General features: G+C 37.6%; 3 protein-coding genes across 4 annotated transcripts; 1 reads left to right on the top strand and 2 right to left on the bottom strand.

Annotated features, from left to right (window-relative positions):
• Positions 1-31,228: 31,228 nt before the first annotated feature.
• Pgk2 (phosphoglycerate kinase 2) lies at positions 31,229-32,827 on the bottom strand. Its single transcript, XM_048445787.3, has one exon. It carries the CDS (start codon positions 32,748-32,750, stop codon positions 31,497-31,499), a length of 1,254 nt encoding a protein of 417 aa, XP_048301744.2. The 5' UTR covers positions 32,751-32,827; the 3' UTR covers positions 31,229-31,496.
• Positions 32,828-42,621: 9,794 nt separating this feature from the next.
• LOC148119083 (cysteine-rich secretory protein 1-like) lies at positions 42,622-103,218 on the bottom strand. 2 transcript variants are annotated; one of them, XM_087897830.1, is made up of 8 exons: positions 103,021-103,218; positions 57,599-57,678; positions 54,484-54,600; positions 53,273-53,363; positions 51,525-51,670; positions 49,907-50,001; positions 46,847-46,935; positions 42,622-43,330 (listed from the first exon to the last, which is right to left on the bottom strand). In XM_087897830.1, exons 2-8 carry the CDS (start codon positions 57,674-57,676, stop codon positions 43,203-43,205), a joined length of 744 nt encoding a protein of 247 aa, XP_087753956.1. In that variant the 5' UTR covers positions 57,677-57,678; positions 103,021-103,218; the 3' UTR covers positions 42,622-43,202. The 2 variants fall into 2 exon arrangements, with proteins under 2 accessions (XP_087753956.1, XP_087753957.1); XM_087897831.1 differs by having other exon boundaries at positions 57,605-57,678; positions 103,021-103,217.
• Positions 103,219-125,285: 22,067 nt separating this feature from the next.
• LOC146890728 (cysteine-rich secretory protein 1-like) lies at positions 125,286-140,315 on the top strand. The gene is made up of 7 exons (XM_087897881.1): positions 125,286-125,336; positions 128,301-128,417; positions 129,539-129,629; positions 131,228-131,373; positions 132,900-132,994; positions 135,999-136,087; positions 139,609-140,315. The coding sequence occupies exons 1-7, from the start codon at positions 125,286-125,288 to the stop codon at positions 139,734-139,736; spliced, it is 717 nt and encodes a 238-aa protein (XP_087754007.1). The 3' UTR covers positions 139,737-140,315.
• The last annotated feature ends 3,864 nt before the right edge of the window (positions 140,316-144,179 follow it).

The following is a 144,179-nucleotide window of genomic DNA, read 5'->3' as shown; positions in this document are numbered from 1 at the left end:
ACCAGTACCAAGGTAGAAAACTATAGTAACCCAGAAACTAAAGCAGCCCAGGACCATTCTTGTTGCCACTGGTTTCATTGCTTCTAGTTGCAACTCTGCAACCACGACATCCACTGAACAATAAAGATTGCAGTTTACGGATCACATAACAGGTAATTAATAAATCAATATTGCAGATTACATTAATATTACAACTTTTAGTAACTTTTTGCTAATACTATGGATTGTATTATGCCAGGCTTATATGGTTATGCTGATACTTGAATTTATTAGTACTGGGATTCAGTTTTCTTCTCCATATTCTATCATTAAGAAAAAATATGGCACTTTTAGGATGATACAGTCTTTACAGACTAATAATGAACAGCTAGTTGACAGGATTAATACCATCAAAAATCAAAAGTTGCCTGAAAAAAATTAATACCATTAAAAAAGATAACATTAATTTGATAAACAATATTAAATCCATCTCTAAGGGTACTAAGAAGTTATCTGAAAGAATTCATACTGTTGAATTTGACAATCAAAAAATTATGATAAGTTAGCTGATTGACTATTTCTCCAAAATGGCAATCTGCACATTATTCAAGTAATGTCCAAGGATGAGATGTTATCTGTAACTGAGAAATATCAGACCTTGGAATCACATGTGCAGAATGAGGACCAAAGTTTAGATACCTCAATGAAATCACTAGAAATATATACAGGCCTGGAGATTCAGGCTTTACAAAAGGCAATAATAAAAAGATTTAAAATAATTGGGGAAATTATTGGAGCTGATGAACAGGGAAAAAAGGCACAAGGACAGTATTCAAAAATGCCAGTAGCTGTCAGAGATGACTTACTCAGGGTTTTAGTTTCCTACCCTGTAATCTAATCTGACAAAGCATCAACTTCTAAAGTCTCAAAAGGATTCCAAAAAGTAGACGGATACCAATATGAATGAATAATCTAAAAGAAATTAAACAAGCTGTTGTAACTTATGGCTTGCGTTTCACATTTGTTAAGGAGATGATAAAGACATGGACTACTAGCATTAAAGCCACCTCACATGACTGGATTCAGTTAGTTTCGGGAGTTCTAGATGATGGACCTCAGTTAATGTTTAAAATTTATTTCAGAGAAGAGGCCAAAATTTTGGAACAACAGGATCGCTTAGAAAGAACATCACCCCCATGACAACTGGAAATAACTTTAGAAGATGACATCCCCTCTCCCAACTAAGTTTGTCTTCAGGGTTAGGAACATCATTTAGGGGTTGATTATAATTGGTATAGGGTTGGGGGGTGGGGGAAATTTTACTAGCTCAGGAATCTCTTTGGAAAAAAGGAGGAAAATAATAGATTAGTATGAACTTACTCACAGTAATAATAATAGTGAGTAATAGAGTGAATACTTGTGAATTATTATTTGTAGGCAATTACATTGGTATAGATTCTTATATATTGACACAAAGTCAATATTATATTGAATATTATATTCATACATGCTTCTACCTCTGCTTAAAACATTTTTATATATTAATATATATTTATCATATTGTAGTGTACATTTCTAGCTCTGACCAAGATACTTATACATTGTTTACATTTTGAAGTCATTGTCCTCATTTGTTTCAGAGTTGTTTATTGTCTTAGTCTTTAAGTAAAATAGGTATTAAGAATTACAGATCAATAGTCATCTATGTCATACTTATAGTTAGACTAATCAGGTTCTTTAGATACACAGAGACGATATTCTGCATAGATAGGTAATATTCAAGCACTTCAAAGAGCTGTAGAACATGACATTTAAATTACATAGGGTTCTGTTGAAGTGAGACAGGATTGCTCCTGGCAGCACCAATCTAGTCCCAAGAGAATGTTGAGCACCAAAGACATTCCACTTGGAGCTTGTTTTCGGCTGGCAAAACTGGCCTTTGGCCAAAGAAATGCCCATGACTCAACCACTGACAAGATACATGATATCCGGAAATGGATAAGCAGGACTGTCAAATTTTGCCAAGACAGGGTAAGACGGTTTTGAAAAATTTTCTGCCTCTGAAAATGACCTGTCATTTATTCAAGGCCTTAGCCAAAGTTGGTTGCTTCGATGTTGCAAATGAGACTTTGGGTGATTGCCCAGGTAACCAGTTGTCTCTGTCATTTGTTGCACATTTTAGAAGTTGCTTTATTGCACTTCCTGCTTACTCAAGTGATATTATTTCCCTTCTCATATCTTCGATGGGGTTAAAGACTAGATAGTTGTAGTTACTTTTCTCTCATGACTTGGCTAAGTTATTTATATAAGACTTAAACTAGTTAGGATAGGAAAATTATTGAATATATTTGTTCTTATTGTATATAATTTTGTAGTACGCTTAGAACTCTCTTATTTAAACAAAAGGGGGAGGTGCTATAGGAAGTCTTACAGCCAGTGGTTACTCACCCACTAGGGTGTGGCCTCTTATACTATATAAGCTGATGTAGAGTATGTATCCTCTTTCTTTCCAGTTCCTGAATTTAGTTTCTTTATTCTGTTCAAGCAGAAGATTCTGATTTGTGAGTTTACCCCTAAATAAATAACCATCTATTTCTTAATTCTGAGCAAGTTTGGGATTTCTTTTAAGCGTCCTTCTTCAGAAAGACCCTTTGGAGGCTTTTTCTCAGTTGATGTTCCCTCTTTTCCGATAATTCTAGTTTGTGCATCAAGTTGATATAAGACTAGACAGCATAGGAGGCTACTGACAAATACTAGTTTGTCTGTTTGTCTCTCTTTCTCCACCTCTCTTCTTGACTTTGTTGACTGGGATTAGACTGAGGAAATCTGATACCGGTGGTTCATTGTCAACATATTTAAAACACAGTACAATTTGAAAAAAGTTCCAGGTAATAATAAGTCCCATCTCATATTTTCCAGAAACAATTATTACAATTCTATGTTCACAATAAAGATAAGGTGTGACTATTTAGAAACTTGTTTTAAAAGTATATGTGACTGTGAGGGTAGGTTTTATAGCTAACAATCCTAAAATCTAGTACTGTCTCTAACCAATAGCATGGAGGTAGGCAGGCTATAAAATACAGATAATACCTCCCATATAGATGGGGTCTATTAACTTGGGGCTAAAAATAAAGACTTAGGGAGGGATAGTTTGTTATAAATGTTTGGGAGAATTTGGATGAGGTCTGCCTCTATAGCAAAGGGGGATAAAGTCTGTTTCTACAGATAGCAAAGAAGTTACCAGGTCTTACTATTATTCATTCCTGCTCTCATGGGTGAGAAAAAGGTAATTCCTCCCTTAAAAAAGAGACCAAAATGTTTAGCATTCTTGTTCTCTAATGCTCTGTGGGCACAAGGACTTGTGTGTCTAACAAAAACTGATATACAAAATGTGGTCTCTTTTCTGGCCCTGTTTGAGTTCCAGCCTTGGCTGAGTTCAAGTCTTGGTTTCCCTCAATAAAGGACTATAGCTTACAACTATAATAATTACATCTACCCCAAAGTTGGAGTTTGTCAGTATGTTTTTTTAAACTCTAAAAAAACAAAATAAGACAGAAATTCATACCTAAAATGTGGGGTGTTGCTGTGATGTACATGAATATGTTGGTTTCGGGGAGGACTGTGGAAGAACTTAAAGAATTTGAGCTGGCAAAGCCATTGAGTCCTTAAAATTTAATGGGGCTATCCTTTAGGATTTTGGAATATAAGAATGCTGAAAAACTGTTATTAGGGATCCCTGACTTGTGAGGTTTCAGAAAGAATTTTCTAAAAGATGCTATGGCAGATGTTTGTTGAAATTTTATATTGAAAACTTGTAGTTTCTGGTCTCCTGGAACTGAAGATTTAGCTATGATTAAGAAGATGCCAGCACTACTTAAGTGAAACTGCCCTGAGACAACTGATATAATTATCAGGGGCTGAATAATGAATGTGATTAATAAAAGATCAGTATCAACAAGGGGAAATCTCCTAAATATTACTTCTGGAGCATCACATAGAAGGTATGCTGTGGCAGCAGAACTTGACAAATAATTTGTAAGGGTCTGCTTGTAGTGCTGGTTTTGAAAGCATGCAGGAGGTCATGAAAAGCAGTTAAGCCTTGAAGCTATGTGCCAGGGTTGGAGTTTCCCTAACAGAATGACAGAAGAGCCCATTGGCTGTCAATGTTGCCTCAGTTTTGTGGTGTTGGTCCCATAGTACCGGAGTGCAAGCAACTTTGAAACTCCTGGAATTTAACTCAGTGGTCAGCATAAACACACTGAGTGAGCCTTGTGCCAGTAGGGCAACTGTAGTTCTTCTGAGCGAGGGACGTCAGGATTAACACACAACACAACTTCGGGTTCTGCAGACAAGCCTTTATTTCACTTTCTCACACAGTATATATAGCCCTCAGCAGGGGAAGCCAAGCCAGCAATAACAATAAACTCATCACTGTAGGGGTAAACATTTTTAGAAACTTTGCTGAAAACAACAGATTGCTCTGTGCTTGTTTTTGCTCTTGTTTTTGGAACAACCAACCACAAGAGTGCAAAACAGATCAAGTAGGGGTGCAGAGGCCTGTCCTCTAGAGACCCAAAAATTCCCCCCTTTTTATTTTAAAGGCATGAGAGCCCCTGTCTTAGGCCTCTCCAGACAGAAACTCTTACCCGTCTACAGGAGGCCTTAATCCCTTTCTTAGGCAAACTCTCTATACCAGGACAGTTGCCCATCGTAGGAATTCTTCATGACTTCTGCAGCATCTGCAGTCAGACGTGGGGCACTTCCTGATTACCAAGAGACAGGCGAGCAACACTTGTCTAGTGACAATGTGCTGTACGTGAGATTGCTGCATAAAGCAGCAGAGAATCCAAAAACAGATAATCCCAATAGCAATATCAGTGCAAGTGAGAGAATTCCAGGTAATTGCTGGACCCAGCTCCAAAGCTGGGCCATGGCATTCCACTGACTGGATGCAGATATAGCAGGGACCCGTGTGCTATTAACACCAACAATATGATGAGCTGTTTGCACAGTAAAATTCAAAAAGGAAGAATTCCAAGGGCCATCAAAACATACATTCAACTGTTCAGCCACATCAGAAGAATCCACACCATCAGCAGGTGCAACGCAAGCTGCACCACAAAAGTAAGAACCAGACACCCACCATAGGAGCCAAAGGGGAATCCACCTGCTCCTGCTAAAGTACAGTCTGTCAATCCAAATTCAAAAGTCCAAGTCCAATATGAGAGTCCAGAACATTCTGTGTCTGCAGAGCCCCGCCAACCTTCCCAGACAGCACACTCTCTGCAGTCACAGCCTCCTGTGAAATGGCAACACCAGCAACTGTAGCCACAGTGGCAGCAACAGCAATAGCAGCAACAATTGCAGCTGTTATCCCAAGGTCCTGCCGCTGTCAATAAAGGATGACCTCCTGATGTTCTGGAGACATCAGCACAGGCAGAAGAATCACAGCAGGCACTCAAACAATCAAAGCTCCATCAGAACCGTCCCAGCAATTACTCAGCTTGCAGATCCTGAAGCAGAAGGAGTGTCACGATCTTCATCCTGCATAACCGGCTGTACGCACCGCTCTAGGACCCAAATTGGTTTATCAACTCCTGGAGGAAAAACACATACAGCCCCCTTCACCTTTGCCAACAAGGGGGTTGGTTTCATCCATCTTCCTGTTTGCAGATCTTTCCAACAAACCTATCCTAGGCTCTGAGCCCTAACTTGTGTGTGGCTCTCCATAAACGAGCAGCCTTCAGCATCCACAGTCAAAATATTTAAAATAAAGAGAATGGTGGATAATTGAGTTGCTGGGGAAAATATGAACCCCCCCTTTTATTTTTTGAAAATATTGTTTGAGGATCTGATTGACTCTTTCCACAACTGCTTGACCCGTTGGGTTATATGGGATGCTTGTTTTATGGAAAATTTCACAGAATGAACAAAAGGATGAAAAATTTTTGCTGATATATGCTGGGCCATTATCAGCCTTAATAACCTCAGGTTTGCTCATATAGGCAAAAGCAGATAGGCAGTGTGCAATGGCATCTTTTGCTCGTTCTCCCGAATGTAAGGATGTGAAAATTACTCCTGATAAGATGTCTACTGATACATGGACAAACTTATGTTTCCCTGCAGCAGGCAGGTGTGTAACATCCATCTGCCCAATGGGTCCCCCTTTTACATTGTGGGAACTTTCTTGGTCTGGCAGTAGCTCCCTGAGGGTGTAGTAAAAGGAACATCAGTGGACCGCTTCCCGCCACCCAGCTCCTGGCAAGCTTTACCAGAAATAATTACAAGGAAACTGTATTCATTTAAACACTGCCTGGCCCATTAGTTCTAGCCTCTTATTGGCTAACTCTCACATCTTGATTAACCTATTTTTAATAATCTGTGTAGCACCATGAGACTGTGGCTTACCGGCAAGATTCTAACCTACATCCATCTCGGGTCTGAGAATCATGGTGCCTACCTGACTCTGCTTTTTTTCCCCCAGCATTCTTTTCAGTCTACTCTGCCTATCTAAGCTGCTGTCCTATTCTAAAGGCCAAGGCAGTTTCTTTATTTGACCAATGAAAGCAACACATAGAAAGAAGATCCTCCTACTCCATGAGGGAGCTGTGGGGTTTTTTCTCTCTTTTTTTCCCTTTCATTTTTCTTTCTTTTTTTTCCTCTTTTTTCTCTCTCTCTCTGTTTTTTTTAAATGTCCAGGGACACCACAGTTAATGCAGGTTGTATCTGTGGTTGTTCGGGATCCTCCCCCAGGCCTGATGGCAGCGGCAATCACCTGACCCTGAATGAATTGCCCATCAATATTCCGGTAGATCCAGATGTATTCATTTAAACTTTTTGCTTTATGTGGCCACAAGGCTTCCTTACAGTATTTATTTGAATTCTCAAATGCCAGCTGCTAAACTATGGGCATAGCTGTGGTCACATCACCAAACAATCTCCCTGCCAACTGCAATAGCCTACCCACATAGTCCTGAAATGGTTCTGAAGGCCCTTGTAAAACTTTTGACAGTTGATCCCCTGTGGCCTTGTTTGGCAGGGCTTTCCAAGCTTTGGTAGCTGTAGCCGCCATTTGGAGATATACGGCAGGATCGAGCACAATTTGATTGGCCGAGTCAGCATAAGCTCCTGCTCCAGTTAGCATGTCTTGATTGTGCTGTGCCTGTCCTGCTCAAGCATTTAACCTAGCCGTTTGTAAATAATTTTCTTGATATTCTCCCCTCCACAATAAGTAATCACCTTCCAATTGTACCACACAGCATAGCTACAGCCAATCACTAGGTATAAGATTCAATGCCTCAAAAGACTCTACCATGGCAAGAGTAAAGGGGGCCTGAGTGCTATATGCCACTACAGCCTCTTTCAATTGTTTCATCTCCTTAAAGTTCAAGGCCACATGTTGTCTCAGCATCTGTCCTGGATTGTTAGGATCAAGTACTTCTATGTCCGGAGCAACTGTGTGCTGGGGCTGAAAACAGACACCTCCTCTTTTTTTCTGATCCCTCCTTGATCTCCCGGTCATCTGTCAGTCCCCAACGGGACTCCCTCCTTCCCCAATCCTCATTTTAAGCAGATGGGACGATGGCACACATAAAGAATCCTTCCTTTGCCCTACAGCGCTTCAACCTTTTCTGAAGTACCTTAATTTCCTGCGTTAGCTGTTCTTCCTCAGCAGATAAACTATCTTCTGCACTAGAACTGAGGCTGTCTTCCCCATTTTCTGACTCAGAGGTTATTGCTATCTGGTTTTGTGCCCAAAAGCAGGCAGACATTGGCGCTAGCATTAGTCCTGTGCCAGATTCCAAAGTTCCCCCTGGTACCTCTGGCATTTCCTTTCAGTCCTTATGTGACTCCTCTGCCAATCCTATGAACCTCCTCCTATATTTCTTCAAGTATTTCTTTAGCCACGATGACCTCTGGTCTCATTTTCACTTTATCAGTAAGTAGGGCATCACGAACCAGGTGCCATGGTGAAAAGATAGATATAGAAATGCTATCGGCACCCTCCTTTTGTAATCATTTCTGCAAATCTTTTTTTTTTTTTTTTTTTACCTGTTTCCAATCAGAGATGTTCAAACCTTAACCTGTCAAAAACCATGGACTTGCTGCGGCTATATTCTTTAAAAACAATTCTCTATAGTTCTCTGTTTGACTATGGTTCCTTGTTGCTCTAACAATTTAGATATCTCTCTTACTGTTTGTGGATCCCGTTTTTACCCCAATCCATCCTAACTGGTCTAGGGTGAACCTCGTCCGCTTACCCTTCTTTCTCAGATCTTGGTGGAACCTCCACTTTGCCACACCAGCATGGCAACTGTAGTTCTTCTGAGCAAGGAACGTCAGGATTAACACACAACACAACTTCAGGTTCTGCAGACAGGCCTTTATTCCACTTTCTCACACAGTATATATAGCCCTCAGCAGGGCAGGCCAAACCAGCAAAAACAAGAAGCTCATCATTGTAAGGGTAAACATCTCTAGAAACTTTGCTGAAAGCAATGGATTGTTTTGTTTTTGTTTTGCTCTTGTTTTCAGAACAATCAACCACAAGAGTGCAAAACAGATCAAGTTGGGGTATGAAGGCCTGTCCTCTAGGGACCCAACAACTTGGAGAGACAGAGCCCTGAAAACTATGTGTCCTGAGTACCTCATGCTATTATTAAGCATAGTTCTTGAGGTCTTTACCTGCCTCATAATCTATGAGTTGCATGAATACACTAAGGGGGTTTCAAGACTCTCTCTGAGCAATGCCACTGGTACTTTCAATAATAGCGATCGCTTTTCTCCATGCATTGTTGCTGGAGCTGATTCATGATTCAATCATCTCTCTTAGAAAAAGTTTGGTTATGCAAATAAAGTTATGTCAAGTTGTTTTTGTTAATGGCTTTGATATAGAAATTTTGGGGAAACAATTTAAATTATAGAAAGGCACACTTTTGATAGTTGAGAAAGGGACTCATTGAGATCAGTGAACAAAAACAATGGCAGCCTGGCTATTCCTGACTGATGTGCCTTTCTTCAAAGGTGATGATTAATTCTTTGTATACATTTTTAACCTCAGCTTTTTTATATGACTTAATAAAAAGTTGTTCATGAGTGGATTTGCATCCTGAAAATGTAAATAGAAATGACTTTGTTTGTATAAAATGTATAGACTTGTGAGTTTTTAAGATTTCTTGGGATGAATAATAAAATGATATATATTTTCATTGTAAACACAAAGTGCAGCCTGCTAGTAAAAGAACTAACTGAGAAAAATACCTTGCTTGCTTACACTTTGTTTATCCATAACAAGTTTCTTAGACATAAATATATGTGTGTCTTAGGGTATAATTTGTATTTCACCTGCAATTTGTAAAATATAAAATCATATAAAAGTATTGGGTATCATGCTGTTTATTACTTGTATTCATCGTAATTATTTACTTGAAAAATACAGTGTAAACACACTGTAATTTCTATACTGCTTGAAAGATTCTGCTACTTTATATAAGCTTTAAGGGAAATCTTAAGAGATAGATCCTGAGAGACACAGTCATGTTAAAAATGTGTGTGTGTGTGTGTGTGTTTTCCCCTTTTGATGGCTCCAGAGAATTAAATTTTGTTCCCTCTGAGAAAAATATCTATGATGTGTTCAGTTGCCAACTTGTCGCCTACTCTTCAGTCTGTGTCCTGATGAAGGATGGCCTTCCAGGAGCAGGACAGGACCCAAGATTAAAGGTGACATTCAGAAAAGCTGAATGTTTAGTATCTTTGTGTATGTTGTATGTTTTTTCTATTTTTTTTTGTTGTTGTTTAAAACATAATTTTTTAATTCTTCTTTGGGAATTTTATATCATGCTCTCCAGTCCCATTCATTTCCCAGTTCATCCACATCTATCCATTACCTTTTCTGAACCTACCCTAAAAGAAAATAAATAATAAAAATTTAAAATGCTTCACTCCTCTGTCTTTCCCAACTCTGCATCACTTCTTCATTCATCTTACTGGTATTGGGACCTCCTGTGTGAAACTCAATGTACTCTTTTGTGATAACAAATGTATTTTGAGTTATTCATTGTAATGAGTTGTTGGTGTAGTTCAAGATATTTAGCTTTTGATATATATATATATATATATACATATATATATATATATATATGCTTTTGTTAGGGTTTGCCTTGTTACTTAACTTGTCTAAGATCAATATCCTTTTATAAAAAATTTTATTTATTTATTTATTTATTTAAAATTTCCACCTCCTCCCCACCTCCCTTTTTCCTGCCCCTGCCCACCTCCCCCTCCCTCTCTAATCCTAAGCAGCCTTATCTTAAAATTGGTTATATATATGTAGTTCCTCTGATACACTCCCTATGGATATTAATGATAATGTGTCAAGCAATGTCTCTTACCTGATTTATAAATTAGTGCACTATTTAATAATAAAGTTTAAATAATTTATATATAAAAAAAAAGTATTTGGCTTTTTAGGACCATCGGTACTGGAGCCTCCCCGAAACTCCTCTTTAGTATCCTGTTGTTGCTCTAAGTCATGGGCATCTTGTACCTCTGATTCCACAAAATCAGCTCTTTTGCATGCTCCAATAGGTCGTAGACAAAATAGATGTTGTAGTGGGTCATCTTAAAGCACTGGATCTATAACTGAGTATTATCTGAGTTGGTATATTAGGGTCTTTCCTCTGACTGACCCCATTTGAGTGAGAGGCAGAGCCAGTTCTTCCAATGAAGCAGCAAGTAAGAGGTAATATCAGATATTTTTAGAGCCAGGACAAAAGCAGGGTTAGCTCATCAAGGTGGCCACTGGCAAACAGAATACGTTTATCCAAAGCTTAATTACTAACCTAGCTTCCACAGAAGACTTTCTGAATCACACAGTAATTCTTTCTCTCTTTCTCTTTTATATTTATTCATACCATATGTGTATTTTACACATAGACTGCAAAAGGGTTAAAGAGGTCAAGAAGTTGAAAGAAACTGATTCCCTTGAATCTGATATTTGATACAAAGTTCAAAAACATACCACTGTGATATTTTGATTAGGAATTATGTGGTCCAACTGCTGCACTGAAGAGCCAAGTCGTGAGGACTAAGTCTGAATCTGGCCTCAGGATTGCATCAGCCTCAGGAGCAAGGCACAGGATCTTACAGTCATAGGAAGAAGGTATAGGATTTGTATATGGTCAACAGTTTTAAAAAATTGTTAGCAAAACTATTAGGCATTAAAACCAGTTGGTGTTAGGAAACTGAGTGAAAGCCTTGGGATAGCTAAAAGATTTTGCCTCTTGAAATGCTAAAGAATATACTAGGTATTTAGATAACAGATTGTGGGACCAAGGCCTTTGCAGTATAACATTGCAATGTTACTTTGCAAGGTAATTAAACATTATATATATATATATATATATATATGTATATATGTATGTATATATATATTCTTTTCTAAATATATATATATTATTTTCTAAAATAGCATTTTATTGAAAATGGATTTCTTCAAGCAAGGTACTTTTACTAGATTTTCATGTCTCCAAATTCTTCCCATATCCTCCCCATATACCTACTGCCCAAATCCTCAGCCTTAGTGCTCTCTCTCATTAGGAAAGAAGCAGGCACCTAAAAGGAAAATATATAATAATAAAATAAAATGTAACAAAAATAAATGTCCAAGAATAGGAAAAAATAAGCAAACAAACAGAAAAAAGGAGTCAAAGCTCATGAAGCTCCTACAGACATAGATCCACACATTGATAAATTAGGGAATTCCATAAATACACAAATGAAAACCCATAATATGTTAGAAAAGACAAATAAGGTGCTAAAAATGCCCAGCAAATGTTAAGTTGTATGAGATAAAACAATCCTCCAACAATATCACTGATTTCGCTTGTATTAGCCTCTATCATTGTCTCACCAGGAACTCGACCTGAAGTGCAGTTTGTAATTTCTATGAAAACCGTGGGAAAAACTGATGCCTCATTGGGGAAAGGTTCTCAGCTGGAGATGGCTTCTAGGTTAGGCATTGCTGGTTGTGTCGCTCGCTTCCCCTCTCAGCACTGAGACCCCATCTGGCTTGCACCTGTGCAGGTCGTGTGCATGCTGCGACAGTCACCATGAGTTCATACGTGTGTCAGTCCTGTGATATCTAGAAGGCCTTGCTGCTTTGTTTTGTTCTATCCCCATTGGCTCTTACAGTCTCCCGGCCTCTCCTTCCATAAAGTTCCCTGAGCATGGAGGGGAGTGATTTGGTGGAGACTTCCCATGTATGACTGAGTGTTCCCAGGTCTTTCATTCTCTGCCCTTGGTCCAGTTGTGGGTCTCCCTATTTGTTCCCATCTATGTAGGAGGAAGCTTGAATGGTGACAGAGCAAGACACTCATCTTTGATTAAAATAGAACATCATAGGAGTTATTTTGTTTCCATTCACTTATAGCAGAACAGTAATATTTTCTATTCCCCAAGGCCCAGGGCATATCTAGTTTCTTTAGTCTCACAGTGTGAATTTTAAATGCAGTCAGACAGCTGTTGTTACTCTTACATTGCTTGCTCCACTCTTTTATCATAGAATCTTGCAGTGAAGACAGCACTGAAAATCAAAGGGTTTGTAACTGTTTTGGCATTTACCTTTCTGATCCAGAAGTATGCATAGTATCTTCCAGTACTGTGAACATTATTCAGAGTGGTGAAGTCTTTAGGTAGGTACTAGTTCAAATTCTCCATGCTCAGAGACAATGTAGGTGTTGATTTCAGCAATAGGGACTTACCATTAGTTTGCGGAGGAAAAGCAATAATTTTAGCAATAATCTGGATGCTTTGGCTGTTTCTCTGATATCTCTTTGACCAATAACTCAATTATATGCAACCAGTTCCTGGCACTAGAGGTTCCATTTAATGGTGAGGTATCATTCATAGCTGCTCTGTCTCCCCAAATGTACTGTGATTCCAATTAGATCCTTTTATATGTGTAAACATTTTAGGTAGCTTCTTCTGTAGTGCATCTCCATACGACTGTTCAAATGAGTTTTAGATTTAGTAGTGTCCCCATATCCTATCTTTAACCTACTCTTCTCTCCCTATACCAAATGATCCCTGATCCAGTCTCCTCCACCCACAACACACCCTTGTCCATCCATAACTATCTATTCTATTTCCCCTTCCTACGAAGATCCTTCCCTCCATGCTAGTTCCTTACTCTGTTCCTAACCTATGTGCTTACACAGATTGCATACTATTGAAGATTCAGCCACTGCAATATAAATATAAACAAATACCTACCATATTTTTGTTTGGGGTGTCTAGGTTACTTCATCCAGAATGAAAATTTTTCTTGTAGTTCTATCAGTTTACTAGTGAACTTCCTGATTTATATTATTTTAACAGCTGAGTAATATTCTGTTGTGTAAATGACTCACATTTTCTCCACTCTTTTTTCCATTGTTGGCATTTAGAGTGTTACAAATTTCTGACTGTTGTAAATAGGATAGTCATGAAATTGGAGGAGCAAGTGTCTCTGCGGTAGCATTTAATGTAAGCTAGGTAAATGACTAAGCATCAAATTGCTGAATCTTCAGATAGCTCTATTCCCAGCTTACTGAGAAATTGCCACACTGATTTCCTAGAGTCTGGGCAAGCTTGAAATCTCACCAGTGTAGGTCCATATTTCTATATGGTGTGACAGCCAGGCTCTGAAGCCATAGGCCCTACCTGAGGTGGTGACATAGCCCTGCAGACAGGCTGTCACCGCCCTAACAAAAGCCAGGATCTACTGCTCCTTTCTCTTTTGTTAAAAATGTAGATCGCCTAGGGAGTGGTGTTTGCTGAAGCTGATGACGAAGTTTCAGGTGTTTCCCTAACCCCCGCATTCCCTGGAAGGAGAATATTAATAAGGTATCCACCTTGGGCTACCTGGGGGATAAAGCATGTTTTGTATAATAAACGCGGGTAGACCTTCAGGATGGGGAGAAGCCTGAGATGCCCTTCCATGATGATGGTGTAAACTGTGTCTGGTTATTTCTCACGCCTCTGTACTGGTCCAGAGAGGAAAAGATAGCTTCTATGTTGGGGCCCACGGTCTCTGACAACCAGCAATGAGAGAAAGCGCCCCTTCCTTTATATCGTAGCCACCATGAACTTGTATTATTGTTCTTAGCTATTCTTAGAGGTATAAAATGGAATCTCAAGCTAGATTTGATCTGCATTTCCATGATGTCTAAGGATTTTGAACATTTCTTTAGGTGTTGGTGAAATATTTTGTTTTTCTCTATCCCAGTCAAAAATCTGTGCTTTTTTCTTGACATTCGGTTTTTGAGATGTTTATATATATATTGAACACTTGTTTTGTATCAGATGTCGAGTTGCTAATATTTTTTTCCTGTTCTGTGGACTGATGCTTCCTCTGAATCATGGTGTCTTTTGCTGTAGTGATGCTTTTCTATTTAGGACATTCCATTTATGAATATTTGATATTAGTGCTTATAACATTTTTCTGTTCAAAAAGAGTACCTTTTAAAGTCTCCACCCAAGAAATCAGGCATTACATCTGTGGTCAGAAAAATAGTAGGCATTGCCAGGGAACCCACAAGTGCTTCTGACCAGGGAGAGGACAAGCTAACTGCAGACATGTACCTTTCCTTCTGCTTCTCCAAATCCAATCTCTCTGTCTCTTCCCCACTTCTCTAACTAAACTCTTGTAGCTATCTCCCTTCCCCTATACCCATCTCCTATGGACATCACAGATCTGCTAACCTCCCTCCTTCATTTCTTATACTCTCCCATCCCCCAACAACAGCAGACATCACCTGGCAACCCACAGGCTACTCTGACCAGGGGAAAACAAATAGGCTGACTGCAGACTTTATTTTCTCCTTCCATTCCTCCTAGTCAAATCCCCAAGTCTCCTTCCTAGCACCACAGAAGTCTATCCATTGTGTGTTCCCCTCTCTCTCTGTTCCCATTCCATGTGGATTAACTGAGAATACCCTGGTGGAGCACCCTCATTTCCTCCCTCCTATGAACCAACTTCCCAAAACAACCAGCTCATTTCCACTCATTCTGAGTATTAGCACCCTATACCCAGAAACACATTTTAAAACAAAATGCAGTGGTCACACCTATCAGGAACCCAGAAGAACTTCCTGCCAGAAAACACACAGTCACCACACTTTGCCAAGAATCAGAGAGGAAACTGACACTAAGGAACTTAGCCTTCACCCAAGAAAGACACTACCTAGAACTTCAAGAACTGCAACCTTCCCACTTCCAGTTGTGAAAACGCAGCCAACAGCAGTCGGGATAGTATGACTCCATTACATCCCTATGTCCCTTCACAGGAGCAGAACACTGTCTCAGATGGAAGTAGGATACACCAGGGAATAGTGCACTGCTGAGGCAGGCCTGACCATGTTGCTTGTTGGCAGGATATGGACCTTAGGACTTTGAGTTAGGAAAACTGAGCTTAAAAGGCCATACTTAGCACCACAGGAAGTAGTGATTCTGACTGCAATGTAGGCTCCAGAGATTAGAGATAGAAAAGTATTAATAAGTGGCCTAAGGATTTTTCTTGCGTTATTTTGGTAAAAATGTGACTGCTTTTTGCCTTTGCCCCCAAAAATGTGCCTGAGGCAAAATAGCAGAATGTTGGATTACTGACATGCGCACAGAGTTGAAGGCAGCCAAGTATTGACAGTGTCATGTGCCTACTAATGGTTTCTCTTATGCTTGTCTATAATGAAGATGTGTAAACTGAACAAGAAAAAGTACGAAATGTACAGATTGAGGAGAAAGGGAGCACCAGAATGTATAATGGAGATATGTCCAGTTCTCAGAGAGGTAAGAAGTTTAAAGAAAATCCTGATGCAATATGAAAAAAAGGAAGTGCTGATCTCACCCAGCTAAACTTTGAACTTCTGAAAGGAATTTAAGAATAGCTTGAACAGTAAAAGAACTCTCCACAATAGAAAGCTGATGCAGATGTAATTGAGCAATGTTGTCATGTTCCAGTCCTAGAGAACTTTGGCCGCATAGCTCTGACTTTTGAGTCAAGGACAGTAGAAAGCGGTTTATGGAATTTCCCTCATTAGCCAAGAAAATCATCTGAGGTCAGGTGTGTGTCAGTGAAATACCTGCATGCAGGTCAATGCAGAACAACTTTTGTGTGAAGCCTGGGTTGTGAGGCCAGAACCCTGGAACACCTGCAATTCAAGGCTGTAGTCACGGTGAGGAAAGAGACGAAGAGGGTGAAGTACGTTTTAGTCAACCAAACTCAAAGGAGTTGGAGAGCTGAAGGAGCTTTGACATGGAGATGCAAAGTTCCTAAGCAAGTTCCAATTAAATGCTTTTCTATATAAGACTCGTCATGTTGTCTCTTCACAGAAATAAAACACCAAGAAAGAAGTGAATAAAACCTGAAAGTGGAAACACAATTTTTTTAATGAGAAAATTCAAACCAAAGTAAATCTGGAAATAAAAAATTTATAACTGGAACAGGAACCATAGAGGCAAATATCACCAACGCAATACATGGATGGAGTTGGATGACAGAATGTCGCACATTGAAGATACAATAGAAGAAATGGCGTATCAGTCAAGGAAAATATAAATGGAAAGAATCCCTGACACAAAACCTTCAGGAAATCTGGAACACCGTGAAAAGACTAAATATAAGAATACTAGGATTAGAGAGAGAAGAAACAACCCATGTCAAAGGCACAGAAAATATTTTCAACATAATCGTAGTAGAAAGTTTCTCTCTCTGAAAGAATGGGAGGCCTATAAATTTATTACATGTGTAAAGAACACTAACTTGATTTGGTTAGAAGAGAAAGCCAAATAATAATCAAAAGACTAGTCATTCAGAAAAAAAGAAAGATTTTTAGAAGCTGACAGACAAAAAAAAACTAGTAACAAATAAAAGCATATCTATATATCTATTAGACTCACACCAAGATTCACCAAGTTAAACTTGGATAGAATTTGTTCGTTGGCCTGTTGTTGGTTTGTTATCCAAAACAAATTCTGTATCTGTTCATATTATTCCGGCAAAAGTCATGCCACAAGCCTTCACTGTGCAATGTTTCCATAAACAAATAGGGAAAATTGACCAGATTAAAATTAGGACATAGAACTGGGCGGTGGTGGCACACACATTTAATCTCAGCACTTGGGAAGCAGAGGCAGGTGGATCTCTGTGAGTTCTAGGCCAGCTTGGTCTACAAGAGCTAGTTCCAGGGCAGGCTCCAAAGCCACAGGGAAACCCTGTCTTGAAAAAAAAATTAGGACATAGATATCTTCCATTTGAATGTTTTGTAATATACATTTTATTATTTTTATTAAATAATAGATAACCCTAAGAGTGTTTAAAAATATACTGTTCAATGGTTACTCCATGTTGTATAGCCACGTTTGAGGCTTGGCTGCTGCACAAAGAAACCCTGTTTCAGAAACACAAAGAATTTTTATCACACAAAATCACTTTGCATGAGATTACACAATGTACATGATGACAAAGTGAAACATGTGGACTTTTGACTGTAGTCTCCATGGCATAGCATGTCATAGATTCATAATTCCTAAGTATTGGCCATAATCATGTAGCTTTATACTCTGAAAGATATGTTGTAAAGTGTGGACTGTGTGTGGGTACAAATACAGAAAAATATCCATGTTGCCCAATAAGAGAGACCTAAGTTTCACTATCAGTTTCCCCATATCAAGACATTTGCAGACTGCAGCTAACAGAGTAGGCAAATAATGATGAAGTCAGAGCTTATTTTTGAGAAAAGAGCTCATGCAGCATCCTCTCCTATAATGCCACTGTGGAAATTGCTTCCCTGAGCTTTCTTTCTTTCTTTTTTTTTTTTTTTCTGCAGGCACTGGCACCTACATCCTCCACAGTCATAATGAAGAGAACTAATCATCTTACTGTTCTTATGACACAGTAAGCCTTGCACCCATTCTCAGGTTCTGGGTTTGCAGGTATGCAGATATATGGATTATCAGATCTTCAAGGATTAGAAGTATACAAATTTAAAGAGAAAGTAAAACAAGTCAGACAGTGTGCAGCAATGTTCACTCAAAATAATCACCAACAAGAAAAATACATGTACAGGCATTCAATAGGTCTGCATAACCTATATTGTCTGTAAGAATAAGGATCCAACATCAGAACTTAAGGGATTTTACATTTCATTCATATGTCATCAACATGTCCACATATCAACTTTATATCTTCCAGAATCCCATCTTACATCCTTGTTGCCTGCAAATGTTTCTCAGATGTCTGTATTTCTCTGGAGTTTCAGGGTTTAGGTATTTATACACCTTTGTACTTTGAGAATATCTCACAATTTGAGGATGACTGATGTTTTTAACTTATAATTAGACCCACAGTATCTCAGTTTCCAAGTATCTGGAATTAAATGGGACAGGACAATGCCAGGGGATTGAGAATGGAACAGCAGGATACAGGAGACAAAACGTGGGAAACAAAAACAGAAAGATGGACTCTAACTAGTGCTGAAGGCAGATTAATAAAAAAGTCGACAAAATGACAAGGGACAAATGACACAAAGATTTCCGGACACAGCATCAAGGCAGCATATATTTAACTAGAATAGAGCAGGCTATTCTTATACTCACAGAGATCTGCTTCCCTTTGCCTCTTGAGTGTTAGGATGAAAGGTATGCAGCCCCACTGCCCGGTTGTATGTGTGTCTTAAATGAAGTTATGTTTCTTGGTCTAGTTACACTTCCCCAAATGAGCATAGACTAGGAAAGACCCACTGCCAGGACTGAAAAAACCTTTTCAATGATTCATTCATCAGGTTAGTCCAGATAACTCAGAAAAAAATAGACCTTAGAAGAGTCCTTTGGTTGTCTCTCAGAGGGTGAATGTGAGACAATATCATTGAAGATACTTAGGATACATAGGATTCAGACAACTTGAGTTTGATCAAACCTGAGAACCTCCTTCCTGCATTATAACTTGCAGGTAACCAGGCAATACAGTCAAAATTTTAAGGGAAGTTCAACGTCAATAGTCCTAACCAGTTAAAGACCACCTAGGAAGCACAAATCATTATTAACAGGGAAAAGTGCTCATAAAGGTACAATAAGTGGCTCTCACATGTTGGTGATGGCCAAAAAAAATGTTTAATTGAACTTAATTATGTTTAATTGAGCATAATTTCCCTCCTGTTGGGAAATTATGCCTGGTGCTGGACACTTAGACAACATTATACACATAGAATGGCTTTGGAACTTAGAAAAGAATTTACTACCTCTCTTTTATTAGAGTAGCAAAGTTCCATTCCTGAACTGGTGGTCTTGGGATCTATTTAAGATTGGGCTTAAAAGGCCAGGGGAAGCAAGACAGTCAGCAGCACTCTCCATGGCCTCTGCACCAGCTCCTGACTTTCTTTGATGATGAACAGAGATGTGGGAATGTGTGACGAATAAATCATTTCCTCCACAACGTTTTTCTTTTCTCATGGTGTTTCCTCCAAGCATTAGAAATCCTAAGTAAGACACCAGCTCTGATAAAAATGAAGACTGCTTGGCTTTGTGGTCAATGAAATCAATTTGACTTGGAAATTTGTTGCTATATAACAAACTCTGATATTGTAAAAAGACAAAGGTGGGTACAACTATTTTTCTGGAACACTGCACACATAAAATACATGTTTCTTTCAAAGTTATAGTACAGAAGCAAATCAGTTTAAAATAATGAGAACTATGACTCTCAGCAGATTCTTCTTTGTTTCCTTTGAAAGCAAAATAACATGTGGAAATGCAAATTGAGAAACAGTACAGTTGATTCATTTTCTACAAGTTAAACTTCAATCCAAATACATTCTTTTATGTAAAAACTTTAACTGCCTTTAGGATTCATAATTGAGAATATATTGTAGATCACTATATAGATATATTTTATATATTCCTTTCTTTTAAACTTTCTGGCTTTAAAAATTTGCATTTCAGGGGCACTGTTGTGTGTCCAGTTGTTCAATAGAACATCATGTCCAGAAATAACAAACTGAGTGTGATGAGCAGTCATCATGTTCTTCTTTGTTTATAGAGGTGTCCTGTTTATTGTAACAAACCAAATGAACCTAAAAAAAATCTATAAGGTAGAGTGAACTCTCAATAAAATGTTAATTAATCACAGAATGGCAGAAAAATTTTATAGCTATTTATCTGACAAGAGATTACAAAGAACTCAAGAAACTAAATATTAAGAACAACAAACCAATCGAAAAGAACTAAGGATGCGTCAATCAGTCTAACATTGTTGCAAGATAATTAAATATATATGCATATATATAATTTTTCTAAAATAACATCTTATTGAAAAGGTTTTTTTTTCTAACAGTGTACTTTGATTACAGATTCATGTCTCAAAACTCTTCCCACATCTTCCCCATATACCCACTCCCAAAATCCACATCCTTTAGAGCTCTCTCTCATTAGGAAAAAAAGCAGGCATCTAAGGGAAAAATAAGAAGAAGAATAAAATAAAATGAAATTTAAAAAAACATACTAGAATAAGACAAAACAAGCAAACAGTGAAAAGGAGTCAAAACTCAAAAATTTCGTACAGACCTAGATCTACACATTCACATAGAAGGAAATTCCGTAAGTGCATAAATGGGAAAACATAATATGTAAGAAAAGACAAATAAGGTGCTAAAAGTGCCCAGAGAAAGTTATGTTGTATGAGATAAAAAAATAAATCCTCCAACACTATCACTGATTCCGTTTGTGGTAGCCTCTATCAATATCTCACCGATGTCACACTGACCTTAAGTGTAGTTGTAATTTCTATGAAAACCATAGGAAAAACTAATGCCTCATTTGCAAATGGCTATCAGCTGTAGATGGCTTCTAGGTTAGGCATTGCTGGTTGTGTCGTTCGCTTCCCCTCTCAGCACTGAGACCCCATCTGGCTTGCACCTGTGCAGGTCGTGTGCATGCTGCGACAGTCACCGTGAGTCACATGTGTCAGTCCTGTGATGTCTAGAAGGCCTTGTTGCTTTGTTTTGTTCTATCCCCATTGGCTCTTACAGTCTCTCGGCCTCTCCTTCCATAAAGTTCCCTGAGCATGGAGGGGAGTGATTTGGTGGAGACTTCCCATTTATGACTGAGTGTTCCCAGGTCTTTCATTCTCTGCCCTTGGTCCAGTTGTGGGTCTCCCTGTTTGTTCCCATCTATGTAGGAGGAAGCTTGAATGGTGGCTGAACAAGATACTCGTTTTAGATTATAGTAGAGTGTCATAGAAGTTATTTTGTTTCTATTCACTTCTAGCAAAATGATGTGGGACCATGGTCTATATTCTGTCAATTATATTTTAAATAAATGCTGATTGGTCAGTAGCAGGAAGCAGAGGCAAGTCATGAAAACAGGATAATTCTGGGAAGAGGAAAGCTTTGTCTGGAAGAAGCAAGATGTGACTACCTCGCTGAAGAAGGTTCTGAACCATGTGGCTAACACAGCTAAGAATAATGGGCTGATATGAGTTGTAAGAGTTAATAAGAAGCCTAAGATACTAGGCCAATCAGTTTATAACTGACACCACGGAACTAAACATCCACCCAAGAAGGACACTACCTAGAACTCCTATCAGCACCTAGAATTGCTCTCTTCCCATTACCAGTTGTCTAGATTCCAGCATGAAAACACAATCAACAGCAGCCAAGACACTATGGCTCCACTATATCCCTGCCACCCTACATTATCAACCCTTGTGTGTTCCAACATAGCTGAAGCACAAGAAAAAGTATTTAAAATAACCTTTATCAATGTTAAAGGTTCTTAAAGAGGAAATGAATGAATCCCTTTTAAAAAAATCCATCATAACCCCAACAGTGGAAGGATTTTGGGGTGACTTAATAGGAATATTCCCCATAGGCTCAGATATTTGAATGCTTGGTCATTAGGGAGTGGTGCTACTGGTCAGAGATTAGGAGATGTGGCTTTGTTGGAAGATAAGTGTCACTGGGTGTGGACTTTGGGGTTTCAAATGCACAAGCCAGACTCAGTATCTCCCTTTTTTCCTGCTGTCTTCAGATGCAGAAGTAGAACTCTTAGCAACCATGTTGGTCTGCACGCTGCCATGCTACCCCTATGTGGATAATGGACTAAACCTCTGAAGCTGTAATCAAGCCCTAGTTACATGTTTTCCTTTATAAGAGCTACTTTGGTCATGGTGCCCCTTCACAGGAGTAGAACAGTGTCTCAGACTGAAGTAGGATATACCAGGGAATGAGATAATGCGGAGGCAGGCCTGACCTTGTTCCTTGTTAGCCAAACGTGGACTTTGGTTTTGTGGGTTAGAAAAGCTGTGCTTAAAAGACCATACTTAGGATCATGGAAAGCAGTGTTTCTGAGTGCAGTGTAGGCTCAAGAGATTATAGATAGAAAAGTATTAATAAGTGGCCTAGAAAACTTTCATGTGGCAGTTTGGTGAAAAATGTCACCGTTTTTGCCTTTGTCCAAAGACTGTACTTGAGGTAAAGTAGAAGAGTATTGGGTTAATGGCATGGTAGAGAAGATTTCAAGGCATCCAAGTATTGGCTGTGTCTTATGCCTATTAATGGTTTCTATTATGCTTATCTATAATGAAAAGAAGTAAGCTGAACAAGAAAAATAAATACAAAATGTGCAGATTGAGGTCAAAAAGGAGCACAAGGGAGTGTAATGGAGTTATGTCCAAGTCTCAAAGAGATAGAAAGTTTAAAGAAAATACTGATACACTATGAAAAAAGGAAGTGCTGATCTCACCCAGCCTAACTTTGAGCTTCTAAAAGGAATTAAAGAAAATCATAAATAGTAGAGGAAATTTTCCTCAATAGAGAGATGATGCAGATGTAATTAAACAATGCTGCCAAGTTCTAGCCCCAGCAAACAGAACTTGATCCTTTCAGCCATATAGTTCTGTGCTTTGTGTCAAAAATAGTAGAAAGGGTTTTATGGAATCTCCCTCCATATCTAAAAAAATCATCTGAGGTCAGGTGTGTGTCATTGGAAATCCATGCAGAGCGACTTTTGTGTGAAGCCTGGATTGTAAGGCCTGGATTACCTTAGAGATCACAAGATGTTGACAATGCCAGAATCATAGAATACCTGCAATGAAAAGCTGCAGTCACAGTGAGGAAAAAAGCCAAGAGGAAGAAGTAGGTATTCGTCAACTAACCAGAAAGGAGTTTGAAATCTGAAGTTACTTCGATATCAGAGATGGAAATACAAAGTACGTATGTAAACCCCAGCTAAATGTGTTCCTTTATAAGAGTTGTCATGTTGTCTCTTCACAGAAATGAAACACCAAAAGAGAAGTGAATAAAACAGTACAAGACCTGAAAGTGGAAATAGAACAAAAAAGTAAAAAATCCAAACCAAGGAAATTCTGGAAATAAAAGTTCAGGAACTTGAACAGGAACCACAGAGGTATCTCACCAATGCAATACAAGAGATGGAAGACAGAATCTCAGACATTGAAAATATGATAGAAGAAATGGACACATCAGACAAAGAAAGTGTAAATATAAAGAACTGCTAGCACAAACCCTTCAGGAAATCTGGGACATTATAAAGAAACTAATGTAAGAATAGTAGGAAAAGAGAGAGGAGTAACAACTCAGATCAAAGGCACAGAAAATATTTTCAACAAAATCATAGAAGAAAATTTCTCTCTCTGAAAGAATAAGAGGCCTATCGAATTATTCAAGACATACCTAACACTAAGTATTCTTGGCCAGAAAAGGAACCCCTGTGGTAAATAATAATTAAAACACCAGTCATACAGAACCAAGAAAGACTTTCAAAACCTGCCAGACCCAAAACAAACAAAACAAAAACAAAAACAAACAAAAAAACAGCAACAACAACAACAACAACAAAAAAGCAACCTATAAAGGCATGTCTATTAGAATCACACCAAGATTCACGAAGTTAGACTTGGATAAAATGTGTTCATTGGTTTGTTACCTAGAGCAAAGTCTGTCTCTATCCATTTTACTCCAGCAGGTCATTCCACATCACTTCACAGTGTGTGTTGTTAGTTCCTTAAATAGGAAAGCTTTTCTGGATTGAATTTGGGACATATAAGGAAACTATTTCTCAATATTTACTTAAATGTCATTACTCCTTCCACTTTACCACAGTGTGCTTGAAATTCTTGCTTGGTTTTTAAACTGAATTGGAAGAGCATTGCTATATTTGAATATTTGTTTTCCAAATACTCCATTGTTGGTAAAGATATGCCAGAATAAACCCTGTGGTTCCACGTGGAGAATGATATCAACTGTACAACAAATAACCTGATACATTGTTTTCCGTAAAACATGCCGGTAAAACACATGAAGAGATACAAATGAAGTAAATTAAATTTTTCTGTGAAGTTAAACACGTATAGATTAAGTGTTTAAGTGTATAAAATTTTATATACTTCTTATAAGGGTCACACCCATTTGTGTGATTAAGTCACATAAAAACATTATTACAGAAGTGGTGAGTATGTGTCTCTGCCAGCAACTTATTCACTTACATTTGGCTTCATTTTGGTTAGTCTTCTGCTGCCACTTTAAGAACTAACCACGCCCACCCCAGCCACTTTAGGACCTCCCCCGCAGCCATCTTCTCTTCCTCTCTCTGGTGTGTGTGTGTGTGTGTGTGGGTGTGTGTATGTATGTATGTCTTTGTTTTTTCTATGTTTGTCTATGTTTTTTCTTTCTTTAAGTAATAAATGTCTAGCTTTATGTATAGCCTTATGTCCATTTACTTTGCCGTTCACTGTATCCAGCCGCCTGACTCTGCCGCTTGCCCGGGGACCCTGTACTGCTCTGGCGGGAGCTTCTGCCTGACTTGCAGGCCGCCTGGGCCATCATATCATCATATTTTTAAAAAGAACAATAATTTTACTCTCACCAAAACCTAGCTGGAGTTGTAGACCATTAGTGATTTCCTCTGGTCACTTTATTTCACACCATCACTTAACTAATACAGAAGAGCCATGTCCATAGGCAAAAACTATTTCTCCTGCTCTCAGCATTCCTTCAGGGCCTGCAGTTTGTTATGTAGGGCTGAGGTTATGTGGGCCTCATCCTTTCCCACCCACATTTCCTTGCCTGTTGGTGTTATTCAATGTTCAGGCCATCATAGTGAGACTTTGAAGACACAATTTCACAGTAAACTTCCTTATCCACTGTTTCTTCAAATCTTTCTTCCCTGTCTACCACAATGTTCTCTTAGCTTTAGGTGTTGGAGTGCTTTGTAGATGTGATCATGGGGACTGAGCTCCACAACGGCAATTTGATGTTAAGTAACAGGGAAGTCAAATTCAGATGCCTCTGGCAATCTTTCAGTTCTGCCAGAGCTTTCTCATTGGCACTTGATTATAGGATGGAAACTATCAAAATTTTCTGGAAGTTAAATCTTCCCTCCAATGGTCGAGAACTCTTATTGACATTGGGTAGTTCTGTGGTTTCCTGATACTCTTCAGAATAATTTTCACCTACAGATTATAAAATATCCAAATAAATTTTCTGACTATATAAAACTTACAGAATAAGTTAAATTCAATCTTCATTAGAATGAAAATGCTGTTAAGATAATATAGTTGTTTAGCTATCACCTTCTTAGGTTTAAAAATATTTTAAAGTTACTACTTACTTTCACTGGATATTGGTATGTCCTCAATTGATTTTTCAAGAGTGTGTTACCTAATAGACTATAAATGTAGTGAAATACTAAGATGTTTACCTTACTGAGCACCTTCTCTTGGTTCTAAGAACTGGATTTTATTTTCTGTTAGATGAAGACAATAAAGGACAAAGGTCAGAATGCTATATAAACATTCTGTCTGTTTTCTGATTTATTAAAATCTAGTGTGAATCAATCTCATTCAAGAAAGACTGAAAATATTAGTTACACAAATAATCTCAAATTTTATTCTTGGTTTTGTTGCTAAGATGTTTTACTTTATTTGTGATTTTCCATATAAATGACATCAAATTTTTGTTCAGTTTCCTTTTGTATTTAGATTTATTAATATATAAAGGTAAAATGTAATGGACCATTGCCAGTCAGCATATACTTTATAGTTAACTGTAAACAAACTTTTGTATTCTACGCCAGAGGTTCTTTGCATAAAGAAATAGATATTGTAGGGGATTATGCATAAAAACAAACACTATGTTGTTCCCCTACACTATTCCAAGTATTGGAGAAATAGAGGCTCTCAACAAGCAGAACAAAATCACACAGACTATATAGTGCTGTGTAGTATAACGTTTTAGAATCTAGAGACTGATTTCTGTCCCAACATGTATAAGATGGCTATTTGGCATTGACTGAAGGAAAACAGAACCAGAAGAGAAAACAAATTATATGCTTATTAAAGAGTGAAGATGTCCATAATAAGAATGAAGTGGACTGTCTTAGTGCCTTCCATTTCCACTCATCTCTCCCAGTACTCTCTCCTTCTCTTCCCCAACCTGTTCCCTCTTGTTCCTATCCCCACCTACCCCACGTTCACCTTTGAAGCCTACTCTATTTTCTCTTCCCAGGAAGATCCATATATTCTGCCTTGAACCTCCTTGTTACTAAGGCTTTCTGGGTCTGTTGATTGTAGCATAATTATCCATTACTTTACTGATTATATCCACTTATAAGTAAGTGTATACCTTGTTTGTCTTTCTGGGTCTGTGTTACCTCACTCAGACATCTGGTAAATTTAAATATAGAATCGGTTAGTTGTGATGGGGGAAGAACTTCCTTAGCAAGGCAGACCCCATTGTCTTATTGGTTAATGATAATGTTATCGGAGAGCAAGCGTGGGCACTGAGAATTCGCATCCACAGTACCCAATGATCAGATTCCCTGATCTCAGAATGTACTCTTTCTGTAGTAAGTACCTAACTTCTGATTTACTAAGCTCATTTGCCTAAGAAAATATTTCATGTGTATGGGTGTTTTGCCTGCATTTATGTCTATGTAGTGTGCACATAGTTGTTGTCCATGGAGGCTAGATAGAGTGTCAGATCTCCTGGGAGTGGAGTACAGGTGATTGTGAGCTGCCACGTGGGTGTTGAGAAATGAACCTTGAAGTCTACAATAGCAGTCAGTGCTCTTAACTCCTGAGCTAGCTTTCCATCTCCAAGCACATACATTTTATGCTACTGGGATCAGGAGACTGATGTTTAGAGATGCTAAAGAATACACAACCCGTTTCTTCTCTCCTGTGAAGTGTGAGTGTCAATGTTGCATTTATTGCCTAAATAACTTACTTTTGCTAGTCTGAGTTTTCATGCAATTTCAATTTCAAATAGGGATAAGTGGAATATTTAATATAGGAAAGATCAAATAAGTATAATGTGTGATTTAGTAGTAAATTTCTCTATGGCAAGTAACAAATACTGACTGTAACAAATATGTGCAAGCTGGTAATTTAGATGATGAACAGATATTTATTTTAAATATATTTAATATATATTTATGAAAAACAGTTGACTAAAAAGAGTACATGTAGTTTCTTAGTGAGAAAATATTTTCAGGTGCATTTTTATGAAATGATAAATAGCTTAAATTATAGAAGGTAATTTTTTTTACATTCCAGATGAGAACAGCAATAAAAACAGATATAGCTGGAGAATGACTATATATCTTCAATTACTGGCAAGGACAAATAGGAAAATTTTGTTCTTCTGTTTTATAATTTGATGGGAGCTTGGTGCAGCCAGCAAATCACAGGCTTTGTTGACATAAAAATTTGATTTAGCAACAATGGTTACTCTGTTCTATTTTGAGTAACAGTCATTTCAGTGGAAGAAGGATAAGTTCAGTGGAGGAAGCCATGAGCCTGAAGTTGTTTGTTGGCTCAATTTGATTGTGATTGTCAAAGAGTTTTATTTGGGCACTGAAGGCAATAAAGTCACCATTTAAATAGGTATCAGTTTCATTCATCAATTCCAACAGATTCTTATTTTGGGAGAGGTCACTGAATATCTTCTCCAGGGCTTATAGTCTCATTAGATACTTGGGTGATGAACCTTGTCTCACATTTATCTAAGAGGACCAAGGCTGGTCTAGGCTATTAAAAAAACTCCAGTGGACAGAATCCTTTTATTTTGTCACCATGTATACATGTTCTCTAGGTATCTTGATAAGTCATGTTCTTTTGTGTAAGCAAATTCCTTCCACACCTCTTGAATTGCTTAGAAAAGCAGACCAAAGTCTTGTTTTATATCTGTGCTTTAAGAAAAAAAAATGCTGAAATGCTGGCAAAATCCTCTCTTTGGGTGATTTGCTACAACATAGTCATTTTAATATACTAGATGTGTAGATTGTGTTACTATGAAGGATATGCAATGGGATGTGTTCTGAAAATCCTAATGTAGAAGTGGAAAATGTAAAATCTTTGAATATGAATTCAATACATTAGTAAGGCATCTTAACTGTGTTTCTTTTTTTTTTCAGTTGCAGTTTTAAGGTTACACGGCACTTGCATTTTAAACATATTTTCTGCTCTATAATAATAGATCTATTAATTTTAATTAAGTGCTGATAACATAGCAAAGACAGCAACGTTGTGAACATTAAGTTCGTACTTATCTGATTGATTCACATTACATTAGTGGAAAACATGAGACTGAAAATTTATAAAACAGTAGTAGCTCATCAAACAAGGTGCTTTGGCTCCCTCTTGTGAGCCCAACTACCTATCATTCTGCTGTGGGACTACAAAGTAAATGGAATGAATATTTGTATATCCAAGTCATAACATACACCACATAATATAGTGAGTGACATTGTCGTTTTCTGTTATCCTAGGCTGTCTTCCACAGCATGGGATGCCTTGGTTGTAATATTTCTCTTGGACTTGTGGCTATTAGAGTTAACCCTAGTCCTGAATACTCTCCCACCATTATCACTGCATACTTCCATGAGTATTTGTACTGTAAAGCTGCAGGGCCATGGGTTAAAACTGGCTTCATCCTTGAGTTGTAGTGTGGAGTCTAGCTATAAAATTGTGTCCGTAGGGACAGACATGTGAACAATCCAAGGAGGTCATGTCACCTCCACTCCAGTGGGGATGGCACTTACCCTATATGTGCAAAGAACTCAGAGGCAGACAATTCCTGACTCTGATAAGTTCTTGAACTTTGTTCTTCTGATATGGTATAAAAACCCATGTATTTTGACAACCTCATAAGATGATAATTTTTTTTTACTTTAGGAAAAAGCTACTAAAGTCTGCATTCCATGGGTAGTGATAGACAGGAATGCTTGTGAATTGATTGTCACCAAGGACAAGGTACAAACTGAAAGGCAATTTTACAAAATATGTAATAGCTTAGTGAAGAGTCTGACTTCAGCATCAGCCTTGGCTGTGGGCAACACAGACATCAAGCTGAAGGAAAGTAGGAGAAGACAGCCAAAACAGGCCTTTTGTTTTCCTTTTTCTTTCCATATAGATATTCATTTTTTATTGATTGTATTTAATTTTTTCTTTTAAAGTTTTCTTTCTACCTTTGGTTGAAAACAAATTTTCTTCCCTCACATATATACCCTCGTTAAGGTTTTCCTTCCCTCTACTTCTGCCTGTTCCCCAATACCTCCCCTCCCATCTGAATTCACTCCCGTTTTGTTCCTCCCAAGGAAAGAAACAGGGTTCTAAAAGATAATAAAGCAAAACAGAAGCTAACACAGCAAAAGTGAACAACAACAACAACAACAACAACAAAGCATGGAAGAAAAAGAGCCCACACCATCAACAAGGTGAACCACTTTCTCTCAGCCATGACAAGCGAACTAGACTGAATCTTCCAAAACCCTGTGCTTGCATAAACTGCTCCTCTTTTTGGGGTTGTTTCTGATCTGTGTCATTTGTAAAGGGAAGTCCGACTAGTATAATTTGCCTATCAAATTAAACCAACTTAAAGGGGTGAAAATAAAAACAACAGAAAAAAAGACCCAATGATAATAACAAAGCCATATGGTTTAGATTACTACTGAAAAAAAAAGTGGGTAGGGGGGAGTTCAGAGATGTTAAACAAGAAAAAAAGGATGTAGACATCTGACTGTACCATGATATGCTCCCAAATGGAAAAACTGATGTAGCTCTTGCCTTAAGAACCATAATAGGAAACATGGTTTAACAGAGAATGTGGAAATACAGTGTTCTAACAATGAGGCTACATTTTGGACTAATATGATGCTTACCCCTTTTGTGAAATAATCCCACTCATGAAAATATTGTGAGCAACATTTAAAGGAGAAATTCTGATTATATTCTGTAAGTATCCCACCCCCCATAATATAGTATGTGGCTGCCCAGCTTAGGAAATTAAAAACTTGTTAAGAATATAACATTTAAAATAGAAAATAAGCAAAACACGACTTTGATATTTCCTAGAGGATGTAAGAACGTGAAAGTTGAGACCTGCTTTACAAAGAGGTGATGGCAAACACACTGAGGACCAACTCATCTGCTTAAATCTGAAAGACAGTTGAGATAGCAGGGAAACCATGGCCTCGGAATTGAAGACAGCAAAAAGACAGTATCGCATTCTAAGAGTGGGAGTCCACCACCAGAACCACCTTGGGAAGCAGTGCCAGCGCAGGGGGTCTGCAGCCTAGACAGAATGAATTCCTGTGCTAAACTCTGAGAAACATGGAAGCAGTATGAGGCCTTGACATTTCTCAATTCTTCCTCCGAGAGCTTTACCAGATGTGCAGCTAAAATCGGGGAAGTCCTCGTATTCTTTGCACCCAGATTTAGAAGGAGAAAAGAACCTAACCAGAAAGTATTTCGGTTTTTACATGTTCTGTTCCTTTTAAAATGAGTTTTTATAGATTTGTTTTCTTAATACTGAAATGCATTTTTATTTATTTCATAAACCAAATTTAAGAATTCAAGTGCTGTATCTTACTAAATATTGTCTGCTTTCCCAAATAATGTTCTATTCATGTCCTGAATTGGACGTTTAGCTTTCTCATTAGTGGAGATACCAGTGGATTTTACTTTTTTCCTTTTTTAAAAGAAAGTTATTGGGCTTACTAAGTACTTCTTTTTCTAATTTAGAGAAAAAAAATGTTAGTAGAGATATAAATGAGCTACATTTGCATAATGATATTAACTTGTGTCATTTAACACTTAGACAACCTTCAGCCCATCCTTCTCCTATGACAGACTGTGTGTTATTTCCCACAATCAAAGAGAAACAATCAAGTTGAACTAAAGTAAAGACAACATATCCAACTTATTCACCTCACTTTTTTAATAGGTGACATGAGACTGTTTCCTCCCTTTTAAGTACAGTGGAAGTCCTGATGAGATCTTGAAGAGAGTAGCAAATGCATGACAGAGTTACCAAGATGTGTTCCGGTTGTCCTGATGGCTCACTGCTTGCTCACTACTTGGGGCTTGATACCGAGTAGACACATAAAGTTAAGTTCAGATGTGAAGGCACTAAGTTGAATTCAGCGCTCCATACTGGAAACAGGAAGCAAGACCATTTTGGCCATTACATGTTGCTGAGGGCCTCTACCCCAGGAAGGGTTTTACCTTCCAGAAGTTCAAGACTTGCCCCACCGCCGGTGCTCACATGGCTGACCTTGTTTTCAGTGTCCCACTTGGCACAGCACGTAGCTGTATCTCCACCCCCTATAATGGTGACACAGCCCTTGGAGGTGGCCTGTACAACTTCATCCATGAGGGCTTTGGTTCCCTTAGCAAAGGCATCCCACTCAAACACCCCCATGGGTCCATTCCAAACGATAAGCTTTGCCTGGGCCACAATTTGAGCGTTGTTTTTGATGCTCTCGGGACCACAGTCCAAACCCATCCAGCCAGATGGTATGCCGGATTCTAGAGTGGCTTGTCCAACTTTTGCATGCTCATCAAACTTGTCCGCAGTTACAAAGTCAACAGGAAAGGTTATCTTTACACCCTTCTTTTCTGCTTTGTCCATGATCTCTTTGACGATCTTGGCTCCCTCTTCGTCAAACAAAGAAGCACCAATCTGCATGTTCTTGAGTTCCTTCAGGAAGGTGTAAGCCATCCCCCCTCCAATAATCATGAAATTGACTTTGTCTAACATGTTTTTGATGAGTTGGATCTTGTCTGTCACTTTGGCTCCACCAAGGATAGCCAGAAAGGGTCTCTCTGGGTGTTCTAATACCTTGGCAAAGTAATCTAGTTCCTTCTTCATGAGGAACCCAGATGCCTTCTGGGGCAAATTTACACCCACCATGGAACTGTGAGCCCGGTGTGCGGTGCCGAAAGCGTCATTGACATAGACATCGCCGAGTTTGGACAGTGATGTTCGGAAGGCTTCTACTTTTGCTGGGTCAGCGGTAATCTTTTTTCCAGAAGAATCCAGACCCTTGCCTTCTTCCTCCACGTGGAAGCGCAGGTTCTCCAGTAGGATGACAGATCCATTATCTGGGTTGTCACAGGCTTTCTCTACTTCAGAGCCCACACAGTCCTTCAGGAACAAAACATCCTTGCCCAGCATGGATTTGAGCTCAGCCGCAACAGGCTCTAAGGAATATTTATCTGGCATTGGGACACCGTCAGGTCGGCCAAGGTGGCTCATGAGAACCACAGACTTGGCTCCTTTTTCCAGACAATGCTTGATGCTTGGGATGGCAGCCTTGATTCTCTGATTGTTGGTGATTTGGTTGTTCTTCATGGGAACGTTGAAGTCTACTCTCATGATGACTCGTTTCCCCTTAACATCCAGTTTGTCCAGAGTCAACTTACTAGAAAGAGCCATCTTAATGGTCTTTTGAACAACCTCTTTACTGCTACTAGGAGGCTGGCTTGGTGGTGAGGAGTTATAACGCTCGAGGCTTGGCCCCGCCCCTTCTCTTTGAGTTCTAAGTCTCCTGCACAACAACCAGTGATAGTTTCTGAAAGGAAATTCAGCTTTGTGATTGGTTCACAATCCTGTCTATCTTGATTTGGAAAATTTTGCCGGGTACAGACTCAAACTGCCATCCTAGATTACTAAACAGTGAAACAGAGCGCTGGGTGCTAGAGATGGGAAATTTAAAAGCTTTCAGAGTAAGAAGTCCCAGAAGGCCAGATTTTTTTTTCCCTACTGGTTCTTGTTTCCACACTCTTTTATTCTTAAGAAAATTAAAAAAAAAAAAAAAAAAAAAAACATGTAAGCCTTCCACACATCTAATCTCCAATTATATTACTAAATAAAATCCTCAGTAATGCAAATGATGAAGATTTGAAAGCAAGGTACTTTTTTCTTTTAATCCAAGGTAGCATAAGATAGGTCTTTTGTTCTTGGTAAATATTTCTGCTGCAGTCATAGCTTGGTGTTAGGCATGGTGAAATATTCTTGTTTAATGTGGGAATCATACATTTTTCTTACCATAGACTTTTAAAATTATTTATTTTTAGACTCCTGTAAAGAATGTTTGCTGCCTTCTGCAGAAAGCATAGGGATCCTAGCAAAGAAAACATTGCATTTCTTGAAGAATTCAGATTTTGTCCCTTTTCTTCTCTCTCTCTCTCCTCGTATCTTCTTTCTTTCGCTTACTCCTTTTATGATTTAGAAATCAAGCAAAAATATGAGTTTCTTGAGTTGAAATTTTCTCCCGAAAATAAAAATGAATAAAAAAATTTCAAAAGCATATTTTTAAGACTGATTGAGTAGAAAAATTAGTATGCGGTCTCTCTAGGTTGCTCTTTTTGTTCAGGACTGTTTAAGTTGTCTGTGGTCTTTGGAATTTCCATATGAATCTTTGGAAGCTCATTTTTCTGTTTCTATGATGGCTGTTATGTAGATTTTGACTGGGATTCCTTTGAATCTGTAAATCGCCTTAAGTAGAATGATCACTTTCATGATATTAATTCTAAATGTCCATGAATGTGTGTGTGGGAGGTTATTTACATATTCTAGTGTCTTCCCCCATCTCTTTTAGAGATTTAAATTTTTCGTTGTCAAGGTCTTTCACTTTCCTAGTTTTCTTGTAGAATTTTCTGCTTGTCTTTGAGGTTATTGTGAATGAGGGTTTTCCCATATCTCTTCCTCTCTATGTTTGTTATGGCTATATGGAAAGTCTACTAATATTTCTGAGGTAACTTTGTATCCCGTTTTTCTAGAATGTTGATAATTTCTAAACTTTTTCTGCTGGAATTTACAGCATCTCGTGTGTAATATAATATTATCAGAATTAGTAATAACTTGAGCTCTCTTCCTACCTTTCCATTTCTTCCTTTTCTCTTATTGTCTTAGCGACGACTTCAATCACTGTGTTGCAAAAGTATGAGGATAGTGAGCAACCCTGTCTTATTCCTGATGTAACAGAACTGAGATTTTCCTCCATCTAGGATAACGTTGGTTGCTGGTGTGTCATGTATAGACTATTATGTTGAGATAGATTCCCTCCTCACCTGTCTAGGCCTTTGATCATGAAGGAATATTGTGTAGATGGACTTTTCTGTCATACCAGCCAGTTCCCAAATAAACACACAGAGGCATATTGTTCACTATAAATGCTTGGCCAGTAGCTTAGGCTCATTTTTGGCTAGCTCTTATAACTTATATTAACCCATTTCTATTTATCTATGTGCTGCCCTGAGCCTTATTTACCACATGTATGTACTTCCTGTCCCGCTCACTCTATGTCTCATGTGTCTCCTCACAACCCCTCACACTAGGTTTTCTTCTCCCAGCATTCTCTCTGTCTCAAAAATCCTGCTTAACCATAGGTCAATCAGCTTTTTATTAACAAAAAGAACAATTACAGTGTACAGAATTCCACAACATTTTCTTTTTCTTGTCTAATTAAAAAGGAAGGCTTTAAATTTAAATTAAATTTAAATAATTTAAACAGTTATCAAGTAAGAATTCTAGTTGTAATATCCAGTCCATTTGTACTTGACAAAATAGAGAAAATACTCCATCAGTAGTCCTCTCCTGAAGAGTCCAGAGTTTAATACCTTATTCAATTTTTATCATGTTTAAGGAGAGCTGTAATTGGAACTATATAGTTTTCTACCCCATCAAAGACCTAAGAAAGATATAATATAACATTAGTAAATAGGAAGTACAGAACAAGTGACTTCCAAAATTGAGAGATGACAGTAAAACAGCTGACTTCCTGGACAGTCACCCTGGGTTCTTCTGTAACATTGAGGCATCCAACTTTGGCCTATAGACCAGTATATTTGACAAATATTTTTGAGAAGCAGGGAATTTTCAAGGATTGTTCTGCCTTGTCTTAGCAAAACTTGACAGTTACCCATTTTTGCATTCTGCTTGTCCAGTTTAGACAGTATATTGTCAGCAACTGAGGCAAGGGCAATTTCTTTGCCCAAATGGCTAGGTTTTGCCACGAAGAAAGTAAATTCCATATGGTGGTACTTTGATACCCATCATCCTCTTTTGAAATAAATTGGTACTGTCAAGAACAGATGCGACTTATCGTCATGGAAAGACTTAGGTTATTAAATACCTTAAATGCCATATTTTATAGATCTTTTAAATGTTAGAAGACCATCTATCTAAATATAAATGTTTAACTTTAAAATCATATCTAATATGACTACATAGTCATGTTATAATTTATTTATTATGACTACTAAACTGTACTTTTAATTATAAATTACATTTTAAAATGAGCTTCATATGCACAGTACCCCAAACAAGAGTAGCCACATACATATACTATAGCAAAAAATAACTTGACATTTATATTAATAAACCAAAATCCATACCAATGTAAAATGTTTTGAGGTTAATAGTTGGGCTTTTTTGGATTGAGGTAGATTCAATAATCTACCATTTCACTATCATTTCTCTATTATACCAGCCTTTTTTTTCTTTAGAAAGAGATCTTTAAATTTAATATTTTTTGTGTAGCCATTTCTCTGACTATGATCAATAAAAATTTGTAACCTACCTCCCTAAACAATGACAAACATCCATAATCCATTGACTAACTAAAACACACTTCTTCCACATCTCTTTGGAATTGTGACATCAGTTGTCAGATTACTTTCTGTTGTTGTTTGGTGCTGGTATCTTTGAGGGAAATTTAAGAAAATCAGGATAATTGTTGAGTCTTGACTAGACTAGTTTGTGAGATTGGACCATCTCAGTCAACAGTCTTGAAGCTATTTTGGATGCAACATTCTGAGGACACCATATTAGAGGCATTCTATAATGCTGGATCAATAGGACCATCAATTTTTGTTGGTGTCTGGCCCCCATATTGTGAAAATACATGAACTTTTAAAGGTGGCATGCATGCCTGCATTGATGCAAATACAGACTCTGTGTTGTACACAAGTTAGTCAAAGATGACTTGCCATTTTATGTTTGAGCAAGTGAAATATATGTTATGAGTTTTATGAGTTCTGTAGTTTTTCAAAATTAATTTCTTTAAGTCTGTAACCAGAATTTTCAGGGGGTCTTCCCCAATCACACCTGGTCCATATCAACCTGGAATATAGCCACAGTCTCTCATTTGCTATGAAAGTAAAAGCCTAACTTCTCCCCCCACCAATAATACATTTTTGACTTCTATTTTGAAGTCAAGATATTTTAAAAATACATAGGTGGGTTTAATCTAGCAGCTTTTATCATCAAATGTCTCTTTTTTCAAATATTTTATTTTATTTTGCTTTATAAATAATACCATTCAAAATTTCCTTTTCCTCTCCTTCTCCCATTTTCTTCTGACTCCCCCATTCACACTCCCCCTCCCCCTCCAGTCCTAAGAGAGGGCAGGGTACCCAGCCCTGTGGGAAGCCCAAAGCCCTCCCCACTCCATCCAGGCCTATGAAGGTGTGCATCCAAACAGACTAGGATCCCAAGAAGCCAGGACATGCAGTAGAATCAAATCCCAGTGCCATTATCATTGGTTTCTCAGTCATCCCCCATTGTCAGACACATTCTGAGAATCCTGTTTGATCACGTGCTCGTTCAGTCTCATCAAATGTCTCTTAGCAACTATCACATTTTTATTAGTAGTCAAAACTTTTAAAGACAACACAATTACATATAGAATCCAGACTCTCTGTGTGTTTTCTATTTTTGTGTGATTTTTTCCTTTATGTCACCTTATTCCTTCTTTAAAGACTTTATTACTTTTAAATAGTTTTATGACTGTCTATGCCATTTCTCTTTTCTCTCCCAAGCCTGTATACATTTTTAAACACACTGTAACCTGTTCAGAATATTTTTTGTCTTGACCTATTTTTACCAGGTATCTGTAAACTTTTCTGTTTACATGACCAAAACTAAAATGTGTCATGCACCTTAGTTCATGGTGTGTTGTTGGGGCTCTCTCTGGAGGCATTCACCCTGGCTGCTCAAACCCACAAGTACCAGCTGAGAGACACATCCAGATGAGAGACATGAGGCTAGAAAGTTGCATTTGACCCAATTTTTGTGTGGTTAGAATCTTTGAGAATGCTTTTTTAGATCTTATATGGATGTAGGTGTCTCATATTCGGTGTTATATGTAGGCAGACTTTTCTGTCATACCAGCAAGTTCCCAAATAACAACACAGAAAATTATTATTAATTATAATTTCACAGCTGATAGATTAGGATCATTTTTAGCTAGCTCTTATAACTTAAATTAAGCCATTTTATTAATCTATGTGTTGCCCCAAACTCATTTGGTTTACCTCTTGTCTGTACTTTTTATCCTGCTTTCTTTAAGTCTCATAGAATCTGCTATGACTCCTCAGACTCCTCCTTTCTTCTCCCCAACATTCTCTTTGCCCCCAAAATCTTGCCTAGCTATCAGTCAGTTTTTTATTAGCAATGAGAACAACACTTCTTCACAGTGTACAAAAGGATTATTCTACAGCAATGTTGGATTTTTGTCATAGGAGTTTTCCACATCTCTTGAGAAGATCATATAATTTTTCTGTCTTTAAGTCATTTATATGATTTATTACATTTTTTGGTGTATGTTTGTTGAACCATCCCTGAATCTCCTAAATAGAGAAAACTTGATATAGGTAGATGACTTTTTTAAAAAATATATGCCCATATTCAGTTTACAAGTATTTTATTAAGGCAATTTCCCTCCATCATTAGGGATGTTAGTCAGAATTATCATAATCATCAATATACTTTTCATTATTCTCCTTTTCTTTCACCTCCTTTCTCCCCCTCTCTCCTCCTACTTCTCTTCCTCCTTTTCTTTCTCCTACTCCCCCTTCTCACCCTTCTTCATCTTGCTATGTTTCTTCGCCTGGTTTCTGTTTTAGGTAATACCAGTTTTGTAGATGAAGTTTTGTAGTGATTCTTCTTTTTCTAATTTTTTATTATTATTTTTTACATCCAATCACAGTTTCCACTTCCTCCTTTCTTCCCAGTTCTTCCCCTCCACCTCCCTTCTGAGCTCACATCCATACGTCCTCTATTTCTCTCTGAAAAGGGGCAGGCATCTCATGGATTTCAACCAAACATGGCACATCAAGTTGCAGTAATACTAGATACCACCCTTTGTATTAAGAATGGATGACATGATCCAATAGGAGTGAAAGACCTGGATAAATCCAGATCTCCCTAGCAGGAAAACAGAGCCAAAAATCTAGCAGGAAGAGAAGAATCAGAAATCTAGGATTAACCAATTTCAGGGTTTCAGAAACTAACTGAAGATAAAGGTAGATTGTAATCTTGAGAGTAATCTTGAGAAACAGAGAGATTCCCCCTAGTAATTATCACCCCCTAGTAATTATCATTGGTATAGGAACTAGCTGATTACGACCTTGAGAATTTTCTTGAGAGGCAAGGGGTTGCCCCCCTTGTAATCATCACTGGAATTTTCAGAGTTTTCTGTGACATCCTCCCTGCCCCCCTTTCGGATTACTGGGCTGTGTGGTTTCTTCCTATAGAAACTACTTCTCCCGGTCACTCGAGGTCGAACTCTTCCCCTGCGTGGGTTATGAGTCTCGGCCCCAGTGCACTGGTCCCCGTCTTGTCGTCTTGTCATTAAACCTGGTGTGATTGCAGCAAGGACGTTCTCTTGTGAGTTACTGGGGGGTTGCATCATCCCGAGGCTCGAGTGAGAGTCTCCCCTAATTGGGGGTCTTTCAGGACCAAATCAAATTTTTATTTGAAGAACTAGCTCTTGGATGTATTGATTTTTTTTATATTGTTTTGTTTTTGTTTAAATCATTTATGCTCTGATTTTTAATATTTCTTCCTGTCTTTTGGACTGGGATTTGGCTGGTTCTTTCTTTTCCACAATTTTTTTTTAATTTACTTATTTATTTATTTATAAGAATTTCCACTTCCTCCCCTCCTCCCAATACCCTCCCGCTCCCCCCCCCCAACTCCCTCTCCTCCTCCCTCTCCAGTCTGTAGGGCCCTGTCTTCCCTGTTCCTTGAGGCCTAAGCACAGGATGCAAGAATTGTTTACATTAACCAGCTTAGCTTCCCCTGCTCATTCTGGCAACCAGAGGGAATTAGTTCAAAGCCTTGTTTCTATCATTGCTGTGATAATTTCACCTGCTAAGAAGGTCCTCACAGGCGCCCTAAATCTCCTTCTGTCTGTCAGGGTTCCCAGTTCGATACCCCCTGCATGGAGGCTCAGGTCAACACTATGATCTCACTCCCCCAGGTGGGAGGGGGGCTCTCATCCTCTGATCTCACTCCCCCAGGTGGGAGGGGGGCTCTCATCCTCTTGCCTCCAAGTATATAAGCCTACGTGTGCTGAATAAAGATTGACATTTACCCTTTGGGTGAATGATCCAATCTGTGTGTGTGTGTGTGTGTGTGTCTGTTCAACTCCTAGGATAATGATCCAGAGTCGTGGCCAGTACAGGAGGCACGCCCTGTATTGGAGAGTGAGGTTTCACAGAAAAGTGCAAGCAGCACCAGTCCCAAGAGCAGTCAGGGTTTCCCGCCCTGTGGGAAGTCCAAGTTCCTCCACCCTCCCTCCAGGTCCAGGAAGGTGAGCATCCAAACAGACCAGGATCCCAAAAAGCCAGTACATGCAGACGAAACAAGACCCTGTGCCATTGTCAATGGCTTCTCAGTCAGCCCCCATGTCAGTCACATTCAGAGAATCCGGTTTGATCACATGCTCGTTCAGTGCCAGTCCAGCTGGCCTTGGTGAGCTCTCATTAGATCAGTCCCCTTGTATCAGTGGTTGAATGTACCCTTCGTGGTCCTAACTTTCTTTTTCATGTTCTCCCTCCTTCTGCTCTTCATTTGGACCTTGGGGGCTCAGTTCAGTGCTCCAATGTGGGTCTTCGTCTCTATCTCCATCCATCGTCGGATGAAAGTTCCCTCTGGTTCTGCCTTCATTGCTCACATTCTCCCTTCCTCTGCTTCTTACTTGGACCTAGGGAGTTAAGTCCAGTGTTCCAATATGCCTTTTCCACATTTTTTAAATTTGTATTATGAATTCATATATTTGTGCTCTATCCATTTTTAAAGGTATTTCAAGCTGTCAATTTCCCCCTTACAATTGCTTTTCAGGTGTCTAAGAAGTTTTTCTGTGTTGTACTTTCATTTGCATTTGTACTAGGATTTTTAAAATCTGTTTCTTACTTCTTTTTAAAAAATATATTCAGCATTTAATATTGTTATTTAATATCCATGAGCTTATGCAATTATTAGAATTTTGTTGTTGAATTTAGGCTTCTAGTGTATATGTTATATAAAATTAAGTTTTACATGAAACTGAAATACATGAAGTTATTTCAGTTTGTCTGAATCTGTTAAGATTCATTTTGTTTTTCAAGGTGTTGTCCATTATAGAGAAGCTCAGCAAAATATGCATATTTTGTGTTTGGTGAAATATTCTATGGAAATCTGCTAGGTCTACTTGATATTTGATGCCATTTAATTCTGTCTACTTTTTTTTGTTATGACTTTTCTATTGGAGAAAGTGGGGGATTGAAATCACCTCCTGCTACTGGACTAGTGTTAACCTGTGTCTTTATTTCCAGTAGTACATTTTAAAAAGACAATAGATAGGTAGATAGATAGATAGATAGATAGATAGATAGATAGATTACTGTTATTATTAACCAATTGTTATTGTTTATGCTTTCATAAAAGACTTATTTAAAATATAGACACAATGGGGGCTTTGATCGTTTGAAAATTGAAAGCATATTCAAAACACTGACTCAAATTACAAAAGAAAATGAGGGATTTAAGCATTCTTCAGAGTGACTCAAACATACATTGAGTGTGAAGTTTTCTAGATCTTAAGTACAGTGCAATCTATTCTAAAAAAATTTGAGGGGATTTATTTCATTTATTTTATTTTTTGAGAGAAAGCAAGTGGACAGCATGTGGAATGGACTTGGTAAGGGGTTGTGTGAGGAAAAAAAGAATAATTCCACTTCAGTGGTGTAGATCATAGTTCCAACAAGATCATGGAAAAATTTTTCCCAAGTTGAGAACAGACACATTCAAATAGACAGAAGAAGCACACAAAGTGAGAAGTCTGATAACTGCAAAATAAAAAACAAAGGTCAAATTCAAAAGAAAGCCTGTAACATTAATAGGTAATTTCTCAATGAAAACTATAAAAGTCAGAAGAGCCTGCCACAATATATTTCACATTCTAAAAGACAATGAATGCCAACCTAGACTATTGTTTCCAGAAAAACTATCTGAATAACTGACAATGAAAAGAACTATTCTCCTTCTTCTGTGTCTATAAGTCCAAGATTTGGTGTTTCCATGGTACACCACAGTTTTGCATGTTCCTTTCCTGTATGTGCCTGTTTAATTTTTTATATTATTTGCTTGAATAGCCCAATTTGTCTGTCTTTTCTTTAAGTACTGATATTCTATCATCTTCTCCATACATTCTGCTTATTCTTCCTCTGAGTTTTGGCTAGTTTTTCAATTCTATCTCTTTTTTCAGCTGGAATTCCCTTTAATGTTTCTTTCTTTTCCTGAACATAGTTTTCAAATTCTGAATTGTCTTCATAATTTTATTTTCAATAAATGTGGATATATGTATAAATATAGATAGATAGATATTAGACATAACTCCGGCACTATTTTCCTCATGCTATTTGAGATATTTGTTAATATTTTCTTTAAGCTCCTCAAATTCCTTGATAAAATTTTATATTTTAAAAGATTTTTTGGTATCTGAAGTTTATTCTCATTGTAAAACATTTCTGCAAAACTAGTGGATTTGGCGGGACAGCACGATACTGTTGGAACTGTATATATTATTATTTTGCAATGAGACCAGAGAATGTGGATTTCTTTCATTGAATTTATGTCTAATGTTAGGTTCTAGGGTATCTCAGAGTTGTCCCAGTGCACAGGATGTCTTAAGGTTGAGATTATGCAGGTCATCTAGGGTCCATGGGACTCATCAGTCTATGTGGGCATTGAGTATGTATGATCTGAGCTAAGTCTGAAGGTTGGACATGGTATGCTAGGGTAGGGTCAGAAGTATTTGTCAAGTGGGCTCCATTATTGATTATCGACTGAGGTGTGTACTTATTAGTCAACTCTTGGGAAGGCTAAGAACCTTCATGTAAATAAAAATTAAGTAAGCGGTATCATGAATATTGTAGTATTGTACTGAAATAAGTAAACCCCAAATCACCAATTCAAACAACTGAGAGGGATTAATATGCAAATATTAAGATTTATTTAATTTTTAAAAAGAAACCAGCATCAATGGAGTCATTTGAAAAAGAAAATTCATTAAGTTACATTTTAAAAGAGTACTTGAAATATCCAACAATTAAAATGCAAATTAAAGTTTAGAATTTGAAACACTAGTTCTCAGGAATGTGAAGAGGAGTAAATACTGAGAAGAAATCAAAGAGAGCTAATGCGCATTTGTTTTTGGAGACAGCTAGGTAGCTAGGAAAGGTGGCTGAAAGCTATAGTGGAAGTATATGCTGTTTCTTTACTTCATTGTGCTCTGGGAACCTGATTATTGTTCTCAAGACAGAGTTTTAGTGACCTTAGTCATACAGACAAACTACATATAATCTTGGGTTTGAGTCAACTCCTTATATTCGTCACAGAATTCAGAGGTCAATTCCCAAAGGTATTACTGACTTTGTTATTTTGAAATATTTGGTTATAAATTATTTCTGCTAACTGAGACGATATAGAAAAAATGAATCTTTACTGTTTGGAATCATTTAAGTGTACTTATACCTAGAATTTCCTGGTGGACTGTGGCAAAGCTAAGCTGAGGAAGTGGTCTTCCTGCACATGGCCCTGGTCTTGCGCACTAGAAAGTTAATGAATTTTGTCTTCACAGTTGCATGAAGCTTTGCAGAAGTTTTTAGGCAGTTCATGAGCACAGGTTAGCGATTGTTTCAAAGATGGACAGTTAGAATACGTATCTTCGTATCCACATCTGTTTGCTGAAATAAAGAATAGAGATATTCATTACTTTGTCTTTATTTTCTTCTACCAACAGTGACAAAGTAAAACAAGAGTGTGGAGAAAGGAATTGAGTAAATGGATGAATTTCCATTAAACTGGAGCTTTGTGAGATGTCTTTTAGTAGAGTTGATATATTTCTTCACTCAAAAAAAGGCTTAAGAAAACTAACTTGAGTGATTCTTCAAGGAGCTGAGTTATTGAGAGTTGAGAAAGATGGCTCAGCAATTAGGAATCTGTTCTTTTTGCAGAGAAACTGATTTTGATTTTTAGCATCTACATGGTGACTTATGGCCACCTGTAATTTCAGTTCCATGGATCCAAGTGTCCTCTTCTGTCCTTCATAGTTTGGGGCCCGAATGTAGTATACATAAATATATACACATATATACACACAAATATTTATAAACATGCAATAAAGAGAAATATTTTAAAAAGATACTCATTATTTAAAATGTCAGTAATTATGCAAGTACTTTTTAAACTTAAATACAGCTAATATTTAAACTCAGTATTCTCAGCAAAGCAAGTTTCATTAATATGTTCTAAAGCCACTGTGTCTAGTAACCTCTCTATGTGAAAATACTGAAACACTGAGCATTAAATCATTTCATAATGTTCTGCTGTCCATGATTACTCTAGGCATAGATTCTATCTTTCATACTAGAGAAGGCTATCTTATGAAGACAGAGACTCGAAAAAGCAGATGGTGGAGAATTTTGTTCTGAGTATTAGACGTTTGTATTTAAATGTCCACTAACGACGACAAATTGAAGAAAACTCGTTCTAAATTCACTGACATACAATCTTTGTCAAGCCTTTGATGTATATCTGTAGCTCATGAGCCTACATTTAGGTCACCCAGTCTCAGAAAAATGGGAAATTCATGACAACTAAATCATTCAAAATAAGAACGTGTTTATCTTCTGTACTTTTGGTATTGTTTGTTAAGACAGAGTCTAGAGTGTAGCCCAGGCTAAAATCAAGCCCATACTATTTGTACCTCTGCTAATTCGACCTCCAGAAAAACACCACTACAGACACATGGCTTGAACTCTTTCCCTCAGTGTGGTGGTTCTCTGCAGGTCCTACAGCCAGCAGGAAAACCAAACCAAACCAAATTAAAAAAAATGATGAATGGAAAAAATTAGAATGAAAGGCAGCCCAATTTTATTGTAACAGGTGTTAGGCTAGGTCTCCTAGAGTCTTGCCCAGATCATTTTACTTTAACCATATTTAAGCACAGCAAAATTTGGGGGGAAAATGTTTTCTGGTAACAATTAACTCACTGCACTCCCAAGTGCACAACAACTTAAGACATGTTTACACTGAGATTCTTTACAAAGTACATCTAGCTTCTTTCATAAGAATGGGTACTGTTGACTCAGAGATAGTGCCCAAGATTTAGGGTCTAGGGATGACTGAAGTAAACTTAATGCCTTGTGGGTGTCAGGATTGGCCTGGCCCTAGATAACATAGAAGTCAATTAGGGTGTTTTAAAATATAGGGGACATCACTTGAAAGGATGTGTTTTATGGTCTAAGATCAATGCTCAAGATTTACAGATCAGGGGTCTAGGGTAAAGAGAACGTAAATTCTGGATGATACAGCAGAGCCTCTCTCATCCAGGAGCAAAGAATCACCAGGATGTGAAATGGCATCATTCTTGACATTACAGAAAGAACAGTTATGCACCTCATCCCATTGAAGAGATGAGTATATCTCTACCTTTCCTGTCTTCTCCAGTGCTTATCTGTGTGAACAGGATTTTTGCCCTCTACACCTATCTATCTATCTATCTATCTATCTATCTATCTATCTATCTATCTATCTATCTATCTACAATCATGTATGTATGTATGTATGTATGTATTCATCAGTACTGAACAAACATTTAACAAAAATGTATTATTATTATACCTACTTCCTCTCTCTGTAACCTATTTTCTTAACGTTTGCACTGATAACACAAAAATGATTAGTTCTGAACCTATGCTTCCTTGTTGGATCTTTCATCATGCTTTTCCTAGAGGCTCTTTGGAGGATACACTTGGGAGATGGCTACAGAAAGATCAGGAGATTGAAGTCAAACCGGATTACACGGTAATTTCTAGCTTAAATTTGGTTGTGTAGTGAGACCCTGTTTCAAAACTAATAGCAGCTTAAACCACAAATACGTAAATTTTAAAAACCACTAAAGGGAAAATATGAATCTTTTCCTTTCTATTTCTGTTTAAAGTCTTTCGATCGGTTGTTTGGTACCTATAGGATAGACCCCATTAAAAGCACAGTCCACAGAGCTGTAAATATTTGACTCTTTCTTTTTTAATTTATAATCTTAATATCATTAGTACTTTGAACTTTATCCATACAAATACAAAATAAAGAATTCTGAAATTCTTTGGAGAATGCAGAAAAATCCCAGTGAATTGCCACTGGCATCTACCATAAGAATTTTGACATTATATTCCATTTTCATAAACACCTTATGTAGTCCAGGTTAACCAGGAATTTGATCTATATTCAAACCTGGGTTTGAACTCCTGATTTTTTTCTCCTTTCCCCTCCAGAATATTGGGATTACATTTATTCCTTGAATTTATATCCTTAATACTAAAACTGAGATACCGTGATATTCATTTTGCCCCCTTCCTGTGACAAAATGCTAAAGTTTTAATGAACTAATAATATGTATAGATATTATTTAGAATCTAAAAGTGCACAGAAAATTGCAAATATAAATCTAACTGGTGAGTAAGTAGAAGGACTCACAGGGCGACTTAGAGTCAGTGAGATAGGTCAAAATAAAGGTACTTGCCACTAAACTATTTGAGGTCAGTCTCTTACACCCATATCATTGAAGGAGAGAAGCAATTTACATAAGCTGTCCTTTGACTCAACACACAATCACACACACACATGCCATGGCATACATGCATGTTCCTATACATATACAAAGAGACATAAGTATATATTCACAAATAAATAAAAATGTAACCCAAAATTCAAATGATGCTCTGGAGAATCTTAGGAATTTTTTGTGTTAATTTTTCTTGGTGGGCAAAGAATTGTTGTATCTGTCATTTTTCTCTGGTCTGACCTGTATTCTATTACCTCAACTACTTTGATTTGTATTGCTTTGTCTTCTTAAAATGCTAAATTTAAGATCTTATTAACCTAGAGGATTAGAAAATTCACTTTATATTTTATTGAATTAATAAATATTTCTGTATATCACAGAGATATTTCTCTAGACTCCAATAGCAATAATACCAATACTGATACAAGTACACACTGGTTTTGGATGTTTCTTTAGACTACATGAAGTATCACGTTTTTCAATGGCAAAAGTACACACACCATAAACAAAGGAAAATTTGTCATTCAAATAAATGATGTTAAGTACATTTTTGCCTCTTGAACATAAAGCCATGCTATGAAATCTGAAAACAGATTGTCATTTTATGTTGTTATGTTTGTATATTAATAACACTTACTGCACAGTCCATTGTTACAGTGATTAGGACAACTGGCACATGGTTCTCCCAGTTTGTAAGGGACGTCTCGCCGGTTCGCAAAATTACCACTGAAATTGAAAAGCAAAATATAAAATATTTTTAATTTTTTTCTGTATACTCTAATGCTTGCATATATCACACACATACACACACACACATAAACATATATATATGGGTTGCTATTAAAAGCTTTAGCTACGCCATATAAAAATCTAACATTTTCTAAGAGTATTCAGACAGAGATGTGAAATAAGAGGATAATTAATGACTTCACTCTTCAACCAGGTTCTATTAACCTGAGCAATTGAAATACAGTAAATAAGAATCTAAAGGTTTAGAAACATTTTAATGTAGAACCATTCTCTTCATTTCCTCATGAACCTGGAAAATTCCTAAGGCAGTGGAGCACAGGGTGCTGCTTAGGTATAAAAGATGCTTTCTATAGAGACAGTTAGAAAAATGCTATGATTCCCTATTCCTACAGTATGGGAGAGGTCCCCATGGTGATGTGGTGAGGTTCAAGAATTGAAGCATAGAAAAGTTTGGGGTTTTCTGAAGGTAGCATGTAGGTGTGAGACTTTTGTGTTTGTAAAAACTGAGAATGTTAATTAGAAAAACACTTTATAAAAACCATCTTTAAAATGCAGTACTCTGATAGTGACCAGGCTGTGCCTCGTGAGGATCATCACTTCACTGATTGGCATATGAAAATAGAGAAGTCAGATTCTCCATTGTGTTAAGGCTGGCAGGGGTGTGCATGCGTTCTCCAAGGACTTGAAGCAGAACCTCTCTTCTATATATTGCTCTATGTGTTTGAACAATCTTAAAAATGAAAAGTCATAAAGTGTTGTACAAGTTCTGTCACGTGCTTCTCTTCATTATTCATCTGATACTTCTAGGTGCCAGACACCAGGTGCCTCTCATTTGACCAGGTAGCTGGGTAGAGTGCAATGGCTTCTTTCTTTGTATTTTCCATAATGCCAAAAGAAACATTCTTGAAAATTCTTTAATGACTTTCCTTTTCAACTGTCTGTCACCCACAGACAGAATAGAAATGAATTGCTTAAAAGGCTTGATTTGAAAACACCCTCAGATACATGTTAGATAAGTTTTTTTGTTTCGAGAAGATACAAATAGACGCAGAGAGATGTCTCGGCAGTTAAGAAAGCACATTCCTCTTTTAGAAGACTTTGGTTTGGTTCCCAACACCTACTTCAGGTGGCATACAACTGTCCTGGGGGAAGTGATGCCTCTGGTCTCCACAGGCATCTGCACCTATGGGCATATACCACACAAGGACATACAGATGTAATTTAAAAAAAAAATTTGGTTTCTCGAGACAGGGTTTCTCTGTAGCTTTGGAGCCTGTCCAAACTAGCTCTTGTAGACCAGGCTGGCCTCGAACTCACAGAGATCTGCCTGCTTCTGCTTCCCGAGTGCTGGGATTAAAAGCATGAGCCAACACCACCCAGCTAATTAAGAAAAAATAGGTTAACATACAGATTATGAACATATATTTGTTTTTTCATGGGAATTTTTTAAAGAGCTCAAACATTCATCACAGAAGAGAAGTGAATTTCTGTCTTTAAAATTAAGTTCTACTGAACATGATTTTCAGAATTTTGAGGAGAAAAAAAAATAAGATTTTAGCTTTCTTAACTGGTGGAAATATATTAAAGACTTCTGAAAGAGCCTTTGAAGTCTAAGATTTAATAAATTCTTACAGGTATAAGGTAGCAACACGGGGCTGGAAAGTAGGTTCAGTGATTAAGAAATTTTGCTGTTCCTTTGGAGGATCCAAGTTTGATCCCCAACAACCATATCAAGTACGTCATAATCACCTTTAACTTCAGGTCTATGGTATTCAATGCACTTTTCTGGTTTTTGTGGGGTACTGTGCATATGCATAAACAAAGAAACAAAAATTAAGATTGGAAAAATAACAACTAGGCTAGCCATTATTACGATTTTGCAAAAAGATAACACTCGCGGTAATTTTTTCCCTTGGCAGCTTACATAGCACATCTCATACTATGAGAGCTAGTCTGCAGGTAGAAAACTTCCAGGTGAATTCCAAGCTGAATGCTTCTAACTCCTGTGTCTGAAATTGATGATGTTTTTAGCAATAGACTCTTATTTTCAAATTCAGGGATGCAACCAAGGGTGACAGCTAAAGGCTATATAGAAAGATCCAGTTTTCTTCAGGGAGGAGACTCTTGATAGGGTATCCAGTTCCAGGATGTCTACCCTAAACACTTGCACATAAGAGGAACTGTAAATGGACTTGGTGATATTACGTGTGCGTGCATGTTTTGGTGTGTATGTGTGTGTGTGTGTGTGTGTGTGTGTGTGTGTGTACAAATGAAATCATGACTTTTAGAGGAGGTGTGGAGGAGAGGAGAGGAAGATTTGAAGAAGGATAGGGAAGTGTGGAAATGACCGAAATATAGTACTCCTATGTGAAATTCTCAAAAAAAAAAACAATAAATTATTTTTTTTTTTTTGGATTTTTCAGAAAAGGGTTCTCCGTGTTGCCCTGACTGGTCTTGGATTCACAGGGATCGGACTGCCTCTGGCCCCCAAGTGCTGAGACTAAAGGCGTGAAACATTACTGCTGCCCAGCAAATAAATTTTAAAAATTATGACAACTTATATAATCAGGGGTAGGATCAGCTTAATTAGAAGGCTCACATCACTAATCTGCATCATTCACCCATGCTCACCCCTAGTCTAATATTAAAAGTTTGCTTTGTAGCCTCCAAACACAGCACAAACGGAAAATATGAGCTTCATAATCCCTATATTATGTGTTTAGGAAGCAACAGTCTAGGAGGGAAGAGAAATCATTTTTAAAGGAATGGAAAAGCTCCTGAATGTGATTCATGAAGCTGATGAGTTGTACATTTCAAACATTCAGCTAAATAAGTTTCAACTCTAAAGAATATTTAAGTTTTATCTCCCTCTCATGTGTAAAATATATTTTTAATTTGTTTTGAAACTATGATCATTAAAAAATGTCAAATTGAAGTGGATACTTACGGAGGACAATACTGACAAATGTAGTAGTATCTCAATGAGTTGTTAGGGCACTCAGTAACTCCACATCCAAGTTGGTGAGAGGTATTCCAAACTAGCTATACATCCAGAGATGAAGACAAGGCACATGTCATAGAGGGAAATAACGTATAAAAACAAATAGAAAATATAAAATTTAAAGCACTGATGCTCTACTTTGTTTCTAGAATCCTAATGGGCATATTTAAATTATTGAATCAATCTACAGATGTTAAAACAGCCTTAAAGGGCTTATGTTGGTCAGCTAGTCTGGCAAAATTATAAGGAAGCACCCAGTGGAGTTTATGGAGGCTGACATTAGCTTCAGTTCCTTCTCAGAGAAGCTGTTCTTTAACATCTTTGACAGTTTGCAGATGATAAAGATACAGATGGCTGAGTTGAGGCCAGGAAGCTTCACGGCACAATGAAAGGAATCAAAGAATCTACAGATACCAGGAGGACCTTGGTAGGATGTGGAATTCCTCTGACACTGCTTCCAACCATTCAGATTTATGACCATAGATAGCAAGAGGTCAATTCCCGGTCAGACATCACATTGACCATGATGCCGTTGCTGACTCTTGAAGGTACGTGCACTGAAGTGTTTTCCAAAAACAAGGGTCCTGTGCCCATAGAATGTTGACCTTGAGAGATGAACCAGAACTTCCTCCCAGCTTCACAGGAGAGGTTTTCTAGTTTGGTGCTAAGCTGTGGCCATGAGTATCTTCCTTGTGGGTGGCTTGCAAGCCTTGCTAGTCCAAGCCTGATGGAAGCCTGCTATGCAGTAACAATAAATATTTCCTAGATGCGTATGGTGGGTGCTCTTATGTGAAGTTGCATTCTTGAATTTCCTGGCTCCCTTTTGAAACTGTATTTCAGCTCAAGTCTCTCAGCTGCAGGATCTGATTAGGCCACTAATTTAGAGTTACCCCTGCCTGTACTACATCTGGATATTTTCTCCATCCAGCCCAGCAGGATCACCATATCACCTTCTCTCCTAGGTTTGACAGACCTTTTTTGAGAGTGGACAGGATAGAGGCACAATCTCGTAATTCTTGCTTAAAGAGCTACTTTATGTGATAGGAAAGGGCCCAGGGCCTGAGCCTGTAGGTCCAGCAGGAAGACACCTGGCAGGGTTTCTGGTAACAAAACTCCAGGATATACATTTCCCCTTTTCCCTCGGGAGCCATACAGAGCTGATGTACATCCTTGCCAAAGTCTGTATAAGCGCCTTAAAATACGCCTTAAAACCTTTGCTTGGGGGCTGGAGTCAAGAAATGGGGTTAAAAAAATCAAGTATGTTCCCTTACAAAGGTTAGATAAGCCATTGAAAGATGGCAGCTCCAATAGCCAATGACTGTCAAGACCAGTGTATAAGGAACCACACAAGATCTTTCCCAAGGGTATGTGGCACTCTCCCTATACCCCCTGAAATTGGGAGACTGATAGGAAGAGAGGAAGTTCAAATTCAGTCAAAGCTACATAGTGAGACCCTCTCTCAAAGAGAAAATAAAAATTCTCTGCACTGAAATTCTGCCCTGAAATCAGTCAAGTCATTAATTTTTTCCCTTGCCTAGCACTTATAGAAAGTACCTTTGCTTACCTGAGTATAATGTCCAACTACTGCACCCGGTGTTTTTGGCCCTGAACCAAAGACAAAATCACTGGATTCATCATACCAGCTTTGGATGGCCTGAGACCATGTTGCTGGGTAATTTGCTATGAAGATATTTTCACCACATCTTAAGTCTATGGGAAAAAAAAAATTGGCCACTCAAGAAGGCAGCAATAGAGAAAAAAAGGGGAACACACACACACACATAAGAATGGAATCCCTGTTCTTTAAAGACATTGTGTGCAGCTCCTTTTGAATAACATAACAAGAATGATTCAGACCTAATGAACCTTCGGCTGAACAGAAGCAAGAGGTATCAACATGTTTGTGCTGAACACCATAAGCGCTAATTAGAAAAGTCATTTTCTCAGTAGCTTCTGTCTTTGATATCATTTATTCACACCCTAACTTCTCCATACATGTGTATGTATATGCACAAATGTGTGTGCACATACGTAAGTGAGCCTCTTGTAAAATAAATGTAAATTTTTAGTCATAGAGAAGACAAAGGCTAGATCCTTCCATTTTTCTCCTGTACTAGCTAGAGACTTTTATAAAAACAATTTACATATTTAGAATTATTGTTCTATGTGAGCATGTTTTGCAATCATTCTTTCAAAACTACAAATACAAAGCAAACAAAAATAGAGGGGACTATATTTTTACAGTTTATAGGTCATGTCTTAACTAGAAAATTAAAATTTCTGGGCCATATTTTCTTCAGGGAATGAGAGAAAATACCTTTAACCCTAAAAAATAGTTTAGTGTTTTTACCAAGCTCTGTAAATAAACATTTACTTTAAACTTTAACTGAATATTGTGGTTTTTAGATGAAATTTTAATCATTGTGTTATTGAATTAAGAATAAGAGTTAAAACCTTGAAAAGAGGTGATTAATTTACTAGGTTCAATTTGGAGAAAAAGGTGATCATTTTTAATGGTTCAAGAAATATTTTATATCATTACCCATTTATTTATTTTGTCATTATTTTATGCTTCCTTATGTGAAGATTATGTTTCATAGTTTATTCTTAATTTAACATAATAATATCTTTCAGGTACTCAGAGTATTCAGATAAGATACTGGGTTAAAATAGGAAAATTATGATTTCAGAGGCCAGAGAAAATGACTGAGCATGTAAGAGCATACCTTACTATTTCAGGAGACTTGAACCTAACTCCTAGCATCCACAATGGGTAATTTACAACCGCCTGTGAGAGCAGCACTGTGACCACCTGTGACCTGTAAGCTTCAGAGGATCTAACACCTTCTTCTGGTCTCTAGAAGTACCCTTACATACATGCACGTGTGCATAAATACACAGAGACACACTTGTACATCATTTTAAAAAGAATGAAATAGGAGATTCCAGTTTTAAATTTTTTTTTATAAGATCTTAATTAGTATTTATTTTCATCCAGACTTCTGTTTGAGTCTTCAAAACAGAGAAAGCAATGATCCAGACCTTGTTTCACTTGTGACCTGGTCGCAAGGCACAAAGCTGGCATAATGAAAGACAGTTTGTGTAAAATATAAAACATCCAACAAGCACAGAATGGAGCCTTTCAGAGATACTTAACTTTTTTAAAAGGCAGAAATACTTAAACATTTTGAAAGGCAGTGTCAGAATAGGCATTTACTTACAAAGGTTTTTTTTTTTTTAGCATGATATCATTAATTGGGTTTTCCTGTGTTTATTTTCTATTTATTTATAAGTGATTTTGAGTATACATACTTGTGATAGTCCTGGATTCATGAGGACTATGTTGATACGCGCACATGTTTGCCCATGCCTGTGCATGTTTTTGGGCCTCACTGTTCCATTGCTAAAGAGAAAAAGGAAAAAAAAAAGTCATGTGAAAACTCAGACCTCAAAGTCACATGATCTTTGCAGACAGGCTGATATGAGTGCTTTTATCATTGCAAAAAGGTAGGCACCTTCTGACTTTCATCTTAATCAATATATAATGTAGGATATATCTGAATTTTTATGTTAGCATATATATTACCAACTCTCATTACAACATTTATAAATAAGTTTATCTTTGCATATTTTCCACCCCGTCTTCCTCATCCTGCCCATCCTCTCATTCATGCCCTCCCACCCCTAACCTTCCTTTGGTGTCACACATGTTCCATTTAGTTCTCCTTTCTATGTCTTCTATACGACATTTCTACCCTCTCTTGATCTTCTTGGTAGTTTCATAATCTATGTCCAAAGTTACTTCTACTTTTATGTGACCCTTTCTGTACCAAATAAATACAAGTAGTCTGTCTTCCCAAGGTCATCAAAAATACTAAAATATTTAATGGTCTGATGACTTGCTGAAATCAAAACAAGATCTCTTAGAGACTTTGAGTATTTTTGTACTACAAGTAGCACCAGCCATGTGGAAGTGCTAGACTATTTTTACAGCTGTAAGAAGGTGCCTCATAAATCCTAGTTTCATTCTTTTCCCTCATTGAATGAACTGAAGAGACAGGTGGACTTTGATTCTTAATCCAGAACAGTAGATTATTTAGATAAAAGGTCATTGGACCTTAAAGGAGAGATGTTCTGTCTTGAGTTTAAGAGAGAGAAGAACATCTACCAAAATAACATAGTGAATTTTCACTGCAGACCAAAGTCAAAAGACTTGATTTTCAATTCTGTCACCATAATTGTTGTAGCTCCATAATATCAATGAGTTACTGTGATAAAAGAAACTTAGTAAATTCTACTCTGATAATAGCACAGGTAAAGACACAAACTAAGTCCAGTCTCTGCATGGATGCCCATGCACAGATAAACATGCTCATACACAAAACAATGAATACTTTTGTTTTTGTTAAAAAGAGATGCTAGAATATAGGCAGACCCTCCTGAAGCACACAGGAGAAGCCAAGTGCTATCTGCAGGCTCCAAACATAGCTATTCAGATGCAGTGCCCTGTTGTGAACCCTCACCATCTCCAGCAAGTCACTACCAGGTGGAGAAACATGTCGTCTCAGTTCATTGTGTTTGTTTACAATCTCTTCTTGGATTGACTTTTCAGTGGTTGACAAATCCTGAAGGCCGCGATTCTAAAGAGAAATAAAAATAAAGTCATGCTAGTGTCTGTTAAAGTTGCACAAAAAGGTAAATAAGTTGGATAAGATAAATGAAGGTCTTTGTTAAAGGACTCATGAAACTGTTAGCCGTTAAACCTTGATAATTAATGTTAAGAAAATCTATGACATTTTCATAAGAACTATTTTAAACAGAAATTTTGAGACTATAAATGAATCCATGACATGTCAAAGTAAAAACTTTTCTGAGGATAGCTACAAATGTCAATTTTGACTAAGAGAGAGCTGTAATGATAGCCACACACAGTAGAGAAACTTAACTAATTCAGACTTAATTATATTGTAGTAAGAAAGTGTTAAGGAAGAAGACTCATAATAGATTATAGATCTTAGTAAGCAATAGCCATCTGACCAGGAGTTTGGACACTTGGGAGATAATGTGTAGGCCCAGACCTAGTACATGTGTGCACTCAACATTTTATTACAATAAGAGATTTTTACATGTGACAGGTTCTTGTGCTCACGCTCAAGACAGGTTTATCTAATATCCATGCCAATTTGGAGACAATGAGTTCCTGAAAACAGTTGGCTTTTTCTGACTTTGTGCTTCAGTGAACAGAAATAAGCCAGCTAAGTTAACTCAGATGCTAATATTTAAATTTGCATGTTTGTGTCTGTGTGGGACAGAAGGATGTAATGATATTATGTGAATTGACAAAGATGTAAGAGCCATTTTCTGGTAGAAACATACTCCAAAATGTACTGTTTTATAGGGAAGAGCAAGATGTTACAGCATAATTATTGATGGACAGACCCTCACATGCATGTTATCTTCCTGCTGGGAGAAGTTGTTTCTCATTCCTACAGTACTTACTCCCACAAAACTCTGCAGACATTGCTCCATGGCACTGCAATGCCAGTGTCTGCTACATATCCATCTCTTCCTAATATTTTATGTTCTGCAGACACTAATGAGAGCCTCGTGCCAAGAGATCTCTCACAGCTACTGCTCTATAAGGCAGAAAGGATGTTCATGTTAAAGTTGTTGCTTGAAAATTCTCATGTTTTATTTTAATGTAAAGTAACAATATCCCCATGTTTATTTATTAAGGGATTGGTATCATTTTCTAGTACATATATTATAATGAAGTGTGCATGTTTGTGTTCAAGTTTATGTAGACTGCAATGCAAGTGGAGATCTGAAGAGAATATTAGATTCCCTGGAACTGAAGTCAAGGTGGGTGTAAGTAACCTCAGGAGGATGCTGGAAACCAAATGGTCCTCTGCAAGAGTAGTAAATCCTTTTATCCCCCAAGCCACCTCTCCAGCCGCTCCCCCCCAATATTCCATTTTAACCTGAAAACCTTCTTAAAGTGGTTTCATTTCTAAAGACCAAATATCTAGCTTCTGGAAAAGCCATTATTATTTTCTTCTTGTCATCCGACCTTCTATGGACGATAAAAATTTTACCAGACAATAAGTGTGTCTATATTTTTTTAACAGGCAGTGGTATAGATTAAAAATGAAAACATACTACAAACACTGAAATGTGAGAATAAAATGTTAGGGGGTTTATATTGGATAGGTGATAGGACCTAATAATTACAACACCAAAAAGCAAAGCCTAGAGGAACAAGAGTAAGTGACACCTGGAGAGGAACCAGTTCTTCATGGTAGCTCTCAAAGAAGCCTTCATTCATAAAAGAGGACTCTGAATATCTCTGATATTTGGATCTTGTCAGTTTATAAAGAAGTACCAGTAGACCAAAGAGAGAGGGAGAGAGAAGGGAAGGAGAATAGATGATTCAAAAGTGCCATAAAATGCAATTATTTTTAAGAAAGAAACTGAGAATGCCAACAGCTTGAAAGAACACCTAGATAACAAATAGTTTCAAGATTGCTAATTTGATTATTGTAACAAAAGACATATAGCTTCTATTCGAAAACAGGTTTAACCAGTTACTGGCACTCCCTATTCTTGAGGAATTCTAATAGTCTTCAGTGCAGAGGCTGAATAAGTCTATGAAGGCTGCAGCAATACCCAGTGCTTCTAATTTTAGTAGCTTTCTAACCAAAAGTAGAGTATCTTTGCTGGCACTACACACTCCATATGAAAGATGACTGAACCTCATCTCTGATTATCTAAGCACAAGAACATATTAAAAATAATTACTATTTGCCTCATGTACATACTTATTTTTGCATAGTAGATGTACTTAACATCTCTAGTGTGTTAAGTGTGTGTGTGTGTGTGTGTGCGCGCGCGCGCACGTGAGCGCGATTGCGCACATGCACGTACGCACGTGCATTTCAAGGATCAAACTCAGGGACTTGTACATTCTAGGCAAGTGTTAAGCATCACCACCATCTCAATTCTAACAAACATTTAAAATTGTAAATGTAGCTATAATTTTCTCAAACAGTATCTATGAAAGTTAGATACAGAAATGAAGAAGATGAAATCATGCTAATTTGAATATAATATCAGTTGTCTATGAGGACCACATTGATATGGATTAAAGAAAATAATAACAGTTCTTGGGACAGAAAATTAATAAATAAATCTACAGATATGAAAATTCCAATACAAATATAATCCAAATAGCATGTGTAATTTTAATTTTTTAAACACATTAAAAAGAAAAATGTATTTTAAATTAATATCAATATTTCTACTTATAAAGCTATAACAAAAATACAATTTAGGTGACATTGAATCAAAATGTATTATATTTGCATCCAGTCCTATCTTCGATATCTACTTTGTGTGATAAATGTATGCCTGTTACATTCATGTGTACCATGAACTTAACCTCTGCTTAACATTGACTTGTACTTAGGGCTACAAGGTCATTCAACATAGTTTTAAAAACAGTGTCAACCGCTCTAAACTATCAATGAGTACTTTGAGACTTACTCCACACTCTGGCCTTTTACAGTTTTGAAGAGTGATCTGACAGAATCCTAGCCTTCATAGTTGCCTATACTGTTCTAAGAGGATTTTAAACCTTACCGGTACCTCATAGTTATATTGAAGAAGGGATGGGGGCAGCATAGCCGCCAGGAACAACAGCCATGGGAAAAATGTCATGTCTGGAAAGCAAAGAAGAGAAAAAGACCCACATTATTATGTTTAGTACATGGGGTTCTGAGTAATACAGAATATATGGAGGAAGCAATGGGCTCCATATCCCAGATTTACCATTCATATAGCAAGGAGGACATACTATTTATATCATCAAAATGATAATAAAATCAGCTCAAGAGGCCTACTGCCCACCCCCAATACAATAAGGAACAATCCAAAGAGCTTACGTGAAGCAGGCACCTATGATCGCCCTGAGTAATTGGCTTCTCCTCCGTTTATCACGCTCTAATTCATGTAGGTCCTCTCATGAGATTCTAGGAATTTAGGAATTCTTCCTCTGCTTTTTCAAGAGTAGCAAAAGTTCCCATCTATCACCTTGACAGAGCACTACTACGACATGATTAACCCTTGTTGGATATTTTAAGATATGCCTACTCCATTATATGGTGTTTCTTTGTTATTTATTCATTTAAAGTTTTTATTTTGTTTTCTTTTTGAGAAAAGGTGTCACTATGGGCCCAGTATAGCTTCAACCTAACAAGTTTGCCCGAGAGTCTCAAGTTGAGACATACCTGTACATTACCAAACATAACTTCATCGTTTTTGTTAAGTCGATGGCCTTAGTGTCTTTTTTTTCAGGTTTTTTTATTATTATCATTAAAAATTTTCACCTCCTCCCCTCCTTCCATTTCTTTTCCCTTCCCTCCATCCCCCTCTTCCCCTCCCTCTCCAGTCCAAAGAGCAGTCAGGGTTTCCTGCCCTGTGGAAAGTCCAAGGTCCTCCCCCCATCCAGTTCTAGGAAGGTGAACATCCAAACAGACTAGGTTCTCCCAAAGCCAGTACATGCAGTAGAGTCAAAACCCAGTGCCATTGTCCTTGGCTTCTCAGTCAGCCCTCCTTGTCAGCCACGTTCAGAGAGTATGGTTTGATTACATGCTCCATCAATCCCTGTCCAGCTGGCCTTGGTGAGTTCCCATTAGATCAGTCCCTCCATAACAGTGGGTAGGCGCATCCCTCGTGGTCCTGACTTCATGAGCAAGGCCTTAATGTCTTAATACATTTTACATTTGCTATCAAAGTCTGATCAATAATGCCAAGTCTGAACCTTGAAAAACTTAAACTTTCATCATCATATTTTATTTATAATGGTAAATGTAAGATAAATTAATGCCATATTCAAAAATAGGGAAAAACAATTTAAATAATTTGGAATGAATTCTCTTATTAAACACACACACACACACACACACACACACACTTGAATGTGTGCCGGTGTGCAGGTGTTTGGATAAGCATGCATGTTCAGACATTGGGAGTCCTTAAATGCTCTCTATCTTCTAAGTTGAGATGGGATCTGTCAGGGGTCCCAGAGCTCACTAGTTCAGTTAGTCTGGCTACACAGCTTGCCTTGGGTATTCTCCGTCTCTGCCTTCTGCCTGCACTGAAACTTTTAGCATGTGGCCACACCATCTGGCTATTAAATGGATTCTGGTGATTTATCTCCGGAACCCATGCTTGCATAGCAAGTCCACACTCTACTGAGACAAATTACCAGCACCTACAGCTTGCTTTTAATGATTTCTCCTAATGAGTGAGAAAAGTTTCCCTTACTCTATAGTGAATAACGGTCTATGTAGACAAGATACAGTGCATAAATAGATAATTTTTCACGGAACTTTCCAAAGCACCCTTTACCCGAAACTAGGCACACAAACAACATAGACTACGTTTGATGTCACTTCTTACATGACTCTCTATGGGCTTCGTTTAAAACTCATAAAAACCTAGTCGGCAGATACTGTGACTCAATAGCCCACTTACACATGAGCAATCTCAGTATTAGAGGTTTAATACTGAGGTGTCATGAGAATTCAGGGAACACAGATGAAACATAAGCACTGTCTCTGTGGCTTCAAAACCCTAAGCTCCGAGAGACAGAGACTGAGGTGCTTTACAAGATTAGGTACACAAGGAAACACGTCAATCAACCCCCAGCAGAGGTATGTGGGGGTGAATGCGTTACGGGAAGAATCACATGATAACTAGTCATATTCTCCTGAGTATTGCCTGCCTTATTTTCTAAATTCCAATGAAATGTGTAATCTTCACTTAGCTTGCATTGCCATGTTTCTGTGATCTATGAAGCAGTCAAGGCAGAATATAAATTCTACAAAACTGCTAAACGTCATTATGGACCCGATCTGGAAAATGTCTTATAAGGACAACAGTGTTGTCAATTCTTGAAAAGTATTCTTTTTTGGCTTTTCATTTTCCAAGAAATAATACCCCTGCTTCCTTAAATCTTCTGGGCATTGGCACTGGAATTCAGAACTGAGCCTGATCTACAATACTTGAAATTTCTGGCACTCATTTCTGCAATTTACCAGTGCCGTTTATAAAATGAGCTGTCTAACCTCAAGGGATTACCACAGTGCACTCTATTATCTAATAGATCTCAGGATTGACACTTATCATAACCTTGACTGCTTTTGACACAACATCAGGAGTTTTGCCAGATTGGAAGGCACTGTCGGTTCAGATGTCAACTAGCTGAGTACATCATTTAAGAATGTGGGGAAAAGCATCAATAAATGCCCTGGGGATTACAATCTTCTCCAGTGTCATAGAATTCCATTTTTACTGACATTAAGTAATATCATAATATCTTAATATTCTCCAGAAACATCTCTTGTCTGCCCCAAACACAAATATCTATGAGGGAAACTGCTTTGTCATATAAGATATACACATATTTTATACATGTAAAAAACCCACAAGCTACTTTAGTCTATTTACCTATGATCAGAAAAATGAAATGTTTTATCTTTGCTTGTCTTGAATGTATTTATGATCCAGTTATATATTCTTCTGATGATCACCAATAACACATTTATTTCAAGTTCAGTGCTATAAGGTTGATTTTGTCAATGTAAATTTGTGAGGAAGGCTACCTTCTCATCTTCTATCTAATAATATTTGCATCAGTGCACAGAAAATTCACTGCACTCATAAACCGTAGTTCTAGTAAAGATACTTTAAACGCAACTACTTTGAAAAGCCATAGGAATTACTTATGATTATAGAATAAAAAAATTCATTGCCAAATCTTTGTTAAAAATCTATTCCAGGATTACAAATAAGGTACTTAATCATGTATGCTTAGCTTTACAAGATTAAATAAAAACAATTGTTCTTAATAAAATTATCAGTAGGGTTCTGCAACAATCCAAATGCAAATTACTAACTATGAAACTTTGCTGCTCATGAGTTATAAAGGCATTGACATCAAGAGATTCAAGTTAAAATAAAGGAGTGTTGCTTACTGCTGGTGTCCGAGCAGAATGAGGTGTTTGTCCTGCTGGAAGAAAAACTGATGACAGACAAGAGTGGGACTGTCTATATGTACTCTACCTATTTCCTGCTTTGGCACATTGTGGTTGGACAAGCACACCTTGGTTAACAAGGTATGACACAGGATCTGTCATGCTAGATTTTATAGTTGGTCATCTAACTGAAATTTTGACATCATACGGTGACTCTACATATGGCTATTAGAAACAAATTAATAGAGATTTTACTAGCTCTTTGGTGCTCATCTGGTGCTATAATGTATCTATATATTTGCCAATAGATGCTTTGAAAGCTCTTAACCAACTCATTTTCGTCTTTTCAGAGCTATGTTTCATTTAAGGGGGCTGCAGAGGTGACTGAGTGGTTAAGAGTAACTTATACTCTTACAGAGAATAATGTTTCTCTTTCTTCCACCCATGTCTGTTGTCTCACTACTGCTTGTAACTCCAGCTAAGAAGACTAGACAGCTTCTGGTCTCCCTGAACAACTTATTCACATCCGTATACCTCTACACGGGAACAAATATATACATATATATGCATAATTTTAAAAAATCTTTCCATTAAGAATGAGCATGATCTTATATATCTCATGATCCCTAGAGAATTTAAGATTCCTTCACAGAAATCAAAAGCATCTATAACTAACTGTTGGATAGTATTGCTTTGGAAAACAATTGTGTCTTTTTCCTTTGCAAATTCAATGTGATAGTGCCTTTCAGAGTATATTGGCAAAGGACCCCAGAGCTCTCTGATATTTTTAAGGTCCTTAGTATTAGCTTTAATTTCTGGTTTAATGAAGTTGAACACAATATTGAGCAATATACCAGTTTGGTGTCATTAAAGTGTGTAGATCCATACAATGTTTTATTGTTTTTAAGAATTGTTCTCACATAATAAAAATGAAGCAGGACAGACTAATGACAGAAAGTTTGTTAAGCAATGATGTTAAGAATCTTTTTTGATAAATAAGTGGGAATAAATTAACCACAAGTAGTACATACATAGCACTGAGACACAGCTCTGAGGTTCTTTGTCAACACACTTTTCCCTCATTTCTTACTATTTTGTTACCCTTTATTCACTGATATATATTATAGCAAATGTTAATTCTTCATGACTCATGCTTCCTAACTGTATACCCCAGAGAATCTACAGTTTACTTTTGGGTTGGAAAGTTAAATTGATAAACTGATTCTTTGATTATACTATTTTTAATTTCATTATTATGCTAATAAAACTTGTAACTCAGTACATGTGATTTGCTGAGAAAGCATAATTCAACAAAAAGCTGTTTGGAAGGGAATGAATCTAGACAGGGGATGTTCAAAATCTAGAAAGCAATATACATTTAGGTGAAATATAGTTTATTTTAACCAAAATGATTAATGTTCTAAACAATCCCTTCAAAGCATACATGCTAGGTTCACAGATCTATGGGATAATGTATGATAACTGAATTCATGTGCACAATATGAAATGGTGAAATCAGGGTAGTTAACTATGACTTTCTGCCTTCATGTTTTCATTGTGTAGTTACTTTGCATCTCCTGGTTGTTTTTAATATGTATATCAAGTCATCACGGTGACCCCTTTGTATGCATAAGACCGCAGATACTATTATTTTTCTGTGTTTTGAGACATGTTCTCTTCTACCTCTCTCTCTTCTGCTATACACCATTGCCTTTGAGAGTTGTTGCGCTAAATTTAAATTTCTTTTTCCCTTAATTAAAATTTTACACATTTAATAATACATTTAAACAGAGATTCTGTGACATTGCAATGAAAACTTGATATACTAAGACATGGTTACAACAAAAGACATCTGTTACTAAAATAGAATGATAGATAGATAGATAGATAGATAGATAGATAGATAGATAGATAGATTGATGATAGGTGGATGGATGGATGGATAGATAGATAGATGGATGACCAGGAATTATTTTCCAGTTTTGTCACTCAGCATCTAGAAAATGTACCGCAGGGCAATCAAACATGTATAAACTGGGAGTGATAGCATTTTTCTTCATATAAAAATTATATTACTTATAGTTACATATAAAATCATATATGAAACTCACCAATTATCATATCCAAAGTTGAGCACAAAAATGTTTTTATAAATAGATATTGAATTATTGAATAACTAAATGAAGAAAGCATGAAAACATTCAGTGGATTTTCTGCCACAGCTTTACCACACGCCTCATTTTGTTCAAGTATCAGTGAATCAGTTTCATTTCATGTATTGATTAAATATGGAATCTAAATGATGAAGAAGTAATTTTTATATTTACAACTTTTGAAATACTGCAAATAAGGTTCATTAAACAGACCCAGCAGTAAGTCCTTTCTTTTGGTTGTTGATAACTGCTTCAAGATACAAGATAGGCTTAAGTGTTCATATACTAAATCCACTTTCTTTTTTTCCCTAGTATGTTTTCAAAACATCAGTGTGAATGATATTTCTTTTTCTGTATTTTTCAGTTCATAGATGATTGCTCTTAACTATTTCATGAAAAAAAGACTCATAGTTTTACCCATTTTGTAACTTGCTGTTAATCTTTGATCTTAACTTTTAAAGCTTTATGTTCTCTTTTGTGCTAGTTTTAGAACGGTGAGGAAGAAAGTTAGGGACCCTGAAGAAAACAAATGCTACTTTCGGATAGATAAACTCAAAACAGCTGTCTATTTAATAAAACAATATAAGCATAGCTAATATATTCATTTAGAAATACATAGCTGAACGATTAAATTATATCATATTGATTTTTTTCTTGTCTGCATATTTTAAACTACAACAAATCATCGTAAATGCCACTTAGTAGATACATCTTCTCTAGGATGATGAGACTTCCCGGGAAGGAGGCACGTGTTGACCCATGGCCCTCTTGATCAGGGCCAGAAATAAACACTGTTGACCAACATATACAACATCTGAGTACAAAGCCTTCTTAGAAACCTTCTTTGTGCTGTGAAACCTCTTTGGTATAGACAAATAGAATATACCATACTATGACATTTGCAGTGTTGTAAAATACATACCATAAAGGTAATGTTGAATAGTTAAGACATTTATCATATATGTAACTCACCAATTATCATATCCAAAGTTGAGTACAAAAATGCTTTTATAAGTGGATATTGAATTATTGAATAATTACATCAAGTAAAAATGAAATAAGAGGAGGGAAAAGTAGGCTAATTTAGAAGGGCAAGGAGGTAGGAGGGACAAAGAACAGTAAGACTTCTGAAAAAGTTCAAAAGAACTGTGTTATTTCATATATTTCTAAAATTACACATAGTACATATAAGTATATATACATGTACATATACATACTTCCATACACACACACACACACACAACTTAGTTATGTCAGTGAGGCTGATAATATTCTCTATAAGAACCATAGACTATCTAACAAAATCTCCAGTACCTGATTAGAAAGTTCAGTTGAATTTTTGATCAGTGGAGTCCAAGTAACTCTCAGAACAATACAGGCTATTTTGCTGTTGCCCTCCATTGCTGCCTAGATGTTAAAGGTAAGTCCCTCTTTCTGAAGACACCACATACTTCTGATACAAGACTCTGTCTGAGCTGGCTCTGATCTGAAAGCTTCCTTCCAGAAGTTGCTATGCAAGATGCCAACAGAGAATAGCAATCAGTAGTCCTCATCAGCTGCAATGCCTATGGACCATAATAATGACAAGCGTGGTAAGATATCCGTAAAGATGCGATTACAGCACTCTTATGCTGGCTGTAACCAACAACTGTCTAGTTGAACTTAAAGATCCCTCACAGAGGGGTAAATGATGCTTGGCACTATAAGCCTAGCCAACTACCCAGGGCTAGTTAGGTCATGTATCTTAGAGAGTTTACCACCACTTAACTAGACTAATCTAATTCCTACTTTGAAACAGCACCATCTGCTCGAATTGTTCAGAACTGGTGTGGCATGAATAGGGCTTATCACCACCCAATATACTAAGAATTAATATGTGTAACTGTATCAGAGTTATGGGGGACATTTAAATAAGAACAATGCTTTTCTTGTGGGAACAGTATCTATTTGTCTCAACCCTGGATCATTAACTGCCAGTGCAGTAACAAAGCAAACTTTTGGTCTCAGTTTCTGTGTGATCTCTCATTCACATTTATAGACTTTCCATAGTAATATGCCAGCAGACTTCAGGATATTGACTGTCCTGCTTCTCCAACAATGGTCCAAAATAAATCCCTTTCCTTTATAGTTCTCCAGCTCTCCAGGTTATTGTTGCCTTAACAACACCGATGGATTAAGACAAAAATACATAATAGAAGCACATAAAGTCACTGATGTGGTTTACTGAGCTATAAATAACCTCATCCCAACGTGTTTGCTGTCCTAACTTCATGGGAAGGAGAACAAAAGTGGAGGAGGCAGAAGTAAAAAGGGGGAAATAGCTCATCTATCTATCTATCTATCTATCTATCTATCTATCTATCTATCTATATCTATATCTATCTATCTTTCTTTCGTTCTACACACACAGACATGCACATATCACTTACAAATCTCCCATGTTGGACCTTGGGGGAGGGTTGAAGTGGGGAAGGGAGAGACAGGGAGAGGAGTGGAAAAAATGCACAGATCAATTAAAATCAATTTAAAGAAAGAAAGAACTCTCCCATGTTGTCAGCCTAAGAATTTCACTCGTTTGGGACATGATCTGTATGTAATGGTTTCTACTAAAGCTCGCCAGATAACTAAAACCAAGGATTGCAGTCAATATTCTAACATATAGGATCAGTGGCAAAGTAAACCTGATATTCAAAAATGGTTTGTTAATTATGCTTAACACACAGCACTAACATAAAATTATGAACGATGTGAAGAGCATGCCTCCAAAGTGTTGAAAAGATGAAAAACGTGTAAAAGCTCATCTATGCCTGGATAATAGGTTAACTGCTCTTTTCTTTAAGAAAAATAATTAAAGGATATTATCTGTATAAATAGAACTTTTACACATATGAAAAACTGAAGATCAGGTGGGATCAATAAGTGATCAGATTTGGAGCCTTAATAGTTAATTAATAAAACTTCTATTTTTTATTTTAGCTTCCCTGGGGAAGGTATGTATTTCTATTAGAAATACTACTGTTATCCGTCTTATTTATATATTTTATTTTATTTTCATTTTACACACCAACCCGTTTCCCCTCCCTACCCTTTCCCCTCACCACCCCATTGACTCCTCAGAGGTGTTAAGTCCTCCTTTGGGGAGTCAACAATGTCTGGCATACCAAGTTGAGGTAGGACTAAGTCCCTCTTCCATATCAACCTTCTTAGTAAGTATACTTATAAAGAAAGCTATATTTCTTCATGGCAAGGTAGTTTTTGTTACATATTTCTTGTTGTTTGTCTCTTTGGTTAGTTGAATTTTTTGTTTGCTTGTTTGTTTGTTTTCAGAACATGATTCTTTCTATAGCTAAGAAATATATATATCTTCTTTAGTGACTGTTTTGGAGTTTCACATCATGAACCCCAATTCCTCTCACTTCCTGGTTCCCCCATACCTTCACCTGATCCCTGCCACTTACCCCCACATAAGGAAACAAATCAATATAAGCAAGGAAACAAAAGCAAGAACAAAAACAAACCCCCAAAACACAAAACGAAAAGCACAACATAAAAATCTCTTTCCTGCTTCTTCAACTCCTTTTCATTCATTCTGATGGCAATGGAGGCTTCAATGTGCCATATGGTAAACCTTTTTGTCCCATCAGTTCTACTGGCAAATGTTCATTACAATGAGTCACTGGTCTGGTTCAAGGCCTCTGGTTTCTGGTATACCATCATCACTGAATCCTCACCAGATCCCCTCTGGTATATCCTGTGACTGGCTCAAGTCTTAGAGATCTTGCAGGTATTATTTCACAGAACCAGTCCCTTCACCAGCTCCAGCAGGTCCTAGATTGGGTAGATGCTAAAGTGAGTCAAACCACCAAGATCTCACTGTAGAACTGGATAGTAGCCAAATTGATCAGTCTGGGCCCTGGGGCCACCTGCCTAGGGCAAGTAGGTAGAGTCAGCTCCCCTACATGAATGCCCTCAGGGTTGGTACACCCTGGCCTGTGGTGTTAGGTACAGGCCATCTCTATAGCTTTCAGGGGCCAGCTTTCTTGCTGTAGTGGTCAGCGAGAGACAGAACTGGCTTGACCAGGACCAGTGAAGGACAGGCCAGCTCAGCATGGCCTTCTGATTTCATCTCACATGGTTCCTAGGGCCTCCTGAGGTGACACAGGGCACAGGCATCAACACAGATCCCAGCTGGAGCTAGACCACAGACCCAGCCATGGCCCTAGGCAGCAGCTTGGTCCCAGTCAAAGTCCTTACTCTGAGAAAAGGTACTGGCCACTCAGGTGGGAAAGGCTATAGTTCTAACCTTGGGACTCTGTGACCTTTAGTGGCAATTCAGGACCAGGACTTCAGCACACTCCCCACTCTCAGTAGAATCATGGACCTGGACATGGTCCTCTATAGTGAATGGGTCTGGGAGTTGTTTTTTAAATGATAAATCAATCAAATGAAAGAAACATCCTGCTGCTTACAAAACTAATCAATTTAACTTTATATTAAATTAATAATATTGTATGTTCAGCCTTATTCTCATTAGTCAATAATTTTATTTCATAAACATGCATATTTCCTTATTTAGGAAATTATTTATAGACATTTAAAGTTGCTTTGGTATAATTTACTTAGAGTAACCTATTCTTTTGTAACCATAAAAATAGATCTATGTTAATTCTCTGTGTTTTAGAATTAAGTTTTAAAATTTGAATACTGAATTAACGCTGAAAATTGTGAATGCTTGGGAATTAGGACTATCTCAACGGTGTCATGGAGGTAAAGACCTTGCTTCTCACACATGCATAAAACAAACTTAAGCATAGTATGGCAGCATTGACATTTTTGTGAGAACATGCACTGATTTTGTTGCCCATGTAGGAGTCATTGAAATTTGTTGTATCGCCAATGGTTAGAAGCAAGAAGATTAATTCTACTCAATGTATTACCCATAAATATGTAAGATAATTCCATTTGCATATGTAAGCAATTAGAAAAGATTAACTCTTCATTGTTGTGGAAAAGTATGAGGAAGGAAGACATATATGTTTTATGACTTGATCAGGAAGTATATGTGTTGGTAATCCTGCAAGGATGTAAAAGATCATCAGCATAATATATAAATGATAATGGATTTTCCCTTGGCTAAATAAACAGTATGGTACTTATAAATACAAAAGAAATTATCTAAAGATCAGAAATTAATGAATAATTTCCAAATATTTTAAATCAATGTTCTCATATGATTGATGGCGGTATTCTCAACACACATGATCATAATGGAAGAGCAAACTTTAGCACTGTATGTATTAATTAATTCTCAATAAAGCCTGTCTTAAATTATTACAATCTTCAACTCTTATCTTACAAGAACTCTTCTGTCATTAACAATGAAAATGCTTTGAAGCCTTGAGCCTTGGTTACATGATAAGAGCTCTTCATTTTAGTGATATATAAACAAACTGAAAGACCATAAAAAAACACATCATAATTTTATTGGATGCTGGAAAAGACTTTGACAAAACCCATTATCTCTTCATGGTAAAAGTCTTAGAAAGATCAGGGATACAAGGAACATACCTATACTTAATAAAGGCAATATACAAAAAGCCAATCACATTCATCAAAATAAATGGAGAGAAACTTAAAACAATTCCACTAAAATCGGGGACAAGAGAAGGCTATCCACTCTTTTCATGTCTAATCAATATAGTAATTGAAGTTTTAGCTAGAGTACTAAGACAACTAAAGTAAATCAACGGGATACAAATTGACAAGAAAGACCTCAAAGTATTATTATTTGCAGATGATATGATAGTATACATAAGCGACAACAAAAATTCTACTAAAGAACTCTTACAACCTATAAACACCTTCAGAGAAGTAGCTGGATACAAACTAAACTAAACTAAACAAACAAACAAAAAAAGTAGCCCTCTTGTATACAAACAATAAATTAGATGTAGGCGAAATTAGGGAAATAACACCCTTCATACAATAGCCACAATGATATAAAGTATCTTGGTGTAACTCTAATTAAGCAAGTGAAAGATTTTAAGGCAAGAACTCCAAGATTTTGAAGAAAGAAAATGAAGAAGATATAAGGAGATGGAAAGATCTCCCTTGCTCATGGATTCATAGGATTAACATAGTAAAAATGGCCATTTTACTAAAAGCAATCTACAGATTTAATGTAATTCTGATCAAAATTACAACACAACTCTTTAGAGAACTTGAAAGAAAAACACTCAACTTCATATGGAAAAACAAAAGAAAAAACCAGGATAGCTAAAACAACCCTACACAAGAACAGAACTTTGGGGGGTATCGCCTCTCTTTATTTCAAGCTCTGTTACAGAGTAATAGCAATAAAAAGAAATTATACAGTATTAGCATCAAAACAGACAGGTTGATAATGGAACTGGAGACTCAGACATAAATTCACATGCCTATGGACATCTGATTTTTGTTTTTTTGTTTTGTTTTTTAAGACAGGATTTCTCTGTGTAACAGCCCAAGTTGTCCTGGAACTAGCTCTGTAGACCAGACTGGCCTCAAACTCACAGAGATCTGTCTGCCTCTGCCTGGCGAGTGCTGGGTTTAAAGGCGTGCACCACCACCACCCGGCAGACACCTAATTTTTAATAGAGAAGTCAGAAGTATACAATGGAAAGAAGAAATCATCTAAACAAATGATTATGATATAGCTAGATATCACCATGTAGAAGAATGCAAATAGATCCATATCTATCACTCTATACAACATTCAAGTCCAAGTGGAGTAAAGACCCCAACATAAAACCTGATACAGTCTTATGTGTAATAGCCAGAAACTGGAAACAACCTACATCTCCCTCCGCCGAAGACTGAATAAAGAAAATGTCGTACATTTACACAATAGAGAATTAGCCAGCTGTTAAAAACAATGACTTTTTGAAATATGCAGATGAATGGATGGAACGAGATAAAATCACCCTGAGTGAGATAACCCAGACCCAAAAAAACAACATGGCTTGTATTCACTAGGAGACAGAGGATTAAGGACGGCTCAAGAAATCTCATAGAATCAACTAACCCAAGCTCATAGGAGTTCATAGAGACTGAACTGATAATCACAGAGACTGTATGGGAGTGTCTTAGAATCTCCGCATTTCTGTTATGGTTTGTGTAGCTTGATCTTTTTTTGGAACTCCAAACAGTGGAAGCAGAGGCTGTCTCCTACTCTTTTGCCTACTTTGAGGAACCTGTCTCTCCTACTGGGATGCCTCATCCAGCCTCAGTATGAGGGGTTGTGCCTAGTCTTACTGCTACTTGACATGTAATGTTTGAATGACAGCCCTGGGTAGGGCTACCTTTTTTTGAAGGGAAAAGAGGGAGGGGTGAATCTGGGGAAAGGGTAGGTGTGAGGGGAGGGATTGGGTGAAGAGGAAAGAAAGGAAACTGTGGTCAGAATGTAATACATGAGAGAAGAATAAAAAACAAAATAACCTTGTTAGAGATCAACCAATATAGTGTGGATGGTAGAGATGTACTGAGAAGGGAGACTTTGATACTTAAAACAATTTTAATATTAATTAAATTCTTAACATTTTTAATTTGACAAGGTATTGTAAGGCCAAGAAAAGTGTTTGAAAGCAGTGTTTTTTAAAATAATACATCAAAAAAGATAATTCTGATAAGAGGGTTTCTGCCAGTTCTTATTGCGTCTTATTATGCTTGCTGTGTTTGAGTCATATCCCTGAGAGTCCTTTTATTTTCTGAGGGGAGCTTGAGGAGCACTGAATCTAAGGGAGAAGGGAAGTAGTGATCGGGTGGTGAGGCTACTGGGAGTAGTGGAAGGAAGAAAGGCTGGTGTCAGAATGTATTATATGTGCGAATAATAAACAAAAAGAAAAAAGGAACTTCTTAAAATAATAATGTTAAAATAGCTAAAGAAGGTTGCATATGAAGAAACTTTTCCACTAGGAACAAATCTCATAGTCACGTTTTCATTAAAACGTGGGATATCTAAAGCATATTTTACCATGTATTACTTTATCATAGTATTTTTCTCTTATTGTTAATACTAAAATATAAAAATCATGATTGAAGTCTTTGCTCATTCTCTCTATTATGCATGAAAAGTTTCACTGTTTATCGTCACTTCAACCTTTTTTCAAATTCTATGAATTGCAAGTGATATAGGCTAGAATCCTGGGTTGGGATCCAATGTCAGGCTGCAGCAAGAAAGTTGGTTATGGGCATAATGTTGTTTTTACGTGCTAAGGCTATCTTAAGAGTAGTAAAAAATTCTTTTCCATATTTTCTATGAGGAATGCCTTGTCCTCTGTCTTGCCTCTGATGTCTATCACTTTTATTTATTATTATATGGCTTAGTAGTAGAATCAATATTTTGCACCTCTTGTTCAATAGCAGTTGCAAACTTTTGCTGTCCTTAACTCTTGACATGACCTTCTACTACTCTGCAGTACTCTGGGCCCTGTTTACAAGACTTTCATGGGTTTTTCCTCTGCTAGCCACAGTTACATCTATATTTGATTTAGTCTTCTTAGACAGAGCTAAATCAAAAATATTCTTATCACTAGTGTTTATGTTATGATAGGTATAGAATATTTGGGATATATTAACTGAGAACAAATCTTCTTATGTTATTATTTTTTACTTAAAAATTTTAAATTAAGTAGTTTTTCTCTTCTACCAAACCTTCTAATTTTTATAAGGAGGAACCACTCTCTCATCCCATTTTCCTTTCCCCTAAATTCTCATTCCTTCTTTCTCATTCAAACTAACTGATATCTGTTTTACTCAAGAGAGACTTGTCCATCTCCCATTGGAAGATTTGAATATTTAACCGAGGTTTGCATTTTATTTTACAGGTATCTCTAACTCATTACTTTTTGAAAGACCATTTTATTATTATCAACGTTCAAATGAATTTATGTGTACCATGAACCTGAAGAAGCTCCCAGAGGCCAGAAGAAGGTATCAGATCTCCTGGACTGAAATTACAGGTGAATGTGAGCAATCATATGGGTGTTGGAACTAAACTTAGGTCCTTTGTAAGTACAGTAAACCCTTGAAACTCGTGAGCCATAACTCTGGCTCCAAATTTAGTAATTTTTAAACATGACTTCTTGTCATAAATCTATCTCTCTTCTAAACTATGGTCATATTCTTTATTTCTGGGCACACATATTTTCCAGTGTTTTCCTAGTCTTGGTGTTTGTACTGGCTGGTTTTGTATGTCAACTTGATACAAGCTAGAGTCATCAGAGAGGAAGAACCCTCAGTTGAGGAAATGCCTCTATGAGATCCATCTATAAGGCATTTTGTCAAGCAGTGATTATAATGGGAGGGCACAGCCCACGGAAGGTGGTGTCATCCCGGAGCTTGTGGTTCTGGGTCCTAGAAGACACCAGATGAGCAAACCATGAGAAGCAAGCCAGAAAACAACACCCCTTCATAGACTCTGCATCAACTCCTGCCTCCAGGATCCTACCCTGTTTGATTTCCTGTCCTGACTTCCTTCAGTAATGAACAGCAATGTTGAAGTGTAAGCAGAATAAAAACTTTCCTGCCCAACTTGCTGTTTTATAATGATGTTTTGTAGCAGCAACAGAACTCCTAACTGAGACAGTGTTCTATTTAAAATGTATCAGTTAGCTTAATCAAGAATATTTATTTGGAAAGGTATATCAATGAAAGATAATGCTTGGTTAAGAATGTTTACTTGAGCAAGTATACTTGTTGTATGATTGAGCATCCTATTGTAACCTATTCACTGTGGTAGCTTGTCTTGCCCAGACTTAAAGCAAGAGGAATGAGCTTGATCCTGCCTCAACTCAATATGGCGTGCTTTGTTGACTCCCATGCCTTAACCCTTCTGGATGCAGATAGAGGAGGAGTGAATGGGAAGGAACAGGAGGAGAGGAAGGATGGAAAACTATGGTTGGTATGTAAAATTAATTAACAAATTAATCAATTAAAAAGAGCAACAAAAATGTTTAGATAGAGTTAATGAATGCAATATGTTTTGTGTTGAAAACAATGGTTTATAAGACAGAATAGATAAGTGTGATTCTCATTCTCAAGAGTTTAAGGATAATTCAAACACAGAACAGTAGTAACCTCACTGGCCGTTAGGCAATAATAATATTTGGTTAGTAAGAAGGTGAAAAAGAAGGAAGAGAATTATTTTTATACTGTTTATTATTTTATCCCTGTATGAGGAACTTGGAGCAATGTTCCAGGAACCACTAAATCCCTGTCTTTCCATGCTTAGCAGAAAACTTGAGTTTGTCACAGTTGGCAGTTTGCTTTTCGCTGGGCTTGTTTCCAAGTCACGCAAAATTGCAGTATTATAAAAGATATAAATCCCTGCTGAGTTCTCACTAATCTTGTGCTAGTATCTTCCTGTTCTCCTGAAGGTCAACCAATGACTGCTTGGCATTCAGTTTTATTACCTTCTACAGCTTCTTCCTACAATTGTTATCTTTCATTAAATAAAGATTCATGCAGTGAAAAAACATTTGACAGATTTACCTGACTCTCGTACCTGGTTGACATGTGACTGTGTTTCCTTTATAACTCACAAATATCTAAAGGTCACCTATGACTCACTTGAAGCCAATCCTTGTAGCTGCGAAACTGTTGCTTAATCATCATCCAAGAAGAAATCTCCTGGGTCTTTAACCCAAAGCTTATAGATTAACTATTGTTGTTTACTTTCAAATTTTAACATTAAAAATTATCTCTGAAATGCTTGAAGTCATGGTGAGAAAAAATGTATCACTCACCTGCATCTCAATTTATCTTTGAATTTTGTTACTTATTCCAATGTTCATAAAAGATGAAAGTAACCCATGGATTGCAATTGTAGTTACAACTGTAATCTCAAATGCATTGTAGTCCTAAGAAAATGCTGATCTCCCTGTATTAAATGAAAGATTGTGATTACAAGTTTTGACATGTTAATTTTTAATGTGAAGTCAAATAATGATATACACTCAAGTGATGTGTTTTGCTAGTGTCTCTTATGATGAAAGGGAACTTCTTTTGATTATAGGACCTTCTGTGGTGTAATGCCACTTCCCTACCTAAACTCAAAATCTTGTCTTCAGCTAGGTGCTTAATACTCCTGGCCATTTTGTCCCATGGTTCTATGGTTTAAAGAATGATTCTCAGCCTAAGGAATCTCTTGAAAAGTAATACTCCTATATAGAATGCTATTAAAGTCAGCTCTAACTCAGTTTTCAAGTCTTACACTAATCCTTTTCATTTTATTCCTCAACCTGGCTTTCAGATTTTGTTTTAGGGTTTTTTTGGGGGTTTTTTTTGTAGCATATCTACTCCTCAGAGTAGATTAGTTATTAGTTCCTTCCACTAATAGCACCTTATATTGCCCAGGCAAATCACAGTCCTTGTTCCTAAAGAAGCTGCTTCAATCACACCACTTCACAAATGGTTGAAAACCATCTTGGCACAAGTTGCTCATTTTATGGTATCCAGGAAAAGAGGAACATGCAAATACTGCACTGGCTTCTTCCTCCTCTATCTTTTATTTTCGACTATTGAATGATGCTGTCTGCATTTAGTTTAACCCTTTGTGTATCTCTAGACACATTCTAATAGCAATTCACAGTTCTACAATTTATTAGTTTCCTAGTGTAAGGCCCTAACTCAAAAAGCCTGTTTGCAACTGCTTTAAGCATATTCCCTAGGTGGATGACAATCAGCAGTGGAAAAGTACAAAACTTGCAAAACAGCCCTGACTGCCACTTGCACCCTGACCACAGTATCCTGCACCACCAGCCTGCCAGGAAACACCTAGTGCCCATGATAGGGCTTGGGGACTTTCCAGGACAGGGTTTGGGCTTCTTATGGTATTTCTGGGAAATAGAAGGAACAAATAGCTATGGCCTAAAACTGACCTAAAATGTTAATGTTGTATTCAATCATTCTGTCCCTTACACCCATTATTTTAACGTTGTGTTTTTTGTCTATAAAAGTTGCTGGAATTGCTGTTCCAGGTGTGCTCAGCCTTCTCGGAGACTAGAGCCACCCGGTTGCGCAATCGTTAATAAACCCTCTTTCTTCTTGCATCTGCTGGACTGATTAATTGAGTCGCGGGGCTTCTCCCTCTTGGGCCTGCACCCAGTGGGTGAGGGTCTTTCACTAGATGTCCATAAACTCAATCAAATTGAAAGTTAAGAGCAACCCTCACAGTTCTTTGTAAGAAAGAATATTAGTGCAAATGGCGAATGAGTCTGACGTTAAACATTTTGTATGTGAGAAAGTGGAGTAATGCTCCAGCACTGGGAATATAGGTATAAATGAAAAGACAATGCTAGAAAGAGACGCCATTCATACCATTCACATTTTCTTAGTACCTCATGACTTGTAAACTAAATTTACATATGTCATATACTTGAGTTTTTCACATTTCTAAGAGAAACTTGTTACTATATTCAGTGTCGGGGCTTACAATATTTATCAATCTCATATAGGAAAAATTAGAACTAAATTATATTATTTCAAAATTGGATGATTTATTCTCCCTCTGATATCTTGAAAAAAATTTAAAACTTATATTACTCTGTGTAGCAGTGGACAAATTCAATGGGGAAGCCTCTTGGAGGAGGGAGTGAAAAGGCACGGAATCAATGGCATAGACTCTAGGAGCCAGGTGAGAAGCAAAGCTGCCCTGCATATTAAGCGTATGGGCAAGCATTTTATACTGACTCCAGGGACAGAGAAGCAGCCTCAATCTGGAATGCTGTGCTGTCTTCCTCTCTTGGTCGCCCAGGTCGTGATCCAGGCCTCACAGTAGACTTCTAGTCGGTTCATAGGGAAGTTACTAATGCGCATGCTCGACCGGCTTTGAAAGGGTTACTCCCAGGAAGTCACAGCCAGTTTTAGTTAGCTGTTGGCCTCCTTCACATACTGCATATGTGAAGTATGGCTTATAGATACAGTTGTCCTTTTAATGCAAAAAAAATCCAAATTAAATTTTATTTTACGTGTATAGAACTATAGAAAATCCTTTACACGTTCCTACTTTGCATCACAGCATTTCAACAGAATAGTTTTAGCCATAAAAACGATCTTACTGATTTACATATATGTTCCTCAAGGTAAAGAAAAATAACTTCATATATGATTGTTAGAAAGTTTCAAAACCAGGCATAATCTCATGGTTTCATTGCTAGCATGGTGCATAGTTCATTAATTATCCTGTTTTTTTCATGATGAATGTTGTTTCGGTTAATTGGAATAAAGAAAGAAAGTTAACTGTTCAGAAATATCAAGCATACGTTTTACTACAAAGTAAGTTGTGCGATAAGTATTCTACATATATAAGGGTTCTGATTAGCATTTATTGCCCACAAATTTGCTTTCATAACTTTTATTTGTAATCTAGACAAAGTTTATTCCTGTCTTCATGCTTGGACAAGATTAATTTAAAAAACAGTGTGATTAAAATAAAAAGCTCAACTATTAAATGGGCAGAAAAGACACCTTAAAATATTTCTCAAATTCTACAGTAGCTTTTAAATGTATTTTAATATATATATAGTATATTTATATTATATTTAATAATATTTAATATATAATTTTTATATTATATTTAGTAATATAATATATATTTGTTTTGAAGTTAGATTTAAAGTAAATCTTAAAACTGTTAGAAGATTTTAGACTATGAAACTGTTGTTTCACAGACTTACAGAAAAATAAACCCACAAAATTACTATTATTTGTCATGAATACTCCAGTAATTAAATAGGTCCAAATTTGGGCACAGTTATTTGAAATGTACAATGCAATATATTTGAATAATGTTTGTTTGTTTAAAGCACCCATAGCTAATAAATACTATCTGTTTGTGATTCAGTCCATCCCATTCCTGTGAATTTGATAATATATTTCTATGGTATGGAGGCAAAATCCTACCTGCTGTGGACAGTCAATAAAGAAAGAATGTATGTTTGTTTGTTGAACAAAACAAAAGAACACCAAGTACAGATGATTTCAGAGAAAAGAGAAACCTGGAATCTAAATGGAGGGAACAGCAATGAAAGGCAGCAATAATAACTTCAAAGGTTTCATAGAATTAACAAGATTGTAATTCGTATGTATTACAATCATTACACATGTGAGCACATACATAAAAGTGCAGACATTTGGTGGTGACTAAGCAATTGTGCAATAATTCCACAGCCTGAGTCACAACACTAATAAGTTAATTTATATCTTAACTGCTCATTTATGCCTGAATTCATCTTAATTAGCCATACCGGTAATTTTCACGTGGTGTAATGAGACTATGGTTGCAGTATTTCATTCTTTTGCTGCGTTACATTTGAAAGATGGCAGCTGGCTGCTTCACCGACTTTAGAGGTATTGTATTTTGGATCATATTATATAAATGCATGCTTAGAAACTTAAGCAAGCAGCAGCTTCCAATGGGGATACATTGATAATATATATCATTTTAGGTGTATTTATTTGTAAGACTTTTGAACATTGAGACTATCAGAAATATTTTGGTTTTTAGTAAGAATTTATATTTAGTAAAGATTTATTGCTTTTACTTTAACATGTACTGTTCTTTTGCCTGCATGTATACATGTTTACCATGTGTGTGCCTGGTGCCTGCCGAAGTCAGAGGTGGATGCCTCATCTCCTGGAACTGGAGTTACGGATGTTTGGGTGCCACAATGCGGCTCTGCAAACCCAGTCTGTATCCCCTGCAAGAACAGCTGATGGAAATTAACATTGTAAGTGTCTTCATGATCACAGGCATGAAAGTGTTCAGCAGAGCAGTGATATCATTACTTGATACATCCATCTGTTCTGCAGACAGCACTCCATAAACCAAAGCAGAGAGAGTATCCATGCATCCATGTCAGCCCAGACCACTAAGTCTTTGTCATTGTCATTATTATTCTGCAGAAATCTAAAGAATAAAATAGGAATTTAATGGATTATAAGTATATGTGCTTTGGGCAAAAGTATGTCTTCCAGGTGTGACATGGCCATTGAATTCATAAACTTATGGTAGTTGTGGTTAAAGTAAAAGACTTCCCCAGGACTGGAAGCCCATAACATGCACCTTGATGGGGAAAAGGCTCATGAGGCCTTCCCCCTCTGTGGGGCACTATTATTACTCAAAGAGTACTGGAAGAAGGAATGTCAGTTTCTTCAGAGGTTTAGCCACTAAAACGTAGGCCATGCTTGGAATCACCTCCTACTCATGATCTTGTAAGCAATCATAATTCGACTGAGTCTCTCTCTCTCTCTCTCTCTCTCTCTCTCTCTCTCTCTCTCTCTCTCTCTCACACACACACACACACACACACACACACACAAGAAAGAGGACTTCTGGGAAAGAAGGAGAACAATTGGGATGAGAAAAAGAAACAGGTGTTGAAACAACTTAAAACCGCTGTAATATATACAGATACTTTATGTGTACTTTATTCTTTTTGAGATTTTTCTCTTATGTAGCATTATTTTTTATTTTGCACCTTTGTTTGGTGGTGCTGACCTCCAGCACGTTTCCTCTGAGGTTTCAACTAGACTTAGGTAAGAACTGGTAAATAAAAAAACAAAAAACACTGTGACTGCACAATGACTTCAACTACATCTAGAAATAACAAAAGATAAAGGTCTTACTGTGAGATGCATTTTCACTTCAGTTGAATCACATGCCCAAGCCTCAAAGAAGTATTAAATATCATCTTATGTTCGATGCAAACTCGGTCCTTCTTGCCTTCTTATGGTAATCAACAAACTAGAAATTCTTTGCATTTGTACTTACTTGATAAATTTTTTACACCCTTATGATTTATTTGAATGAGAATTTGCTAGCTTTTCTTTCTGTACATTGCTGAAAGGTAGATCTTACTATTGAATTTTCTTATATACGAGTTGAATCTGGGGTATACATTTCCCACATAAAGTACATAAAGTACCTGTATCTAGTATGTACCTAATACTTGTATAGTACCCAGTATGACATATTTAGTTAACTCCCAATACACATATCCATTGGAAAGAAAGGAATAGGACTCCTGACACAGAAAAGATAGTGATTACATGCCCCACGGAGATGTTACACTGGAACTTCTTCATCATTCTCTGACCAATTCTGTAGTCTCTACTAAGACTTAAAATTAAGGGAAACAACATCTGGTGCCAATTCTGGTACTGGTCAATCCTTCTAGAATAAAAGTGTATTCTTCTAATCACAATTTTGAGGAAACTCTCCCTTTATCATTGTGAAAAGGAATTCGGGGATAATGGATTTTTTATTTCTTCTAGAACTATGAAATCCTGAGGAATACTGTCTGTGGAGTATTTGTGTAAGGGATTTGACTGTTTAAAACTAACAGAAAGTGCCTGGTGTCATTCGATGCTTTGCACCCAGAAATAACCATACATCTACCCGAATGGGAATCAACCATTACCATCCACCCTACCTGCTATTGAGGCTGTCTCAGAGCACAAGGCAGTTTACAGTTTCAGCCATGATGGTTTTCTAGACATCTGGATCCAAAGTAAACATCAGGGAATTGAAGAGCCCTGTTTTTCTCAGATATCATTTCTAATCACAGTTCAATTGAATAGAAGAGCGGAATGGTATGTTAAGAGGCAAATGACATCTCTTGGTTTTCTTTGTAAAAGTTTGGGTCTGTGACAGGGAGCCATCTTAAAAATAAGTCATACTAGCTTGTGACTGTAGGAGAGAGATAAAGCTTTATTTCTTGTTTCCCTGAAATTCACACACACACACACACACACACACACACACACACACACACACACACACACAAATCTTGTTATGTAATCCAAGTCACCATTTCCCTGGAACCCAGGATAGTTAAATATGGATGAAGCAAACATAAAAAACTTTATGCAGTGGGATTTGGGCCAGAAATGATGAATGAGGCTCTCTCTTTAGGAAACCACTGAAGAGGAACTACGTGAAGGGACTGGCCCTGGGAAACCACAGGCAGTATTGGAGGGAAGAGCACAGAGTCAGCTCAACCTCTTGGACTCAGTTTAGTTTGTTGCCCCAACCTTCACACAGGCTTGACAGGAGTTTGCATCAACCCAGCCCTGAAAACACACTGAGCTCACCTATCTGAATTAAACACTGCCTCAGGAAATTTAGTTCTGTGCTACCTTGTTCTCCTGAGCCAGCAAACAAATATCCGGCTAGCTCCTCCCTCAGACATGCACATTGATTGATCTGACTGGCAAGCAACATTACAGTAGGAAGTGAGACATCTGTTCCCAGGTTTTGTTCTCCTTAGGACAGACACAGACATGAGAGAATGTTGGGAGAGCTGGGGAATGCCTCTGCTCACCCTAATGATCATAGCAATGAAGGCAGTGCTTTCCAAATCATTCAAAACCAAATGGAAAAAGCCATCCGTATTTTATTAAAAACTATTTTGAAATTTGATGATTGGTGGATTGTTTTGTGGTGTGTATTTTCCTTTTAATATAATTTTGTTATAATTCTTTATTTTTTTTGTTGTTTCTTCCTCTTCTAATAGGTAAATTCTCTCTCTCTCTCTCTCTCTCTCTCTCTCTCTCTCTCTCTCTCTCTCTCCCATAATAATTACCTTAATTTTCTCAATTTTTTCTTTTTTACCTTTTCAACACTGTAAACTTTCTTGTCTATTTCTGATTTTAGCCTCGTAGATTTTCATTTTTTCTGGTCTTTAACTCCTTTTAATTGTTTCTGCTTTGCATCACCTGTGTTCTCACCACTCCTGTTGTAGCTGCTGCTGCAGGTGTGGCTGCCATAGTCACTCTGTAGGTTCCTTTGTTTCCCTGTCTGGCTCACTGCTGTTTGTTTTGCTGCCCTTTGTTTCTTCCTTTTGAAATGATGATGTGGATCACAACAAGTCACCTTGGTGTGAAGATGCTCTAATACCAAACTACTCCCAGACCAGTTAGAGTCATCATACTTTAGTCTATATACAACTCAGCCCACCTGAATTTCAGTGAATACTGTAAATAAAAGAGTAAGAGAAAAAAACCTCAATTCCTGAAACTCATCTACAATATATCTGTCAAGTATGCTAGAAATAATTCTCTCTTGTGATTATAACACAGAAAGTAGGACCAACTGGCCCCAACAAAGTTTAAATTTTATTAAAATATACTCTCCTCCTTCAAAGAGAATATAATTCGAAATTATGTTAAAATAATTTTAAAACCATCTATTGGAGACATATTCAACAGTTCATAATGACTGGATACTTCAAGGCATGTTACTAAAAGAAGTCTATTACCTACAGTGAGTTTCCCATAAAAGTAGAAGAATACGCTACAACAATATTTGCATATATAAAAAATACAAACATATAAATTATGACAAAAAGATAACCTGACTTCCTTAAAAGTTGACAAATATCCAGAGATGTTGAAGTAAAAAGCCAGAAAAAAGAAATATAAAAATAATTTTCAAGAAGATGATGACTTTTTATTTTAAAATTTTCATACAGTATATTTTGATCATATGATGATGAACTTTAAGAAAATAAAAAAACAACTATATAAATTAAGAAAGAAAATCTTTATATTTGTAAGAAGTTTAATAAACAGAGATTTTGAAAGAAATGTAAATTTAAAGTTCTGCATTTCAAAAAAATGTTCATTGAAAAGCCTCATCAATAAATTAGATCAAGCCAAAGGTAAATTTTGGTGTTTAAAGATATGGTTGATTAATTCTAGCGTTCAAACAGCAGGAAAGGAAAATCAAAGTAATTACAAATAGAAAATACAAGTATTCTTGAAAGGGTTCAGAGACAAGGGTTACATAAAATTGGTGTAGTTGATGCTCTGCAAGTATAATATATTCAATGTATAAACTAAATATACTTATGTAAAAATAAATATAAAAATAAAGTAGAGACTTATTCAGTGGAAAAATATAAAATTTCCCTCTTCTTTCAAAAGCTTTAGACATTCAAGTAAAAGAGACATTTGGTACCCCAAGCAAATATAATCAATAAATTACCTACCTAAGCTACAATACAGTTAAGATCCTATGAGGACTGAAGAAACAAAGACTATTGAAAGGTTCAAGACATGTACCTTACCTTACAATGCAAATCAATAAAAGTAATAACAGATATCTCAATAGAAACTCAGTCAGAAAGTCATTGAATGAAAAAGCTACTAATCAAAATTACCACAACCAGTAAACCTAGCTTTCTTAATTAAAAGAAAAATAAAGAATTATCAAGTTCAAAATCAACTCGATGAAGTCAGGATAACTACACAACATTTAGATACAAATAAATGAATTCTTAGCAGAAAAAAAAAGAATTTAACAAACCCTGGGGTATACAAGCAAATGAGAATTGGGAAAGACCTTGATTAGAGAACATCAAAATGCATCCAGGAATGGTGGGATAGAAACAGGATCCCACCTGTTTGGCAGATAGAAACAGGAAGATGAAAAATTCAAGGACTTCCTTAGATCAAAAGTGATCTGGAAGCTGTGCTGATCAACAGGAGTCCCTGCTTTAAAAGAAGCACCATTCACAGGAACATATAGAAAAAGTGAAGCATTGTCTTCTAAGCAACTGGAAAGCAGGAGCAAGCAGAAGCAGCTTTACTCATACCCTGCAAAGCAAAGTCAGGTGGCATTACATACCAAAAGAAACGACAACACATTAAGAAGAAAATGAGAGCAGATAGATATGCAATAGCTGTTGGTGCAACGAATTCCACAGAACAAACAGCACTAGATGTGACCACCACACAAGTACAATTAATCATATAAATTTTTTGCCATTGACACCAAAAATATGACACGGACATTTCAGAGTTAAACTACATTATGAAACAAATGGCCTTATAAAGTAAGTATAGAGAAAATATAATAACCAACAATAGTAGAATACATCTATCAGAAATTCAGAGATTTTTCTAAAGTGGAACATATTTTAGACAGTAAGTCAAGCACCAAACAAATGAAGTTAGAAATTAAGAAGAGAAATTATAGAAAACATATGAACATATAAAGATAAAACAATGCCTTTTGAAATGATCAATGTGCACTGAAGGCACCAAAGGCACATTAAATATAGTGTGCACAAGCAATGTAATTATTGCAAGTAAAGAGAGATGACATTATGAATGTAATTAATTACAAGAGAGACAACATTTAGCAAGTAAATGGAGGAACTGGAAATATCATATTGAGTGAGGGCAATCCAGACTTAGAAAGACAAATGCCAACATAATCTCCCTTATTTGTGGATAGTAGTTTTCTCATCTTTAGATTTCAGTATATAACTTGAAGTCACAGAAGAACAGCAGGAAAAGGGATATTGAAGAGAAGACAGGAGAAGGAGCTCAGGAGAGGACAGGTGATTGGATGATGCAGGAGCTGTGCAAAGGATAATGGAAAAATTCGGGAACTTTAACTGGGAGGGTAGAAAAGGGAAATGGGAAGTGGAAGAGAAGAAAGATAAATAACACTACGGAGGTGAATCCTTTATATTGCTATCTTAGTGATAAAATGCTATAATCAAGGCCACTAACAAAGGATGAGTTTTTTAGGGTTCGTAATTTCAAAGTCACAGTCGATGAGGCCAGAGCAGAGGCTAGAGTCATAGAGGATGGAACTCAAGCAAGAAGCAAAGAAAGCTCACTGGGAATGATTCCAGTCTTTGAAATCTCAAATCCTGACCCCGGATATTACCAACCCTACAACTCCTACACCTACATAATCAGAAGAACCAACTTAAAACTTAGTGTTCAGAAGCCAGAGCATGTTGAAGAACTTATCATTCAAAAAAAAAAAACCACAGGGTTTAGATAAATAATACATATAATACATGTACATATATGTGTGACTATGTGTATATGTGTGTGCATATATACTTAATGGAATTGCAGTACATGAGTCATGGTACAGCCACCAAGAACCATGAACTAGCTTATGAAAATGCCAGTATCAGTCATGGAAACCCTTCACTTAAGTTCTTGGTTGAAGGATACAGTTGTTTCCCTAACAATGTGGGTTATTATTATTGCATGGATGACTTTCAGATATTGAAAAAGATTGACATTTCTGAAGACATCACGGTCTTTGTACATGGAACATGGAGGAATTGATCTGGAACTAAAACTGGTAGCCTTCCCTCTGAGGACTATCTGTCACAGTACAGAAGGTGTTATTGCAAGCTCTCAAGAGAGGAAAGTGTATCAGTTGTCCTAAACAACTGGATAACTTGTGAATCACAATAACAATTGGTTCAGCAAGATAAAAGCACAATCCAAGCATGATATTTTTTTCTTGGGATTAGCCTGTAGCTGTCTAATTGGACATAAAGAATTCATATCTGGCAGTGAAACCTAGCCACACCCTCATGATTCGAGAGGTCAAATACCCTAGAGGAGAACATAGAAGTATACTAAATAAGTTGTATATCCATTGAGGAAAGGAGAGGCTATAAATTTGAGGGGGAGGGAAAAGGAGGGAAGTTGACGGCACAGAAATGATATAGATCCAGTGGTCATGTGTGAAATTCTCAAAATAAAGTTTAAAGCAACAACAAAAGTAGCAGCTCTATGAACTTGAAGGTTATAGTTGGGTTAAAATGAACAAAATATTAGCAAACCAAATTCAACAACGTGTTTAAAAAATTGTACTCCATGATACAATTAGTTTCATTCTAAAGAAGCATGGGTGTTTCAACATGTCAAAACTAATGGAAGTAATAAAGTTGTGGTAGTTAGTGTTCATTGTCAACTTGACAGGCCCTAGAATCACCCAGGTCATTGGTCTCTGGGCATGCCTATTTGAGATTATTTTAACTTCATTAATTGATGAGGAAAGGCCCATTTTCATTAAGGGCAGAACTGCTTCATGGACCAAGGATCCTCGACTGCATACAGTGGAGAAATCAAGCTGATCACAAGCTAGTCTTTGTTCTTGTCTCTTTCCTCTTAGTGGATGTGTTGGGTCCAGTGTTTTGAAGAGGTTTTTTTGTTTTTTGTTCTTTTCTACTAGAGTGTATGTTCTAAAAAAATTTAAAAGCATACAACTAGCACATTAGACATTTAAAAAGTTATTCTTCCCTGGGGTAATGAAACACTGAGTTCAGTTCTTTTTACTTCTCTACATTGGAAAGGAGAACATATGACTGGAGTCACTTTGCTAGTCTGCACTTCCTAAAGAAGAAGTTAATGAACACAAAACAAACAGCCGAGAGACCAACACTCAGAAACAAATGCTAGTGCCTAAGTATAAGAACAAAAGCCATTTATTGTAAAGGATGGAGTCTTCTCAGGAATTGATAATGGGATAAGTGGGCTTACATGTAGAAGGCCATAGCCATATTCTCCATCATCAAGATGGCGCTGACATCTGGCTTCACCGCCAGGTGAACACACACGTGTTGGTAATTTTCCACTAGCGTCCCCGCCTACTCCCGAGGCATCACCTAGGGCTGGGAGCAGCGGACCAATCCAAGAGTGACACGTCCGAAGCAGGGTCTGTTTCCTATATAAGGGATGGGTTCCATCATATCTGGGTCTCCGCCATGTGGTTTATGCTCTAGCTCCCAAGAGACATTAAAGCTATTTCTGCAGGAGAATCCTGTGTCCCGCATGGTTCTTGCAGGCAAGGCCGAGCGCAGGACATCTGGTGCCGAAACCCGGGAAGAAGAACTTTGCACCACCGGAGACCAGGAGGATTTCAGAACTACAGACATGCATGCTCAGAGAGGTACGCTCTAAAGTCCAGAGAGCATATCAGAAACTGAGCAGCAATGGGAGGTTATGCGCGCACCCAGATAAGTTAAAAATGACCCTCCGATAAAGAATGGGGGAGACAGAAAAGAAAATAAGTTAAAAAGGACCCCCCAATGATTCTAAGAAAGTAAAAATGGGGGAGAAGGCTGATTTACAAGGTCAAAAGCTTTATGTTATGTTGTTCATGTTGTCTTTTATGTACCGGACAGGAGAAAGATATTTAAATTTAGAAACTGCTAAGAATATGATATTTTGGAAAAGAGGTTCTGTTTTCGTCTCCACAAAAAATGAGAGCCTAAAGGTGTACTTGGGATTTATATGGTTTGAATCACCGAGACCTCCTAAAATATTGTAGTGTATACCCCTAAAATACAACGGCCCAATTCAGCAGGAAGCAGCCAGAGAGACTAACGGCGCCCAAATTCCCTAAAAGATTAAATGAGGTCCTTTCAATGGTTGCAGAGCAGCAAGCCTGCTTCTCTGAATTCCGCTTTGCTCCGTACAACAGTTTGGACTCGGAATGAATGCAGCTACAGCTATAGGGCAGCTGGAGCGAGCTTTGCTCGATGGCTATGGTGGGGGGCACATTGAGCCGGCTCAGTTGGTGCCTGGCCTGGAGGGTGTCACAGCAGTACCGAGAATGAGAGCGATGCCACAAGCAGCCAGGCATGCAAAAGGCTTACAATGTACCTAAAACTGTGAGGGTCTCTGAGGCTAAAATGGCTCTGGTTCCATTTGGCTACGCTAAACTATGCTAACTTCAGGCAGGACTGGTTGTAATTATCATAATAAAAGCGCAATTAAGGTTTAGACACAGTAAACAGGCAGTACCATATTACATCTACATAATGCGACTTAAGTTTTTAAGAACTGCTTGGCATTTTAAGAACTCAAGTCCTCCTGAAAGATTGCTGTATATACGCTTGGCTTATCGATGTTTCGGGATCCGCAGGGAGATGGATGCGAAGGGCCCTTGGATTTTGGGGTGATTGGGTCGTTGGCTGGATCTGTGAGAGTTTACAGCCGCTTTTGCTGTGGCACAGGTGTTGAGAGTTTGCTAGTAGGGAAGCGGCCCTGTTCGCTGCCTCTCCCATCGGCCCCTTGAGCTGCAACGGCTCTTGCGCGGACCTTGAGATGTTGCCAGCCTGCGCCTCGGTCTGGGTGTCGGCTCCCGCCACACTCCCCCACCAACACAGCCGCGGAGGACTGGGCTGGCCCCGCGGGGAAGGTGGGGGGGCGCCTGGGGGTGGAGCCGTCACTTCCTGGCCTGGGACACGCACAGCCCTTGGATGGCAGGCAGGCTCTGGAGCCCAAGGCCACTGTACCGGCAAGAAATACGGGAGCCAATAAATCTCAAATCTAATATCAACAAACAGGGCCTGGGTTTTTCCTAGGCGCCACTGGGGCAGCACGGCTTATATCATAAAATACAGAAACCCTCAATCAGTTATCTACCACAATGACTACAGCCCTGAATCAGCAGGCTATCATAGATACATCTATTAGAGGTGAAATACTGGTTCTTAATCAAATAAAAGACCCCATCACATCTAGTGATCACAAGGCAAATATCAGCGCTATGTTTGACAAGATTGACTGCCAAGGTGAAGAAAAAACTATAGAGGCCTTGGACAGGACACTCTGTGCCTCTTATCAAGGTCAAACAGTGTTTAAAGGCTTAACTAATGATGATCAACCCACATTAGACCTGTGTACCATCTTCACAGGCATAAGAAAATCTTGTGCACACAAGTGTTAAGTGGAGTCAATGAACTTCAGAAGTACGATCATCACAGGACCAAAGTTAGGCACCAATAATTAAAGTTTAAACTTCTACAGTTTGAATGAATTACGAGAATTAGCGAAAAGTGTGTTTATTTCCCAATAAAGTTAACCTGAAGTCTCCTGGCGTCCTACTTGCTGTGCCTCTTGTGGGCCTGTCTTTCAGGTTCTCCATCCTCCTTAGTGTACCACTCAAACACAAGGAGAGTGAAGGCTGCAAATAGACACAATAACCTAGTCTCTCCTCTTTCCTGTAGGATGCTAAAAATGGTCAGAGACAGCAATGTGTTCTGAGCCTTCAGCTCAAGATGTAGGCCACTAGTAATTAGCATCGCTTTAGAACTAATGGCCTAATCTTCCTTTCTTTAAAATCACAAGCTGTTTCATTGCAAGATTCACAGTCAAATCACGATGCGCCACTCACCCTTCCTCACTGTAGTCTGATAAAAAAAATTAATGGAAATGTTTTATGTTTCAAAGTATGAACTTTTGTGGTTAGAAAATATTTACTATCATAGTTTTATCCCTTTAATTTCTTTTTTGATATTGTCAAAGAAAAGTATATGATATATTTTAATCCTACTCAGATCTAAGACTCTCTTTTTACCCCCTTCACCTCCCTTGAACCAATATATTCTCTTCCCATCTCACTCCTGTTTCATGTCTAATTGTTTTGGAGCTGAGTGAATCTGGTGTGGGAGCATTCCGGCAGAGCTATACCTGGTCTGGCTCCAGCATACTCACATCTAGCCCTAATCCCTCATTTGTTTAACAGATACCTTTTGTTTCTCTTGCTGCCCTATGTGGATCTTGCCTGAGAGTTTCCCAAAGATACAAAGTCTATGCAAAACTTGATGGGGGAAAAAAACCGGAAAATCTAGTTACCCCCTTTATTGAGAACTTGCACTTGACAGTCTCTCTTTGGAAGCTTAGTCAGGTTGCTTTGAGGATATGGAAATCAACTGGCTATGGGGTAAATTGGAGAACAATATAAGAGCCCTGGGCAGAGTTCAGTCCTTAGAGACAGATCTACCCTGCAGCCAAGAAAGGCTAAATTCATTTTTGAGGTGCCTCTGAGTTCTCTTTACCATGGAACCCTGTGAATACCAGTTGCAATAACTGGGCTACACACAAGGTCTGTGTACACAGTGATCTGTGGAACAAAGGTAAATAGGCAGTGGCTAAGACACTGAAGATAGTAACTTCCCCTGCTTCAGCAGCTATCAACGGCCAATGCCTTCCTAGAAAGGGCCTAGGTCCTGGGAGACCCTCCCTCATCTATGACTGAATGCTAATGAGCCTAGTCTTGCGCAGGTCCTGGTCATGCAATCCTATGTTCATTTGTCCATTTGGGGGAAAAAGTAACACTGAACTGGATGTTCATATTCAATTAAGTTAGATAGGTCCTTACAGTTCTCAGATACGGGGCTAGTAAAAAGTATTCAATCTTGAAAACTGGCCTTTGTAAAGAGAACAGCTTTCATTGTACAGTACAAATGGCTCCTCCTGCCCCACCAGCACTTCTCCTGAAGGCCTGGTAGAGCTATATTCCTCTTAAATCTTCACTGTGCACACCTGATAGAGCACTTGAAGGAGAGCTTTGAATGTGTTGGGGTCTTCCTCAGAGAATGGATCTCCTCGACACGGTTAGTAGAAAAGTCCTCACAGCAGATGTAGAATACAGAGACTGGTACTGTTTCCCAGTGAGGTCTTTAATGGCAGGCCCTTGCCATTTGGATTTCCCATTGTCTATATATTGTGTCCGATTCTTAGACAATGATTCCACCTGATGTATTTATCATGAATAAATAGTTTGCTCAAGGTTTTTCTACTTGATATGGCAGAAAATCAGCTACCAAACGTTAATGTACACTAGAAGACAGTGAAATCAGCTTTTGATTCTGTTTATTAACTTCAGACAATAGTTTGAAACATCAGGGTTTATCTCCCTCATACTTTGCCAAGTTTACAAACACTTTATTCTAATCTGTTCTTCCACTGCTCTCTGCGCTGTTTTTACTGCTACACTTCCTTTCGGCCGCATGAGTTCATGTCTGTCTCTACAGCACACTGAGTATTTTCATCAAAGACTTGAAGCCCATATAGGAGATAGTATAGAAAGCTACATCAATAAATGTTTTGTACAGTTTGCTTAAGTTATAATTACAAGGACTTCAGAGACTGAGGTAGTGCGTGTTTGGTTGGAAGTTTCACCCCAAGCCAAAACTCCTGAGTGTTATGGTTAATTGTCACTTTAAGAGACGAGCCACGCCCACTCCGGGCAACCCCTGCCCTCCTCTTGCCATCTTGATTCTCACTGTTCCCCTTTGGTGCAGCCCTTCCTTTCCCCCCCCCACTCCCTTTTTCTCTGTCTCTTTCTTTCTCTTCTCCTTCTCCACCCTACTTTCTCCTCTAAGTAATAAATATCCAATTCTATTCTATATGACATGTCTGTCCATGTGCCTTCTACTGCTGCCTGCTCATACCCCCGGGCTCACTGGGACCAGCCCTCTCGGGACCTGCAGCTATCTCTGCCTGGGACTAGCTGCTCTGTGGGCCCGCGGCCTGCCTACTGCTGCCCGGGATCTTGCAGCGTTTTTAATACTGGGAGTTGCTTCAGTTCAGACTCTGCCCACAAGAAAGCCCACCGAACAATGACCACTCACCAGAAATACTCAAGACCACTCCCAAAGGGTATTTAAACTGCCCCCCACAAATAACAAAAGCTTGGTTTTCCAGTCTTCCTTTCCTATTTCCTCTCTGGGTGACTGGAAACCCATTTGGGAGCATTTGTATTCATTAAATCTGTGATTTTTTTTTTCTAATTCAGTTTGATTTGGTCTGATTTGGATTATTGTGCCAGCGGAGAGGCTTATGAGATGCAGAAACTTTTCATCTGGAGGTCTCACTGGGGAGAATTTTGTTTTTTCTCCCACTGTCTTGGGGCCACATTTGGGGAAAACACCCCTTTCCCCAGCATCTGCTCTCCACCAGGCTAAGATCGGCTTCAGGAGGGTAAGTCATTCTTTCCCAGTCATTGCTTTAGAGGCCCAGGGCCTCCTGCAATTTTCAGGTTGTCCTGCCACAGACTCTACTGTGCCAGACTCCTGACCTGTTCCTGGAACAAGGACCTGCCTTGTCTCATGGGAGAAAATGTAATGATTGATGATTGTTCTGTCTCATTAAGAGACAAGCCATGCCCACTCCATCCCCTATCTGCTGAGACAGGCTGATCTTCAGCTTCTAGCCTGAATTCATGCTCTTTTCAGCTCCCTCTAGGGGAGGCAGCTTCGGTTTCTCCTCTCTCTCTCTCTCTCTCTCTCTCTCTCTCTCTCTCTGCCTCTCTATTCTTCTTCCCTTCTCCCTTCACTTCTATAACCACTAAATAAATATCCAACCTCACTCTGCATGGTGTGCCTATCTGTGTGTCTCTCACCTGCCACCACCAGCTGGCTCACCGCCTGAAACCAATCACCTTCGGAAACCTGCTGCTTGGTGTCCTGCACAGTTCCTCCCTGGGACTGGCAGCTCTCGGGACCTGCTGCCCCCTGCTTGCCAGGGATCCGCAACAATTTTTCTGTGGATGTCCACAGAAAAGTGTGGAAGCTTACAGATGGCGTCCCTGGGTGGGCTTGCCTTTGAAGAAGAATTGAAGGGTCGCGTCCTGCCGTCAGTGGATCCACCACGAGAAACCCAAATACAGGTGAGGGTTCCCCCACGATCCGGAATCTGGCCAGATTTTGCAGTTTTGTAATATGCAGTTGTGCACGGGTGATAAGGGGGTAAACAGGTTGAATAATTTGATTTTTAGAAATCTGCGTGCTAAAAGGTCTGATCCAGAGCTGAAGGCCAATGGGCAAATCAGCTGCTAAATTTCTTAAAGAGACCAGGCACCAAGATCAAAGGTGACACAGCACAAGGGACCATCAAGGTAATTTCAGAGCTCAGTCCCTGGCTCTCACATACAGGGAACCTTAATTTTTGCCTAAGAGCACAGGCTGGGGCGCAGTTAGCTCCCAGTGGAAATCCGTTCCCAAGGCAACAGGACCGTACTGGGTCACTCACTGTGGCTGAGATGCTGCAAGGCGCACTTAAAACAGAGAAACGGGCAGCTGTATCGCGCAGGCAGGAGCGCAGGCAGCCGCCAGGTCCTGCCTGTGAATGGCGGGGCCATTACAGACAGGCCAAGGAGGGTAAATGCAGCGGTGTGCCGGTACACTCAGCTGCGGATGCAAACTCGTTCGGGAGGCACATCCGCGCTCACCAGACACAGAAAGGCAGTCGCGCGGCTTCCTCGCCCAAGGCAGCCAGTGAGCAGCAGGCTACAGGTACCTGGGGCAGGGCTATGCCGGTTGTGGCTGCTCCTGAGCAAACAGATAATAAAGAGAATGCTGGGCGGCCAAAAAAAAGGCCACAATAGCCAGGCATTGATGGTACATAAAACAGTTAATTTCTGCCACCAAATCTCAGATGACAGCTTACAGCCGGAGGGAGTGGGTCTGTGTCCCGCCCCCCGCTGTACAGAGCAGCTTTAGCAGTTTTAAGTGGAGACTGTGATAGATTCAAAGGTTTTACAGACCCAAAAGAGGTTAGCTAAATCTTGAAATGGTTTGTTGCCTAATTTTCTGTTAATTCAAACTGTGCTAGTTTGCATTTCCACCAGTGATGGAGGAATTTCTCTTAAATAAAAGTTATGAACAATGTTTGATCTTGATCATGTTTTAGGGATAAGATAGAGTCAAGAGTTATTTTGATTCACACTTCTCCTATGATTAAAAATGTTGTTTTTTGAAGGTCTCTCAGTCATTTTAAGTTTGTCTATTGAGAGTTTTCAGTTTAGGTTTATTGCATGTATTTTAATTTGGTTAATTGCTCTTTGGAGGACTATTCATGGAGTCCTAATATTTTTTATATGGATTGATGACTGACAAAGATTTCCAAATCTGTAGCCAGATTTGTCAATCCTATTAATTATTTCTCTAATGTTGGTGGGAGGCAATGTGCCCCCATAAAGATAATTTTGATAATGCTGTCCAGTTATGTAAATGCTCACGTACTGGATCAGATAATTATTTTCTGCCCCTGGAAAAGTTCCAGGTGGATCTGATTCTAAAAGATGTTTTGGAGCTGACCATTCAGCCCAGTTCAAAACCTACTATGATGGTACAGGCCAATAAAAAATAATGTTTTAAGGTTGGCTAATTCAGGCCAATATTTAGGCCGGTTGCAATAACACAGGCCAATAAAATTTGCTCCTTGGAGACAGAGACCTACAGATCTCTGTATGTCCAAGATCTGCTTGGTTGTAGTTTAGATCCTAAACAGCTAAGCACATTGCTCCCAGAGACTGATGAGGGGAGCCAATTTCAATGGCGCACACAGGCAGGATTGGCCTCAACTAGCGTCTGACAAGGTCCAGGTCATGTACTGATATACATGGTCCAGACCAGGTTTGATTTGGGGAAGAGGAGTGGGTTTACATATTTCCACAGAATACAAAACTCCCGATCTGGGTTCCTAAACATCTGGTGCGGACCGTGGATTCCTCTGTTCAGAAACCTGAGGACGAGGCGAGGTCGAGAGATCCCACGGACACGGTGGCAGAGATGATTCCTGAGAGATGATCCAGTGCCTGATTTTACCCCTCTCCCAGCTTTCTGTCTCTCTGCCTTATCTGTCCCTCTCAGCCAAGGCTGCTTGTCCCCCTGAGGGGAAGCAGCTACTTCCCCTACCCTAGATTGCAGCATTGAGTACTCACAGCGGCGGGAACCCTGCCAGTCAGACAGAAATACCATGGACTTTCAAATTAATTTAGATTCTGGTTGCTGTAGTTGTTCTTTACAAACGGGGTATGGATTTTGACCTCTGCTGGTCGCTGGATAAGATTTTGCTGCTTTTCTCGGACCCCGGAATACAAAATTGCTAATTGGCTTTAATTTAGTTTGGTTAGTCATTCCAGGGGTCCCATTTGCCGGTGCCGTAGCCTTACTCAAAAGGGCTCTATTCAGAGCAAAACGTTTCAGATACTGTGCAAGCACAGTCTCTTCCAGGATTGCTCATATGTATGCTGAAACATTTTCACCTGGCCAATGGCTTCAGGTCCGCCACGGCCTGGCCCTAGTAGGCATTCACCTCAGAGTATCTTTCAACATAAATATGGCTAAATTCAATGTATAACTAATGAAGCAATGACGGGTTTATTGCACGGGGGGGGGCGGTCTCGCCTAAGACAGGGGGTGCGTTTGGACCTGAACACATTCCCGTAGACGGGTATAGAGATCTGACCCAACGACCGACATGCCTAAGACAGCTGCTAGTCATCATATTTTATATATATTTAAAGGGAGACTTGTAGGTACACAGGTTCCCCATTTTTCCTGAGGCGCTTTGCAGGGCTGTTCTGCTTCCTGGTTCCACTGCATCAGCTTGATGGTGTAGCATAGAACTGCCCTCTCCTGTTATGCTAATTTCACCTACGGCCCAAGGGTGTAGCTTAGAGAGAACTCTCCCTTTACTGTTATGGTAATTCCACCTGCAAGCAAGGTTCTCGCCACAGGCAAGGTTCCCAGGTCAGCTTTTCTCTGAGCCTGAGCATGCCCACCTGGCTTCCTCTTTTCTCTGTTCAGCTGCTCTCCGACCTTGGGTGCAGCCCCCTGACTTTTCTCTTTCCTTGATCCTGATGGGGGGCTGGTGTCCTTTTGCCCCACAGTATATATACCCGACTTATGCTTAATAAAGCTGCCATTTGCCACTTGCTCCTTGGCAGATGAGCCTGGTCTCTCTGTATGTGTGTCATGTGTTTTAACCCCTAGGACAATCGTCCGTTCTCATGGGCTCGAGTCAGGAAAAGCGTGCTCCTGTTTCGAGGTTCGGATGTCCACAGAAAAGTGCGGAAGCTTACAATAATCCATTGCAGAAAGACCTACCTTGTCTTGTGGGACCCCTTTTTCAGAAGATGTTCCGTTAGAGGGAATTTCCCACATCCCTCTGTTTTGTTTTTACTGAAAGCCTACCACAATAGATGCATTGCATTAGGCTTCAGGTCCTGGCAAAGATGTGAGAAATGTGCACATACAATTTGAAGCCTGACCCCCAAAAATCTTTGGATTGCCCTTTACAAAATCTTTTTAAATTGGGGATATCTAATACCACACATCCTTAACACCTAAAAAATTATAGCAATGTGGGGAAAAGTGGACAGAACTCTCACATGCCCATGGTTTCTGGGTACTGGTGCTTCCGTCCTTCAGTGGCCAGTGTCTCATAGCACCTGTTTTGGTGCTATCTGGAAATTGGGATCCTAAAAGTTCTGTCCTGACCGTGCTGCCAGATACACTGGCCCCTGCCCCTTCCCCCTCCCACTTCACTTGCAGTTGGCTGTTTGTCTCCATCTCTGCACTTCTCTCTTTTATTCCTGGCATATAATCTGGTCACACTGGGATTCTCTCTACAACGGATCCTGATTCTCAAGCACCCTTACAGATCTGAGACTATGGCATTTAACAAATGAGCTTCTTATAATAGAGAGACATGCCAGTTCCTGCGGCATCCTATAGCTCCTCCAAGAAGATTCTTGACTGCAGAAGACCTTCCTCCTGGAGGCTTGCCTTTGGATAAGGCAAAGCCACCCACAAAGCAAAAAAATGTCTTTCATCTCATCAGGTGCCAGGAATGGATGGCACGACACTGGGGGATCGATCATCTCCTCCTGCCAAAACAGGTAGACTGAATCCTACTCCCACAGAAAAATCTGTCAGGTATCCTGGGCTTAACAGCTAACAGCAAGTGTACTGTTTCTAAGACTGGTATTTGTCAAACACCACGGAGAGACTTGGAATTGCCTCTAATAGCTAAGCTTAGCTACCTCACTTCTGCTTGTTTATTTATCCCTCTCACATCTGTCCGATGGCACTTGATGATTTAAGGATCGTTGAGCTTGCTACTACCTTAGTTAAATTTCCTGCTGAAAGTCCAGACGGGTATGCCTTTTTCACAGGCTTTCTTTTGACGGAATTCCAGAGGTTCAGAAGTTTTCAATTTCCTTTCATTGTCTTCTAAAATGCCATTGCTTTTTAACCTAAATGTAAAGTTTTTGGCCCAATAAGCCTCTCCACCAACACAATAATCCAGTTCAGACCAAGTCAAACCAAATTAGAAAAAACCCAGGTTTAATAGATGCCCGGGAGGCCCTCTGGGAAAACGCAGAGAGGGGAAGACAAAACTGGAGAGACCACGTGGTTGTTCTCTGGTGGGGCAGTTTAAATAGCCTGTGGGAGTGGTATTGACCCTCTCTGGGGAGGGGATCACTGTTTGGAGGGCTTTCTCGGAGGTGGAGTTCGGAGTGAGGCAACTCCCAGGAGAGGGGGCTTGAAATGGAACTTTGTACTCAAACATTCTAAAATGAATGTCAGGGACTGAGGTGATGTTTCAAACCAAACACTAAAGCCATAGCCTTTTGCTTTGGCATGAAGATGTTAATCTCTTCCAACTGTCTTACAGATACCTACAGGTTCCTGCTGCTCTATCAAGAAATCTGATCTGGTGAAAACTAACAGTCTCTAGAGCATATTTTGACCCCACCCATTTTCAAGCGTATTTTATAAGTCACTCCAGCTGCCTGGACCAAGATCACCTTGCAGAGGGTCCTCCAGATAATGCCACCACCTGCACCAGCCCATTGGTACCACCTCTCCAGGCTCAAATGGGCACCTACCCAGCAACTAAAATGCAGTTTTAAAGGGCATCTCTTGCTCTCACCTCATTTATTCACCCTTGCCTCTTCTGTACAGCCAGGATACTTCCCCATTCCATTCTTTCTGGCAGTTAACCACCATTCCCATTGTTTGATTGGGGGTGCTTTCACCCCAGCTTCCTGGCATCCATCTTGAAATGTTGGGTGGAAAGTTCCATTTCAAGCTCCTTCCCCTGAAAGTTGCCTCAGTCAAACTCCACCTTTGAGAAAGCTTGACAAATGGGGATCCCTCCCAGGGAGGGTCAAGAAGCCTACTAAATGCTGACCCCTCCCCAGGTAAGGTCAAGAGCATTCACACAGACTATTTAAACTGCACCCACCAGAGAATGAACACGCCCCACCAGAGAATGAACACGTGGTCTCCCGGTTTTCTGTGGTTTTGTTTGGTTTTCCTTTCCCCCTCTCTGTGTTTTTTTTGGGGGGGGGCACCCGGGAGTTCTGGAAGCCATTAATCTTGGGCATCTTCTCATTCGGTCTAATCTGGTTTGATTTGAATTATTGCATCAGCGTAGAGGTTTGTGGGTCGGAAAAAACTTAACACCCTAACACCCATGTCTAGCCGCATTCATGGGGTCAATTATAACAATCAATTTTTTTTTTCTCCTAGCAGCCTGCTTTCTCATCTCCTTTAAGGAACAAATGCCTGAGGTCTTAAGGATGACAGTTAACCCAATGCTTCTTCAATCATACCTCCTGCTCAGGGTGAGCCCACCAACTGCCAATTCTCCCCTCTGCCACGTTGCCCCACGCCTGCAGGAAGCAGCCAGACATGACCCGGTGTCCTTTTATGCAAAGACTGTGAGATGTGTGGATGGAAACTTCACCTTAGCCCTTGGATTCCATATATGCAAAGAGTCTGAAATGTTTGGATGAAAGCCACACCCCAGGCCCTGGCATCTATATATCCAAAGAGTCTAGAATTTTGGGTAGAGGTTCTACCCCAAGCTCCCTAGTTGCCTCAGCCCAGAGTTCACCGGTGAAAAAGTCCGCCAAATGATGACCCCTCTACAGAGATGCTCAAAACCACTTCCACAGAGTATTTAAACTACCCCCCAGAGAATGAACATGTGGTTTTCTGGTCTTCCTTTCCTGTCTAATCTGGGGGGCAGGCCCTGGAAAGGCATCCAGGATTGTTTGTATTTATTAAACCTGAGTTTTTTCTAATTCAGCTTGATTTGATCTGATTTAAATTATTGTGTCAGTAGAGAGGATTATGGGGTGCAGAAAATTTTCAGTGTGGACCTATTTATAAGCTAAAAAAGTTAGTCATCCTCAAATTGTGGGATTTTCTTCAAAATATTACTGAAGTTACTGGGCACTGCAAAAACACCAAAACTCATGAAACATTAAGAAATCTTAGAAATAGTCACAGGCAACTAGAGACTACGATGTGACAACTGAATGTAACATGGTATCTTGAATCAGACGGTGGAAGAAAAAAGAAGAGGTGAAAATAATTTTTGAAATACAAATACAACGTAAAATCCTCTGAGTTCCGGTGTTGGAGCATCAGTTTCAACGAACTCGCCAAGCTGAAGTGAGACCATATCACTGTATGAGCTGACAGTGAATGAACATTTAAAATTTTGATGGCATGTCTTAGCAAACTCCCCTTAAATCTAGGAAAACTTGAAAACAATAACGATATTTTTGGAATGAACAATAATAAGAATATATTTCTTAGTTCAATGTAAACATTTCCTTTATTTTTTGCAAGATATTTTTAAAGTATCTCTGAGATTTTTTTACATAAGATCCAAATCCTGCAATTGAATTCCTGTTTTATTTTGTTTCCTTTTCCTATGTGCCTTTCAAATTATAAGAATGAACTGTCAAATCTGAATCATGTGTCTACAGAGTAAGCATCAAGTTTCTCTAAAAATTTCAAGGGCATATAGTTTTTCCTTTCAACAAATAACTAGATGATACATGTGGTAGGATAGAGGAAGGAATATTCTACTAAATCCTCACAAACCTGAAATGATCCCATAAAACCCATGTTTTTAAAAATGTGAAAATCATTTAAAAAAAAGAGGTAGCATTAAATTAAATAGCAGAATAAGAAAGACTAGAAATATGCACAAATATTGGGTAATTCAGTTATAACTGGAAAAGCAAAGCATGTCCTAAAGTGCTAGATAAAAAGCATAGAGATGAGGGAGACTATCCTCACCTCATATCTGGATGAAAAAGTATGAAAGTAAAATAGTGAATTACTGATGCACCAAGCAAATGCTGGGAAATCACTCAGGGCTGCTGTCCCGTGTCATTTTCTTAAATGTTCTGATGAGCAAGAAGCAGGCATTACTCTTACCCACAGGTCACCTATTGTTGAAGAAAATCAACCTTAGATCTTGTTCAGACAATGCACAAGCATCTTTCTACCCCTGCACTTGATCCCCACAAATACATATGTACAAGATAAAGTGTCAGTTTGAACAAGTGTTTACAGCTGAGCAGTTGCATTTCTACAAATATTAAAAGAATAAAGAAAAACAACCTGAGAAATCACCACTTCACTAGATTGACTTGCTGTCCCCAAATAGGTCTGGGATTTAAGCAGCACTCGGATATATGCTCCTAATTTGTGAGATACTCATGGCAGAGTACTGCGTGGGATGCATGCTCTTGAACTGAGCCAGATCTTCTCTGACTGCAGATGACAAGGAGTCAGTGTTCCCTTTGTTCTCTAGGATGAGTCATGAGCTCACAGTCTCTCCCCATTTTACTAATTGAAATGGGTAGACCATGTTTCTTATTATAAAACTTGCTATAATAAATTATAATAAAATATAATAAAAATATTATCTCTGCTTCCGGCTCTGACTCAGAAAGAACACACCATATCTACTGATCCCAAGACAAATGTCAGGACTGGCTTGTACCAGATTTACTGCCAAGGTGAAGGAAATACCATAGAGGATTTAGGAAGGACGCTTTGTGCCTCTCATAACGACCAAATATTGCTTGAAGTTCTGGCCAATGCAAATCATGGCATGATATGCCTGACTACAGTCTTGACTATCTTGAGAAAATACTGTGTTCACAAGCATCAAGTGGAGTCAGTGTACTTCAGTAGCAATATGCATAGGCTTAGGGGACCAGAGTTAGGCATCAACAAGACTAATATCTCATTCTATCCTTTGGAGGAATTCTTGATCTTAGTAATGAGTGAGCTGGTTTCCCATTAAAGTTAACTAGGAGCCTTATAGTGTACTACCTGCTGTGCTTCTTCTTAGGATCGCTTTCAAGTCTTAAATACACTTTAGATAACCCAAACACAGAATAATGAAGATTACAATTAAGCACAATAAACTAGTCTTTCCTCCTTCCAGTCAAATGATGTAAATGGCCAGAGTCAGCAAAGAATTGGTATGATCCAGCAATGGAATGAGCAGGCAGCTGGTAGTTAACATCACTTCATAATTTTCTTCTCTGAGGACATGAGCTATGTCAATTTTCTTATATGAATATATATATCATTATCTGTTCCAATATAAATTCTCTGTTGTTTAAAAGTAAAGTCCATTTTAAGTAAAATTTCAGGCCACTAAGTTTATTTGTCATTGTTGAAATTTTGTCTTTAAGTTTAATTTCTTTTAATTAGTATCTAATAGGTAAAAGAGTGTTTATATATATATATATGTACATGTTAATACATATGTATATATATATATACATGAGAGAGAGAGAAAGAAATGCTTTCTAATTTGTAATTGCAATTAATTTTAATATCTTGCCTGGAAACTAGGTTATTAACTCAACTTGAAATAAAATATATTTGTTGGCCAGAGGATTCCCATGATTCCACTTAAGACTGCACTTAGTTGGGCCAATGAAAACAATTTGGCTTGGGAATTTGTTGCTAAACAATAAATTCTGATATTGTAGAAACAAAGCATGTGTCCATCTTTTTGTTTGGGATAATATATAAATAAAAACAGGTGTTTCTTCCTAACTTATAGTCCAGAAGCAAATTTTTCTGAGGAAATTCAATATAGACACACACAGTTGCATGCTTTACAAATTTACCAGATATATCTTAATGAAGTCATTTTAAATTAAGATTATCATATTAAATATTTTAACAAAGAAGCATAATATATACCTAATATATAATAGAAGAGAGAAAAGTAATGGAAACACAAGACAAAGCTGAACGATAAGCTTATTGAGTGGGAGCAAATAAAAATAGTATCATCTTTTATTTTTTTAAAAAATTTATTCTTCTCTCATACAATACATTCTGAGTGTAGCCTTCCCTCCATGCACTATTCCCACCCAACCCCCAACTTTCCCTCTGCTGCAGATCCACTTCTCCTGCTTTTTCCTTCAGGAAAATGTAACCCTCTCAAGGATATTAATGAACATGACTTAAAAAATGCAATAATGCTAGGCACAAACATTCGTACCAAGGATGAAGAATTAAGGATGAAAGGACAACCCAGAGAGAGAAAAGGGGTCCCAAGAGCTGGCAAAAGAGTTAGAGGCACTATCATTTCCACTGTTAGAAGTTCCACAAAAATCCCACAACCTATGTACAAAAGACCTAGCACAGATGTATAAAAGCTCCCTGATAGTCACTTTGATCTCTGTGAACCTCTTTGAGTCCTGATTAGTTGATTCTGTGAACAATGTTCTTGGGGTATCCTCCAACACTCTGGCTCCCACAATTCTTCCTCCCCTTCTTCTACACGGTCCCCCAGTTCCACCTAATGAATGGTTGTGGGTCTCTGCACCTGCGCCTATTATTAGAGGTTGGAGAAGCCTCTTTGATAACTGGGCTAGGCATCAACCTATGAGTATAGCAGAATTTCATTAGGAGTCATTTAACTGACTTTTTGGTCAGTTGTTTTCACACCTACCTTAGGGCTTTGAGTTCTCCAGCTTCTGTTTCCTGGCTTTCTAAAGGATGTTGGGTCTGAGATTCTTTTGTGACATGGGGCTCAAGTTAGACCAGTTATTGGTTAGCTATGTCCACAATCTCTGAACTATTATTGCCTCAGTACATCTTGCAAGCAGGGAAAGTCTTACGACTGTGTCCCAGTTCTACCACTGGAAGTCTTGCCTAGTTGCACAACTTGGGTTGTTCAGGCTCTACTCCATATTTCTATTACTAGGAGTCCTTACTAGGGTCACTCTCACAGGTTCCAGGAAATTTCTACTGTCCTAGTTTTGCACATTGCCTCCCAAATGCCCCCAAATTCCAGTCTATCTCTTTTTATATTTTTTCTCCACCCCTAACTCCCCTACCTGATTCATCTCACTTGCTAATTTAGGGTTTTCCTAAGATATTTTGTATTGGTTGTTGCTACTGTGAAGGATATTAATAATTCCACATTTGCTTAACTATTCAAATGCAGCATAAACAAAAGCAACACATTTTTACATAGTTAAGTAATATTCTGCAACACAAATAAATGTGAGATGTCTTGACATAGTTAACAAATATTCGATTACAAAACAAGTGTGGCCTATATCTTAGAAAGGGGTCTCTGACTGAATGTGGGCTGGGACAAGGCAATGAAGAAGGTAAGAAAGAATGGTAGTAGGCTAGGCAAACACTGAGAGTCTGGGAGTTGTCCCTGAGGCTGGGCCACCTACCTGGAGTTCTGGTGGTCTGTTTGACCTCTGGTACAGCCAGGTTCTTCTACATGAGTTGAGGGCAAGAGTGTGGCAAAAAGAAGGTAAGGAGAAGCGGAGGTAGGACAGCAGAGCATCATGATAGGAGGTATTATGGAAGTATAAACTAAAGTCATAGGAGACTAATTCAGTGGAAAAATACAAAATTCTCTCTTCTAGCAAAAAATTTAAATGTCCAAGTAAAGGAGACATTTGGAACACCAACCAAATATAATCAGTAATGATGTGGGATTCCCCTCTGTGTGTTATGAATATGTTTTATTACCACTGGATATTAGAGAAGTTGTGTCAGTCAATGGCTTAGTAGAGTAAACCTAGGTGGAAAATCTGAACAAAGATATAGAGAGAAAGTAGGTGGAGTTAGGGAGATGTCATTCAGCTGCCAAAGGAGACAGCCACTGGGAAAATTTCTTGTAAACCACAGTCCTGTGATGATACACCGATTAATAGAAATCGGTTAATTTAAGATATAAGAGTTACCTAGGAACATTCCTAAGCTATTGGTCAAGCAGTGTTATAATTAATAGAGTTTCTGTGTGGTTATTCAGATCTGAGCAGTTGGGAAACAAAAGAGCAATCCCTGCCAACACAGTAACATACCTACCCAAGGTGCATTACAGTTAAAATCTCAAGAGAACTGAAGGAACAAAGACATTGACCAGTTCAAGCCATCTTTACTTATAAAGCAAACCAATCAGAATGACAGCAGATATCTGAATAGAAACTCAGAGTCAGAAGACCATTGAATGAAACAATACAAATCAATATTACCATAACCTCGGAAGTGATATTTCTGAATTAAAGGAGAAATGAAGAGTTTTCAAGCTAAAAATAAATTCAACGATTTAAGGACCAGTTATACAACATCTAAAAACAATAAGAGAATACTCAAAAGGAAAAAAGAAACAACAAAACCTTTGGTATGTTGTGGAGGACCAGCCTCAGCAGAGAAGTGTGTTGGTCTTGAATCTGGAATGTCTGGAAGGCGATGTGAGTACACGAACACACGGGCTGAAGGGCAGGTTCTTCTCCTCTTTCTTTCTCTTTCTCTTTCTCTCTTCCCTTTTGACCTGAGCTTCAAACCTCAGTCTTTTATTGTGAATTTTAAGCAAGGAAAATGATTCTTTCTTCTTGTCACAGGTTAATCATTACCTGGGCAAAGCAGTTCACAAAAAGTACAAGGACTCTTTGAAATCAGAACATCATCATTCATCATCACATTTCCCCAGTTCCCAAGCTCCATGCCAGCCACTATATTCTTAATTATTAGCTGAGTTAATCATAAAACAACTTCTGAGGCTTTCGCCACAGAAGCTAACTACTTGGGGTTTAGAAAAGCATAGTTCAATAGGTTTTACTCCATTTTCGTTCCTTTCCCATTGTTGGTCCTCACAATTCCAATACATATCATTTTGATTTACAAGGCCATAGGCAGTCAGCCCCAAAGCCCTAGGTTCTTCAGAAACTTTATGTATCATAGCCAGCTTCCTTTCTTTTTCAGTATAATTCTTTTTGCCAAGCTTCATAATCAGGCAATAAACAATTTCTGCGTTTTCCCCAAATTTCCTAAATTCTTTCATTAGTCAGCTTTTTTCCCATGACTTGCTTTCCAGCTTTAATGCCTGCCCACTCTATCAGATCGGGAAGTCTCATATTATTGTACAGCACATCCATATTTTCAGAAGCCACTGGTTTGGAAGAAGAACAGAACATGAAGAACAAGTACACTAGGAGAATTGCTATGACCAGAATCATTGCCAAATGCGTACGCAGGTGCCAGAGAAGCGGTCCTGGGGGCATATAGGTGTTTTCTCCTTTGCCCTCAAATAACACATTCATTTAGCTGCCACTGGGTTGCCTGGAGGGAGTTGCTTCCTGCCTTTCAGGAACTGTGCTTGGAGGGGGTTATGTTTTGCCATCTCTGGTAGAATATAAATAAAAGAAAGTCAGCAAAAAACTGATTTTGATATCAAGAAGGAGTCTTGATATCATGCTATCATGGAGCACCTATCATCCCAATACTTGGCAGATGGAATTAAGATGAGGAGACATTCAAGGACTGACTTAGCTGCGGCATGAGTTGGAAACTGCTGACCACAGAGAGACCCTGCTTTAATTCCTGGTTATAAGACGTGCCATTCGCTGGAACACAAAAAGAAAGTGAAGACATTGTATTCTAAGCCAGTGGGAATGAGAAGCAAGAAAAAGCAGCTGTACTGAAAACCAGTAGAGTATTGTCAAAGGTCATTTTATATTAAAAGGAAGAACAATACATTAAGAGAAAGGATGAGAGCAAAGAGGTATGCAATGAATGTTGGTAAAAGAATTTCACAGAACAACAATATTAGATTTGAACCCCACCACACATATACAATTAATCATATAAATAACTTAGTGTTGACAACAAAAATTATCACAGGTGTTTCAATCTTAAACTGCATTATACACCAAATGTCCTCACCAGGTAAGTATGGAGAGAATATTGAACCCAGAAACAGCAGATTACATCTATCAGAAACTCAGAACTTTATCCAAAACAAAATATGTTTCAGATGGAAAAAATAAATTTAGAAAAAGGACAGGGGATGAAACTAGAAATTAACAAGTGAAAGGTTTTAGAACATGTAAAAACATGTAGAGATAAAACACTGCACTTGGAAATGATCAGCAAGTCACTGAAGACATCAACGAGGTAGTAAGTGTGGTCCATACATGCAGTGGAATTTTACTCTGCTGTAATGACAATTTAAATGGTGATATTGATAGGTAAGTATAAGGAACTGGAAAACATATTGAGTGAGGATAATCCAGACCCGTGAACAGAAATGTCAGCATATTCATTCCTATTTGTAGACACTAATTTCAAATCTTTAGCTTTCAGCATACAAGTTGATGTGACTGAAGAAATTAGGAAAGAAGAAAGGGACCGTGAGGACAAGAAAGGGGAAAGAGCTCTAGGGAATATAAGGTGATAGAATGATTCAGGTGCTACAAAAATAATAAGAGAAAATGGGGAGTTTAGTTGGGAGGGAAAAAGGGTAAAAAAAAAAGTGGGGAGAGGAAGGGAGGACAGATAAACAACAGCGAGGATATGTATCCTTTACTCTTCCACCTTTTGATAAAATGCCATGATCAAAGCAACTTAGAAGAAAGGGGCTTATGAGGGTTTGTAATTCCAAAGTCCCAAGAATCCATGATGGCAAAACAGAGGCAAAAGACCTGGAGGATAAATTCAGACAGGAAGCAGGAAAAGAAAATCACTGCAAATGATGCAAATCTTTGGAACTTCAATTCCTGAGTCAGTAACATTTATTCCATCAATGGTTCCCATAAACTGGGAACCAGAACCTATGGAAGAAATTATCAATAGAACCACCACATAGTATAAACAAATAATAAACATAATGCATGTATAGACACATATGTGATTATATATATATTTATTGGAGTTGCATTATATGATTTTATGGTACTCTTACCAAGGATCATAAACTATCTAATGCCAGTGTCAGACATGGGAAATCTTCACTCCAATTCTTGAATGAAAGAATGCAGTTGTCTTAAAAAACAATATGGGCTCTTGTCATTGCATGGGTTACTTTCAGATGTTGGAAAAAGACTGGTATTTCTGAAGACATTATGTGATTTGTACATGGACTTGAATTGATTTAGAACTCAAGCTGGTAGCCTTCTCTCTGAGGACTATCTCTCATTGTGTAGGAAGCTGTTATGTAAGTTTCCAAGTGGGGCAAACAAATCTTACACAGCTGGGTAACTCATAAACCACAGTAACAATTGGTTCAGCAAGAAATACTCAACAATCCAATAGTGACACTTTTATATTGGGATAAAACAATGGAAGTCTAACTGAGGGAAATCACAGTCTGTGGAATGAAATTCACGCCTGTTAGTTATAACATCACTAACTTTTCATGGCTATAGAAGTCAAAGGCCCTAGAAGAGAACATAGAACTCCCAATTTGCTCACATTATAATATTCTAAAAGTCTTTAAACTCTCTGATGAGCTTAGTAGCAAAAAAGCATCTTACTGCAACAGATGGAAACTTTTACAGAAGATCTACAACTGACTCGAATGCAGAAAATTAACCATGAGGTGCCTACTCCAATTGATTCATCTTTAATATGGCACCACACTAAATCAAAGCTTCGGCGAATATCCCAGAAAGGGACCAGAAACACTGTGAGAGTCAGAGATTCAGAACGCCTTGAGCTTCTAGACGCGACAGAAGAACTGCAGCACAAAGCTCAACAAGATGATTTCCTAACCAAGACTTACATAATGACACCATTAATTGACACGCTGACACAAACTGGAGAATTCCCATGAGGTCCAAGCTTGTGGAATAGGTTGAAAACTAATGAAATGAAAAGCTACAGGAGGTCAGTGGTTGCTGGGAGAGAATCAGTGTCCTCCAGAGAGGAGCTTCTGCATGGGTTATTCAGTTCCGACTGGTCAACCCTGGACGCATATCCATAGAACCAATGCTAAATGGACTCAGTAAGTAGCATATCCACTGAAGAAGGGAGGGGTATAAGTTTGGAAAGGGGAGGAGGAAAACAAGGAAAGTTATGTAAATACATTGCTCAGGTGTAAATTTCTTAAAATATGTTTTAGAGCAACAACAGAAAAAAGTGTGTAATGCAGTTGACTAACATAGTAGAGTTGTAGAATATTATTTAAATGTGTGTTACTTTTGTTTATGCTGTGGAACATTTGTTTAGTGATGTAAAAATGTGTTGTTTTTGTTATGTTGTATGGGGTTTGAATGTAGTTCCTAGTCACACACCTCCAACAGGGCTACAAGCTTTGGGCTTTGTTTTAGGATCCTAGAGTGGGTAGAATCAGCCTATAGAGCTTGTGAAGGTTCCAGGTGTAGTTTAACAGTCTAAAGTTCACTCCTGTGGTCAAGAAAGGCTAAAAGGTATGCAGTAAATTTGTACTCAGACACAGAAACATGCACAATACACACACACACACACACACACACACACATAATTTCACATAACACACATAAATAAATAAACAAAACTAAAATGTAATAAAAAGTTGAAAACAAAACACAAAGATAACAAACAATCAAAAAGGCATCTAAGGACAAGAAAGTAAAATCAGTAACAACGATCTATAAACATTAGTTCTAGAGAAAAGAGCAGACTTCACCATTCATCAGCAAATCTTCTCTTTGCACAGAGTCTACTATAGAAACCAGAGCCTACCAAACAACAGATTGTGAAGGCTAGTACCACATCTAAGGCTCAGAAAATAGTGCTCAGATAAAATGCCATAGGGAACTGAAAATTTTAAAAATGAAATTACATGCTCTTTAAAAAAAAAACTCCAAAGTATTGCCCCACTAAGTGTTCGAATAAGGAAAGCTAATTTATTTACAATGTTCTTGCAAATTATAAGCCATTTAGGAATACATTTTGGCAATCTCTAATAAAACCTATCAATGCAGTCTTAACATATGATCCAGTAGACATAACTTTTGGAATACATCCAAGGAATTTTAATATCACCTACACTCTAAATGATCTGCATGGGTAATAGTAATATATTGACTCACAACGACAAGACTTGGAAGTTGTCTGGATGTCTCTTAATGACTTCTGTCTGGATGTCTTTTAATGAACTGCAGTTAGTCTAAACAGCAGAGTGTTATTCAACGCTGAACCAAATTGAATGCTCAAGCTTTGAAAATACAAGTGACAAATACATTCATATTATTAGATGGAAGATTCTAGTCTGCAGAGGTGACACACTGCATGACATTCTGGGTAGGAGAAAGCTGTGTAAATAAAAGAATCAGGGTGGTGAGAAATGGGGAAAGTAAAGATAAAAAGGCAGAACTTGCGGGGCCTCAAATGTAATAGAAATATATTCTAGACTGCTTGCGTAGTGGATACAATTGACACACATGTCAAAAACCAAAGACTGAATTCTAATACATATTACAAAGGTTTTGCATGACAATAGGGAATATAGGCTGATTGATGACACCTATTTTAGAATTTTGTGAAGGAAATTGATGAAGAAGTGGGAGAATATATTGGTGGGCAGAAGCATATACTTTCACACACACCTAAAATACTCTGATAATAAAATCTGCAGTTTTAAGGAAGAAGACAGGGAGAAATGCTTGGAACTGCAAAGGCTCTCTCTGATTTCCATACATATGCTAGGGATCATGGCATCACACCCAAACACAAAAACCTGCACACAAACAATAGCACCTCCGATCTCCTAATGCACACACAGGGCCCTTTAGAAAGTATTGTTCTTCACAAACATTTGAAAAAATGACAAATTATGTCAAATGAAAATATCTATTAATTAAATGTGCCACATAAGAAATTTTAATGTCGCAAACATAAAAGCCTTTGGCATTTTCACTGGAGATTAGCAAGAAAGTGCAGGGATTTTTAGAATTTGTCCAAAAACAACAGAAAAGTTGGCTGACATTTGAGAAATATGGTCAGGCAGAGAAGAAGTACAGATGAGCGCACACTTGTCCTTTTGGCTCCCTAGAGAAATGTTTCATTTTTCACAGGGAAGAAAGGCCCACTTCACTGGATGTCCTGGCCTTTGTGGAAGAACTTGCCAATCCAAACATATTCTGCTCATATCAAAGCAATGATCCCTCCCAACTTGTCACCTCTGGTTTTCACATTCTGTCTTATATTTCAGTGTTCCTGCATCCCTAGTTTTAACATGAACTTATGTAGGTTTGAAGATTTCCATTTGGGCCACCACACTGTCTGGAATATTCTTTACAAAGATAGGAAATTATGCAAAAATAAAAATAATGGAAAGAAAGGGTCTGTATTTTTATTTAATAAACCTTCATTTTCTCATGTTATATAAATAACTACTTTAATATGGGTAATTTTGTTACATATGTGTAGAAAATAAATTGTCACATTCTAGTAGAAGCAAAAATTGAGTTAAATGGTAACAGAACAAAACCACCCCTTGCACTGAAAATAATGTTGCCTTCTTGTGGCTACATGTTAGTTTCCACTTTTATATTCTTTCTTTTGACTGGTAAAAAATTAAATATTTTAAATGCACCTATAATTTAAAAATTAATGCAATTATGCAAGCCATTATACGTAAATCTACATATAAGCATATCAGACAATATTAATGTATTCACAAATATCTCTTCTAGATAAACACTCAGTTGTGATTTGTTGGTTATTTTTTAAACATATACAGTTGTGATGTAAGGCCTTGGCAAGAAAACTTTAAATCAAACAAAAATCTTAAGTGATGATCAAATTTTGAAATGAACCAATAATAAGTAAATTTAGTTCAAGAAGAATATTCCATTTATTTTATTCAAAACATTTTTATATTATGACTCAGAAATTTTCCATAATCTCCAAATTTCTTTATTGAATTGCTGTTTTATTTTATTATATTTTGCCATGGACCATTAATATTATGAAAATGAACTGTCAAATATGAATCATGTGTCTGTGAAGTATCTGGATCTTTAATAATGTCAAGCATGAATAAGTACTTCCTTCAAAAAATTTGTTGCTAAAGATGGTAAAATAGAAGCAAACAATTTACTAAAACCTCAAAAATATAAAAAAACATAAAAAAAGTGTAATCAAAAATGTGAGAAGCACTGAAGGCAAGGTAGCATTATACTAAATAGCAGAATATGAAAGAAGTCACGGAAAAATATTATTGGTTAATACAATTATAGTGAGAAAAGCAAACCCTGACTCAAAGTGATAGAAAAAAAGGTAGAGAAGAGAGAGAAAATCCTCTCCACATACCTTGCTTTAAAAAGGAGTGACTGATGGTGGAGGCTGACTGAGAAGCCAAGGACAATGGCGCTGGGCTTTGATTCTACTACATGGATGGGCTTTATGGGAGCTTTGTCTGTTTGGATGCTCACCTTCCTGGACCTGGGGGGAGCAGGGAGGACCTTGGACTTCCCATAGGGTAGGGAACCCTGACTGCTCTTTGGCCTGGAGATGGAGGGGGTTGAGGAGTTGGGGGAGGGGAGGCGAGGAAAGTGGGAGGAGAGGAGGAGGTGGAAATTTTTAATACAAATAAATAAATATTAAATAGATAGATAAAAAGAGTTAAAACTGAGAGAGAGAGAGAGACAGAGAGACAGAGACAGAGAGACAGAGAGAAGCATATGGGGCAAAGACAGCAAAAATAAGAGTGGATAACTGACCCACCAAGCAGATGCTGGGAAATTACTCAGGGCTGTTGTCTGAAATATTCTCATAAGCGAGAAACAGAACCCAAGCGAAACTTTGCAACCGAAGCACTCTGCTGAAAAGAACAGAAGATGCAGCACAACCATGTCTGGCCTCAGAATTCTGTAGATCCATCTTCTACCCAATGAAAGGACGAGATGGCAGAGATCCACAGATGCAGAGGAGCCTGCAACAGGAGCTTACCTGAACTGAACATCTCTGGAACAAAGAATTTGAGCTAAGACTGTAGAGGGTGAAAGCACATCAAGTTTAAGACTACAGGGGCCAGCGACAGAACACATCTTACGTCTTTGAGCTATATGGGGAAATGGAGGGACTGCCCACCTATCTTGAAAAATGAAACTGGTTAGGAAAGGAGTAATATAGAGTAACATGCCAAGCTGATGACTTGAAAAATCAGTTCTAATGCATTTCTTCACCTCACCATGTTAAAGAAAGCTCTAAAGTAAGCTTCATGGGGAACAAAGCATTACTTGCAATCTGTACTTTAGTGATCTACCACGAACAAGAATAAAGGCTGTTACTCTGGACGATATGGGTACTGAGTATATGAAAAAACATGTTAGCCTAGATTTTTTTTCTAGACCTTTGGTAGTTATTTTTACCAATAAGGAAAGACCATGAAAAAAGAGATTACAGATCTCTGTGGCATATGTTTTGACTCAAATATTAGTCATTGATTGCAGTGTAAAAAACAGACAGTGAATTTGACAGAGAGAATTATGGAATAAATGGGAGGGTTTGAAGTGGGGAAAAGGAATAGGAAATGGTAAAAGAAAATATATAAAATTTGCTAGATCTTTGCTGATAATGGTTCTCCACTGACAGTAGGTCAGATAATTATTTGAAGGAAATTACATATTAAAACATGATTTTGGAAATTTTGAATGTGCACAGAGTATTCAAAATGAGATACCACACCTTTAATATACAAGGTAAACCATTTATGAGTTCAGAAGAAAGTTGAGTACATTCTCATTAAGTAATCTTTAGCAGAATATAATAGATGTAGGAATTGGTGAGTCATCGAGAAGGGGCATTTGGTGCAACAAGTGGAGTGTGTTTAAAACTGAATAAAAATATGAAATAATCCATCTAAAAATGATGGATTGAGTGAGTTTAAATAGCCTAGATGTGCAATTCATTAATTGTTTGTATTTTCTTTTGAAGGAAGAAAGCTAGCAATTAAAGTATATTTAAAAGAACAAATTTTTAATATCCAGGAAGATAACTATATGATTTTCTTCAGGTTCACCTTCTTATTTAGCTTCTCTAGGATCACAAATTATTGACTCAAAGACCTTTAACTATGGCTAGAATCCACTTATGAGTGAGTACATACCATATTCCTCTTTTTGGGTCTGGATTACCTCACTCAGTAAAGCGTTTTCTTTTTCCATCCATTTGCATGCAAAATTCAAGATGTCATTGTTTTTTACCGCTGAGTAGAACTCTAATGTGTATATGTTTCACACCTTTTTTAACCATTCTTCTATTGAGAGGCACCTAGGTTGTTTCCATGTTCTGGTTATTACAAATAGTGCAGCTATGAACATAGTTGAACAAATACTTTTGTAGTATGATAGGGCATCTCTTGGGTATATTCCCAAGAGTGGAATTGCTGGGTGCTGAGGGAGGTTGACTCCCAGTTTCCTGAGAAACCGCCACACTGATTTCCACAGTGGCTGCACAAGTTTGCATTCCCACCAACAATGGATGAGTGTTCCCCTCCCTCCACATCCTCTCCAGCATAGGCTATCATTGGTGTTTTTGAGTTTAACTTTTCTGGCAGGTGTAAGATGATACCTCAAAGTGGTTTTGATTTGCATTTCCCTGATCTCTAAAAAGGTTGAGTATGACCTTATAGTGTCTTTTGGCCATTCAAAGTTCATCTGTTGTGAATTCTCTGTTCAGTTCAGTACCCCATTTTTTAATTGGGTTAATTAAAGTTTTAGTGTCTAGTTTCTTGAGTTCTTTGTATATTTTGGAGGTCAGACCTTTGTCTGATAAGGGGTTGGTGAAGATCTTCTCCCAGTCTGAAGGTAGCCTTTTTGTCTTACTGACAGTGTCCCTTGCTTTACAGAAGCTTCTCAGTTTCAGTAGGTCCCATTTATTCATTGATTCTCTTATTGTCTGTGTTACTGGGGTTCTACTACCAAAAGCAATCTATAGATTCAATGCAATCCCCATCAAAATCCCATCAAAATTCTTCACAGACCGTGAGAGAACAATAATCAAGTGTATATGGCAAAACAAAAAACCCAGGATAGCCAAAACAATCTTATACAATAAAGGAACTTCTGGAGGCATTACTCTCCCTGACTTCAAACTCTATTACAGAGCAACAGTATTGAAAACAGCTTGGTATTGGCATAAGAACAGAGAAGTCGACCTATGGAATCGAATAGAAGACCCGAATATTAACCCACAAACCTATGAACACCTAATTTTCAACAAGGGAGCTAAAGGTATACAATGGAAGAAGGAAAGCATCTTTAACAAATGGTGCTGGCATAACTGGATGTCAACCTGTAGAAGAATGAAAGTAGATCCATATCTATCACCATGCAGAAAACTCAAGTCCAAATGGATTAAAGACATAAACATTGATCTGTCCACTTTGAACCTGATAGAAGAGAAAGTGGGAAGTAGTCTACAAGATCTCTGTGAATTTGAGGCCAGTCTGGTCTACAGAGCTAGTTCCAGAAAAACTTGGGCTGTTACACAGAGAAATCCTATCTTAAAAAACAAAACAAAGAAACAAAAATCGGGTGTCCACAGGTATATGAATTTATGTCTGAGTCTCCAATTCAGTTCCATTATCAACCTGTCTATTTTGATGCTAATATCATATAATTTCATTTTATTGTTATTACTCTGTAACAGAGCTTGAAATAAAGGGAGGTAATACCCCCCCGCCGAAGTTCTTTTATTGTGTAGGGTTGTTTTAGCTATCCTGTTTTTTTTCTTTTGTTTTTTTCATATGAAGTTGAGTGTTTTTCTTTCAAGTTCTGTAAAGAGTTGTGTTGTAATTTTGATCAGAATTGCATTAAATCTGTAGATTGCTTTTAGTAAAATGGCCACTTTTACTATGTTAATCCTATGAATCCATGAGCAAGGGAGTTATATCTTATTCATTTTCTTCTTTCAAAGTCTTGGAGTTCTTGCCTTAAAATCTTTCACTTGCTTAATTAGAGTTACACCAAGATACTTTATATCATTGTGGTTATTGTTTGAAGTGGGTTGTCTCCCTAATTTTATCTACATCTAATTTATTGTTTGTATACAAGAGGGCTACTTTTTTTGTTTGTTTGTTTAGTTTAGTTTAGTTTGTACCCAGCTACTTCTCTGAAGGTGTTTATAGGTTGTAAGAGTTCTTTAGTAGAATTTTTGTGGTCGCTTATGTATACTATTATATCATCTGAAAATAATGATACTTTGCGGTCTTCCTTGTCAATTTGTATCCCCTTGATTTACATTAGTTGTCTTAGTACTCTAGCTAAAACTTCAATTACTATATTGATTAGACATGAAGAGAGTGGATAGCCTTCTCTTGTCCCCGATTTTAGGGCAATTGTTTTAAGTTTCTCTCCATTTATTTTGATGATTGTGATTGGCTTGTTGTATATTGCCTTTTTTAAGTTTGGGTATGTTCCTTGTATCCCTGATCTTTCTAAGACTTTTCTCATGAAGAGATAATGGGTTTTGTCAAAGTCTTTTCCAGCATCCAATAAAATTATGATGTGTTTTTTTCTCTTTCAGTTTGTTTAAATATCACTACAATGAAGAGCACTTATCAAGTAACCAAGGCTCAAGGCTTCAAAGCATTTTCATTGCTAATGACAGAAGAGTTCTTGTAAGATAAGAGTTGAAGATGGTAATAATTTAAGACAGGCTTTATTGAGAATTAATTAATACATACAGTGCTAAAGTTTGCTCTTCCATTATGATCATGTGTGTTGAGAATATTGCCATCAATCATTTGAGAACACTGATTAAGATGATTTGGAAATCATTTATTAATTTAGCTGAGTTTTTGCATATTTATAAGTACCATACTGTTTACTTAGCCAAGGGAAAATGCATTATCATTTATATATTATGCTCTCCATCTTTTTCATCCTTGCAGGATTACCAACACATATACTTCCTGATCAAGTCATAAAACATATATGTCTTCCTTCCTCATACTTTTCCACAACAATGAAGAGTTAATCTTTTCTAATTGCTTACATATGCAAATGGAATTATCTTACATATTTAGGGGGAATGCATTGGGTAGAATTAACCTCCTTGCTTCTAACCATTGGCGATACAACAAATTTCAATGACTCCTACATGGGCAACAAAATCAGTGCAAGTTCTCACAAAAATGTCAGTGCTACCATAATATGCTTAAGTTTGTTTTATGCGTTTGTGAGAAGCGAGGTCTTTACCTCCATGACATCCTTGAGAAAGTCCTAATTCCTAAGCATTCACAATTTCCAGCGTTAATTCAGTATTCAAATTTTAAAACTTTATTCTAAAACACTGAAAATTAACATAGATCTATTTTTATGTCTACAAAAGAATAGGTTACTCTAAGTAAATTATACCAAAGCAACTTTAAATGTCTATAAATAATTTCCTAAATAAGGAAATATGCATGTTTATGAAATAAAATTATTGACTAATGAGAATAAGGCTAAACATACAATATTACTAATTTAACATAAAGTTAAATTGATTAGTTTGTAAGCAGCAGGATGTTTCTTTCATTTGATTGATTCATCATTTAAAAAACAACTCCCAGACCCAGTCACTATAGAGGACCATGTCCAGGTCCATGATTCTACTGAGAGTGGGGAGTGTGCTGAAGTCCTGGTCCTGAATTGCCACTAAAGGTCACAGAGTCCCAAGGTTAGAACTGTAGCCTTTCCCACCTGAGTGTCCAGTCCCTTTACTCAGAGTCAGGACGTTGACTGGGACCAAGCTGCTGCCTAGGGCCATGGCTGGGTCTGTGGTCTAGCTCCAGCTGGGATCTGTGTTGATGCCTGTGCCCTGTGTCACCTCAGGAGGCCCTAGGAACCATGTGAGATGAAATCAGAAGGCCATGCTGAGCTGGCCTGTCCTTCACTGGTCCTGGTCAAGCCAGTTCTGTCTCTCGCTGACCACTACAGCAAGAAAGCTGGCCCCTGAAAGCTATAGAGATGTACCTAACACCACAGGCCAGGGTGTACCAACCCTGAGGGCATGCATGTAGGGGAGCTGACTCTACCTACTTGCCCTAGGCAGGTGGCCCCAGGGCCTGAACTGATCAATTTGGCTACTATCCAGTCCTACAGTGAGATCTTGGTGGTTTGACTCACTCTCGCATCTACCCAATCTAGGACCTGCTGGAGATGGTGAAGGGACTGGTCCTGTGTAATAGTACCTGCAAGATCTCTAAGACTAGTGGCAGTCACAGGATATACCAGAGGAGATCTGGTGAGGATTCAGTGATGATGGTATACCAGAAACCAGAGGCCTTGAACCAGACCACTGACTCATTGTAATGAACATTTGCCAGTAAAACTGATGGGACAAAAAGGTTTACCATATGGCACATTGAAGCCTCCATTGCCATCAGAATGAATGAAAAGGAGTTGAAGAAGCAGGAAAGAGATTTTTATGTTGTGCTTTTCGTTTTGTGTTTTTGGGGTTTGTTTTTGTTCTTGCTTTTATTTCCTTGCTTATATTGATTTGTTTCCTTATGTGGGGGTAAGTGTCAGGGATCAGGTGAAGATATGGGGGAACCAGGAAGTGAGAGGAATTGGGGTTCATGATGTGAAACTCCAAAACAGTCAATAAAGAAGATATGTGTATATATATATATATATATATATATATATATATACTTAGCTATTGAAAGAATCATGTTCTGAAAACAAACAAACAAGTAAACAAAAAATTCAACTAACCAAACAGACAAACAACTAGAAATATGTTACAAAAACTACCTTGCCATGAAGATAGCTTTCTTTATAAGTATATTTACTAAGAAGGTTGATACGAGGGAGGAACTTAGTCCTACCTCAACTTGGTATGCCAGACATTGTTGACTCCCCAAAGGAGGACTTAACACCTCTGAGGAGTCAATGGGGTGGTGAGGGGAAAGAGTAAGGAGGGGAAATGGGTTGGTGTGTAAAATGAAAATAAAATAAAATATATAAATAAGACGGATAACAGTAGTATTTCTAATAGAAATACATACCTTTCCCAGGGAGGCTAAAATAAAAAATAGAAGTTTTATTAATTAACTATTAACACTCCAAATCTGATCACTTATTGATCCCTCCTGATCTTCAATTTTTCATATGTGTAAATGTTCTATTTATACAGATAATATCCTTTAATTATTTTTTTTAAAGAAAAGAGCAGTTAACCTATTATCCAGGCATAGATGAGCTTTTACACGTTTTCATCTTTTCAACACTTTGGAGACATGCTTTTCACATCGTTCATAATTTTATGTTAGTGCTGTATGTTAAGCATAATTAACAAACCTTTTTTGAATATCAGGTTTATTTTGCCACTGATCCTATATGTTAGAATATTGACTGCAATCCTTGGTTTTAGTTATCTGGGGAGCTTTACTAGATACCATTACATACAAAACATGTGCCAAACGAGTGAATTCTTAGGCTGACAATATGGGAGAGTTCTTCCTTCCTTCCTTCCTTCCTTCCTTCCTTCCTTCCTTCCTTCCTTCCTTCCTTCCTTCCTTCCTTTGTATCTTCCTTCTTTCTTTCTTTCTTTCTTTCTTTCTTTCTTTCTTTCTTTCTTTCTTTCTTTCTTTAAATTGATGTTTATTGAGCTGTACGTTTTTTTTCTGCTCCTCTCCCTGTCTCTCCCTTCCCCACTTCAACCCTCCCCCAAGGTCCAACATGGGAGATTTGTAAGTGATATGTGTATGTCTGTGTGTGTAGAAAGAGATAGATAGATAGATAGATAGATAGATAGATAGATAGATAGATAGATAGATAGATGAGCTATTTCCCCCTTTTTACTTCTGCCTTCTCCGCTTTTGTTCTCCTTCCCATGAAGTTAGGACAGCAAACACATTGGGATGAGGTTATTTATAGCTCAGTAAACCACATCAGTGACTTTATGTGCCTCTATAATGTATTTTTGTCTTAATCCATCGGTGGTGTCAAGGCAACAATAAACTGGAGAGCTGGTGAACTATAAAGGAAAGGGATTTGTTTTGGACCATTGTTAGAGAAACAGAGCAGTCAATATCCTGAAGTCTGCTGGCATATTACTGTGGAAAGTCTATAAATGTGGACGAGAGATCACACAGAAACTGAGACCAAAAGTTTGCTTTGTTACTGCACTAGCGGTTAATGATCCAGGGTTGAGACAAATATGTTGTTCCCACAAGAAAAGCATTGTTCTTATTTAAATGTCCCCCATAACTCTGATACAGTTACACATATTAATTCTTAGTATATTGGGTGGTGATAAGCCCTATTCATGCCACACCAGTTCTGAACAATTCGAGCAGATGGTGCTGTTTCAAAGTAGGAATTAGATTGGTCTAGTTAAGTGATGGTAAACTCTCTAAGATCCATGACCTAACTAGCCCTGGGTGGTTGGCTAGGCTTATAGTGCCAAGCATCATTTACCCCTCTGTGAGGGATCTTTAAGTCCAACTCGACAGTTGTTGATTACAGCCAGCATAAGAGTGCTGTAATCGCATCTTTACGGATATCTTACCACGCTTGTCATTATTATGGTCCATAGGCATTGCAGCTGATGAGGACTACTGATTGCTATTCTCTGTTGGCATCTTGCATAGCAACTTCTGGAAGGAAGCTTTCAGATCAGAGCCAGCTCAGACAGAGTCTTGTATCAGAAGTATGTGGTGTCTTCAGAAAGAGGGACTTACCTTTAACATCTAGGCAGCAATGGAGGGCAACAGCAAAATAGCCTGTATTGTTCTGAGAGTTACTTGGACTCCACTGATCAAAAATTCAACTGAACTTTCTAATCAGATACTGGAGATTTTGCTAGAGAGTCTATGGTTCTTATAGAGAATATTATCAACCTCACTGACATAACTAAGCTGTGTGTGTGTGTGTGTGTGTGTGTGTGTGTGTGTGTGTATGTATATATGGACGTTTGCATATGTGCATGTATATATACTTATATGTACTATATGTAATTTTAGAAATATATGAAATAACACAGTTCTTTAGAGCTTTTTCAGAAGTCTTACTGTTCTTTGTCCCTCCTACCTCATTGTCCTTCTAAATTAGCCTACATTTCCCTCCTCTTTTTTCATTTTTTCTTGATGTAGTTATTCAATAATTCAATATCTACTTATAAAAACATTTTTGTACTCAACTTTGGATGATAATTGGTGAGTTACATGTATGATAAATGTCTTAACTATTCAACATTACCTTTATGGTATATTCTTTTACAACACTGCAAATATCATAGTATGGTAGATTCTATTTGTCTATACTAAAGAGGTTTCACAGCACAAAGAAGGTTTCTGAGAAGGCTTTGTATTCAGATGTTGCATATCTTGGCCAACAGTGTTTATTTCTGGCCCTGATCAAGAGATTTCCATGGGTCAACAAGTGCCTCCTTTCCAGGAAGTCTCATCATCCTGGAGAAGATGTATCTACTCACTGGCATTTACGATGATTTATTGTAGTTTAAAATATGCAGACAAGAAAAAACTGGATATGACATAATTTAATCATTCAGGCATGTATTTCGAAATGAATATATTAGCTATGCTTATATTGTTTTATTAAATAGACAGCTGTTTTGAGCTTATCTATCCGAAAGTAGCATTTGTTTTCTTCAGGGTCCCTAACTTTCTTCCTCACCATTCTAAAACTAGCACAAAAGAGAACATAAAGCTATAAAAGTTAACATCAAAGATTAACAAAAAGTTACAAAGTGGGTAAAACTATGAGTCTTTTTTCATGAAATAGTTAAGAGAAATCATCTATGTACTGAAAAATACAGAAAAAGAAATATTCACACTGTGGTTATCTCTACAGTTTTGCAATCTTACTAGGAAAAAAAGAAAGAAGGTGATTTAGTGGCATGAACACTTAAGCCTATCTTGTATCTTGAAGCAGTTATCAACAACCAAAAGAAAGGACTTACTGATGGGTCTGTTTAATGAACATTATTTGCAGTATTTCAAAAGTTGTAAATATAAAAATTACTTCTTCATCATTTAGATTACATATTTAATCAATACTTGAAATGGCTCTGACTCACTGATTTTTGATGAACAAAATGAGGAGTGTGGTAAAACTGTGGCAGAAAGTCCACTGAATATTTTCATGTTTTTTTGATTTAGTTATTCAATAATTCAAAATCTACTTATAAAAACATTTTTGTGCTCAACTTTGGATATGATAATTGGTGAGTTACATATATGATTTTATATGCAACTATATGTAATATAATTTTTATATGAATAAATGTGCCCTCACTCCAAGTTTATACATGTTTGATTGACCTGCGGTACACTTCCTAGATGCTGAGTGACAGAACTGAAAAATAATTCCTGGTCATCTATTTATCTATCATCTATCCATCTATCTATCTATCTATCTATCTATCTATCTATCTATCTATCTATGTATCTATCTATCTATTTTAGTAACAGATGTCTTTTGTTGTAACCATGTCTTAGTATATCAAGTTTTCATTGCAATGGCACAGAATCTCTGTTTAAATGTATTATTAAATGTGTAAAATTTTAATTAAGGGAAAAAGAAATTTAAATTTAGAGCAACAACTCTCAAAGGCAACGGTGTATAGTAGAAGAGAGAGAGATAGAAGAGAACATGTCTCACAACACATGTTCAGTAAAATGTGTTACAGAAAACAGTAATTACAGAAAAACAGTAATATCTGCTGTCTTATGGCATACAAAGGGGTCACCGTGATGACTTGATATACATATTAAAAACAACCAGGAGATGCAAAGTAACTACACGATGAAAACATGAAGGCAGAAAGTCATAGTTAACTACCCTGATTTCACCATATCATATTGTGCACATGAATTCAGTTATCATACATTATCCCATAGATCTGTGAATCTAGCATGTATGCTTTGAAGGGATTGTCTAGAACATTAATCATTTTGGTTAAAATAAACTAGATTTCACCTAAATGTATATTGCTGTCTAGATTTTGAACATCCCCTATCTAGATTCATTCCCTTCCAAACAGCTTTTTGTTGAATTATGCTTCCTCAGCAAATCATATGTACTGAGTTACAAGTTTTATTAGCATAATAATGAAATTAAATATAGTATAGTCAAAGAATCAGTTTCAATTTAACTTTCCAACCCAAAAGTAAACTGTATACTCTCTGGGGTATACAATTAGGAAGCATGTGTCTTGAGGAATTAACATTTGCTATAATATATGTCAGTGAAGAAAGGGTAACAAAATAGTAAGAAATGAGGAAAAAATATGTTGACAAAGAACCCCAGAGCTGTGTCTCAGTGCTATGCATGTACTACTTGTGGTTAATTTATTCCCACTTATTTATCAAAAAAGATTCTTAACATCATTACTTAAGAAACTTTCTGTCATTATTCTGTCCTGCTTCATTTTTATTGTGTGGGAACAATTCTTAAAAACAATAAATCATTGTGTGGATCTACTCACGTAAATGACACCAAACTGGTATATTGCTCAATATTGTGTTCAACTTCATTCAACCAGAAATTAAAGCTAATACTAGGGACCTTAAAAATAGCAGAGGACGCTGGGGTTCTTTGCCAATATACTCTGAAAAGCACTATCACATTGAATTTGCAAAGGAAAAAGACACACTTGTTTTCCAAAGTAATACTATCCAACAGTTAGTTATAGATACTTTCGATTTCTGTGAAGGAATCTTAAATTCTCTAGGGATCATGAGATCTATAAGATCATGTGCTTTCTTAAAGGAAAGATTTTTTAAAATTATGCATATATACATATATATTTGTTCCTGTGTAGAGGTATACGGATGTGAATAAGTTGTTCAGGGAGACCAGAAGCTGTCAAGTCCTTTTAGCTGGAGCTACAAGCAGTAGTGAGACAACAGACATGGGTGGAAGAAAGAGAAACATTATTCTCTGTAAGAGTATAAGTTACTCTTAACCACTCAGTCGCCTCTGCAGCCCCCTTAAAAGAAACATAGCTCTGAAAAGATGAAAATGAGTTGGTTAAGAGCTTTCAAAGCATCTACTGGCAAATATATAGATACATTTTAACACCAGATGAGCACCAAAGAGCTAGTAAAATCTCTATTAATTTGTTTCTAATAACCATATGTAGAGTCACCGTATGATGTCAAAATTTCAGTTAGATGACCAACTATAAAATCTAGCATGACAGATCCTGTGTCATACCTTGTTAACCAAGGTGTGCTTGTCCAACCACAATGTGCCAAAGAAGGAAATAGGTAGAGTATATATAGACAGTCCCACTCTTATCTGTCATCAGTTTTTCTTCCAGCAGGACAAACACCTCATTCTGCTCGGACACCAGCAGTAAGTAACACTCCTTTATTTTAAGTTGAATTTCTTGATGTCAACGAAAAGTTTTATAGTTAATAATTTGCATTTGGATTGTTGCAGAACCCTACTGATAATTTTATTAAGAACAATTGTTTTTATTTAATCTTGTAAAGCTAAGCATACATGATTTAAGTGCCTTATTTGTATTCCTGGAATAGATTTTTAACAAAGATGTGGCAATGAATTTTTTTATTCTACAATTGTAAGTAATTCCTTTGGCTTTTCAAAGTAGTTGCATTAGAGGTATCTTTACTAGAACTATGGTTTATGAGTGCAGTGAATTTTCTGTGTACTGATGCAAATATTATTAGATCGAAGATGAGAAGGTAGCCTTCCTCACAAATTTACATTGGCAAAATCAACCTTATAGCACTGAACTTGAAATAAATGTGTTATTGGTGATCATCAAAAGAATATACAACTGGTTCATAAATACATTCAAGACAAGCAAAAATAAAACATTTCATTTTTCTGATCATAGGTAAATAGACTCAAGTAGCTTGTAGGTTTTTCACATGTATAAAATATGTGTATATCTTATATGACAAAGCAGTTTCCCTCATAGATATTTGTGTTTTGGGCAGACAAGAAATGATTCTGGAGAATATTAAGATATTATGATACTACTTAATGTCAATAAAAATGGAATTCTATGACACTGGAGAAGATTGTAATCCCCAAGGGCATTTATGTTGCGTTTCCTCACATGCTTAAACGATGTACTCAGCTAGTTGACATCTGAACCTACCGTGCCTTCCAATCTGGCAAAACTCCTGATGTTGTGTCAAAAGCAGTCAAGGTTATGATAAGTGTCAATCCTGAGATCTATTAGATAATAGAGTGCACTGTGGCAATCCCTGAGGTAACACAGCTCATTTTATAAACGGCACTGGTAAACTGCAGAAATGAGTGCCAGAAATTTCAAGTATTGTAGATCAGGCTCAGTTCTGAATTCCAGTGCCAATGCCCAGAAGATTTAAGGAAGCAGGGGTATTATTTCTTGGAAAATGAAAAGCCAAAAAAGAATACTTTCAAGAATTGACAACACTTTGTCCTTATAAGACATTTTTCCAGATCGGGGCCATAATGACGTTTAGCAGTTTTGTAGAATTTATATTCTGCATTGACTGTTTCATAGATCACAGAAACATGGCAATGCAAGCTAAGTGAAGATTACACATTTCATTGGAATTTAGAAAATAAGGCAGGCAATACTCAGGAGAATATGACTAGTTACCATGTGATTCTTCCTGTAACGCATTCACCCCCGCATACCTCTGCTGGGGGTTGATTGACGTGTTTCCTTGTGCACATAATCTTGTAAAGCACCTCAGTCTCTGTCTCTCGGAGCTTAGGGTTTTGAAGCCACGGAGACAGTGCTTATGTTTCATCTGTGTTCCCTGAATTCTCATGACACCTCAGTATTAAACCTCTAATACTGAGATTGCTCATGTGTAAGTGGGCTATTGAGTCACAGTATCTGCCGACTAGGTTTTTTATGAGTTTTAAACAAAGTCCATAGAGAGTCATGTAAGAAGTGACATCAAATGTAGTCTGTGTTGTTTGTGTGCCTAGTTTCGGGTAAAGGGTGCTTTGGAAAGTTCCGTGAAAATTATCTATTTATGCACTGTAGCTTATCTACATAGACCTTTATTCATTGTAGAGTAAGGCGAACTTTTCTCACTCATTAGGAAAAATCATTAAAAGCAAGCTGTAAGTGCTGGCAATTTGTCTCAGTAGAGTGTGGACTTGCTATGCGAGCATGGTTGCCAGAGTTAAATCACCAGAATCCATTTAATAGCCAAATGGTGTGGCCACATGCTAAAAGTTTCAGTGCAGGCAGAAGGCCGAGACGGAGAATACCCAAGGCAAGCTGTGCAGCCAGACTAACTGAACTGGTGAGCTGTGGGACCCCTGACGGATCCCGTCCCAACTTAGAAGATAGAGAGCATTTAAGGATTCCCAATGTCTGAACATGCACGCTTATCCAAACACCTGCACACCGGCACACATTCAAGTGTGTGTGTGTGTGTGTGTGTGTGTGTGTGTGTGTGTGTGTGTGTGGTGTGTTTTACTTAATACCTTTAATTAGAGAATGCATTCCAAATTATTTAAATTGTTTTTCCCTATTTTTGAATATGGCATTAATTTATCTTACATTTACCATTATAAATATAATATGATGATGAAAGTTTAAGTTTTTCAAGGTTCAGACTTGGCATTATTGATCAGACTTTGATAGCAAATGTAAAATGTATTAAGACACTGAGGCCTTGCTCATGAAGTCAGGACCACGAGGGATGCGCCCACCCACTGTTATGGAGGGTCTGATCTAATGGGAACTCACCAAGGCCAGCTGGACTGGGATTGATGGAGCATGTGATCAAACCTTACTCTCTGAACGTGGCTGACAAGGAGGGCTGACTGAGAAGCCAAGGACAATGGCACTGGGTTTTGATTCTACTGCATGTACTGGCTTTGGGAGAACCTAGTCTGTTTGGATGTTCACCTTCCTAGAATTGGATGCGGGGGAGCACCTTGGACTTCCCACAGGGCAGGGAACCCTGACTGCTCTTTGGACTGGAGAGGGAGGGGGTGGGGGCTGAAGGCAGGGGGAAAGAAATGGAAGGAGGGGAGGAGGTGAAAAGTTTTAATAATAATAATATAAAACCTGAAAAAAAAAGACACTAAGGCCGTTGACTTAACAAAAACGATGAAGTTGTGTTTGGTAATGTACAGGTATGTCTCAACTTGAGACTCTCGGGCAAACTTGTTAGTTTGAAGCTATACTGGGCCCATAGTGACATCTTTTCTCAAAAAGAAAACAAAATAAAAACTTTGAATGAATGAATAACAAACAAGCACCATATAATGGAGCAGGCATATCTTAAAATATCCAACAAGGGTTAATCATGTCATATTAGTGTCCTGTCAAGGTGATAGATGGGAGCTTTTGCTACTCTTGAAAAAACAGAGGAAGAATTCCTATATTTTTAGAATCTCATAAGAGGACCTACATGAATTATAGTGGGATAAAGGGAGGAGAAGCTAATTACTCAGACTGATCATAGGTGTCTGCTTCACGTAGGCTCTTTGGTTTGTTTCTTATTGCATCAGGGGTGGGCAGCAGGCCTCTTGAGCTGATTTTATTATCATTTTGACGATATAAATAGTATGTCCTCCTTGCTATATGGATGGTAAATCTGGGATATGGAGCCCATTACTTCCTCCATATATTCTGTATTACTCAGAACCCCATGTACTAAACATAATAATGTGGGTCTTTTTCTCTTCTTTGCTTTCCAGACATGACATTTTTCCCATTGCTGTTGTTAATGGCGGCTATGCTGCCCCCATCCCTTCTTCAAGATAACTATGAGGTACGGGTAAGGTTTAAAATCCTCTTAGAACAGTATAGGCAACTATGAAGGGTAGGAAGTTATCAGACCACTCTTCAAAACTGTAAAAGGCCAGAGTGTGGAGTAAGTCTCAAAGTACTCATTAATAGTTTAGAGCAGTTAACACTTTTTTTAAAAACTATGTCGAATGACCTTGTAGTCCTAAGTACAAGTCAATGTTAAACAGAGATTAACTTCATGGTACACATGAATGAAACAGGCATACAGTTATCACACAAAGTAGACATCGAAGATAGAGCTGGAAACAAATATAATATATTTTGATTTAATATCACTTAAATTGTGTTTTTGTTATAGTTTTTAAGTATAAATAATAATATTAATTTAACATACTTTTTTCTTTTTAATGTGTTCAAGAAATTAAAATTACATATGATATTTGGGTTATATTTGTATTGGAATTTTCATGTCTGTGGATTTATTTCTTAAAATTTTTGTCCCAAGAGTTGTTATTATTTTCTTTAATCCATATCGATGTGGTCCTCATAGACAACTGATATTATATTCAAATTCGCATGGCTTCATCTTATTCATTTCTGCATCTAACTTTCATAGATACTGTTTGAGAAAATTATAGCTACATTTACAATTTTAAATGTTCGCTAGAATTGAGATGGTGGTGATGCTTAACACTTGTCTAGAACGCACAAGTCCCTGGGTTTGATCCTCGCAATGAACACACACACACACACACACACACACACACACACTTAAGACACTAGAGATGTTAAGTATGTCTACTATGCAAACAATAAGTATGTACGTGAGGCAAATAGTAATTATTAATAATATGTTCTTATGCTTAGGTAATCCCAGATTAGGTTCAGTCATCTTTCATATTGAGTGTGTAGTGCCAGCAAATATACTCTCCTTTTGGTTAGAAAGCTACTAAAATTAGAAGCGCTGGGCATTGCTGCAGCCTTCATAGACTTCTTCAGCCTCTGCACTGAAGACTATTAGAATTCCTCAAGAGTAGGGAGTGCCAGTAAATGGTTAAACCTGTTTTCGAATAGAAGCTATATGTCTTTTGTTACAATAATCAAATTAGCAATCTTGAAACTATTTGTTATCTAGGTGTTCTTTCAAGCTGTTGGCATTCCCAGTTTCTTTCTTAAAAATAATTGCATGTTATGGCACTTTTGAATCGTCTATTCTCCTTCCCTTCTCTCTCCCTCTCTCTTTGGTCTACTGGTACTTCTTTATAAATTGACAAGATCCAAATATCAGAGATATTCAGAGTCCTCTTTTATGAATGAAGGCTTCTTTGAGAGCTACCATGAAGAACTGATTCCTCTCCAGGTGTCACTTACTATTGTTCCTCTAGGTTTTGGCTTTTGATGTTGTAATTATTAGGTCCTATCACCTAACCAATATAAACCCCCTAACATTTTATTCTCACATTTCAGTGTTTCTAGTATGTTTTCATTTTTAATCTATACCACTGCCTGTTAAAAAATATAGACACACTTATTGTCTGGTCGAATTTTTATCGTCCATAGAAGGTCAGATGACAAGAAGAAAATAATAATGGCTTTTCCAGAAGCTAGATATTTGGTCTTGAGAAAAAAAAAAGTTTAGGTAGGTTTTCAGGTTAAAATGGAATATTTGGGGGAAAGGGCTGGAGAGGTGGCTTGGGGGATAAAAGGATTTACTACTCTTGCAGAGGACCATTTGGTTTCCAGCATCCTCCTGAGGTTACTTACACCCACCTTGACTTCAATTCCAGGGAATCTAGTATTCTCTTCAGACCTCCACTTGCATTGTAGTCTGCACAAACTTGAACACAAACATGCACACTTCATTATAATATATGTACTAGAAAATGATACCATTCCCTTAATAAATAAACATGGGGATATTGTTACTTTACATTAAAATAAAACATGAGAATTTTCAAGCAACAACTTTAACATGAACATCCTTTCTGCCTTACAGAGCAGTAGCAGTGAGAGATCTCTTGGCACGAGGCTCTCATTAGTGTCTGCAGAACATAAAATATTAAGAAGAGATGGATATGTAGCAGACACTGGCATTGCAGTGCCATGGAGCAATGTCTGCAGAGTTTTGTGGGAGTAAGTACTGTAGGAAGGAGAAACAACTTCTCCCAGCAGGAAGATAATATGCAAGTGAGGGTCTGTCCATCAATAATTATGCTGTAACATCTTGCTCTTCCCTATAAAACAGTACATTTTGGAGTATGTTTCTATCAGAAAATGGCTCTTACATCTTTGTCAACTCACATAATATCATTACATCCTTCTGTCCCGCACAGACACAAACATGCAAATTTAAATATTAGCATCTGAGTTAACTTAGCTGGCTTATTTCTGTTCACTGAAGCACAAAGTCAGAAAAAGCCAACTGTTTTCAGGAACTCATTGTCTCCAAATTGACATGGATATTAGATAAACCTGTCTTGAGCGTGAGCACAAGAACCTGTCACATGTAAAAATCTCTTATTGTAATAAAATGTTGAGTGCACACATGTACTAGGTCTGGGCCTACACATTATCTCCCAAGTGTCCAAACTCCTGGTCAGATGTCTATTGCTTACTAAGATCTACAATCTATTATGAGTCTTCTTCCTTAACACTTTCTTACTACAATATAATTGAGTCTGAATTAGTTAAGTTTCTCTACTGTGTGTGGCTATCATTACAGCTCTCTCTTAGTCAAAATTGACATTTGTAGCTATCTTCAGAAAAATTTTTACTTTGACATGTGATGGATTCATTGATAGTCTCAAAATTTCTGTTTAAAATAGTTCTTATGAAAATGTCATAGATTTTCTTAACATTAATTATCAAGGTTTAACGGCTAACAGTTTCATGAGTCCTTTAACAAAGACCTTCATTTATCTTATCCAACTTATTTACCTTTTTGTGCAACTTTAACAGACACTAACATGACTTTATTTTTATTTCTCTTTAGAATCGCGGCCTTCAGGATTTGTCAACCACTGAAAAGTCAGTCCAAGAAGAGATTGTAAACAAACACAATGAACTGAGACGACATGTTTCTCCACCTGGTTGTGACTTGCTGGAGATGGTGAGGGTTCACAACAGGGCACTGCATCTGAAGAGCTATGTTTGGAGCCTGCAGATAGCACTTGGCTTCTCCTGTGTGCTTCAGGAGGGTCTGCCTCTATTCTAGCATCTCTTTTTAACAAAAACAAAAGTATTCATTGTTTTGTGTATGAGCATGTTTATCTGTGCATGGGCATCCACGCAGAGACTGGACTTAGTTTGTGTCTTTACCTGTGCTATTATCAGAGTAGAATTTACTAAGTTTCTTTTATCACAGTAACTCATTGATATTATGGAGCTACAACAATTATGGTGACAGAATTGAAAATCAAGTCTTTTGACTTTGGTCTACAGTGAAAATCCACTACGTTATTTTGGTAGATGTTCTTCTCTCTCTTAAACTCAAGACAGAACATCTCTCCTTTAAGGTCCAATGACCTTTTATCTAAATAATCTACTGTTCTGGATTAAGAATCAAAGTCCACATGTCTCTTCAGTTCATTCAGTGAGGGAAAAGAATGAAACTAGGATTTATGAGGCACCTTCTTACAGCTGTAAAAATAGTCTAGCACTTCCACATGGCTGGTGCTACTTGTAGTACAAAAATACTCAAAGTCTCTAAGGGGTCTTGTTTTGATTTCAGCAAGTCATCAGACCATTAAATATTTTAGTATTTTTGATGACCTTGGGAAGACAGACTACTTGCATTTATTTGGTACAGAAAGGGTCACATAAAAGTAGAAGTAACTTTGGACATAGATTATGAAACTACCAAGAAGATCAAGAGAGGGTACAAATGTCCTCTAGAAGACATAGAAAGGAGAACTAAATGGAACATGTGTGACATCAAAGGAAGGTTAGGGGTGGGAGGGCATGAATGAGAGGATGGACAGGATGAGGAAGACGAGGGGAGGAAAATATGCAAAGATAAACTTATTCATAAATGTTGTAATGAGAGTTGGTAATATATATGCTAACATAAAAATTCAGATATATCCTACATTATATATTGATCAAGATGAAAGTCAGAAGATGCCTACCTTTTTGCAATGATAAAAGCACTCATATCAGCCTGTCTGCAAAGATCATGTGACTTTGAGGTCTGAGGTTTCACATGGATTTTTTTTCCCTTTTCCTCTTTAGCAATGGAACAATGACGCCCAAAAAAACGCACAGGCATGGGCAAACCAGTGCACTTATCAACACAGTCCTCAGGAATCCAGGACTATCCCAAGTATGTATACTCAAAATCACTTATAAATAAATAGAGAATAAACACAGGAAAACCCATTTAATGATATCATGCTAAAAAAAACCTTAGAAAGTAAATGCCTATTCTGACACTGCCTTTCAAAATGTTTAAGTATTTCTGTCTTTTAAAAAAGTTAAGTATCTCTGAAAGGCTCCATTCTGTGCTTGTTGGATGTTTTATATTTTACACAAACTGTCTTTCATTATGCCAGCTTTGAACCTTGCGACCAGGCCACAAGTGAAACAAGGTCTGGATCATTGCTTTCTCTGTTTTGAAGACTCAAACAGAAGGCTGGATGAAAATAATTACTAATTAAGATCTTATAAAGGAAATTTAAAACTGGAATCTCTTATTTCACTCTTTTTAAAATGACGTACAAGTGTGTCTCTGTGTATTTATGCACACGTGCATGTATGTAAGGGTGCTTCTAGAGACCAGAAGAAGGTGTTAGATCCTCTGAAGCTTACAGGTCACAGGTGGTCACAGTGTTGCTCTCACAGACGGTTGTAAATTACCCATTGTGGATGCTAGGTGTTGGGTTCAAGTCTCCTGAAATAGTAAGATATGCTCTTACATGCTCAGTCATTTTCTCTGGCCTCTGAAATCATTTTTCCTATTTTAACCCAGTATCTTATCTGTACACTCTGAGTACCTGAAAGATATTATTATGTTAAATTAAGAATAAACTATGAAACATAATCTTCACATAAGGAAGTGTAAAATGATGACAAAATAAATAAGTGGGTAATGAGATAAAATATTTCTTGAAACATTAAAAATGATCACCTTTTTCTCCAAATTGAACCTAGTAAATTAATCACCTCTTTTCAAGGTTTTACCTCTTAGATATTCTTAATTCAATAACACAATGATTAAAATTTTATTTAAAAACCACAATATTCAGTTAAAGTTTAAAGTAAATGTTTATTTACAGAGCTTGGTAAAAACACTAAACTATTTTTTAGGGTTAAAGACATTTACTCCCATTCTCTGAAGAAAATATGACCCAGAAATTTTAATTTTCTAGTTAAGACATGACCTATAAACTGTAAAAATATAGTCCCCTCTGTTTTTGTTTGCTTTGTACTTGTAGTTTTGAAAGAATGATTGCAAAAAATGCTCACATAGAACAATAATCCTAAATATGTAAAATGTTTTTATAAAAATCTCTAGCTCGTACAGGAGAGAAATGGAAGGAGCTAGCCTTTGTCTTCTCTATGACTGCAAATTTACATTTATTTTACATGAGGCTCACTCACATATGTGCACACACACATGTGCGTATACACACACATGTATGGAGAATTTAAGGTGTGAATAAATTATATCAAAGAGAGAAGCTATTGAGAATATGTCTTTTCTAATTAGTGCTTATGGTGTTCAGCACAGACATGTTGATACCTCTTGCTTCTGTTCAGCCGACGGTTCATTAGGTCTGAATCATGCTTGTTATGTTATTCAAAAGGAGCTGCACACAATGTCTTTAAAGAACACGGATTCCATTCATATGTGTGTGTGTGTGTGTTCCCCTTTTTTCTCTATTGCTGCCTTCATGAGTGGCCTATTTTTTTTTCCCATAGACTTAGGATGTGGTGAAAATCTCTTCATGGCAAGTTACCCAGCATCATGGTCTCAGGCCATCCAAAGCTGGTATGATGAATCCAGTAATTTTATCTTTGGTTCAGGGCCAAACCCAGCGGGTTCAGTAGTTGGACATTATACTCAGGTAAGCAAAGGTACTTTCTATAAGTGCTAGGCAAGGGAAAAAATTTAATGACTTGACTGATTTCAGGGCAGAATTTCAGTGCAGTGAATTTTTATTTTCTTTTTAAGAGAGGGTCTCACTATGTAGCTCTGACTGAATTTGAACTTCCTATCTTCCTATCAGTCTCCCAATTTCTGGGGGTATAGGGAGAGTGCCAGCCACATACACTTGGGAAAGATCTTGTGTGGTTCGTTATACATTGGTCTTGACAGTCATTGGCTATTGGAGCTGCCATCTTTCAATGGCTTATCTAACCTTTGTAAGGGAACATACTTGATTTTTTAACCCCATTTCTTGACTCCTGCCCCCAAACAAAGGTCATGCCCCGTGTTCTAAGGCGCTTATACAGACTTTGGCAAGGATGTACATCAGCTCTGTATGGCTCCCGAGGTCAAAGGGGAAATGTATATCCTGGAGTTTTGTTACCAGAAACCCTGCCAGGTGGCTTCCTGTTGGACCTACAGGCTCAGACCCTGGTCCCTTTCCTATCACATAAAGTGGCTCTCTAAGCAAGAATTACAAGATTGTGCCTCTATCCTGTCCACTCTCAAAAAAGGTCTGTAAACCTAGGAGAGAAGGTGATGCGGTGATCCTGTTGGGCTGGATGGAGAAAATATCCAGATGTAGTTCAGGCAGGGGTAACTCTAAATTAGTGGCCTAATCAGATCCTGCAGCTGAGAGACTTGAGCTGAAATACAGTTTCAAAAGGGAGCCAGGAAATTCAAGAATGCAACTCCACATAGGAGCACCCACCATACACATCTAGGAAATATTTATTGTTACTGCATAGCAGGCTTCCACCAGGCTTAGACCAGCAAGCCTTGCAAGCCACCCACAAGGAAGATACTCATGGCCACAGCTTAGCACCAAACTAGACAGCCTCTCCTGTGAAGCTGGGAGGAAGTTCTGGTTCATCTCTCAAGGTCAGGACCTCTTAGGCACAGGACCCTTGTTTTTGGAAAACACTTCAGTGCATGTACCTTTATGAGTCAGCAACGGCATCATGGTCAATGTGATGTCTGACCAGGAATTGACCTCTTGCTGTCTATGGTCATAAATCTGAATGGTTGGAAGCAGTGTCAGAGAAATTCCACATCCTACCAAGGTCCTCCTGGTGTCTGTAGATTCTTTGATTCCTTTCATTGTGCCATGAAGCTTCCTGGCCTCAGCTCAGCCATCTGTATCTTTATTATCTGGAAACTGTCAAAGATGTTAAAGAACAGATTCTCTGAGAAGGAACTGAAGCTAATGTCAGCCTCCGTAAACTCCACTGGGTGCTTCCTTATAATTTTGCAAGACTAGCTGACCAGCATCAGCCCGTTAAGGCTGTTTTAACATCTGTAGATTGATTCAATAATTTAAATATCCCCATAAAGATTCTAGAAACAAAGTAGAGCATCAGTGCTTTAAATTTTATATTTTCTATTTGTTTTTATACATTATTTCCCTCTATGATATGTGCCTTGTCTTCGTCTCTGGATGTATAGCTAGTTTGGAATACCTCTCACCAACTTGGATGTGCAGTTGCTGAGTGCCCTAACGGCTCATGGAGATACTACTACGTTTGTCAGTATTGTCCTCCGTAAGTATCCACTTCAATATGACATTTTTTAATGATCATAGTTTCAAAACAAATTAAAAATGTATTTTACACATGAGAGGGAAATAAAACTTAAATATTCTTTAGAGCTGAAACTTATTTAACTGAATCTTTGAAATGTACAACTCATCAGCTTCATGAACCACATTCAGGAGCTTTTCCTTTCCTTTCAAAATGATTTCTCTTCCCTCCTAGACTGTTGCTTCCTAAACACATAATATAGGGATTATGAAGCTCATATTTTTCGTTTGTGCTGTGTTTGGAGGCTACAAAGCAAACTTTTAATATTAGACTAGGGGTGAGCATGGGTGAATGATGCAGATTAGTGATGTGAGCCTTCTAATTAAGCTGATCCTACCCCTGATTATATAAGTTGTCATAATTTTTAAAATTTATTTGCTGGGCAGCAGTAATGTTTCACGCCTTTAGTCTCAACACTTGGGGGGCAGAGGCAGTCTGATCCCTGTGAATCCAAGACCAGTCAGGGCAACACGGAGAACCCTTTTCTGAAAAATAATTTGTTCCTTTTTTTGAGAATTTCATATAGGAGTACTATATTTCAGTCATTTCCACACTTCCCTATCCTCCTTCAAATCTTCCTCTCCTCTCCTCCACACCTCCTCTAAAAGTCATGATTTCATCTGTATACACACACACACACACACACACACACACATCAAAACATGCACGCACATGTAATATCACCAAGTCCATTTACAGTTCCTCTTATGTGCAAATGTTTAGGGTAGACAACTTGGAACTGGATACCCTATCAAGAGTCTCCGCCCTGAAGAAAACTGGATCTTTCTATATAGCCTTTAGCTGTCACCCTTGGTTGCATCCCTGAACTTGAAAATAAGAGTCTGTTGCTAAACACATCATCAATTTCAGACACAGGAGTTGGAAGCATTCGGCTTGGAATTCACCTGGAAGTTTTCTTCCTGCAGACTAGCTCTCATAGTGTTAGATGTGCTATGTAAGCTGCCAAGGGAAAAAATTACCGCGAGTGTTATCTTTTTGCAAAATCGTAATAATGACTAGCCTAGTTGTTATTTTTCCAATCTTAATTTTTGTTTCTTTGTTTATGCATATGCACAGTACCCCACAAAAACCAAAAAAGTGCATTGAATCCCATAGACCTTAAGTTAAAGGTGATTATGACCTACTTGATATGGTTGTTGGGGATCAAACTTAGATCCTCCTAAGAAACAGCAAAATTTCTTAACCACTGAACCTTCTTTCCAGCCCCGTGTTGCTACTTTATACCTGTAAGAATTTATTAAATCTTATACTTCAAAGGCTCTCTAAGAAGTCTTTAATATATTTCCACCAGTTAAGAAAGCTAAAATCTTAATTCTTTTCTCCTCAAAATTCTAAAAATCATGTTCAGTAGAACTTAATTTTAAAGACAGAAATTCACTTCTCTTCTGTGATGAATGTTTGAGCTCTTTATAAAATTCCCATGAAAAAACGAATATATGTTCATAATCTGTATGTTAACTTATTTTTTTCTTAATTAGCTGGGTGGTGTTGGCTCATGCTTTCAATTTCAGCACTTGGGAAGCAGAAGCAGGCAGATCTCTGTGAGTTCGAGGCCAGCCTGGTCTACAAGAGCTAGTTTCAGGAAAGGCTCCAAAGCTACAGTGAAACCCTGTCTCGAAAAACCATTTTTTTAAAAATTACATCTGCATGTCCTTGTGTGGTATGTGCCCATAGGTGCAGATGCCTGTGGAGACCAGGGGCATCAAATGCCCTGGGACTGCATTAGAGACAGTTGTAAGCCACCTGAAGTAGGTGCTGGGAACCAAACCCAAGTTTTCTAAAAGAGGAATGTGCTCTCTTAACTGCCGAGACATCTCTCTGCGTCTACTTGTATCTTCTCAATACAAGAAACTTACATAACATGCATCTGATGGTCTTTTCAAATCAAGCCTTTTAAGCAATTCATTTCTATTCTGTCTGTGGGTGACACAGACGGTGTGGCATCTCAGTTGAAATGGTAAGTCATTAAAGAATTTTCAAGAATGTTTCTTTTGGCATTAAGGAAAATACAAAGAAAGAAGACATTGCACTCTACCCAGCTACCTGGTCAAATGAGAGGCACCTGGTGTCTGGCACCTAGAAGTATCAGATGAATAATGAAGAGAAGCACGTGACAGAACTTGTACAACACTTTATGACTTTTCATTTTTAGGATTGCTCAAACACATAGAGCAATCTATAGAAGAGAAGTTCTGCTGCAAGTTATTGGAGAACACATGCACACCCCTGCCAGCCTTAGCACAATGGAGAATCTGACTTCTCTATTTTCATATGCCAATCAGTGAAGTGATGATCCTCCCAAGGCACAGCCTGGTCACTATCAGAGTACTGCATTTTTAAGATGGTTTTATAAAGTGTTTTTCTAATTAACATTCTCAGTTTTTATAAACACAAAAGTCTCATACCTACATGCTACCTTCAGAAAACCCCAAACTTTCCTATGCTTCAATTCTTGAACCTCACCACATCATCATGGGTACCTGTCCCAGACTGTAGGAATCGGGAATCATAGCATTTTTCTAACCATCTCTATAGAAAACATCTTTTATACCTAAGCAGCATCCTGTGCTCCACTGCCTTAGGAATTTTCCAGGTTCATGAGGAAATGAAGAGAATGGTTCTACATTAAAATGTTTCTAAACCTTTAGATTCTTATTTACTGTATTTCAATTGCTCAGGTTAATAGAACCTGGTTGAAGAGTGAAGGCATTAATTATCCTCTTATTTCACATCTTTATCTGAATACTCTTAGAAAATGTTAGATTTTTATATGGCATAGCTAAAGCTTTTAGTAGCAACCCACATATATATATATATATATATATATATATGTGTGTGTGTGTGTGTGTGTGTGTGTGTGTGTGTGTATGTGTGTGATATATGCAAGCATTAGAGTATACAGAAAAAAATTAAAAATATTTTATATTTTACTTTTCAATTTCAGCGGTAACTATGTGAACAGGCGATACGTCCCTTACACACCGGGAGAACCATGTGCCTGTTGTCCTAATCACTGTAACGATGGACTGTGCAGTAAGTGTTATTAATATACAAACATAACAACATAAAATGACAGTCTGCTTTCAGATTTTGTAGCCTGGCATTATGTTCAAGAGGCAAAAATGTACTTAACATCATTTATTTGAATGACAAATTTTCCTTTGTTTATGGTGTGTGTACTTTTGCCATTGAAAAACGTGATACTTCATGTAATCTAAAGAAACATCCAAAACCAGTGCGTACTTGTATCAGTATTGGTATTATTGCTATTGGAGTCTAGAGAAATATTTCTGTGAATTATAGAAATATTTATGTAATTCAATAAAATATAAAGTTAATTTTCTAATCCTCTAGGTTAATAAGATCTTATATTTAGCATTTTAAGAAGACAAAGCAATACAAATCAAAGTAGTTGAAGTAATAGAACACAGGTCAGGCCAGAGAAAAAAGACAGATACTACAATTCTTTGCCCACCAAGAAACGTAAAACAAAAAATTCCTAAGATTCTCCAGAGCATCATTTGAATTTTGGGTTACATTTTTATTTATTTGTGAATGTATACTTATGTCTCTCTGTATATGTATAGGAACATGCATGTATGCCATGGCATGTGTGTGTAATTGTGTGTTGAGTCAAAGGACAGCTTACGTAAATTGCTTCTCTCCTTAAATGATATGGGTGTAAGAGACTGACCTCAAATAGTTTACTGGCAAGTATCTTTATTTTGACCTATCTCACTGGCTCTAAGTCGCCCTGTGAGTCCTTCTACTTAATCACCAGTTAGATTCATTTTTGCAATTTTCTATGCACTTTTAGATTCTACATAAAATCTATACATATTATTAGTTCATTAAAAACTTTAGCATTTTGTTTTTAATTTGCCCACGGGAAGGGGGCAAAATGAATGTCACGGTATCTCAGTTTTAGTATTAAAGATATAAATTCAAAGAATAAATGTAAACCCAACATTCTGGTGGGGAGAGGAGGAAAAATCAGGAGTTCAAACCCAGGTTGGAATATAGATCAAATTCGTGGTTAACCTGGACTACATAAGGTGTTTATTAAAATGGAATATAATGTCAAAATTATTATGGTAGATGCTAGTGGCAATTCACTGGGATTTTTCTGCATTCTCCAATGAATTTCAGAATTCTTTATTCTGTATTTGTATGGATAAAATTCAAAGTACTAATGATATTAAGATTATAAATTAAAAAAGAAAGAGTCAAATATGTACAGCTCTGTGGACTGTGCTTTTAATGAGGTCTATCCTATCGGTAACAAACAACTGATCAAAAGACTTTAAACAGAAATAGAAAGGAAAAGATTAATATTTTCCTTTTAGTAGTTTTTTAAATTTACGTATTTGTGGTTTAAGCTGCTATTAGTTCTGAAACAGGATCTCACTACAAACCAAATTTCAGCAAGAAATTACCGTGTAATCCGGTTTGACTTCAATCTCCTGATCTTTCTGTAGTCATCTCCCAAGTGTATCCTCCAAAGAGCCTCTAGGAAAGGCATGATGAAAGATCCAACAAGGAAGCATAAATTCAGAACTAATCATTTTTGTGTTATTAGTACAAATGTTAAGAAAATAGGTTACAGAGAGAGGAAGTAGGTATAATAATAATACATTTTTGTTAAATGCTTGTTCAGTACTGATGAATGAATATATACATACAGACATGCATGTGTGTGTATATATATATATATATATATATATATATATATGGATAGGTGTGTAGAGGGCAAAAAAATCCTGTTCAGTTCACACAAATAAGCACTGGAGAACACAGGAAAGGTAGACATATAGCTCATCTCTTCAATGGAATGAGGTGCATAACTGCTCTTTCTGTAATGTCAGGAATGATGCCATTTTACATCCTGGTGATTCTTTGCTCCGGATGAGAGAGGCTCTGCTGTATCATTCAGAATTTACGTTCTCTCTCCCTACCCTAGACCCCTGATCTGTAAATCTTGAGCATTGATCTTAGACCATAAAGCACATCCTTACAAGTGATGTCACCTATATTTTAAAACACCCTAATTGACTTCTATGTTATCTAGGGCCAGGCCAATCCTGACACCCACAAGGCATTATGTTTACTTCAGTCATCCCTAGACCCTAAATCTTGGGCACTATCTCTGAGTCAATAGTACCCATTCTTATGAAAGAAGCCAGATGTACTTTGTAAAGAATCTCAGTGTAAACATGTCTTAAGTTGTTGTGCACTTGGGAGTGGAGTGAGTTAATTGTTACCAGAAAACATTTTCCCCCCAAATTTTGCTGTGCTTAAATATGGTTAAAGTAAAATGATCTGGGCAAGACTCTAGGAGACCTAGCCCAGCACCTGTTACAATAAAATTGGGCTGCCTTTCATTTTCATCTTTTCCAAGCATCTTTTGTTTTCTCTTAATTTGGTTTTGTTTGGTTTTCCTGCTGGCTGTAGGACCTGCAGAGAACCACCACACAGAGGGAAAGAGTTCAAGCCATGTGTCTGTAGTAGTGTTTCTCTGGAGGTGGAATTAGCAGAGGCACAAATAGTATGGGCTTGATTTTAGCCTGGGCTACACTCTAGACTCTGTCTCAACAAATAATACCATAAGTACAGAAGATAAACAAGTTGTTATTTTGAATAATTTAGTTGTCATGAATTTCCCATTTTCTGAGACGTGAGCTAAATGTAGGCTCATGAGCTACAGATATGCATCAAAGGCATGACAAAGATTGTATGTCAGTGAATTTAGAACGAGTTTTCTTCAGTTTGTCGCCGTTGGTGGACGTTTGAATATAAACGTCTAATACTCAGAACAAAATTCTCCACCATCTGCTTTTCCAAGTCTCTGTCTTCATAAGATAACCTTCTCTAGTATGAAAGATAGAATCTATGCCTAGAGTAATCATAGACAGCAGAACATTATGAAATGATTTAATGCTCAGTGTTTCAGTATTTCACATAGAGAGGTTACTAGACACAGTGGCTTTAGAACATAGTAATAAAACTTGCTTTGCTGAGAATACTGAGTTTAAATATTAGCTGTATTTAAGTTTAAAAAGTACTTGCATAATTACTGACGTTTTAAATAATGAGTATCTTTTTAAAATATTTCTCTTTATTGCATGTTTATAAATATTTGTGTGTATATATGTGTATATATTTATGTATACTACATTTGGGCCCCATGACTATGAAGGATAGAAGAGGGCACTTGGTTCCTTGGAGCTGAAATTACAGGTGGCCACAAGCCACCATGTAGATGCTGAAAATCAAAATCAGTTTCTCTGCAAAAAGAACAGATTCCTAATTGCTGAGCCATCTTTTTCAACTCTCAATAACTCAGCTCCTTGAAGAATCACTCAAGTTAGTTTTCTTAAGCCTTTTTTTGAGTGAAGAAATATATCAACTCTACTAAAAGACATCTCACAAAGCTTCAGTTTAATGGAAATTCATCCATTTACTCAATTCCTGTCTCCACACTCATGTTTTACTTTGTCACTATTGGTAGAAGAAAATAATAACAAAGTAATGAATATCTCTATTCTTTATTTCAGCAAACAGATGTTGGTACGAAGATACGTATTCTAACTGTCCATCTTTGAAAGAATCGCTAACCTGTAACCATGAACTGCCTAGAGACTACTGCAAAGCTTCATGCAACTGTGAAGACAAAATTCATTAACTTTCTAGTGCACAAGACCAGGGCCATGTGCAGGAAGACCACCTCCTCAGCGTAGCTTTGCCACAGTCCACCAGGAAATTCTAGGTATAAGTACACTCAAATGATTCCAAACAGTAAAGATTTATTTTTTCTATATCGTCTCAGTTAGCAGAAATAATTTATAACCAAATATTTCAAAATAACAAAATCAGTAATACCTTTGGGACTTGACCTCTGAATTCTGTGACAAATTTAAGGAGTCGACTCAAACCCAAGATTATATGTAGTTTGTCTGTATGAATAAGGTCACTAAAACTCTGTCTTGAGAACAACAATCAGGTTCCCAGAGCACAATGAAGTAAAGAAACAGCATATACTTCCTCTATAGCTTTCAGTCACCTTTCCTAGCTACCTAGCTATCTCCAAAAACAAATGCACATTAGCTCTCTTTGATTTCTTCTCAGTATTTACTCCTCTTCACATTCCTCAGAACTAGTGTTTCAAATTCTAAACTTTAATTTGCATTTTAATTGTTGGATATTTCAAGTACTCTTTTAAAATGTAACTTCATGAATTTGCTCTTTCAAATGACTCCATTGACTCTGGTTTCTTTTTAAAAATTAAATAAATCTTAATATTTGCATATTAATCCCTCTCAGTTGTTTGAATTGGTGATTTGGGGTTTACTTATTTCAGTACGGTACTACAATATTCATGATACCGCTTACTTAACTTTTATTTACATTAAGGTTCCTAGCCTTCCCAAGAGTTGACTAATAAGTATACACCTCAGTCGATAATCAATAATGGAGCCCACTTGACAAATACTTCTGACCCTACCCTGGCATACCATGTCCAACCTTCAGACTTAGCTCAGATCGTACATCCTCTATGCCCACATAGACTGATGAGTCCCATGAACCCTAGATGACCTGCATAATCGCAACCTTAAGACATCCTGTGCACTGGGACAACTCTGAGATACCCTAGAACCTAACATTAGACATAAATTCAATGAAAGAAATCCACATTCTCTGGTCTTATTGCAAAACAATAATATATACAGTTCCAACAGTATCGTGCTGCCCTGCCAAACACACCAGTTTTGCAGAAATGTTTTACAATGAGAATAAACTTCAGATACCAAAAAATCTTTTAAAATATAAAATTTTATCAAGGAATTTGAGGAGCTTAAAGAAAATATTAACAAATATCTCAAATAGCATAAAGAAAATAGTGCCGGAGTTATGTCTAATATCTATCTATATTTATACATATATACACACATATTGAAAATAAAACTATGAAGACAATTCAGAATTTGAAAACTATGTTCAGGAAGAGAAAGAAACATTAAAGGAATTCCAGCTGAAAAATAAGAGATAGAATTGAAAAACTAGCCAAAACTCAGAGGAAGAATAAGCAGAATGTATGGAGAAGATGATAGAATATCAGTACTTAAAGAAGAGACAGACAAATTGGGCTATTCAAGCAAATAATATAAAAAATTAAACAGGCACAAACAGGAAAGGAACATGCAAAGGTGTGGTGTACCATGGAAACAACAAATCTTGGACTTATAGACACAGAAGAAGGAGAATAATTCTTTTCACTGTCAGTTATTCAGATAGTTTTTCTGGAAACAATAGTCTAGGTTGGCATTCATTGTCTTTTAGAATGTGAAATATATTGTGGCAGGCTCTTCTGACTTTTATAGTTTTCATTGAGAAATTGCCTATTAATGTTACAGGCTTTCTTTTGAATTTGACCTTGGGTTTTTATTTTGCAGTTATCAGACTCCTCACTTTGTGTGCTTCTTCTGTCTGTTTGAAAGTGTCTGTTCTCAACTTGGGAAAATTTTTCCATGATCTTGTTGGAACTATGATCTACATCCCTGAACTGGAATTATTTTTTTTTCCTCACACAACCCCCCACCGAGTCCACTCCACATGCTGTCCACTTGCTTTCTCTCAAAAAATAAAATAAATAAAATAAATCCCTTTAGATCCTTTTAGAATAGATTGTACTGTATTTAAGATCTAGAAAACTTCACACTCAATGTATGTTTGAGTCACTCTGATGAATACTTAAATCCCTCATTTTCTTTTGTAATTTAAGTCAGTGTTTTGAATATGCTTTCAATTTTTAAATGATCAAAGCTCCCATTGTGTCTATATTTTAAATAAATCATTTAATAAAGCATAAACAATAACATTTGGTTAATAATAACAGTAATCTATCTATCTCTCTATCTATCGTCTTTTTAAAATTTACTACTGGAAATAAAGACACAGGTTAACACTAGTCCAGTTGCAGGAGGTGATTTCAATCCCCCACTTTCTCCAATAGAAAAGTCATAACAAAAAAAGTTGACAGAATTAAATGGCATCAAATATCAAGTAGACCTAGCAGATTTCCATAAAATATTTCACCAAACACAAAATATGCATATTTTGCTGAGCTTCTCTATAATGGACAACACCTTGAAAAACAAAATAAATCTTAACAGATTCAGACAAACTGAAATAACTTCATGTATTTCAGTTTCATGTAAAACTTAATTTTATATAACATATACACTAGATGCCTAAATTCAACAACAAAATTCTAGTAATTACATAAGCTCATGGATATTAAATAACAATATTAAATGCTGAATATATTTTTTAAAAAGAAGAAAGAAACAGATTTAAAAAATCCTAGTACAAATGCAAATGAAAGTACAACACAGAAAAACTTCTTAGACAACTGAAAAGCAATTGTAACGGGAAAATTGACAGCTTGAAATACCTTTAAAAGGATAGAGCACAAATAAATGAATTCATAATACAAATTAAAAAATTGTGGAAAAGAAAGAACCAGCCAAATCCCAGTCCAAAAGACAGGAAGAAATAATAAAAATCAGAACATAAATGATTTAAACAGAAACAAAACAATATAAAAAAATCAATACATCCAAGAGCTAATTCTTCAAATAAAATTTGATTTGGTCCAACTTGAGACCCATGCCATGGGAGGGTGGTCATCCCTGACACAGACTGGAGGTCCAGGAATCAGAGTTGGGTAGCCAAGAAACCTAGGATAGAAATACACATGATTGGCAAAAAGTAAGTAAAAAAAAAAAAAAAAAAAAAAGATTCCTAATGATACTCTGCTGTACTCATAGATAGGTGCCCAGTCCAAAGTTCATTAGAAAGGCTTCATGAAGGAGCAAAAGCAGAGACCTACAGTCAATATTGGGTTGAGATCAGGGATTCCTGTGCAAGAGGAGAAAGAAGAATTGTAGGAGGCAGAGAGGTCCAGGACACCACAAGAAAAGTCACAGAATCAACTAACCTGGGTTCATTGGGGCTCACAGAGACTGAACTGCCAGCCAGGGAGGCTGCATGGGACTGAGACTCTTATAAGCCCTCTGCACTGATGTTACAAATATTATTGTCTAATAATATTTGCATCAGTGCACAGAAAATTCACTGCACTCATAAACCATAGTTCTAGTAAAGATACCTCTAATGCAACTACTTTGAAAAGCCAAAGTTTATTAAATTATAAAAGTTTCCATTTCTGCCCCTCCTCCCAACACCCTCCCACTCCCCCCACTCCCTCTCCTCCTCCCTCTTTATCCCTAAGAGCAGTCAGGGTTTCCTGCCCTGTGGGAAGTTCAAGTTCCTCCCCCCTCCCTCCAGGTCCAGGAAGGTGAGTATCCAAACAGACTGGATCCCAAAAATCCAGTATAAGCAGAGGAAACAAGTCCCAGTGTCATTGGCACCATGTAGGAATTCTCTCAGGCAGGTGGAAAATTACCATACCAAAGATAAAACAAATCCCTACAGCTAAATCACCAGGCTATAGCAGAGTGAGCACAGGAGCAAAGAGGATGCTAGCTGGGTGGCTGGAAGGATCCTAGAAATTCGCCCAAGGAAGAAGAAGAGACCGGGCCCAACAGTGCATAATGGGTAGAAAACTTAACAAAATTTCTGAAAGTGTTGGAGTCTTCCTCAGAGAATGGAGCTCCTTGATACTCTTAAAGCAGTAAGGCCTCAAAACAGATATAGGACTCATAGCCTGGTATTGCTTTTCATGGAGTTTTGGATGATGGGCTTTTGCCATTTGAATTTTTTATTATCTCTATTTTGTGCCCATTTTTTTGTAGTTATTTGTCATGATGTAATTTTTTTTTAGTTTTCTTGTAGTTTTTCTACTTGCCAGAAGAGAGTATCAGTTACCAAGCTTTATTATGAAGAAGACAGTAAATTCTGATTTTGTTTTTAAATTCTTTCAAATGCATTTTAATTCTTTTCCAAATTTATTTTTGTTATAAATTCTCTTTTCTTGCATTTGCTATTTTTTACTGTTTTTATTGAGCTATACATTTTTCTCTGCTCCCTTTCCTTCCTCCCTTTTCCCCTTCTACCCTCTCCTTTGACCCCCACACTCCCAATTTGCTCAGGAGATCTTCTCTTT

The sequence above is a fragment of the Myodes glareolus genome, chromosome 18 (genome assembly GCF_982192425.1).
Source record: "Myodes glareolus chromosome 18, mMyoGla1.1, whole genome shotgun sequence".
NCBI classification, from domain to species: domain Eukaryota; kingdom Metazoa; phylum Chordata; class Mammalia; order Rodentia; family Cricetidae; genus Myodes; species Myodes glareolus.
The sequence above is the reverse complement of the archived record's forward strand: the minus strand, read 5'-3'. Positions and strand labels throughout refer to the sequence as shown.

Bases quoted from the DNA above. Each gene is read 5' to 3' on its own strand.
- Pgk2 (XM_048445787.3), bottom strand. From the start codon at position 32,750: ATGGCTCTTTCTAGTAAGTTGACTCTGGACAAACTGGATGTTAAGGGG.
- LOC148119083 (XM_087897830.1), bottom strand. From the start codon at position 57,676: ATGACATTTTTCCCATGGCTGTTGTTCCTGGCGGCTATGCTGCCCCCA. The intron at 54,601-57,598 runs GTAAGGTTTAAA...ATTTCTCTTTAG, and splicing joins AATATAACTATGAGGTACCG to AATCGCGGCCTTCAGGATTT. The intron at 46,936-49,906 runs GTAAGTATCCAC...TTTCAATTTCAG, and splicing joins ATTTGTCAGTATTGTCCTCC to TGGTAATTTTGCGAACCGGC.
- LOC146890728 (XM_087897881.1), top strand. From the start codon at position 125,286: ATGGCGGCTATGCTGCCCCCATCCCTTCTTCAAGATAACTATGAGGTA. The intron at 128,418-129,538 runs GTGAGGGTTCAC...TTTCCTCTTTAG, and splicing joins GTTGTGACTTGCTGGAGATG to CAATGGAACAATGACGCCCA. The intron at 132,995-135,998 runs GTAAGTATCCAC...TTTCAATTTCAG, and splicing joins GTTTGTCAGTATTGTCCTCC to CGGTAACTATGTGAACAGGC.